This window comes from Ictidomys tridecemlineatus, chromosome 13, assembly GCF_052094955.1.
Source record: "Ictidomys tridecemlineatus isolate mIctTri1 chromosome 13, mIctTri1.hap1, whole genome shotgun sequence".
Classification (NCBI taxonomy): domain Eukaryota; kingdom Metazoa; phylum Chordata; class Mammalia; order Rodentia; family Sciuridae; genus Ictidomys; species Ictidomys tridecemlineatus.
The window spans coordinates 95,567,517-95,711,695 of NC_135489.1; the positions used below are offsets into that span (position 1 = coordinate 95,567,517).

At 41.9% G+C, this 144,179-nt stretch overlaps 1 long non-coding RNA gene, 1 other non-coding gene and 2 pseudogenes across 4 annotated transcripts; all 4 read left to right on the plus strand.

Annotated features, from left to right (window-relative positions):
- LOC144370022 (LYR motif-containing protein 4 pseudogene) overlaps positions 1-7,438 on the plus strand; it is a 9,175-nt pseudogene extending 1,737 nt beyond the window's left edge.
- A 13,322-nt stretch (positions 7,439-20,760) lies between these two features.
- On the plus strand, positions 20,761-25,800 carry LOC110597291 (mortality factor 4-like protein 1 pseudogene; annotated as a pseudogene).
- LOC120886685 (U6 spliceosomal RNA) lies at positions 23,586-23,687 on the plus strand. The gene has a single exon (XR_005729764.1). It is a non-coding gene; the product is annotated as a U6 spliceosomal RNA (small nuclear RNA).
- Positions 25,801-56,288: 30,488 nt separating the features above from the next.
- Positions 56,289-120,682, plus strand: LOC120885010 (uncharacterized). 3 transcript variants are annotated; one of them, XR_013429946.1, is made up of 4 exons: positions 56,289-57,626; positions 101,753-101,823; positions 104,275-104,498; positions 110,060-120,682. It is a non-coding gene; the product is annotated as an uncharacterized LOC120885010 (long non-coding RNA). The 3 variants fall into 3 exon arrangements; XR_013429947.1 differs by lacking the exon at positions 104,275-104,498 and having other exon boundaries at positions 56,358-57,626; positions 110,060-114,127; positions 114,281-120,682; XR_013429945.1 differs by lacking the exon at positions 104,275-104,498 and having other exon boundaries at positions 56,317-57,626.
- Positions 120,683-144,179: the final 23,497 nt, after the last annotated feature.

The window sequence follows — 144,179 nt, forward strand, 5'->3', positions numbered from 1 at the left end:
GCACAAACTTTGAGGTCTAATACATTTGTCTAATATTTCAAAAGATTGCAGATAAGGTTCCTAATTAATCTTATAATGATTATTTCAATATCTTAGATATCCTAATATAGAGGATGGAAGACAGAATGGTGAATGGCAGAGCAGAGGATATCTTTAATTGTGGGAAAATATTTCCATTACTAGAAGACTCCACTGAAGAAAAAATATCTGGCTGACACATAATTCTTTTGTTATTAGGGGAATGGTAATATGGGCACCAAGAGAGTCACTCAATGTGTACTTTGCATATGGTTTCTCTCCCTTAGCATATTTTAAAGGTTCATTCCTGATGCAATGTATACATTGTTCCTTTTTATTGCCAAGTAGTATTCTGTTATATGAATTCTAAATTTTGTTTATACTTTTGACAGTTGATGGACATTTAGGTATTTTTCTAGGTTTGGTTCTTATTTTTTTTTTTTTTAAAGAGAGTGAGAGAGGAGAGAGAGAGAGAATTTTTAATATTTTATTTTTTAGTTCTCGGCGGACACAACATCTTTGTTGGTATGTGGTGCTGAGGATCGAACCCGGGCCGCACGCATGCGAGGCAAGCGCGCTACCGCTTGAGCCAAATCCCCAGCCCTAGGTTTGGTTCTTATGATTAATGCTGCTATGAACATTTTTGTTCAATATTTTCTAAAAATATCTGTTTTAATTTCTCTACAAGAAATACCCAGGAGTGGACTTTCTGTGTCATACAGTACTGTTTAACCTTCTAAGAAACTATCAAATTCTTCCAATGTGGTTGTACAACAGCAATATATGAGGTTCTATTTTATGGTATTTTCTTTTTTCTTGATTATAGCTATTCTGTTGGATATGTAGTAATACCTGAGTTTCAGTGTCCATTTCCATAATGATTAATTACATTAAGTATTTTTGCATGGACTTATTAGCCATTCTTGTATCTTTTTTTTTTTTTAGAGAGAGAGTGAGAGAGAGAGAATTTTTTAATATTTATTTTTTAGTTACTGGCGGACACAACATCTTTGTTGGTATGTGGTGCTGAGGATCGAATCCGGGCCGCACGCATGCCAGGCGAGCGCGCTACCGCTTGAGCCACATCCCCAGCCCCTCTTGTATCTTCTTTTGATGATATATTTGCTTACATCTTTTGATTGTTTCCCCCATCCCCAACTTTTTGTTATTGAGTTATAAGAAATCTTTGTGAATTCTGGATACAAGTACTTAATCAGATTCAATGTCATATTTGTCTTCAGAGGCCACCATCACTGAATACTACAGGTTAGGTAACTTAAACTACAGGTATTTACTTCTTAAATTTTGGAAACTGTAAAAGTTCAAGATCAAGAAGATGGCTGGTTTGGTTTCTGGGGAGAGAGAAGTTGCTCAGTGTCTCTTCCTTTCCTTTATGAGAGCACTAATTCCATCATGAGGACTGCACTGTTATAATTACATCTAAACTTCATTATCTCTTGAGGGATTTAGCCCCTAAAACTACCACATTGAGAGTTCAAAATATACTTTTTAGGGGGATACAGTTTAGCCCATAGCAAATTTCTTGAAGCTTTCCCCCTGTTTTTCTTTTTAAGACTTTTAAAAATACCTCTTCCCCTTATGTTTAGGCCTTTAATCCATTTTAATTTATTTTTCAAATACAGCATAAATTAAGGGCTCCACTCCACTCCTTTGTACAGAGATATTCAAACTTCCCAGCCTTCTTTGTTGAAAAGACTGTCCTCATTGGCTGCTCTTACCACCTTAGTTGAAAATCTTTTGGCCATAATATATACAAGGATTCATTTCTGGATTATCATATTCCATTGGTCTGTAAGTCTCTTTTTGCCAGTATTGCACCATTCTGACCACTATAGCTTTATAGGTGGGTTTCAAAATCAGGAAATAAGAGACTTCCAACTCTGTTTTCTTTTTTTTAATCCTTCAAAATTGCTTTTGCTGTTCAGGGTCCCTGAGACTTCACATGAATCTGGGGATGTATTTTTCTTTTTTTTGAAAAATATAATCAAGGGCTGGGGTTGTAACTCAGTGGTAAAGCACTTGCCTAGCATGTGTGAGGCACTGGGTATGATCCTCAGCACCACGTAAAAATAAATAAACAAGATAAAGGTATTGTGTCCTTCCACAACTAAAAAATATAGAAAAAAATTTTAAAAATATAATCAATGGCATCTTGGTAAGGATTGCATTAAATCTGTAAATTGCTTTTGTAGCAATAATGTTTTAGCAATATTAAGTTCTCAGATTCATGAACATAAGATATCATTCCATTTATTAGTGTCTTCTTTAATTCTTTCAGCAGTGTATATAGTAGTTTTCAGTGTACAGTTTTTTTGCCTTCTTATCTAAGTCTTTCATGATTTTTTTATTCCATATGATACTATTGTAATTAAAATCACTTTATTTCCTTTTTGATTGCTTGTTGTTATTGTACAGGAATACAATTGATTTTTGTGTGTTTCTTCAGATGTGATGAATTTGGTTTTAATAAGGCTTTTTTTTGGGGGGGGAGTGGAATCTTGAAGGTTTTCTACGTATGAGATCATGCAGTCTTTAAATAGAGACAATTTGACTTCTTTCTTTCCAATCGGATGCTTTTATTGTTTTTTTTTTTTCTTAGCCTAATTGCTCTGGCTAGGACTACTAGTACTCTGTTGAATAGAAGTGATGAGAGTGGGCATCTTTGCTTTCTTCCTGATTTTAGAGGAAAAGCATTTAGTCTTTCACCATTTAGTATGATGTTAGTCAAAAATTATCTTTACTATATTGTAGTATCTTCTTTCTATTCTTAGTTTGTTGAAGTTTTTTTCCTAACATGAAAGGATGTTGAATCTTGTCAGCTGTTCTTTCTGCATCAATTAAGATGACCAAGGTTGTTGGTTTTTTTTTTTTTGAAGGACAATTTTGTTGGATATAGAATTTTTCCTCCACTTTTCTTTCTTATTTATTTATTTGTTTGTTTATTATTTTAGTAATTTTTTTATTACTAGATTGAACCCAGGGGCTCTGTCCATGGAGCCACATCCCTAGCCCTTTTAATTTTTATTTTGAGAGGGTCTCACTGAATTGCTTAGGGCCTTCCTAAGGTTTTGAGGTTGCCCTGAAACTTGCGATTCTCCTGCCTCAGCCTCCCAAGTTGCTGGGATTACAAATGTTTCAAGATACTCTTTAGTTTATCTTTTAACAGTTTCATTATGATATGTTTTGATGAAATATTGAAGACTTTGAGTATCATATACGTGGATGTTCATGTCTCTCCTGATAAGCCTTCTGCCTCTTTGTCTCTTTTCTTTCGATGACTCTCAAATTGTGAGTGTTAGCTCCCTTGATAGTATCTCATCAATCCTGTAAACGTTCTTCATTTGTTTTCTTTTGTCTGAAGTTTTTCAAGTGACCTGCCTTGGTGTTCATAGATTTGTTTTTCCTTTTCCTGGCCAGGCCTGATCTTGATGCTCTGTATTAAGTCTTTTACTTCATTTGTTCTGTTCTATAGCTCTAGAATTTCTATTTGGCTTTTTAAATGTTTTCTGTCTTTTAATTGAATTTCTAGTTTTATTCATGTTTTGTTTTTCTTATTTTGTTGAGTTATTTTGTAGCCCACTGAGCTTTCTTAAAATACTTATTTTGAATTTTTTTATCAGGTAATTTTTAGATGGTATTTCTTTGGAGGTGGTTCCTAAAATTTTATGTTCCTGTGATGGTGTCTAATTTCATCGTGTGTGTGTGTGTGTGTGTGTGTGTGTGTGTCTGTGTGTGTGTGTGTGTGTGTGTGTGTGTCTGTGTGTGTGAATTCCTTGAATTCTCCTGTTGCTGTCTTTGCATTTGAAAAAATAGCCTTTACTCCTTTTGAGAGAGAAATGCCTTCACCATATATCCCTGCTAGGTGTTCTGAGGTGTCTCACATCTGTGGAAGTGTCTGTTTCACACCTCTTGTTCTGTCATGGGATGAGGGCATTGTATGTATGTTTGTCTTCTCCTGATCCTGCAAATGCAGGCTTTGTGCTGAGCCTCCTGCTTGTTTTCCCTAGGATCATATCCTAGTTTGCTCAAGTTTGTTTGAATTCTTCTAGTCTTCCAGAGTTGTCCTATCTGTGTGAATTTCTTGCACTTGCCATTATGTGTTCATGGAGCTGGCCTGGGGAAAGGTGAGTTGAGGCACATAGAGCATTTAAGGGCACCTGTGGGCCAGCTGGTCAAGATCCACAGATGAGGCATCCCAAGAGACTCAGGGGAAATAAACTTGATGGAACTTAGGGAGTAGTTAGTAGAGTCTGACCCCTCTTCTCTGCTACCAGTCTTTCCCAGCCATTCATATATAGCAATCACTTCAGTATTCTGAGTGGTGTGAGAAAAGAAATGGGCCTTTTGGGCAATGTCATATGTGGCTGAGGTAGCCAGATGATCATTCACTAAGCTTTAATTTTTACCCCCTCGATAAAATTACAGGCCAAGGGGGTCTCTTGACATTGATCTTTGTACCACATAGAGGGGTGACATGAATAAAGTGAAACTCTTCTTACCCTTTTCAATTCACCTATTCTTGGATTTTTGGCTAGAGTAGTAGGCTGGAATTGCTTCACTGGATTCTCACACTCCCACAAAAGTATTCTTGTCCTTGGGAAATTGTCAAAATTGATGCTTTTATTGGGGAATGATGGTAAAAAGCACCTAATCTGCCATCTTTTTTTTAATATTTTAATATTTATTTCTTTAGTTTTCAGCAGACACAACATTTGTTGTACGTGGTGCTGAGGATCGAACCCGGGCTGCACGCATGCCAGGCGAGCGCGCTACTGCTTGAGCCACATCCCCAGCCCCCTAATCTGCCATCTTGCTGACATCATTCCTAGAACTATTATCTATAATTGATTTTTATGGGTTAATCTTTTATCTTGTGACATTACTAAACTTATACATTAGTTCTAGGAGGTTTTGTTTTATCTGATTTTTTTTTGCATGTAAATTCTTTGGGATTTTCTAAATAGGAAATCATCTTCAAATAAGGATACTTTTATTTGTATTTTTCTAGTTTAGATGCCTTTATTGCCTTTTCAAAAATGAAATGAAGACAGGCATGGGATGCTGGACGCCAGCCGCAGTGGTGCTCACATAGGCCGAGGGCTGGCCTACTGGCAAAGACTGGTGCTACGAGTTATTTCATTCATGATTTTTATATAGGCTGAAATTTGGGTTGAGTTAAACTCAAGACCTCTGCAAAGAGGACCTATTTGGGGTTGATTTGGGGTTTGGGGTTTGGGTTTTTTTTTTTTTTTTTTTTTTTATCCTTTTTCCAAAATGGGAGCCTCAAGCTATATACAAGTGTTAGATCTGTATCAAGCAATGCTGAGAGAGGGCAAGTATTTCAATGCCTATAATTACATAATGTATGCTGTTGGGAGATTAAGAGATGCCTTCAGAGGAAAAAAATGTAAAGGATCCTGTAGAAATTCAAAATCTAGTGAATAAAGCCAAAAGAGACATTGAAATAATTTGTTGACAGATTCATATTGGCCAACTCTATTCAACTGACAAGCTTGTCATTAAGAAACAAGAGAAGCCAAGGACCTAGGAAGCTGGGAACCTCCAGCATCCAGTCTGTGTGCAGGCTGGGGGCTCCCAATGCTAGCTGAAAATTCCCTTTCACTTTGCCTGCCCTGGGGAAGCTGATAAACTGAGTCATGTTTCCATTTCTGTTTCAGCCTTAGTGAAAAAGGATGGTTGTGCCTTCTTGGTTAAGTGTTTGAATGAAGGGCTGGGAGGTTATCAGAATAATGCTATGTATTTTTGTGTCTCCTCTCCATCACATCTCATCTTGTAGCTCATCACCATTTGTATAGAACATATACAGACTTTGTTTTTCTTGGTGCTTTGACAATAAACCAAATTGTCTCCCTTTTGTTTTGTGCCAAATAACCCCAGTAAGGTAACACACATTCACTTCATGGGCAGGGTCCCACCTTGAGCTGAAAACTCCCTTTGTGTGGGGAGTGGGGAGTAGGTCAGGGTGATGAGAAACAGGATGTACCCTGTAATTTACACCTGTGCCCAGTGCAGTGACAAAAGGTGGCAGACATATGAATATACACCCAGAGATGGAGAACTTTGCAGCCCAGCTAGAGTGTGAGGTAAGGATTGGCAGCAAGCCCCTCCCCACCCCTTGTGCATCAGATTCTTCCTGCTGACAGTCCCCAGTGTGGTGCCTGGACCCTGAAAGAGAGGGAATTGTAGCTTATAGCACTGTGCCCAGCTCTGGGTGACCATCAGGATTGACTGGAGAAATGGAGCCTTGTTAACAGACAAATCTCTCAGCACTTCCCTCCCTGAGGATTCTGACTTGGTAAAGAATGAGAGGTGAGACAGAGTTAATATATATTCTTAAAGATCTCCTAATGTTTTCAGTATTTAGTCAGTTTGAGGAACCACTGCTCCTTGAGTATGTTACAGCTTATAAAGATTATCAGTTGTATACCTTTATCCTAGAAAATACATTCTTTCCAAACATGTAGAAGCAGTATATTAAATAACTTACTTGACTTCTGGGAAGCTTATATAGGGCCTAGACCCTATTTAGTGATTTCTCATTCTCCTTTGTGTACATTGTTAAGTGGATTCAAGATTCATGGGTTGGGGATGTGGCTCAAGTGCTTGCTGGGCATGCGTGAGATACTGAGTTCAATCCTCAGCACCACATAAAAATAAAATAAAGATATCGTGTCTACCTAAAAAAACTAAAAAGTAAATATTAAAAAAAGATTTGTGTGTTATGGTTTGAATAGGCTCATATAAATTTTATAGTTTCTACCAAAAAAACTAACCATTTTAAAATAAAGTAATTCGTTGATGGTACTTATCTAGTTCCAAGATGTCCTTAAAAAGTTTCTTAAACATTCTAGACAGCTTGGAGCTTTACCAGATATGTAATTTGCAAACCTGTACTCATGAAGCAGTTGTTACACATTCATCTCTCTCCCATCCTCTGGGGACCACCAATCAGCTTTCTCCCTATATGAGTTTTCTTATTCTAGGTAATTCATATAAATGGAGTCATAAAATGCATGACATTTTGTGCCTGGTTTCTTTCATTTAGCACAAATGTTTTCAAGGTTCATTCACATTGTAACATGCATCACTAGTTTATGACAATATTTCATCAAACATTCACTGGAATTTGTTTATTCATTTATTAATTGGTATTTGGGCTTTTTGACTACTGTTGGTAGTGTTGCAGATGAATATGCATGTAATTATATTTGAGTGCCTATTTTCAATTCTTATACAATACTAAGGAGAAGAATTCTCTATGTCATACGGTAATACTATAACTATTTTCCATTTTGCATACTTGTATTTTAGTGTCATTCCTGAATCACATTATCATTAAAATTTCTAAAATAGTAATAAAGATGATGATTATATCTTCTCCAATGATTTAGTTTGTACCATAAAATATTTTATCATTTAAATTACATATATTTAGAGCAAAACCCAATATTAAACAAAATTTCTGTAATGGGTGTTATTGGAAGAAATTGATGTGATTTTTTTTCCATTGCTACCCTAATATTGGCCCCTGTTCTGTAAATTTATTTTATCCATATTCCATATATCCAATCTGGTCATAGGAAATAAAAATTTATTTACATTTTAATAAGACCTTTGATTTTCATTCATATGTGTTACTATCTATAAAAGGAAATTAGCACAAATGTATTAAATGAATTTCAAATGTAAGTTATAGATATGTTTGGATTATTGAAGAAACACAGCTATGTGTTTATGATAGTAAAGCACAGAAATACGCATCAGTGTCAATATGAGCAGTCTGCCAGGTTTAGACACTGATTTTACCAATATTTAGCTGAATTACATAACCTCCTTTAGATATATATTTAATTTTTTGAGTAATCACCACACACTTTTCCATAGTGGCTGAAACATTTACATTTCAGCCCACACAAGCCATTTACATTTAGCCCACATTGTAGAAGAGTTTTAGTATCTCCAAATCCCCAACATTTCTTAATTCCATTTGTTAGTACAGCCTCCTTAGAAAGAGTGAAGTGGTAATAGATTGTGAGGTTTTTTTTTTTTTTTTTTTTTTTTTTTTTTGCATTTCCCTAACAAATAATAGTGTCAAACATCTCTTCATGTGTTTGTTGCCTTCTAATAAGTCCTTTACCATTTAAAAACTTTGGTAGTTTGTCTTTTTTTTTTTTTTTTGCTGTTTTAGTGTTGAATTCTTTAGATATTCTGAATAGTTTAGAGCTTTATTGGATATATAATTTGAAAATATTTACTCCTATTTTGTAGGTTGTCATTCACTTTCTGGATAACATCCTTTGATATACAAAAGTTTTAAATTTTATTTTATTTTATTTATTTTAAAGAGAGTGAGAGAGAGAGGGGGACAGAGAGAGAGAGAATTTTAACATTTATTTATTTTTTCTTAGTTCTCGGCGGACACAACATCTTTGTTGGTATGTGGTGCTGCTGAGGATCGAACCCGGGCCGCATGCATGCTAGGCGAGTGTGCTACCGCTTGAGCCACATCCCCAGCCCTTAAATTTTAATTTAAGTCTATTTTTCTATTTTAATTTAAGTCTATTGTTGCTTAAAAGTGGCATAAAATAAATGCCACTCTTTTCCCATATTTGAGTAATAGAATAGTTTTTCATAACATGTTATCTTAACATGTAGTAAGTTTATTTTGTTTTAAATAAGATTTTTGCTTTAATTTCTAACATGGAAAATATTAATAGATTTAACCTTCCCAAACAGAAGCCTTTTGTTTTCCCAGTAATTTTTAAGTATCTAAAGGAGTCCTGAGGCCAGTCTGTTTAGAGATCAGGGCTCAGAAGATTTCAGTAACTTCAGCTAGTCATTGTCTACTTCTAAAGTGTATCCTGTGACTTCGTGGGTCATATATGAGCTTTACAACAGCCTGGCTCTGTTTCTTCTCCCCCATACTGGTGCTGTTGCTGTTATAATGTATTTCTCTGAATACTAAAGCTCCCATATTACATTGTTATTTTCACTTTAAACAGTTGAGGGGCTCATGGGCTCAGAGTTCCCTTTAAGAAAAAGCTTGCTATTCACCTTCAATAACTGCTGCTCCTTGAGATTCTGAAGCTGTAGTAACTTCAGAATCTGCCTCAGTTTGAGAACGGAGGCTGTGATTCCCCAGGCAGTCCCCAGCACATGAATGAGCGTGGCAGCTCACCAGGACTTGACAAGTTTAGTATGGTGCAGCTCTCTTTTAATGGGCTTTCTTTGTCACAGGGTTCCCTGTTGGGTTGGCTAAGATTTTGTGAGCTCTCCCTGCCAAATCCTGCTTTCCCTATGCCTTTCCCAGATGTTTCTGTTTACATGGTGGTCTGAAGGCTTCCTCTGCCTAATTTGGCCTACTTTTTAACTTTTGTGTACATTACCCTCAATAAATCTCTTGTACTCCTATCTTACCATTTGCTTCCTAGGGGATCCACTGAAACTCTTTGTCTTTCTAAGAGACTTTATCTGGTTTTTAAAAATTTCTTCCTCAGAAATTTTTAAACTCAGAATTGAGTTTCTGCATGGTATTGTTTCCCTTTGGCCTAAAGAATTTTTTCATCATTTGATGTAGTTCTAGAGTGTATTATCGGAAAAGGGGAAGAAAGAGAGCGAAGGAAACACCTGGCAAAGCCAGGAGCAGTATGCTTTCGTGAGAGAAGGTCAACAATGGACTTCCAGTGTTATTCCCTAAGGATATTTACCATATGTCATGGGATGGTGGTGGCAGCTCTGGCCTAGTGGACAAAACGTGACATGATATCAATGTTTCATTATATTAATGATGTGAATTTCTGTGTTTTTCCCTACCTAGAAGAGGCAGCTCAAACAGTGGAGGCAAGTCTCTAAGACAGACAGTGTGCCATCAGCTTTTAGAAATTACAAGGTCCTGGGCTGCCTGCCAAGTACTTGGAGGTTATCTGGTTGAATACTGATGTTATGAAAAGAAAGTCCAAATATTCTCCACCTCCAAGCAGTCATGGACCTTCTTTGTAAAGTTGGATATTGGCAGCCCTCTATTCCAAACTTAGCACAAATGTTAAAAATCATTTTGTGATATAGTAAAAAGGGAAATTATGGTGGTACTGAGAACTTGAGCACCTTAAGGACTTTTCTCAAGCAAAAATAATTGTGGAACAGTTGCCAGACTTGGGCATGTTTGTCCAATACCAACCCTATTATTGGATGTTTTAAGTTGTCCGGATAGGTTTGAGTGGGTCCTGTGGCAGCAGTAGGGCAATAAATGAGTTGCCTTATGGTCTTGATCACAGCTATGGAAGGAGATAGAGGTATAGAAAGATATGGAAACCACTGCCAGGGTTGGAACTGACTATAGGGCAGTGCACAGCCATGCTCCTCTGCCAGGCAAACAGGAATCAGGCAACTATCCAAGTGAGATATCTGGAAGATGTCTAGCTGAAGATGTGGCCACTGGCTGTATAGAAAGATGGATCACAAAAAAAAAAAAAAAAAAAAAAAAAAAACCTCTCTGGACCATAACAAAGAAGAAGGGATTCTCACCAAGATACTCAGACATCGTATATGTATGTATCTTTTATTCTACCTGTTCAATAAAGTAGTCATGGTCAAGGCCTCATGTTATGGGATAGATAGCTCGAGGGGACAACCTGCACAGTGGCAGGTTAACTTCACCAAAACTTTGTCCCCCATAAAGAAGACTGCAGTGTTGCCCTAATGTGTGTAGACACATACCCTGGACTGCTACAGGCATATTCTTGCAGAAGGCAACAATAAATGACCTTCAATGGCTTAGCATTGTGTGTGGCACACCTGTGAACATAGACAATGACAAGGGAACACACCTTACTGGCCACAGGATGCAAGAATGGAACTGCCTTTGATCTCTTGTAAGCTTTTCCCAATGTCTCCCATGCTTTCTTTAGGGTCTCTCATTGGCCTGTGTATTACGTACCTCATTGTCCAGACTGTCTTAGACTTGAAGATAGATGTATTTCACTGGTTTGGGTAAATCTTGTCCATAAGAACGTCAAATGTCTCATCTGTCTCATTCTTATGATTCATGTATAAGCTTCAATATTGTCTCACATATCTCAGAGACTGGCTCCACTTTTAAAGAACCAACTGTATTGAGGCATAATTGACATACAGTAAACACACATGTTGAAAGTGTACAATTTGGTAGATTTTGACATGTGTATATCCATTGAACCATCACTGTAGTCAGAATGGTAAGCACATCCATCACCTTTGTAAACTGTTTCCTGCCCTACTCTGCTTAGACAATTACCTCTCTCTTCAATAACTATTGATTAGTTAGTATTATCTAGAGTTTTGTATAAATGTAATAATATATACTTTGAGGTATGTCCTGGCACCAGTTAAAAAAGGCCATCTTTCTATCATTGAGTTATTTTTGTACCTTTGTCAAAAATCAATTGGGCAGGGGGCTGGGGTTGTAGTTCAGTGGTGGGGCACTTGCCTCTCACATGTGAGGCAGTAGGTCCAATCCTCAACACCACATTAAAAAAATAAACAAAATTTTGTGTCCAACTATAACTATAAATATTTTTTTAAAAAGTCAGTTGGGCAGATTTGGGTTCTATTTATAGATTTTCTGTTCTGTTTTATTGATCTATGTATGTTTATCTCTCTGTAGAAACCACACAGTTCTGTATCTTAATAGTAAGCTTCTGCTTTATTCCTTTTTGAAATTGTTTTAACAATTCTAAGTTCTACTTATTATTAGTTTTTGTTAAAATATGTTTTTTATTTTCTGTGTTGCCCAGGCTGATCTTGAGCTTCTGGTCTCAAGTGATCCTCCTACCTCAGCCTCCCAAGTAGCAGGGATTACCAGCATGCACCACCATTCCCAGATGCTTTTAAAATATTTATTTTTATTTTGAAATATTTCATAAATACATAAAACATGATGGGCTCCATTTCAATCCCCAGTATTACCCCTTTCTCTCCCCTCGTCCTTCCCCCTGATCCCCTTCTTCTATTCTATTGGTTCTTCCTTCTATTAATTTATTTTAAAAATTGGTACATTATAGTTGTATATAAAAGTGAGATTTATTGTGATATATTCATAAATGCTCATAGGATAGTTCGTCTCCTTTCCCATCCCTCCTTCCTCCTCTTGATCATCCCCTTCCTCTACTCCACTGTTCTCCCTTCTATTCTCATGAGATCAACTTTTTAGAAAAATTCCTTATTTCTCTCCAGCTTCCACATATGAGAGAAAACATTTGTCATTGACTTTCTGGATCTGGCTTAGTTAACTTAGCATGATGGTCTCCAGTTATATCCATTTGCCATCAAATGCCATAATCTCATTCTTTTTTTTTTCTGGCTGAATAAAACTCTATTGTGTGTGTATACAGCATTTTCTTTATCCATCATCTATTGAGGAACACCTAAGCTGGCTCCATAACTTAGGTATTGTGAATTGCCCTGCTGTAAACATCGGCATGAATTTATCACTATAGTATGCTAATTTTAGTTCTTCTGGATAAATACCAAGGAGTGGGAAAGCTATGAAGGGTCCACTCCTACTTTTTTGAGGAGTCTCCATATTACTTTCTAAAGTGGTTAATATTTCTGATATTTTGATTGGTGTTTTATCATACAGGGTTAATTTGAGGAGAATTGTCATTTTAACATTTACTCTTCCTTTGCAAGGGCCTTTAAAAATACCTCTCAGCCCCACTGTTATGTATCATAATGCACTAAAAAAATAAATATAAAGAAAGCAAGAACAAAAAAAGCCTCCCAACAATGTTTTATATTTTCCAGGTTTTGCAAGATTTTATAATATTTATTCCTCAGAATTCCATAATTTTGGTGATATTGTGTTATTTTCTTTTAAATTTTGATTTTTTAAAAATTTCTTTTATAAAGAAAATATTGATTTTTTTTTGTATATCAATTTTGTTTCCTTACAAACTTGTTAAACTTATTTCATTAGACCTGACCATTGTTTTCCACATAGATGATTTTGCTACTCATGAATTAAACACATTTTTACTTCTTTCCATTATGTATGCATTTTACTTATTTATTTATTTGCACTTATTCTACTGTATACCAATTCCATGTTGAATAGAAATAGTGTTGGACAGAAGTGGAGAGAGTGGAGAGCCTTGTGTTTCTATAGAGAACATTTTTCATTTAGTATGATGTCGACCATAGGTTTTACAGGTTGAAAAGTTGTTTTCTATTCACAGTTTTCCAAGAGTTCATGAAAATAAGGAATGGGTTGGATTTTGTCAAATTTTCTTCTGTGTTTATTCAGACTATCATTTTTTTCTCAGATTGTTCATATATAGTGTTAACATTGACAGATTCTCAATCATTAAATGAATCTTGCATTCCTGGGGTAAACCCACTTGGTCATGATATATTATCCTTTTCATTTTTTCATTCTTTGTTTAAGAATTGTTTTTTTTTTCACTATTTATTTGTGTTTCAACTTGTATGTTTTCTCTTGACCTGTCTTAAGTTTATTGATTCTTTCCTCTCCGGGTAAGTCTAATTCTTTTCTGATCTATTTTTCATTTCTCATATTTCCTTAATGCTCTTTTTGGGAAAAAGTTTTCATGTGGATGCTAAAATTCCCTATAGTTCATGTTGCCTTCCTCTTCACTACATTCTAGTGAAAACACTGATCATAATAATTTCAAAGTTTATGTCTTCTAATAATTCCAATATCTAAGCCATTCTGGGTTGAGAGATTTTCTTTTATATATGACTGCTGTGGACTGCCATTGCCTCATACTTCTTGTGAGATCTTAGAATTCTCTCAGTTTTCCTATCTGCTCCAGGTCTTAGCACACACTGTATACTCCCACCACAGCAGATTCTCTGTCATTATAACAGCAGAATTCCTATGGAGTTCCTCTCATTTTTCTTTTTTTTTTTTTTTTGTTCCTATTTTTTAGCAATCCCTAGGAGTCTGAGCTGCGTGTCCCTTCAGCTTTCTTGTTCTGCCCCAAGTCTTTCCTGGGAACACTCGTGAGAGCCTGTGGAAACAATTATCTTGTGGCTTATAGGTTCCCCTGATGTTTGGGACTTTCAAAGATTCTAAACTCTCAAACCAGCCCATCTTCAGGCTTGAATTTTTTTTTAACCTATGTCTATAATATCTTCCTCATCTTTCTGCACTCTGTCAGTGGTAAAGTAACTGGAGTGTCTTTTTTTAATATTTATTTTTTAGCTTTAGGTGGACACAATATCTTTTTATTTTTTTATTTTTATGTGGTGCTGAGAATCAAACCCAGTGCCTCACGTATGCTAGGTGAGCGCGCTACCACTTGAGGCACATCCTCAGCCCTGGAGTATCTTTTAAGAAGAATGTATCATTTCTGATAATTTAATAGGTTACTTGGCAACCTCAGCTTTCTAATGGACTAAATCTGTCATTTAAAAAACTATGATATTGTAGGTTATTTGGCTTTTGTTTTGCTGTTATTAGGGTAGGGAAGATATCTTCCTGTGACTTTCTGCATCCTAAGTGGAAGAAGTTCCTAATGTTTTTTGAATCTCAGTTCCAGTTGTCTCTGAGGTCTGCCAGCTCTTTTGTCACATCGTCCTTCTATTAATCTTCCCTCTTTGCTTACCTGGGTCAAGTCTGGCTTACCTCACTGTAACCTCAAGTGTCTAGACTAATACAGAAATGGGGAAAGTGTTCTGAAAGTATTATGCAAGAGGTGGCTCTGCCTTCTAAAAGAAATGCCTCCACTTTTTTTTATTAACTTGTAAAATGGAGTAAAATTCCCTGCCCTGTCTGCTTTACAAGTTTCTTGGGAGATTCTTCTGAAATAATAGATGCGAGTTCTATAAAATATACATTGGCATATTATTGCTAATGATGAATTCCTATTCTTTCTCCCACCTTAGTATCTGTATAACCCAGCTCTTTTCTCCTTTGGTCTTTCCACGCTCTGATTTGGGCCCATCTTTTCTCATCTGGGGCTTACTGTGTGCTGGATACTCTGACTGGGCACTGTAGGCATCTGTGCCCTAACAGAAATGTGGTCTATGGATTCCTAACTCCAACTCTTACTCACCATGTGATGTTTGAGAAATAATGTATATCCTAAACCTCTTTTTTTTTCCTACCAGGAATTGAACCCAGGGGTGCTTAACCACTGAGTCACATCCCCGCCCTTTTTTTTTATTTTTTATTTTGAGACAGGAGCTAAGGGTCTTGCTAAATTGCTGAGACTGGCTTTGAATTTAGGATCCTCTTTGCCTTAGCCTCCCAAGCCACTGGGATTATAGGTGTGTGCCACCACGCCCAGCTTGCTTGCTTGCTTTCATAAATTGAAGATAAAAATAGCATATCAACTCATAAGGTTGTTGTAAGAATTAAATGCAGTTTGTGATTTGTGCTTTGAATGCTGAAAGTGGCTTGTCCATGGCTAGATCCCAAGTCTGATAATGAAGGCATGGATCAGAATTACTGAATTGTGTGGTCATTGAATAGCGTTTGTGGCCTCTCTGCCTCACCTTGTTATATACTCCAAAATACTATGCTCTTAGGGGTTCTCCCTTGCCCACAAACCTTTGTTTGCTCCTCAAGGACAGGAACTCTCCACTACTCTAGATTAATTACCACAGCATTCAAGGCTCCTGATGATCCTGGACAAAACTTACCTCTTTGTCTAACATGTCTCATTGTCACATTCAGCCCATTGTGCCCTGGCTGTGCCTGGAATGGTGGGTGATATGGGCACAAGCAAAGGCAGAGAGAACTGTTGATAAGTGTGTATGGGAGGAAATTTCCAGGGAAATAATTGGAGAGAAGACAAGGGAATGGCTAAGAATGGTGGAGTGAATGGAAAATAGTGCACAGTCTCACAGGCTGTTGGGTGCTTGAAAGGTGGAAGTTGAAGATGAGGGTGGGATATAACCTCTAGCTGGACTGTATACCCCATGAGTGCTGGTCTAAGTGGTCTTGCTTTTGTTTCACAGGTAATGATGGAGAATCTGTGGTTTGAGAAGTGAAGATGTGGCCACTTTTGAAGGGGATCTTGCCAGTTTTCACTCAGACTGTCTTGGAAGTTCAGACACTCAGTTTGGGGTGGATTCTGAGCACTCCCATTGCATATTGTTCTAGCTTCACTCACCACCAGAAAGGTGCTGTCTGCAGCCTCAGAACTCTGAGATGCAGACCTAAGAAAGACATATAGGAAGCCAGGGCTTACAGTACAACTGAAAAACCTCAGCTTCTCCACATAAAAATCTATGCCTGAGTTTTCTCAACTGTTAAAGAGGGGTAAAAGTGACTACTTGAGATGAATGCTATTTGGATTAAATGAGATAATGAAAGAAGAGCACATAGCACAGGGCCCGGCATGAAGCAAGCTTACAATAAAGCCTCTGCTTTTGCCTTTCTTCCATTTCTTTCCATACAAAGACAGTGTGATCTGAGGTTAGAAACCAGCTTTATTCCAGTTGCCCAATCTTGTCTAGTTTTGGGGCATTGCCTGAGAAGTAGCCACACTCATGACTTTGAGTAAACATAGGCAAGAACAGAGACGGCCAGTTGTTCACATTTCCAACAAGTATAGACATGGGAAGATGCTTATTTTCCCTGCCCAGGAAGTCTCAGTTTGGAGGACAGTATGATGCAAAAGAAGAAAGGATATACAGACAGTCATGTGACTTCCAGTTACATCTCCACTCCTCACCCATACAGTGAAATTACTCCACTGCTCTGATTCTCAGTTTCTTCATTGAAATTGGGTTGACGGAAGGGCCAGTGAGAGAATCCTGGTGAAGTGATGCTGGTGGCTGGCCCTACTAGCTCCCAATTGTCAGGAGCCATCCATGGGTTGCATGTGGGCACCATGTATGGAAGCTTTGTAGATTGAGACATCTGGTGTCTGGAAATGGCTAGGGGACATTTCCTCGGTCAATTGCCCAGGAACAATGTGAATCTCTTTCTGGCTCTGCGGTGGCCTACACAGCATCTGTGATGGGTGTGACCTGCCCAGATGTCAATCAACCTGCTGACAACAAGACATCATGAAGCAAGACTCCACCCTTGAAACTTTGTCAGTGCCTTTGATGTACCCCATAGATAAACTACTGGAGCCCTTTCCTCTTGTCTAGTCCCAGAACCCATGTGGACTAGATCTATCAGGAGCTTCATATTCTGTAAATATATTTCTAAGTATTTGTGCTTTGTTACTAACTATCTGAGATTATAAGTTTTAGGGTGGCTTGAACTCCCCTGGGTAGGAAGAACCCCCAAAGAGATGCTGGCCATCATCCCCTTGAAACCCAATGTAAGCCATCTCTCCTCAGGTAGTCCTGAGACCCCACAAGAGGAGGAGCAGTCAGGTGGTCAGCGGCTCCCCTTGTTGCTTTCAGGGCCTTGCTGTGATCTCTCCCTCTGGGACTGGCTCTGCTGTGTTTGGGGGCGGGAAGTAGTTCTAATGATGAGTAGGTAAATAGATGTGAGCAGAAGAATGGGGGAGGGACAATAGGGCTCACATCATCTTGAGCGACATAAGATCACTCTACCTTAGTGACAAAAAGCCCCACTTCCTTTTTGACCACATAACACCTTAAAACTGAGAAATGGGTGTAATCATCTTTGGAACATGTGCAGAGCACTAAGGCCCTCTTCCATGGTAGGGGAAAATGTTAACTGCCCCAAAGAATAATTCATGAGATGGGAGGATCCCAAGCAGGCTATTAAAAACCCACAACCAGCAAGCATGAGGCCACTTCTTCTCTTTGGAAGACCTGCTCCAAGAGCACACATTCATTTCATTATTGAATTTTTTTTAATGCTTTTTATGTGTGTCTCTTGTCTAAAGGTTTTCTTTTGAGGAGACAAGAACAAGGAACACCCCCCCCCTCGGTTAACACTATGGCATCCATGTTCCATGGCTCTGCATCTTGGAATAGAGGCTGGAGCATAAACTCTTTGGCTCAGGCTGATTCTGTTGGGAGGTTTTACAGAAGGCCTAGCAGAGTGCTGTCTAGTGGAAATCTATTTGATCCACATGTGTAAATGTAAATGTTCTGATAGTCACACTAAAAAAAAAAGAAAGGTGAAAATAATTTTAATATATTTAACCCAATATATACAAAATATTAGTTTCAACATGTAATCACTATTGACATTCTTTTGAAAATTTATTCTTTTAAGATACACATGATAGTAGAGTGTATTTGATGTATTACGCATATATGCAGGATAACTTATTCTAATTAGGACCTCATTCTTGTGGTTGTAGATGATGTTGAATTTCACTGGTCATCTATAAATATAGGAAAGTTATATCCAATTCATTCTATTGTCTTTCCTATTCCCATCTCCTCTTCCTTCCCTTTATTCCCCTTTGTCTAATCCAATGAACTTCTCTTCTTCCCTCTCCCATCTTTAGTATGTGTTAGCATTCACATATCAGAACATTTGGCTTTTGATTTTTTGGAATTAGTTTATTTCGCTTAGCATGATAGTCTCCAGTTCTATCCATTTACTGGCAAATTCCCAAATTCCATTCTTCTTTATGGCTAAGAAATATTCCATATGTATATATACCATGTTTTCTTTATCCATTCATCTGTGAAGGGCAGGCATCTAGTTTGGTTCCATAGTTAAACCATTGAATTGCTATAAACATTGATGTGCCTGCGTCACTGTAATATTGACATTTTTAACGAGGTATTTTATGCTCCTCTTTCATATTAAGTCTTCAAAAACACATGTGTTTTACATGGAAAACAATTTTAATTAGGACTAGCCACAATGCAACTGCTCAATAGACATTACAGGACTAATAGCTTCCATATTGGACACATCTAGTGTCCTGGTCTCTTAGGAACAGAGCCATGCCGCCATCTGGTGGTAATTTAGTCACATAGCAACCCTGACACCCACTGTGGGCCACGCTTTGAAGTGGCAATGAAGATATAACTTGACCCTACTTGCTCTTTGAGTGCCTTCAACCTAGAGTTCAGAACAAAGGATTCAAAGTTCCAGAAACAAAGCGGCCTACAGTGCCCTGGTATTTGGTGGTGAAAAGGTTCTAACAATGAAGGTATTTCACAGATATAGAAGTAAGAGGGGGAATGACCTGCTTGGAGCCAGAAGATAAATACGAAGCTGACCTAAATGAAAGACACCGTGGCCAGACTACCAGCATCTGTCACTGAAACAATGGAAACTGCTTAAAAATAGTTTTTGTTTTTACTAAATAACGAATATATTAATAGGATTCAAAATCCTAAAGTGAAAAGCAAAGAGACTCTCCCATACTCCCTAATTACTCAGTTCCCCTTTAGTGAGGCATTACAATCAATACTGTGATATTGCTTGTTGGCACGTTATTTTTACATGTGTAAATCTATCTGTAGAATGGTTCATGAAATGGAATTTTGGGCCCAAGGATATGCAATTTTGTTAATTAAAAGAATCATTTAAAAAAAATTTGGCTTTACTTTATACACTCTACATCCCATAAGTTCACTATTTTGTTAAGTGTTCTACTTAGTTGTACATGATAGCAGAATGCATTTCAATACATTGTACACAAACGGAGTACAACATTTCAATTCTGTGCCTATACACGGTGTAGAGATGTACCATTTGTACAGTCATTCATGTACCTAGGATAATGATGTCTATCTCATTCCACCATTTTTCCTACCACCGTAACCCCTCACCACCCTCCCCTTTGCTCAATCCAAAGTTCCTCCATTCTTCCCATTCCTGCCCCCCCATCATAGATCAGCAGCCACTAATCAGAGAAAACATTTGGCCTTTAGTTTTTTGAGGTTTTCTTTGCTTAGCATAATATTCTCCAACTCCATTCATTTATCTGCAATTGCCATAATTTTATTCTCTTTTATTATTGGGTAATATTCTACTGAGTATAAGTTCAGTATTTTAAGTGTGCAATTTGAGAAGTTTGACAAAGGTATAGGTAGTTATATAATCACCACAACCATGATATAGAACATTTCCATCACTACAGGAAGCTTCCTTGTTGCTGTTAGTAGTTAATTTCCTTATTTCCACCACTGCTTCTGGAAACGACTAGTCTGTTTTCTGTACTTTACAAGGTGGCCTTTTCCAGAACATCATACAAATGGAATAGCATAGAATATTATCTTTTTCCTGTCCAGTGTGATTCATCCATATTGTTACAGGCATCATATAGCACAGTAAGAACTTTGTAAAAACTATCAGCAGTATTCTATGACATATCACAGTTTATTCATTCACTAGTTGATGGACATTGAATTGTTTGTAGTTTCGAGTTATTAGGCATAATGTTTCTATGGATGTTCGAGTAATCTTTGAGCTTTCATTTCTCCTACACGTATATCTAGAAGTGAAATTTGTAGGTCATATGATAAGTGAATATTTAACTTTACAAGAAGCTGCCACATTGCCTTCTAAAGACATGTACCATTTGTTTGCCATTAGTAATTAGATTTCCAATTGCTCTTTACCCTCACCTGCTCTTGGTTAGAGAGTGCAGTGCCTGACATCATGTCTTTAATTTTAGCTATTTGGTGGATATTTAAAGGTATTTCCTTGTGGTTTAAATTTGATGACTAATGGTACTATACGTCATTCATATGCTTACTTGCTACTTGTGTACATTTTTTAAATTGGACTGCTTGTCTTATATTAAGGCAAAAGAGATATTTGTTGCCTGGCCTGCTCTTGTTCTTTGTTTTACCACCATGAGTAAGAAAGTCTTCCTTCTGTTTTCACAGTATAAGTAGAACCATCCTGTACTGCTTCTGGGTCTGTATTCTATTAACTGCTTCTTGTCTTTTTTCTTTGTTTTAATGAATTTTTACCTTTTCCAGTTTATTGAAGTAGTAATCTTTTTGTTTTTAGATATAAATTTATAGTTCAAAAAACTGACAGAGCCATTGCCCCAAAACTATCAAGAACATCCCTATAGTTAAAGACAGATTGAGTTCTTCCTTGCTGCAGTCAGGGAGTATATATACCAAAAACAAAAGTGTGAGTCATCTTAGGACAGTATGTATGTGTGGAGGGGGGTTGTTAATGCAGGTCTAGGTGGTAGAGTTAGTTATAAGATGGTATTGATAGGGATTATTCAGAATTTATAAACTAGGTATATAACAATTCGGAGTCTCATTTTTATAATATTCAAGTTTCTTTTCTCTGATTAGTTTTTAGTCTTATAAATATTAAATGAGACTTATAGGCGGTAACTAGATTGGATTGAGCTCCTGCACTAAATCCCAACAGACCAAACCAAAATGAAGTCACTCTTGCTGAAGTTCCAGTGCACCAATCCAAACTAAGTCATTTAGTTTTGGAAATCAGGAGGGATGATAGTCAAATCCCCAAACAGGTTGGTTTTAGACATAAGGAAGTCCCTTCTGCTTTAACCCTCACAAAGGAAGTAACTAACATTAAGCAATCTGCTTTTTGTATTGTGATATTTCCTTGTTCCTGCTAAAGCTACCTTATAAAAATGGATAGTTCTGCTATATCCAGTTTAATTAACACATCTGTTATTTTAAGATGAGATGATACCTGATTAATTGCAAATACATCATTTAATTAAATATGTTGAAATTTTATCTTTTGATAAAAAACAAAGTTGTCTGATGGGGCTGGTGGTAAGAGTCCGGATTTATAGAATCTGTGATGACATTATAGTTTTGATTTGATGGAGTTTATCTCTTTTGTGAATTAGGGTGCATTTTGAAAGTTGTGATTTCCTTTTGATTTTATTTTTTTTTATGTCACTCTGACTTTGGTGTGGAAAAATGCAGTCTATGGTGTTACGAGATTAAGTTAGCATGGCAAATAGAAGGCTTTTAAAGGCTGTTGGAACAGAGGAATATCTATTTAGAAAGTATGACATTTATGTCTCTACCACCTATATTCATGATTCTACCATAAAAATGAATCACAATGAAGTATCAAATATACTAGAAGAAATTATGGGAGGACATTACAAATGAAAATATTTATATGCTGAGCAGCGGCAGTGGGGGTCCTGGGGCTGTGATTCTGTGGATGTTGGCAAATTGGGCCCAGGATATAGAGAGTGCAGTGCCTGACAGCATGTCTGTTGTGAGGCTGGGTGGGGTAGAGAGGAGGTGGTTGTGGTGGGAGGCAGTGAATCTATATAAATAGAACCCAAGCAGGATCAAAAGGCTAAATTCCAGGAGAGTGAGTGCTGGGCCTTTTCTTTATGAAGCAAAGTCTATAAAGGCTGCCCTGAAGGACAATCAAGTGAAATGCTTTATACATTATGGTGGTTGGCATAAAAATGGGGTGAATGGCGTCCAGAGTACAGATTATTCAAACACATGAGCAATGAATTTCAGAAACAGCGAGAACTTCAAAACACCAATCAGGAGCAGCACATCAGAGGAGAAGATGAGAGGAGCTGCCTCAGTGATCTGATCTGCCACAGGAAAAATGTTGGTATGAAAGCAAAATGGAACAGTTAAAAAAAACACCTGGAAATGGAAAAAGTGGTGGTGAGACACCTCAGAATCCTTGGAAGAAAAAAAAGCCCAGGTAGATCCTACTGTTAAAAATAAAATTACATTCATGAGTAGTGTTTAAGATTCCCAAAGAGCTAAAACCATGTCTGAATGATGATTACCAGACAAAAACAGCTCTGTTGTCTTCCTGCCAAGAATGGGGACTCCGAGCATTATGCAAATTAGAAGAAATCTCTAAGAAGCATAGATAATGAGGAGTATGCTGTTAATGAAGTTGTGACAGGGCTAGTTCAATATGATTTTGGGAACTTGGCTCTTCTGTATTTCAGTATGCTGAAATCCCCACCTATCATCCCAACAGTCACCTGTGTTAGGTTTATGGACCTGGGACATATAGTGAGACTATTTGTACAAAATGAAGTGATGCCGGTCTACACACCCTGGATGAAATGAGTCTTGCTTTATCACTGAACCACTCACATTTCCTGAAGTATCTGGTAAAGATTTTAGCAACTACTTTTGGTGCCAGTGATTAGGAAATGGCTCTTCCTACACCATTGGAAAGCTGTGTGAAAAGCATTCTCACTTATGTTTGGATAAAAATGGTTTTGTTCGTAGTCCTTCTCTTGTGTAAGTTATATGCTTTGAAGATGTTGGTGAATAACAGAATTGATGTTTGTTTCTGTTTGATTTTAGCCAGAGAAAGTAAAAGGGTTATAACTCATTTTTTTTCTTTTCAACAGTGGACAACAGAGAGACATGCTGTAGAGGGTTTTATTACCTAGTTGACAAAGCTTCTATTTTTTTTCTTTTTTTTATTGGTTGTTCACAACATTACAAAGCTCTTGACTTATCATATTTCATACATTAGATTCAAGTGGGTTATGAACTCCCTTCTATTGAGCACTGGTGGTTCTCTTCCCCAAACCATGTACTTTTATAATATGTGTTAATGCCGTGTGACAAAATGCTCTGATCCCTAGTGTCACGTATTCAATTTAAATTTAGTATATATAACTGAACACACTCATCCATTTGTGCTCCTTTTTTTTTTTTAAGGTGCTTTTGCTTGCTTCGGCAGTACATATGCTAAAATTGGAATTAAACGGATATTAGCATGGGCCCTGCGCAAAGATGACATGCAAATTTGTGAAGCATTCTGTATTTTTTCAAAAACTATTTGGGAATCAATCTAACAAAAGAGGTGAAAGACCTCTACAGTGAAAACTATAGAACACTAAAGAAGGAAATTGAAGGAGGCTGTAGAAGACGGAAAGATCTCCCATGTTCTTGGATAGGCAGCATTAACATTGTCAAAATGGCCATACTGAGGCTGGGATTGTGGCTCAGTGGCAGAGCACTTGCCTTGCATGAATAAGGCACTGGGTTTGATCCTCAGCACCACATAAAATAAATAAATAAAATGAACATATTATGTCCATCTACAATGAAAAAAAGTTATTAAAAAATGGCCATACTACCAAAAGTGCCAGACAGATTTAATGCAATTCCTATTAAAATTCCAATGATGTTCCTCATATAAATAGCAGTCATGAAATTCATTTGGAAAAATAAGAGGTCCAGAACAGCCAAAGCAATCTTTTGTGAGAAAAGTGAAGCAGGAGGCATTACAATACCAGATATTAAATTATACTCTAGAGTGATAGTATAATAAACTGCATGGCATTGGCACCAAAGCAGACATGAAGACAAATGGTATAGAATAGAAGACACAGAGAGAAACCCACATTAATACAGTTATCTCATTCTAGACAAAGGTGCCATAAACGCATGTTGGAGAAAAGATAGCCTATTCAACAAATGGTGCTAGGAACACTAGGAATCTATATGAAATAGAATTAAGTGAAATTAAACTCCCTATCTTCTTCCTGCACAAAACTCAAAGTGGATCAAGGGCCTAGGCATTAGACCAGAGATTCTGCACTTATTAGAAGCAAAAGTAGGTCCAAATCTCCATGATGTCAACTTAGGAATTGAATTCTTCAACAAGACCCCTATGGCACAAGAAATAAAATCGAGAATCAATAAATGGATGGTATTAAACTAAAAAGCTTCTTTACAGCAAAGGAAACAAGAATGTGAAGAGAGACTATAAATGGGAGAAAATCTTTTCCATCTGCACCTCAGAGCATTAGTCCCCAGGATATATAAAGAATTCAAAGACATAAAAAAGAAAGAAAGAAAACCAAAATCCAAATAACCCAATTCATAAATGGACAAAGGAACTGAACAGACTCATCACAGAAGAAATATGATCAGTCAACAAATATATGAAAAATTGTTCAATATCTCTAGCAATTAGAGAAATACAAATTAAAACTATACTGGGATTTCATCTCACTCCACTCAGAATGACAATTATTAAGAATATAAGCAACAATAAGTGTTGGCAAGGATGTGGGGACTACATTTTGTTGGTGAAACTGCAAACTGGTGTAATCACTATGGAAATTAGTATGGAGATTCCTCAGGAAACTTAGAATGGAACCACCATTTGACCCAGTTATCCTACTCTTTGGTTTATACCCAAAGGACTTAAGCATACTATAGGAATGCAACCATATCAATATTTATGGGAGCTCAATTCACAATAGCTAAGCTATGAAACTAGACTAGATGCTCTTCAACAGAATAATGAATAAAGAAAATGTTGTGTGTATACACAGTGGAATATTTCTCAGCTATAAAGAATTATGGCATTTGCCAGTAAATGGATGGAACTGGAGACTATCATAGTAAGTGAAATAAGTCAATCCCAAGTGTCTAAAGGCTGAATGTTTTCTCTAATATGCAGATGCTAACACACAATGTGGGGAAGAATAGATGTTCATTGGATTAGACAAAGGGGAATGAAGGGAAGGGAGGAAAGATGGGAAACAGAAATACAGTAGAATGTATTGGACAGAACTTTCCTATGTTCATATCTGAATACATGACCAGAGTAACTCCATATCATGTACAACCACAAGAATGGGAAGTTATATTCCATGTATGTATAATATGTCAAAGTGCTGTCATGTATAACTAAAAAGGACAAATTTTAAAAGGTACTTAAGTAGCCCATCAAGTTGTTCCTTTCTTGTTGCTCAAATTGTTGAACAGTGGTAGCTTCTTAATAATTTTTGTATTTGTGGCCAATGTATGTTTTAATATGATGAATGCCATGCAATGTATAGCTATAGTTTTCTGGAAAAGTCAATATTTGGGAATTGTTTTTCATATTTTCAATAAACTTTTTTCTTTAAAATAAAGAAGAAAAAATGTATGTGACAAAGCTTGATAATTGTTATAGGTAACAATTCAGTCAGAAAAAACACAAACAACTTGTGACAGAGATGTACACCTCAGATCCCTCACATAAGGGTTGCTAGCTGCAGGGAGTGTGGTTAGCTAAGAGCCTCCAGTGGCTAATTCCTTCAGATTCACCTGAACTATGAAGCTGAGGTTACCTTGCTCTTGGATGGCCCACACCAGTGATAGGGCAGCTCTATGGCACAAGGTCTACTCTCATTGGTGACATTTACTTTAGAATTCCTCATGTGGTGGGCAGAGACATCACATTCCTGTAGATCTCCTTGACCCACCCTGCTTCCTCCCCTTTTCTACAGAACCTCTTAAATCGAAAATCTCTTCCCCTCTTGAGCCCTTCATCAATTTAAGAATTTCACCTTCTCTATAGAGAATTCCACGATTACCCTCCATACTACTTCTTCCCTCAATCCTGCCACACTCCTTCCACTATCCCCATTCCCTTTGGGGATAACCATGGCTATCCATTAACCAAGGGCTAACCATTCCTGTCCACAGGCACTGGAAGCCCTTATGATCACCCCATGAGGACCTCTTTGATTATCCACTTTCCTCACCTGACTTAACCATTTTTGTGGATGGCAGTTTGGTGATGGGTTGTGATGGACAACATAGGGCCAATATGCTGTAGTCACTCTACCTCTGTTCTACAAGCCAGCTGCCTTCCTGAAGGGATCCACCTCCCAGAAGGCTGAAGTTTTTGCACTTATCAGAGCTCTCACTCTATCCAAAGATAAACAGATTAGCCTGTACACAGATTCCAAATATGCCTTCCTAATTTCTCAGTCCTATTTGACTATTTGGAAGGAACATGGATTCTTGACCACAAAGGGATCACCAATGGTCAATGCCTCTCTGATTTCCAAACTGTTAGAGGCACTACTGCCATCATGAGCGGCCATCATACACTGCAGAGGACATCAAAATTCCTCTGACCCAATAGCTATAGGCAACAACAAAGCAGACTCTATAGCATGAGAACTAATGGCAAAATTCTTAGCAGCCCCTATCCTATTTCTATCTACCACAATTAAACCTAACTATTAGGGCTGGGGATGTGGCTCAAGCGGTAGCGCGCTCGCCTGGCATGCATGTGGCCCAGGTTTGATCCTCAGCACCACATACAAACAAAGATGTGTGTCCGCCGAAAACTAAAAAAATAAATATTAAAATTCTCTCTCTCTCTCTCTCTCTCTCTCTCTCTCTCTCAAAAAAAAAAAAAAAAAAACCTAACTATTACCCACAGGAATGACAGGACCTAAAAACCCAAGATGACCATTTTGGGGATGATGGCTGGGGGATCATCCTGGGGGATCAAATTGCCCTTCCTAAACAGCAAGCTTATATTTTATCAATGGACATTCATATCTCTCTTCATATTGGCCCCAAACCCCTTTTTCCAGTTTTTGCAACCCCTCTTTTACTTCCCAGGGGTGAGAATACTCTCCAGCAGGTCCACTCCCCTTGTTCTGTCTGCTCTATAGTATCCCCACAAGGGGACATCAAACCTAAAATCCCCATGCATCAGAAGAGGGGCCACCAGCCAGACAAAGACTGGAAGATTGACTTCACTCATATCTCAGGCACAAAAAGCTTCACTACCTACTTACTTTGGTTGATACTTTTTCAGGTTGAATAAGAAGCCTTCCCTACCTCCAGGGAAACTTCTGACACTATCACCTCCATCCTCATCGAGCAGATCATTTCCAGTTCCTGCCTCTATCCAGTCCGACAACAGTCTAGCCTTCACTTCTCAGTTTGTTCAAGTAGTCTCCAAAGGCCTCAACATCACTTGGAGGCTCCACATCCCATACTGACCCCAATCCTTGGGTAAGGTTGAGAGAACTAATGGCATTCTCCAGGATCATCTCACTAAACTTTCTATTGAACTCAGGCCCTCCTGGCCCAATCTACTGCTGTTGGCCCTTACCTGAATTCGGGCATCCCCTGAAGACCCCTCAGGCCTTAGCCCCATTTGAGCTACTCTATGAGTACCCCCTCTTTTTAAATATTTTTTTAGTTGTAGTTGAACATAATACTTTTATTTATTTATTTTTATGTGGTGCTGAAGATAGAACCCAGGGCCTCACATGTGCTAGGCAAGCACTCTACCACTGAGGCACAACCTCAGCCTTGGGCACCCTTTCTTAATCAACCAAAGATTTCCAGTCACTCCTCCTCCCCTTGTGTCATACTTGCCTTATCTCACACTTCTACACAAACTCCTAAGGGAACACGCAGACCAGTGCCTTCCTGTGCCATCCATTGCCTCAATCCCAGCACAACCACAGACTGAATTGGACACTCTTCAACTGGGTGGCACAGTCTTACTTTGGGAACTGCATCCTCAATCATTGGAACCTCACTTGCTGGGATCCCATACATTCATACTTACTACCCCAATGGTGGCCAAGCTTTTGGGCCACTCCCCCTGGTACTACGTCTCCTGCCTTAAAAAGATGTCTGTCCCAAATTCCAGTCCTGGGCTTCCACCACACTGGGGCCTACCAAACTCAAGATTTCTCAACAATCCTCATCTTTTTTTACTAATCATTAATCTCTCTCAAGCTTCTCTCTCAACCCATAGATGGTGCTTTTACATCCAAGCAACATGGCACCAGGATGGCACCACTCACTCTCAGTTTATGGGTCAAGGCGATAGTGTTTCCACTGGGTGCAATCAGGCGGTCACCCTTAACATTACTGGATTCAACCAAGCCACCTTGTCCCACCTGTGTGCAGCAATGCTATGCTTCATATCAGACCAAACTGAGAAATCATGTAAGCACTGTCCTAACACCTATGGCGGGTACCCTTGTAATTCATGCAAGAAATGCATCCTAGATAAGCCTTGCTATGAGAAACAAGCATACATCAAATTAACTATTTGGGACCCATGGGACCCAAAATGGGCTTCCAGTTTTGATAGTAAATTTTATTCTTGGGGTTGTGCCAAGCTCCCCTCAGCCTCTATCAGAATCTGGAGAATTTATGTACATATTTTCCCTCAAATTCACATAACCACTCAAGAGCAAGAGAAAGAACTCCAACACTAGCTAGATGCAGTTGCCCATCCTAAAGCTGACTCTTTCTCATGGATGGCCCTAGTACATCAGAGCCTTTAGCTTCTCAATTTATCCAAAGTTAATAACATTTCAGACTGTTTCCTCTGTGCAGGTTTAAATTGTGCTCCTTTAATTGTGATTCCCATTGACCTTCCTCTCAATACCTCAACCATACCCCATGGTTCCCCCTCTCCAGCCTTTGAGAAAGTTCCTCTTTTTCATAAAATCAGGAAATTTCTCCTGCTACTACACTGGTTCAGCACCCTGTGACAGATCATTCGAATATCTTCCCCAAACTTTGCTCCGCTGGTTTTTTTTCCTGGTACAATGGTACTCTAACAAAAAATCTAAGCCTCAGCATGCCCTTTGCTTTTTGTGTTCCTTCCACCTTGGTCCCTCAATTAATTCTGCACAGTTAGGCTAAATTAAAATTAACATGGCTTGTTACCATCTCCCTTTCCATGGCAAGATGGACTGTCTTTCTATTAGTATTGGTTGGATTCTCCCTGGCCTCCTCACACACTGCCTCTGGACTCAGGGCAGGAGGACTTGGTTATGCAGTAACCACTACTCAGAAGCTTTAACAACAACTTTGGGAAGTGGTAGAGGCATCAGCCACCTCTCTTGCTTCCCTACAAAGGCAAATAACACCTATTTCCCAAGTTTCATCACAGAACTGTCAAGCCCTAGATCTCCTGACAGCAGACAAAGGAGGAACATGTCAATTCCTGAAACAAGAATGCTGCTACTATATCAATGAAACTGGATTGATTTGAAAAGAATGTCAACACCCGTCATCATTTGGGTGAAAGGCTTAAATAGCAGCAATCAAATGAACCTTGGCCAGGCTGGCTAAACACTACCCTCTTTATATGCCTGACTTCCATTCTCACTCCTATATTAGTAATAGGACTTCTATTAATGATTGCTCCCTGCCTCTTCAGGTTCACCCGAAAGCACATGGGTGAAATTGCCAGAGTGACCTATAACCAGATGATCCTACACCCCTATAGTCACCTCCCTATTGAACCGACACCTGAGCCATCCCCTTTCCCCCCAGTGCCCCTATCCAGCAGGAAGTAGCCAGATGAAATTTGATTCCCTAAATCATAAAAAAGGCCGGGATGTTAAGTTGGTTTGAGGTAGCTAAGGGAACAAAGCACCAGGCAACCCACGCACATGAAATAACAGTCAAGTGCTGACAGACAAGCAGTTATGGTGCCTTATAACCACCTGTCAATCAACGGGGTCTCCTGACCAATCCTGGAAGAACATGGATCTCAGCAAGATCCTCTGACCAACCTCAGAAGAACAAGGGACTCTAAAAACCTCCCTTTCCCATCCCAAGCCCTCCCTTCCTGCCCTAAGCCCAATAAAATTCCAATCTAGCTGAGCTTGGTTATGATTGTCCTGGACTTGCTCTGTTGGACTGGAGGGTCTCGCCTGGGAGCAAATCTCAATAAAGCCTTGTTTAGAAAAGTCAGGCACCTATGATCTTGTGATCATAGGTGCCTGACTTTTTATAGAGAGCCCATTCCTAACTCTAAATCACATTATATATGTTGGGAACCTAATTTTGGATTTGTAAGTAAAGGGTAAGATGTAGCCAGGGTCATATGAAAGGAGATTACAAGTTATGGCCTCTACCCTGCTTCAAGTCTTTCCACAAATATGCATTCTCTGGAGTTCTCTAGGGAACTTCTCCTTTTGAATTCCTCACCTCTGTCCTTTGGCTTCAGTGCAGATGGGGATGTGTGTTTATTTTCAGTGTGGTAGAATACAATATTTTTAAACATGAATGGTCATTTGTGAACACTCTAAGGCTTCTTTCTCTTAATGGAGCCCACACAGTCTAACATAACTGCTGGAAGATGAATGCTTCATTTCCCAACTAGAGCTGGGGTTCAGCATGTCACTGACCCAGCTCTCTGGACTTTACAGGATATTAGTTAGGAGAAGGCTGCACTGATGCCTTCTGCAACCTGCCTTCATTACTTCTTCCATATTCCTATCTATGGAATTGGGAGGCCAGACAATGTGAAGAGCTTTCCTCCTAAGTGAATGTTTCATAGTTCTTTCCCCAGACCTGCCTCTGCAATTTGACCCTTCTCTAGGAAGATAACTCAGGAGAGAAGGAATATTCCTGATAACCAGTGATGAGGTGAGTCCTGAAATTCTTTTCTAGCTTTCTCTGGAAGGACCCTTTGCCCTTTCTCAACTTGGAGGCTGCCTTCTTGGTTTTAGGCAATGCCTATCCCTAATCTTGGAGGTATGACCCATCTTACCTGGAGCTTTGTCTCCAACTTGTTTGCTCCATTCACTGCCGCAGTCTGGCCGGGCACAATTCAAAAACCACTTGTCAAGCAGAAACAAACTTTATTTTTAGAGCACACACGCAGCACCACACGAGCTCTTCAGGAATTCCCTCAGAGCTCAACTGCCACCACCGGGTTCCCACGAGCCTCTCAACCCCCCACTCCTCCTGCTCTTGAGGCCGATTGGCTGGGTCTCATGGGTGGAGCCAAAAGAGTCCCCCAATGAGCAGCTCCGTGGTCTGAAAGGGTGGGGAAACAGCCCAATGAGCATCACATCAGAGGAGCCAATCAGCTGGAAGTTTGCTGGGGCCGCTTTGGCTGTGGCTCTCAACATCTCCCCCTCTCTGTTTAATTAAACAACAAGCATGTGGCTTAGGGAGTGTGCCTGCCTTAGGTTGTCCAACACTACATATGGTCCTTACCTGTCATCGGATGAGCTGACCTCAAGGTGTCAGCCTCCTGTCTTAAATTGGTACCATTGCAATTGGATCTTACCTGTCATTGACTACCAGTCCAACATACAGCCACACCTGTGGATAGGCCTTTGTACTAGTGGGGGAGTGAGGTTCTTTGCCTTACCTCTGTTGGCCCCCAAATTTTAGCTGAACGACTGTCACAAGCAGAAGGGAGGAGAATACACCAAGCCAATTGACGACTCCTTTTGGAAAAATTGTACCACCAATGACACCATCAGCAAAAATACCCCGGAACTATCACAAGTCGCTGCACCAACAGATAGTTCATAATGCATACAACTAATACATAGTTGAGGCAAGTTCTGCAAGCAGTTCAGTGATAGCTATTGCAGAAGCTGTAGTTTGGTTTTATCTTTGTCTTCCCTGGCACTGGGATGAAGATAGGAATTCTGGCAATAATGGCTAAAGAAAAAATTATGTAACATTCCAGCAGGCACTAAAAGAAAACAATTTTCTGAACAATTTACATTATCCTGAACAGAATTATTAAATATAATGAAAAGGAAAGGTGAAAGTAAACAAACTGATCTGTTAACTTTCTTTTTTGTTCACATATTAAAACAATCCTCAATAGGCGTTTATCCAATTTAAATTAAAGCATTTAAATCATGTGAATAAGAAAAAAAATTTGGATCCATTTTTTCATGAGTGCTTGTCATATATGATATATGGACATACACACATACAAACATACAACACAAAACACAAGTGTGCACACATAATATAATACATACAACACATAACATAATAGTAAAGGCCTTGTAACTTTTTATAGGTGAAATCTCCATTGCAATATTTAAAACCTCCATAGTCAAAAAAAAGAACTGATCAGCAAAACATTAACCTAGGTCTGTATGAGCTCAAAAAACAAAATAGAACTTCATGATGTGAGAAAGGGCAATAATAAAATAGATATTGAAAAGAAAAACATCCTGGTTTCATTAGCCTTCAGGTGTGGGAGAACCACTGTCACAGATGTAAGGATAGCCAAACTGGAGTTCTGGATATCAGCTGTTATGGATTTGAGCCAAATCATCTTCTTTTTGGTCTGTAGAAATAGCTTTTGTTAATCTCTCTGGAATCCAAATCGGCTGCTGTTCTCCCTGTGGAAACACACAAACAGACCCCCAACCCCAGACAATCACTGGGTCAGAATCTTTCCATTGTCCTGTTAGAATATCCTTCCAAAGTACCTTGGGCTTATGTACATTTTTTGGACACATATGCCTCTCCACAGCACTAAGCCCTGATGAATCCAAATTTAAAAAGTTTAGAGTAAAAAGGGTTATTTTAAGTTTATCTTTGGGGGATATATACCCCTTCCCAATTCCCTCTTTTTTCTTTACTAAGTACGTTTTAATAGTTTGATGAGCTCTTTCAACTATGCCTTGTCCCTGTGGATTGTATGGGATTCCTGTTATATGAGTAATACCAAATGATGAGCAAAATTATTTAAAAGAGGTAGAAGTATAGCCAGGACCATTATCTATTTTTAACTGTTTTGGAACGTCTACAGTGGCAAAGGAAACAATCAATAATGTTCGAAGATTGGGAGAAAATCTTTACCACCTCCAATAAAGAATATATAAAGATTAATCTGTAGAATATATAAAGAACTCAAGAAATTTAACACCAAAAAAAGCAAAACAAAAACAAATAACCCAATCAATAAATGGCCTAAGGAACTGAACCAACACTTCAAAGAAGAAGATATACAATCTATCAACAAATATATGAAAAAGTGTTCAAAATATTTCGCAATTACAGAAATGCAAATCAAAACTACACTAAGATTTTATCTCACTCCTGTCAGAATGGCAATCATCAAGAATACAGGCAACAATTAATGTTGGCAAGGATGTGAGGGGAAAGGTACACTTGTACATTGCTTGTGGGACTGCAAATTGGTGCAACCACTATGGAAAGCAGTATGGAGATTCCTCAGAAAAATGGGAATGAAACCACCATTTGATCCAGTTATCCTTCTCCTTGGTTTATACCCAAAGAACTTAAAATCAGCATACTATAGTAATGCAGCCACATCAATGTTTGTAGCAGTTCAATTCACAATAGCTAAACTATGGAACTAACCTAGATGTCCTTCAATAGATGCATTGATAAAGAAAATATGGCATATATACACAATGGAATATGACTCAGCTTTAAAGAAGAATGAATTATTGAATTTGCCAGTAAATGGATGGAGTTAGAAAGCAGATGCTAAGCAAAATAAGCCAATCCCTAAAAACCAAAGGCTAAATGTTTTCTCTAATAAGCAGATGCTAATTCACAAAAAGCAGGGCAGGACACTAGAGATGAATAGCATTACTTTAGATTAGGTAAAGGAAAGGGAAGTGAGGGAAGGGGAGGGGATGTGGCGATAGTAAAATAGAAAAATGAAACAGACATTATTACTTTATGTATATATGTTATTGCATTACCAATATGATTCTCCAACATGTACACTTAAAAAGTGAGAAATTATATCCCATCTATATGTATGATATATCAAAGTGCATAAATGCATCCTATTGTCATGTATAACTAATTAAAACAAATTAAAAGTTAATATATATATATATATTTGTGTCTTCAGTCACATTAGAAGAGGAGTTAAAAACAGAAACTACAATAATACTGGCTTTTACTTCAGGTTTGAAGATGAAATAAAAAGCTTCCACAATAAACAAAAGTTAAAAGAATTTGCAGCTAGAAAACTGGTGCTTCAAAACATCCTTAGAAAAACATAAACATGAAGAGGAAATGAAAAATAACTATTAAAATCAACAGTGGGAGATAGTACAGTAAAGGAAAATCTAATCAAAGAGGGAAAACAAATCTAGTTAAATAACAAAAATAAACAAATATGGCTGGAAATACAAACCATATCTCAATAGTAACCCTAAATGTTAATGGATTAAACTCACCATTCAAAAGACAGACTATTAGACTGGATTAAAAAAGATCCAACAATATGCTGCCTATAGCAGACTCATCTGATAGGAAAAGACATACCCAGACTAAAGGTGAAAGGTTGGGAAAAATCATACCACTCACATGGACCTCAGAAACAAGAAGGGGTGTCCATACTCATATCAGATAAAATAGACTTCAAGCCAAAGTTAATCAAAAGGGATAAAGAAGGACACTACATACTGCTCAAGGGAACCATTTACCAATAAGACATAACAATATATATGCCCCCAACAATATATATGCCCCAAACAATGGTGCAGCTATGTTCATCAGACAAACTCTTCTCAAGTTCAAGAGTCAAATGGACCACAACACAATAATCATGGGTGATTTTAACACACCTCTGTCACCACTGGACAGATCTTCCAAACAAAAGTTGAATAAAGAAACTGTAGAACTCAATAACACAATTAATAACTTAGATTTAATTGACATATATAGAATATATCAACCAACATCAAGTGGATACACTTTTTTTCTCAACAGCACATGGATCTTCTCAAAAATAGACCACATATTATGCCACAGGGCAACTCTTAGCAAATACAAAGGAGTAGAGATACTACCATGCATTTTATCTGATCATAATGGAATGAAATTGGAAATCAATGATAAAATAAGAAAGAAAAATTCCTACATCACATGGAGAATGAACAATATGCTACTGAATAAACAATGGGTTACAGAAGACATCAAGGAGGAAATTAAAAAAATTCTTAGAGGTAAATGAAAACACAGACACAACATATCAAAATCTCTGGGACACTCTGAAAGCAGCACTAAGAGGAAAATTCATTGCTTGGAGTTCATTCTGTAGAGAATCAAATGTGACTGCATTACTATTACTGTCCTTGATGGATTCTGCCTGCAAACGGGATATTCTGTCAAGGTATAGATAGGTAACAGTGGACATGCTTGAAAATGAGGTGTCTGCTCTCCTTGGGAGGGCCTACTCGCAAACGAAAGGCTCCTTCAAGGTTTAGATAGGTAACAGCGGACATGCTTGAAAACGAGGTGTCTGCTGTCCTTGGGAGGACTTGCCTGCAAACGGGATGTTCTGCCAAGTGGGCTAGGAGGACGCTGAGAAAATTGTTTTATCTGTTCTAAACAAAGAACAAAGCTCAGCATACTCTAGGTCAAGAGTAGATTAGCCATGAGAAGCAGGTCACTTCTGATTAGAAAGTAAAACTTCTGGGTGGGAAGATGGCGGCGAAGGGAGTGCATCACCCCCATGTACCACGTCACTGTTCGGGAGAATGATGAGTTAGAACAGCTAAAAACTATCTTCTTAGGAATTTCTAGCAAAACTGGGGTGCTCCAAAACCTAGTGGAAGGATTTTCATCGCACGAGGATCAGCTACAGGGGCTCAAACGCAAGCGATTTGTCTGCACATAGGGTCACGCTGTTTATTCAGCAAATCACCCCGTGGCTAGAATCTGCAGCACACGCTGGGAAGCAACGAGATAGCAATGCAAAGATAGAGCGCTGCAGATTCTGTGGGCTCCTGACAGCTGTGCAATCACTGCACACAGTGCTGTATTCTGGGTTTGAGACGGGGGAAGGAAGCGGTCCAGTTCGGTTCTCCATACCGGTCAGACCACAGAGGAGGCCAGCGGCCACCATCTTCGAGAGCTGACGTCATCATCCCTGTTTTCGACTGATCGCAGCTCAACTATAGAACAGGTAACTTCAGGCTGCCATTTGCCTGCGTCTCGCAGACAAATTACTCAGGCTCAGTGCTAAAGAACCCGTGGAAACTGCTTCTGGGAGCCTGCTCCTATCAGAACATACACCAAGCCCAGGGGTCCGCGGGCATGGTAGACACATCAGTCACACCAACTGGAGGAAGGGCAGAGCAGAGCCGCTGCCCGCGCCTACAAGGTAGGCAGACTTGCGACTGACGGCAAAACAGACCCAGCGGCCCACCAGCGTGGTAGACAGATCACCCCAATTGGAGGAGGATCACAGCCGCTGCCCCCTCTGCAAGGGAGACTTTTCAACCATACAAGAGCAATATAAATATATAGGGGGAAAATTTCAAAAACACAATAGTTTCACCAAGCGGAAAGAAACGCGAACAGTATGAAACGACAAGGAAAGAAAGGACCACAAGCAATGCAGGTCAACTCAACTTTAGAAGAGGTAATAGCTGCAGCACATGGAATGTCAGATAAAGAATTCAGGATATACATGTTTCAGATGATCTGGAGTCTCAAGGAAGACATTAGACAGCAAAATCAGACAATGAAAGATCACTTCGACAATGAATTACATAAACAAATCCAAGAAGCAAAAGATCAACTATACAGGGAGATAGAGGTAATAAAAAACAAACAAACAGAAATCCTAGAAATGCAGGAAGCAATAAACCAACTTAAAAACTCAATTGAGAATACTACCAGCAGAGTAGAACACTTAGAAGATAAAACATCAGACAATGAAGACAAAGTATTTCAACTTGAAAAGAACATAGACAGCTCAGCAAGACTGTTAAGGAACCATGAGCAGAACATCCAAGAAATATGGGATAACATAAAGAGACCAAACTTAAGAGTCATTGGGATACAGGAAGGTATAGAGGTCCAGACCAAAGGAATGAGCAATCTATTCAATGAAAACTTCCTAGACTTGAAGAATGAGACAGAATCCCAAATCCTAGAAGCCTACAGGATGCCGAATGTGCAATATCATAAGAGATCCACACCTAGACACATTATAATGAAGATGCCCAGCATACAGAATAAGGAGAGAATTTTAAAAGCTATAAGAGAAAGGAAGCAGATTACATTTAGGGGTAAACCAATCAGGATAACAGCTGATCTTTCAACACAGACTCTGAAAGCTAGAAGATCCTGGAATAACATATTTCAAACACTGAAAGATAATGGGTTCCAACCAAGAATCGTGTATCCAGTGAAATTAAGCTTCAGGATAGAAGATGAAATTAAAACCTTCCACGATAAACAAAAGTTAAAAGAATTCGCAGCTAGAAAACCATCTCTTCAAAACATCCTTGGCAAAACATTTCAGGAAGAGGAAATGGAAAATAACAATGAAAACCATCAGTGGGAGGTAGGTCAGTAAAGGGGGGAAAATAATCAAAGAGGAAAACAAACCATGTTTAGTAACATAAATAAACAAATATGGCTGGAAGAACAAACCATATCTCAATAATAACCCTAAATGTTAATGGCTTAAACTCACCAATTAAGAGACACAGGCTAGTAGAATGGATCACAAAACAAGACCCAACAATATGCTGCCTACAGGAGATGCATTTGATAGGAAAAGATATACATAGACTGAAGGTGAAAGGCTGGGAAAAATCATATCACTCATATGGACTTCAGAAACAAGCAGGAGTGTCCATACTCATATCAAATAAAATATATTTCAAGCCAAAGTTAATCAAAAGGGATAAAGAGGGACACTACATACTGCTCAAGGGAACCATACACCAACAAGACATAACAATCATAAATATATATGCCCCAAACAATAGTGTAGCTATGTTCATCAAGCAAACTCTTCTCAAGTTCAAGAGTCTAATAGACCACCATACAATAATCATGGGAGACTTCAACACACCTCTCTCACCACTGGACAGATCTTCGAAACAAAGGTTGAATAAGGAAACTATAGAACTCAATAACACAATTAATAACATAGACTTAATTGACATATATAGAATATACCACCCAACATCAAGCAGTTACACTTTTTTTCTCAGCAGCACATGGATCCTTCTCAAAAATAGATCATATATTATGTCACAGGGCAACTCTTAGACAATATAAAGGAGTAGAGATAATACCATGCATCTTATCTGATCATAATGGAATGAAACTGAAAATCAACGATAAAAGAAGAAAGGAAAAATCATGCGTCACTTGGAGAATGAACAATAGGTTACTGAATGATCAATGGGTTATAGAAGACATCAAGGAGGAAATTAAAAAATTCTTAGAGATAAATGATTAAAAATCAGACACAACATATTGGAATCTATGGGACACATTGAAAGCAGTTCTAAGAGGAAAATTCATTGCTTGGAGTTCATTCCTTAAAAAAAGAAAAAACCAACAAATAAATGATCTCATACTTCATCTCAAAATCCTAGAAAAAGAAGAGCAAAACAACAGCAAAAGAAGTAGAAGGCAAGAAATAATTAAAATCAGAGCTGAAATTAATGAAATCGAAACAAAAGAAACAATTGAAAAGATTAACAAAACTAAAAGTTGGTTCTTTGAATAAATAAATAAAATCGACAGACCCTTAGCCATGCTAACAAAGAGAAGAAGAGAGAGAACTCAAATTACTAGCATACGGGATGAAAAAGGCAACATCACAACAGACACTTCAGAAATACAGAAGATAATCAGAAATTATTTTGAATCCTTATACTCCAATAAAATAGAAGATAGTGAAGGCATCGATAAGTTTCTTAAGTCATATGATCTGCCCAGATTGAGTCAGGAGGATATAGACAACCTAAACAGACCAATATTAATTGAGGAAATAGAAGAAACCCTCAAAAGACTACCAACTAAGAAAAGCCCAGGACCAGATGGGTATACAGCAGAATTTTACAAAACCTTTAAAGAGGAACTAATACCAATACTTTTGAAGCTATTTCAGGAAATAGAAAAAGAGGGAGAACTTCCAAATTCATTCTGCGAGGCCAACATCAACCTGATTCCTAAACCAGACAAAGACACTTCAAAGAAAGAAAACTACAGACCAATATCTCTAATGAACCTAGATGCAAAAATCCTCAATAAAATTCTGGTGAATCGGATTCAAAAACATATCAAAAAAATTGTGCACCATGATCAAGTAGGATTCATCCCTGGGATGCAAGGCTGGTTCAATATATGGAAATCAATAAATGTTATTCACCACATCAATAGACTTAAAGATAAGAACCATACGATCATCTCGATAGATGCAGAAAAAGTATTCGACAAAGTACAGCATCCCTTTATGTTCAAAACCCTAGAAAAACTAGGGATAACAGGAACATACCTCAACGTTGTAAAAGCAATCTATGCTAAGCCTCAGGCTAGCATCATTCTGAATAGAGGAATATTGAAGGCATTCCCTCTAAAATCTGGAACAAGACAGGGATGCCCTCTCTCACCACTTCTGTTCAACACAGTTCTTGAAACACTGGCCAGAGCAATTAGACAGACGAAAGAAATTAAAGGCATAAAAATAGGAAAAGAAGAACTTAAATTATCACTATTTGCAGATGACATGATTCTATACCTAGCAGACCCAAAAGGGTCTACAAAGAAACTATTAGAGCTAATAAATGAATTTAGCAAAGTGGCAGGATATAAAATCAACACACATAAATCAAAGGCATTCCTGTATATCAGCAACAGATCCTCTGAAATGGAAATGAGGAAAAACACTCCATTCACAATATCCTCAAAAAAATATAAAATACTTGGGAATCAACCTAACAAAAGAGGTGAAAGACTTATACAATGAAAACTACAGAACCCTAAAGAGAGAAATAGAAGAAGATCTTAGAAGATGGAAAAATATACCCTGTTCATGGACAGGCAGAACTAACATCATCAAAATGGTGATATTACCAAAAGTTCTCTATAGGTTTAATGCAATGCCAATCAAAATCCCAATGGCATTTCTTGTAGAAATAGAGAAAGCAATCATGAAATTCATATGGAAAAATAAAAGACCCAGAATAGCAAAAGCAATGCTAAGCAGGAAGTGTGAATCAAGTGGTATACCGATACCAGACTTCAAACTGTACTACAGAGCAATAGTACCAAAAACAGCATGGTACTGGTACCAAAACAGGCGGGTGGACCAATGGTACAGAATAGAGGACACAGAAACCAATCCACAAAACTACAACTATCTTATATTTGATAAAGGGGCTAAAAGCATGCAATGGAGGAAGGATAGCATCTTCAACAAATGGTGCTGGGAAAACTGGAAATCCATATGCATCAAAGTAAAACTTAATCCCTTTCTCTCACCATGCACAAAAGTTAACTCAAAATGGATCAAGGAGCTTGATATCAAATCAGAGACTCTGCATCTGATAGAAGAAAAAATTGGCTTCGATCTACATACTGTGGGGAGAAAAATTGAAGGCATTCCCTCTAAAATCTGGAACAAGACAGGCATGCCCTCTCTCATTACTTCTATTCAACATAGTTCTTGAAACACTGGCCAGAGCAATTAGACAGATAAAAGAAATTAAAGGAATAACTATAGGAAAAGAAGAACTTAAACTAGCACTATTTGCTGATGATATGATTCTATACCTAGAAGACCTAAAAAGCTCTACCAAGAAACTTTTAGAACTAATAAATGAATTCAGCAAAGTGGCAGGATATAAAATCAACACCCATAAATCAAATGCATTCCTGTATATCAGTGACAAATCCTCTGAAAAGGAAATGAGGAAAACTACCCCATTCACAATATCCTGAAAAAAAATTAAGATACTTAGGAATCAACAAAAGAGGTGAAACATCTATACACTGAAAACTATAGAACCCTAAAGAGATAAATAGAAGAAGACCTTAGAAGATGGAAACATCTACCTTGCTCATGGGTAGGCAGAATTAATATTATTAAAATGACCATATTGGGCTGGGGATATGGCTCAAGCGGTAGCGTTTCCTCCTTTTTCTCCTTCTTGTTTTTCCTTTGCGATCGCTCAGAGTCTGGTTTTTGGCTCAGCGAAGAGCGTAAGCTCTCAGAGCCTTCTGGTTTTTCGGTTTGGGTTGGCAGAATATGATTGCTAGCGGAGAGCGTAAGCTCCCCCTGGCGGTGGTGGACAGACGTGTCCAGAAGCCATGACCATGTCTTTCAAGGGACGCTTTGAAAGACTCTGGGGGGGACAAAGGTGCCCCCATCTGGGAGGGACAGAAGTGCCCTCATCTGGTATATTCTGCTGCCAACCCGTCTGGTCTTGCCGGCAACAATTCTTTCTCTCAGGTTAAATTCACTGTTTTTAATCTTTGTCTCTAAACTTATGTTACACGTTTACTGTTTACTGTGTGTCCATGTTTGTGTCACGTTTGTATTGTCCCTGTCTTTGTTCAAATAACTTTCATTATGAGACAAAGCCATTCCACGCCTCTGTCCCTGACCCTTGATCAATGGGCTAAAAGTCCACATAAGGGCTCAGAATCTTTCTTTTTCAGTAAAACACCAGACCTGGCAGGCTCTCTGTGCCTCAGAATGGCCCACCTTTGGAATTGGATGGCCTCCAGAAGGATCTTTCTACTTCCCACTAATTTAAAAAGTCAGAGATATTGTCTTTGTCTTTCAGCTGGGACCACATAGCCATCCAGATCAACAGCCGTATATCTTAACTTGGCAGGACCTCTATGAATCTACTCCTCCATGGGTGAAGCTTTTGCTTGTCCCTGCCCCCGCTCCTACTCCTTCCCCCACGATTCTGTCTCTCAAACCCTCTGCTCTTCCTCCTCCTCCACCCTCTGTTCTCCCTACATCTCAAGATTTGACTCTACTGGACTCTCCTCCCCCTCTTTATCCCCTGCCCTCACCCCCAACCCCCAACACCCTCTAAATGATTCCCCTGCTGCTGACTCAGCCCCTCTTCCCCTGGAGGAAACTAGCCCAACTAAAAAAAACTAAAAAAACTCGCCGGCGTTTTCACACCAGCCTACTTGGGATGACTGGCAACAGCTCCTAGGGACTCTCTTCATGACCGAGGACCAAAAGAAAATCCTCCTAAAAACTAAAAAAAAAAAATCCTTGGACCAGATGGGCAACCAACACAACTTCCCCTTGAACCGACCCAACTGGGACCCCAACACCTTTAAAGGTAGGGAACATCTGTCCACTTATCGCTGTACTCTAATAGCGGGTCTCTGAGAAGCCACTAAACGGCCAACTAATTTGGCCAAGGTAAGAGAGATTATTCAAGGGCCTGATAAATTTCCCTCTATGTTTCTAGAAAATATTATAAAAACATATAGGAGATATACTCCTTTTGATCCTCAGGCAGAGGATCAAAAACATCTGTCACGATGGCCTGGATATTAAAAGAAAGTTACAACGCTTAGATGGATTACAAGATATAACTTTGAGAGATTTGGTCAGAGAAGCCGAGAGGGTATACTATAAGAGAGAAACTGAGGAAGAGAAGGAACAAAGGAGGGAGAAAGAAAGGGAGCAAAGGGAGGATGAAAGAAGCAAAAGACAGTCTGAGGCATTGGCTAAGGTCCTGGTCACAACAACAAATAGGCCAGAAGTTAGGAGACAGGGAGACAGAAAGGGATACCTGGGCCCACGCCAGAAGCCACCTCTGGCCTCAGATCAATGTGCCTACTGTAGAGAAAAAGGACGCTGGGTCAAAGAGTGTCCTAAAAAGAGACAGCCACGCCAGCCAGCCATTCTAACTCTGGAGGATGACTAGGAAAGTCGGGGCTCGGATCCCCTCCCCGAGCTCAGGGTAACATTTGAAGTGGAAGGAACCCCAGTAAACTTTGATGTGGATACAGGGGCAGTATACTCAGCCCTTAAGGCCCCCTTGGGCCCTCTATCAACTAAAAGGTCTCTGGTTCAAGGGGCTAATGGCAGTAAATATTGGGCTTGGACAACTAGGAGGACCATGGACCTGGGGAAAGGAAAAGTCCATCACTCCTTCCTAGTGATCTCAGAATGCCCAGCCCCATTGAAATCTGCTCACCAAACTCCAGGCCAGAATAACTTTTAACCCTGAAGGCCCCCAAATGGAATTTCTAAATCCTTCAGTAAAAACTCCTATAGTCATGGCTTTAACTATGTCAGCAGAAGATGAACATCAACTCTTCACACACCCCCAAGACTGATCAAACAGGCAAGCTATCCCAGAAATGGATAACAGATTACCCAGATGCCTGGGCAGAAACTGCTGAATTAGGCCTAGCCATAAAACAACCTCCAATAACAGTGGAGTTAAAAACCTCAGCCTCCCCAGTTAATATTATACAATATCCTCTGAGCAAAGAAGCCCTGTCAATCGGCCTGGAACACTCCCCTGCTACTATCGCCCCATTCAAGACCTAAGAGAGACCAACAACAGAGTGCAGGACATTCACCCCACAGTACCTAATCCATACACTCTGCTTAGCACCCTGAACCCTGAGCGAAAATGGTATACTGTCCTGGACTTAAAAGATGCTTTCTTTTGCTTGCCTCTGCATAAAGATGGTCAGTTGCTGTTTGCTTTCAAATGGGTAAACCCAGACACCGGAACGTCTGATCAACTAACTTGGACCAGACTCCCACAGGGGTTCAAAAACTCCCCCACTCTCTTTGATGAAGCCCTCCACAGAGATCTCAACAACTTCAGAACTACGCACCCCGAAGTCACCCTGCTTCAATATGTGGATGACCTGCTACTGGCAGCCGATACCAAAGAAAACTGTGAGTCTGGGACCCAAGCACTATTATCTGAGCTTGCTCAACTCGGGTGTAGAGCTTCTGCTAAAAAGGCCCAAATTTGCCAGCAAGAAGTAATCTTCCTGGACTATTCCCTTAGGGGCTTTAAACGATGGCTCACTGAACCCCCCCCCCCCAAAAAAAAAAGAAAAAGAAAAAGTTCTCCCCCTCCCAGGTGTCCTTGAAAAGTTATCGTGCCCAGAACAGAGAAAAAAAAAACAGAAACAAAAACTTCTTTTTGTGAACTTCTGCAGACTGTGAACTTCTGAGCCCCTTCCCTTACATGCTGAGTACAAAATTCTGAAATTATCTAAACTTGGGGTTCAGGGGATTAATTGATGACAACAGAAGCAATGCCCTCTGAATCCGGTTGCAACCAAATAGGACTGTTTCCCTGTCTTCAGTGCTATCTTAGGTGCCTTGCCTTGTCCGTCCCTACAACAGTATAATTCTATATACTTAAACATTATTTATGTTTTCATAAAATGGTCAACAGATGTGATTAATTGTATAATAGTGCAGATGTTTCCCAGAGTGCTCTATCATGACGCAGGTTCATTTAAAGATCAAATAAGGGGACATACAACCCCTTAGGGCTGAACTGAGGGAAGGGGTCGAGAGATGCTCTCATCTAGGGAGTGGTTATGAGGAGCTGTAGGGACTGCCACCAAACAGGAATTAGGTCTGTGGATGGGTAGGAGCCCTCCTGGTTAGAGAGCAGTGTGAACAAAACTATGTGTCTTGTTCTCATCAGAACAAAAGAAAGCTACAATTTTGTGCACTCTTTTTTTGCATAAAAAATTTGTTGTGAGCACTTAGCACCAAGTAGAAAAGAAACCCTGAGGGAGTGGGTAATAGAGTTGTTTATGCCTGGGTCAGAGGGAGATATTTGAAGAGACGACTGATGTATGAGTTAGCTTTTTGTCACTGTGAAAAAATACCTGAGAAAATCATATTAAAAAGAGGAAATTTTACTTTGGGTCCTGGTTTCACAGGGTTGTACCTCTGTTACATGCTGATTTGGACACACTCTTGTAGGAGGCCTGTGGGAGAAGAGTATGCCACAGCAGGTGCACATGGTGGAGGAGTCCTTTTCACCTCATGGCAGCAAGGAAGCTAATGGGGGGACATGGTCCCAACATCACATCCAGAGCACATCCCCAATTCCTAGGCTCTGCTGCTTAAAGGTTCTGCCATCTCTTGATATTGCCACAGACCAGCACCCAAGCCTTTTGCACATGAACCTATGGGAGTCATTTAAGGTCTGAACCATAACATGGTAATGGTCCAGAGCTCCTCCTAGGAAAGTAAGAGGGTTTGAACTGAGGCACCCCTTAGTACCCTTCTAGCACCAGGATTCTCAGCTCCTCCAGTTCTAGGAGGTGGTGGGAAGCCCTGCATCCTGAGGTTGTGAGTTGAATGTTCATCAACCCAGAGCGAGAAGGCTCCTGAGTGTTAGAAGGGGGGAGACAAAGCTGCCTGGAATCAGGGCAGGGAGGAGGGGTCCAGAGCAGTGTGGGCAGTGGGATGAGGATGCAGGAAGAGTGGGGGCCCAGAATCAGAGATGATGCTGCTGCTACTCCCTAAGGGTTTCTATTCCACTAGGTGGTAAGTGTTCACAACAAATTTCTTATGCAAAGAAAAAGTGCCCCAAATTGCAGCTTTCTTTTGTTTTGAAGAGAATCAAGAGACTTCATGGCTTTTTTCATACAGCTCTCTACCTGGGAGGCCTCCACCCACTCCATGGAACTAATTCCTCTTTGATGACAGTCCCTAAGTCTCCTCTTAACTGCCCCCTATGTTACAGAATCTCTCTAGACCCCTTCCCTCAGTTCAGCTCTCTTTGCCTATGTCTATGAATTTATTGCTGATATGGAGGCAAAGTCTACGAAAGTCTACTGAAAACCTTAGAATTCTAATATCTGATGAGTGATGTGTGTCATGAGAAGGTCTTCCTAAAGTTTTTTGTAATGAGCTAAAGCAAAAATTTTAAGATGTTAGCAGACCACGGCTCAGCTGTTGACTGGCATGGCACAGGCTGGCCAAGGTCCCAGGAAACAGGAGACTCTGACCAAGCCTACCCAGTGCAGAGACACCAGGAGGAGCTTCTTCAACTGAGTTTCAATGAAGGTGCAGCTAACCAAGGGCATGCATCCACAAGGGGCCAGTCCCTGTGGTCACTGTCAGAAAGCAGAGCACATCAGTAATTGGGGAGTGGGTCTTGCTGGTGGGTCAGATGACGTTTCCCAAGGGCGCTGTGACTTCTTCCCCTAGAAGCCAGGCCCTGTCCTCTTATCAGGCCACCTACTCAGGAAGACCATGGCCATGCTGGGGATCAGTCCAAACTCACTGTCCAGCATCATTCATGGGAGGAGAAAGATGCTGTCTAAAAATAACACTGTTTCCAGGCTTACTTCTAGAAACCTGATTAAAGGCACAGGGGACCAAGAGCCAAAAGCAGCCCTCCGTCCAAATGAGTCAAGAGGGCCCAAAGCTGTCAAGAGGCACTTGATAAAAATTGTGCCCTGCCTGTGATGCTCATGGCTGCCACAATGTCTCACGGTACTCGAGCCTTTGTTTCCATACAGGTCCTCCCCTGATGATTCCACCCTGTAGTGGAGTGGCTCTAGATGACTCCACCCCTTTGGGGCCCTTCAGTGGTCCCCAGTGTGATGCCCCTCCCCTGCCTGTGCCTATGGAGAAAGACTGTGGGTATCTGGAAGGACACTGTGCAGGCCTGAGTTCACCTTTTTAGTTCAAATAAGATTCCTTCCCCATCTCCTGATGCAGACAGTCCCTCTACCACTTCCCCTTCTGCACAGCATGAGTCCTAATGAAGGCTCTTAGGGAGGGGTAGAGTTTGTATATTCAGACTCTCATCTCAACTGGAGCAGGACAGGTTGTTTGCACTGAAAACTGGCAAACTGGGCAGGTCAACCTGAGGGTGGTGAGCCCAGAGAGTGACCCAGAGCAGTGGGGAGCTACAGGAGCTGCTAGGTCTGGCCGGCAGATGATCTCCAGGGAAGTGCTGGAAGTGGCTGGCTACTGCTCCCAGGGAAGCAACAGGAGAGCCGCTACCACTAGGAGCTGAGGGTCCCTGACATTCAACATCAGGGCTGTTCACACTACAATCTGAGGGCCACCAGTCTGTCAGTCCTCAGACCTCAGAGCTGCCAACACCAAGGGAGATTCCTCTTCATGCCTGGCCCTCAGATGATTGGTAAGGGAGACGTTTAAGGGACACAGATCATGAAGTGATGCACAGGGACAAGATCCCCTAAACCATGTGACCCCTTTTCAGTGGGGTGATGAGTGGGGTTCTGGGAGCTTGTTGGCTCTTTTCTCCCAGGATCAGTGGAAGGACCAGCCTCAATCCAGAGGCAAGACCCAGTGGATGGACACTTGTGTGCACCCTGGTGCCTGGCATCTCCAGTTACCTCCTCCTCTCAGTTCTCACTGCATGGTGCTACACAGACTCCATGGCAGAAGCAGCAGCCTGAGAAGATTTTTCCTGCAAATCTGCCTTTATTCCCAGTGACACAAGGCCAACAAGGTCCAACCTCCCTCCAGGCTTGAACATCCTGCCTCCTCCCTCTCAGTAGCCTCCCTCTGCCCTCCCCTTCCCAATCCCCTTCCCTTCCCTGTCCCGAGGACTAGCAGGAACCACCCTGAGTGAGGAGGAACCCTTGGTGTGCAGAATGAAGCAAGGGTGAGACCTGGCCTGAGGGGCTGCCACCCCAGAGGCCACCCACCAGCCCTACTGTCCATGGAGCCTCCTTTTCTTCTTCGAGTTGCCTGGTGCCTTGCACTTCCTCTTCTGAGGCTGTGAGGTTCGAACCTGCTCCAGATGCAGGTCTTTCCCTCCAGTGACCTCCAGGGGAGGCCTGGGGCAAGGCATCTTTTCCACGTTGCGGGAGCGTCCAGTGAGAGCGCTCTTCTTGGACATGGCAGCTGGAGGAGGATGGGGGATGAGGCTGCCTGTCTGGGCAGGTGGGGCCTGGGGTGCTTGGTCTCCTGAGCAGAGGGGTTCCATGCGAGGGTCCTGGCTCTGGCACAGAGCCCAGGGCAGCAGATGGTGCTGGGAGACCAGGAGGAAGTCCAGGCATTGGAGGTCATCGTCCACACTGCATCCATTGGCTGTCCCATGTGGCCCCCCTGAAGTAGTGGCTCCTCTGTGACCACCAGCACCTTTTCCCCCCAGGTTTACAAAGGAGGATCTTTGGTTCTGGCGTGGATGGTTGGACTGGATGGCCCCCAGTGAGGGAGACACTTGACAGCTCGGGAGGATCGCAGTGTCCTTTGGACCCAGCAGTTCTGGCTCTGTAGCCCTGCGCCTCTTCACATCTTGGGAGGCTACCTCTGGGGGCCAGTTCCTTGTGTTGACCCCTTGGTCAGTGCAGTGTTTACGTTTCTCTGCACCTTGGCTGGCAGCTGCCTTGGAAGCTCTTGAGTCCTGTTGGGACATAACATGACCTTGGGGCACCCGCAGAGGTGCCTCTCCACCATCTACAGGAGATGGGCTCTGGCTAAGTTATCTTTATGCATGATGAGGGCCAGAGGGACCAGGGACAATCATATTTCCATGGGAGGTGGGAAGTGGAGCTGACACCTGTCTTGGTCTCAGAGAGACAAACTGAGGTTCTACTGGCCACCCTGCTGGGCTTCCTTTCAGGTTGATACCCTGAGCCTGTCATGACTCTTCTTCTCCTTCCTTTTTCCCCCTCCTACATCCTCTGTCCTGGAGCATTCACACTCATGAAGCCATGTGTCACAGGCAGGATAGGGATATTCAAGTTCCTGTGTGCCATGTGAGTAGGTTCCTGGACATTTCTCATCTGCCTGCTATTCCTTGGTCTCCTGTTCACCTCTGGCCACTTCCTTTCCTGTCTACTTGTCTCCTGATCTTCCAGGTAATCCTGTCTGCTTTATCCACTTGGTGTCCATCTCCAAGTCCCAGTTAACCTGGTGTCTCTACTTCCATATTCTACCTGGTGCCCCTTTTTCCTTGTCTACCATTTGTTTCTCCCCAACCCCTGGTGTTCTGTGACCCTGCACTTGTTTATCAGATGTTCCTGCCTTTCCCTTTATTTAAAGAATATTTTTTAGTTGTCAATGTACCTTTATTTTACTTATATGTGGTGCTGAGAATCGAACCCAGTGCCTCACACATGCTAGACAAGTGCTCTGCCCCTGAGCTACAACCCCAGCCCTCCCTGCCCATCTTTTATGACTGGTGTACCTCCTGCCCCTGGTCTACTGGGAGACCCTCCTTCCCTCCTGTACCTGGTTAGGGATAAGTCCTTCTTCCTGCTCCAACTGTTTTGTTAGGTCCACGATATTTATATATGGTTCAGACAAAAGTAATTCTTCCAAGAAGTGGGGGTTAATCATGGTTTCCATCTAGGAGGAGAAAGAAGAGATTGTGAGTAACCTTGGAGAGAAAATGGCCCCAAGTCGGGATGACTTCTAGGGAACAGGAGGCAAAGATGACCCCATCTTGGTCCATACCACAGGGTTAATAAATCCCATCCACTAGCTACACACATGTATACAAGTGTGTGTGTGCACACACACACATGAACACAATACTGAGAATCTAAGCTATGAAGCTCAATTCTATGGGTCCTAAAACCTTGTAGAGAGAAAGATTGTAGGCCCAGCCCACCTTGTTGACAAAGCCCTCATCAATGTAGCTCAGGAGACTTGGATCTGGATATAAATCATCTTCCACTGGCTGTTGCTCCAGTCCTTCGTCTCCCAAGTTTGCAGCAATCTCTTCTATAGACAAGTGGAAAGGCTCCCACGTGGCAAAGTTGGCAGGCCCAACTAGCTCATCCAGGATGTCCATGAGCTCTTGGATGGCTTCAGGTGGGATCTCCTCGGGCGCCTTGGTCTCACACATCTTAGTCTCTGGTGCCTTGCGTTTGGCTGGTACTGAGTGGGCACACTGTGCCTTAGGGGTGGTCTTTCTGGAGTTGCACACTAGGACAAGGAGTACCAGAACAGTGCATGGATGGGGGATCCACCTTTATGCCAAACACCTGGTAGTAGGCAGGCTTCAGGGGACTTAACCTGGTCTACTATGCACTGGGACAACCATAGGAGGACCCAAGGGAGATAACAGTGCACCAGGTGCAACATCTAGGAGAGTCACGTGGGAGGAAATTTGGAGCCACTGATATACCAGGCACTCTGCCCAGCCAGACTCAAGTCATGGGCACATGGTATGTTGGTTCTTTGGAAAGGCAGAGAAAAAGAGGAGCTATGTATTTGGCACAGTCAATACGCAGTTCAACAAAATGGGTAGCATGCATCTCAGGTGCTAGGGGCTGTTCTTGCAATACTGAATGCCCCATGCTGAAGGTAAAGTTCTTATTTGGGACAAGAACTTGCCTTGGCCCTTGGCATACTTTGGACATTATCATGGGTTTCTGTGGAAAAGCAGGGGCCCTACCTGGTTGTTGCACAGCCTTAGGGACTGGGGGCCTTGGAAAATCCCTCCTTAGAGATACAGAAGGAGGTTGGCACTGGAAGACCCCTGACAGCTGCATCCTTGGATCCTCCATTTCCTCTGCAGCTTCAAACTCCATGTACCTAGGTGGGGTTTGGGTAAGGAAGGCACAGGCTGAGCTAAGGAGCAGGTCAGCCATACCAGGCAGATATGAGACAAGCTGAGAGACCTATATACCAGGCAGGTAATAGCCCCATACCAGGGGGAGCTGAGGGCAGGGATGTGGAGCTATGTTCTGGAGTGGGCTGGACCAGTCCCAGGAGGGAGCTGCTACACAGGAAGAACTACAGTTCTGGGGAAACACTGAATCAGCCAGCACCTGAAGGGAGTCAGATCTGAGGGACCCAGGTAGGGCCCTTGCTGACCCTTGTTTCAGATCTCTCCTGTTTCTGCCAGGAACCACAGAGATCAGGTAAGTGCCAGAAGCTGTAGGGATGTGATTTATATCAGGGAACACCAGGTGTCCTGATCCAATTCACGGACACTGAAGCTGGGACCATGAGCCCTGGAAGGATCACTTGGGAGACAAAGGGACAGGAGAGGTCATATGAAAATGGAAGCTAAATGAGAACATTGGTGGCTTCCAATGAGGGTGGGTACTTTTTCTTCTCTTCACTTGTTAGAATGGCAGGGATTATATAGAGAAAAGGTGATAAAGACTGGAGATGTGTCCTTGGGGTATCTGAGATGCTGTATGCCCCTGACCATGCACTCTCCACTGCCACCCTCTTCTGGAACATCAGGTTGAAGTAGTGGCCATTTTCATGACCGCATGTAGTCCCTACTCTGTAAATACAGAGGTGCCAGTTCCCAGACAGGTGGCCTATGTAAGGCTAGTGGGACTTTTCCCCTCTGCAGAACCAACAAAGCTCCTCCCCATCTTGACCCTGCACCTCAAGACAGGGTTGGGATCAGGAGTATGGAGGCTGCAGTTTCTGGGATTGTTGCAGAGGGAATGCCCAGGCCTAGAGGGAGCCACTCTCTGGAGAGCCAGATGCCTTGAAACCAATATTTAGGTAGGTGACAGGCCCTACCAGACCCTGCTGTGCAAACCATGATCCTCCAGCACTCCAGTCCGGGCCCTGAAATCTGACTCACTTTTCTGCAGTCTCATAGAAGGCCATCCGGTCAAAGTTGCTAGTGCTCTGCCATTCCTGCAAACCCTTCCACAGGGCCTCCTCCATGGTTATGGTGGGCTCCAGTTCAGAGAGAGACCGAAGCACTGGGCTGGAATTCATTGGGATCAGTCAGGGTCCCAAGGTCACCCTCTGCTCTCATCTTCCCAACGTTCCCTCCTACCTGTGTTACATCTGCCCCATCATGTTCATCTCAAAGCATTAGCATTTAGACTCCAGGATACTCTTCCTTATGGCAAACATTAACACCAAGGTCTGCATTGGCCTTGGGATTTTACTTGGGTTCTTCAGTGGTGTGGTATACTAGGTGCTGAATGTATTTTTATCCTCCAAAATCCACCTCTTGAAGTCATAACCCCCAATGTGTTGGTATTTGGAGACAGGCTTTAGTGTTTAGGAGGGTTTGATGAGATCCAGAGAGAGGGGCTTCGTGGGGGCATTAGTGGTTTTCCTGGAGAAGGCAGAGCCCTCATGGGACTCTGGGTCAGGCACTTTTTATCTGGGACTCCAGAACTCTGAGAAATGAATGCCTAGGGTTTCATCTACCCACTCTATGGTGTTCAGTATGGCAGCCCAAGCTAACCAAGACCATGCAAAGAACAGCCTGGGAGCAGGGTTACGTACTGGGGCAAAGATGAACATCCCCATCCGGAATCCAAAGTGAGCTCCCCCATGAGTGCCACATCATCATAGGATCTTTATTGGGGTTTCAGGACAATGTGTGTGAGTGTCTGCAGTGTTCACCCTTGGGGCCAGTACCACTAAACCCACTTCTGCTGGTGATGTCCTTTGTGCTGGGAACAATCAGGTCTATGGAGGAAGGTGAAATGTCTAGGGAAGGAACCATTTTATGGAGTGAGACAAATCCTGGCTCATGTTACCCCAAGAAGCTCCTCTGACTTTGGGAACTCTGTGTGATGGAAACAAAGATTGCTGAACTCACAGGGCTGTGGTGGGCACCTGAGATAAGGCACATTTTCTCCCCTGGTGTGAGGTGAATATGGCTGGGAATATAGCTTGTCCCCTACCCTCAAGACCTCCCTTCCAGTTCTCTACATCCCAGCCTCCTTCGTGCATCCCATGCTTTCCCTAATCTTAGAGTCCCAGAGGGTGTTCTGGGTCCATGGGAAGAACACTCACACAAAGAAGCAAGAAAGCGCTTCCACATCTGGAGTCTGAGGAAGGTGCCTGCGGACCAGGGTCTTGAAATGCTGCCAGAGTCTGAAATCTTCATAGGTGCTCTGAGGTCCACTGGAGTCATCTGGTGGCACTGTAGCCTGGAAGGTGGGCAGTGCGACCTCCCCATACTCTGTACCTGGCCATTGGCAGGCATTCATTGGGAAGATGATGGGGGCCAGGTCGGTAAATGGTGGTGATGCTGGGGGACTAAGGCCCAGGAGACAGTCGCCCCCATGGTTCTGGATCCCCCCACTGGCTGAGGCAGGCACAGTGGTCCTCAGGGCAGAAGGTGCCAGGAGGAATGGAGCAGGATGCTCCACACCCCCACAGAAGGCCCCTGGGGCCCTCCAGTTGAGGGGTGCCTGAGTGTGGGCAATGTTCTGAATATGAGGGGGCCCTGCTGGCCTCAGTTGTGGCCCATGTTGTCCAAGGGTGGACAGCCCTGGCACATATAGTTGTCCAGGGTAAGTGGACAGCACCAGAGGGTTAGCCTGGGAGATGGGTGCAGTCACCCATGGTGCCAGGGGCGGCTCCCAGAACGGCTGGTGTGTTGGCACAGGGGCAGCTGACAGAAAGGGCAGGCCCCTGAACGCAGACATGTGGGCACCAGGATTGAAGTTCATGCCTGGTCTCTGGGATGCAGATGCTGTGGAGGCAAAGAAAGGGGAGAATGGAGGAGGGGGAATGGCAGCAGGACTGAGGACCCCAGTTTCTTACTCAATGGGAATCTGAGGACAAATGCTCACAGCTCAGGGCCCTGTGGGCAGGGACATTGTGCAGTTTGCAATTGTCCCTGAGTGAATTTCATGCTGTGTTCCCTTTGTCATAATTCTACCCTGAGAAAACTGTTTCCCTGGACACGAGGACTCCCTGAAGGCTGTCAGTGGACTGTGGCACCTCAGCTTTCCCTGCCTCTGAGAGGACCCTTGTGCATCCTTGGCAGACAATCCATTGGCCTCCTAGGTGACTCCCTAGAAATGGATCAATTTGACTCTGCTCAGTGGCACCATGCCCCTCCCATGCTGGCCAACAGGAAAGGGATCTTCTCGAGGGCAGATGCAGGTACTCCAGGGTCGTTTGTGAAGGTGACGGGTTCTAAAGATTATTGCCCCACCACCTCCTCAGCCTTCCTTTTGCTAATACTCCTTGTGTACCCTCCACTTCTTTCCTAGGCTTCCACAAAAAACAAAAATCACCTTATTTAGATCTCTGCCTAGCTAGAGGCTGAGGAATCCTGAAGTTCACCCAGGAGCACATCCTGCCCAGCATGTGGGTGCCTCTCCCAGCACTACCCACCCCAAACACTAATGTGGGACAGATCCTGGCCAGCTATGTCCCCAGTGTTCATTGGTCCCTGCCATGACATAGGAAGCTCTGTTCCCAGGAAAAGGGTCTTTGTGATAGACACTGAGCTCCCGAGACCCTCTCCTTCCCTGACCAGCAATGGCTGCTGAGAATCATGGCAGGTGATGGGATTGTGAGTACTGGGGCTTTCCAGAGATTTTCACAGCCATTGGTCATGTTGGTACTGGGCCTGGGAATTGGGGCCATTTTGAGGTCCTTTTCCTTTGAGCTCCCAATCACAGATTGATGGTGTCACAGAGAACCAGGTCTGCGCCAGCTGCCAGCTGTGGCCAGGTTGTCTGCAGCACATCTCTGTTCACTAGTGTAGGCAAGGAATGCGAGGTCCACTGCTCTTCCACACTTGCACATGTTGACCAGGACCCCTGCCTAACTTCAAGTGACAATAGGAGTAGGGCCCCTTCCTAACTGGGTGCTATTCTCCTTCCTCTCTTGAAAAGAACCCAGTCATCTTCAAACCTGATCTTGAAAAAAGAAGGACACCCCACATGTGTTCATGGAGTACCCAACAAGGAAGATGAGAGAAGTCTTCCTGCCAACATGAAATGAAAGGCTTGGGCTACCCCACAGAGAGGGGCCAACACCAAGAAGCTCTGAAAGAGCTCCTCTTTCCACGAAAGTGGTAACGATTCAGAAGACCTCACAGGAGCCCAGATCTATGTTGGTTGAGGTTTCCTGGGTCCCTGACCTTTAGGAATCGAGGACACCAACTGTCTGAATGGAAGGAGAAGTTTTCCTGGGCAGGAAGTTGGCAAGGTGCCCTGGGCTGTGGCAGTTGGAGTGCCCTGCAGCCTCACCCACAGAGAGTATATCACACTGCGACTGTGGTCATTTATGAGACCCACTGGGAAGTTTTCTAGCTAAGAACACTTCTCACCACTGCCCAGTTATGATCTGAGACTCTCGGTCAATCCCCTCAGAATGACATCCCAGGCAGCTTCCCTGTGTCTTAGGAATGGGCACAGGGCTCAGCATCTTGACTTCTGGGAGCCCTAACTGACCACCACTGTGACACCATCTGGGACTGCCTAAAAAACCATGCAGTGACCTGTGTCCATTGTATAAGGAATCAAGCCCTTGGCCTCTCTCCCTTCTGCTGACCCAATGTATTTCCCCTGAGTAGCCTGGACCTGGGTCTTAGGAGCCCTCCTCCCCATGAGCAGTATCAGTCTTCCTGGGGCTTCCTGGGCCATGTCAAGTGCATCCTCTAAGGCTCTTTCCTTCCCTTACTTCTGCTCAGTGAGTTGACCTCAGGGGAAGTACTCCATTCTAACTCCCAAGGGTTTGGGAGGTGACTGCTCCTCAGATAACAAGCCCCTGACCCTCCAGGCTCACCTCCTTCCAAAGGTCAGGACACTGGACACAGTGTCTCACAGTCTCCACAGTGGGAAAAGTCAGTACAGGACCCAGAGAGTGACCTGTCTGTAACAGATTCTCAGGGTCCAACTGAGCCAAGCTGGGCAAAGTTTAAATGTAAACCCCAGTGGAATGTTGGACCCAGACATTCTGCAGGGGGAGGGGCCAAGGGCAGCTGGCCTGGCGGGGGCTGGGCAGACATTCCATCAAGAGCTCTGACAGGTATAGAAGAACCTCGAATTCCCTTCAGGCAATTCAGTGGTGACACAAGTGGTGTGTGCCTCGGGGTCATTTTGCAGTAGTTTCTCAAATGCACAGCAGAGTGGTGAGAGCTATGGCTCTCATGAGCCACACAGTCATGGGTCTGAACGGCCCCTACTCTAAACTGGAGGGTGTGGATTGCATTTTATGGATAAAGTGTTTTGTTTTTTTAAAATCCCATCCCCTGTTTGCAAAACATACTCTTGGGTGTTCCTGAAATATTCAACACCTTATTATAAGTCTTTTCAATGAATGGGCAGAGGGGGCAAACTAAGAACAAGCTTCTTTCACTCTTCCTTCACTTTTTATGCAGTTATTCCCACACTGATGTCATTGATGATATAGCTGATGGGGCTTTATTTTTTAAACTAGTGATATAAAATATGCAGTGTAGAATAACTGTCTTTTTATTCCACAGTTTGTTTTTAGTAGTTTCTTATACTGAATGATGGAGTTCAGGTGCTCAAAGCAAGCTTTATTTGCTAGACCCAGGTTGAATTCAGGGGCCTTGCATACTCTTGGTCAGTGCTTTGCCACCAGCTTCAGCATTACCCCATCAGTCTTGCACTGCTTCAAACTGCTCATATAATCACCCTACTCAAATGCAATTTGTGCAAAGTGGCCATGGGAAGGAGCATTGAAATGTCCTTTTGTCCTACCATCTGACTTTTACTCTTGTAAAGTCCTGAACTCATATTGATTGCTGAAGGGAAAATAATTAAAAACACTGTGAACATGGATGTCCTTGTCATCGGGAACATTGGTGGAATGCTAAAGGCCCTGTCTGCTTCCTGTAATGCCTTTCCGTCCTAAGACCTTGGCAGTGTCACATGTAACATATCTTCCACATTATCCTTTGGAAAGAAACGGTGCTAATTATCTAAATTTCCAGAAAGAGAATTAAAGGATTGTTTTTGTTTTTTTGTTTTTGGCAATGCATTTCAGGGTCAATGGGATTCATGGTACACATACAAAAAGTCAGGCTAAAAATATGCCATGGAGTAGAAAAGGAAGAGGATACAATTGGTGTGTGCACAAATTGGTCGACATTGCCAAATCTTCATCAAACATAGGAGTAAAACTGTCAAAGAGAACATGTGGGCATCTGTATATAGTGGGAGGGCTGTCCGTATGCAATAATGTGCTCAGTAGGCAAAATTAAGGAATGGGGTTTTCAGAGTGTTACCCAGACCTATAATTCTTTAATGGAACCTGCAGCTGGACTAGGAGGAAAGCACACACTGATGTCTGGACGAGTGAACAGGAACCAAAGGGAGTTAGTGGGAAGGGGGTGAAAACACTGGGCCCAAATGGGGAGCCAGTGCTTCAGGGTAGAGAGCTCCCAAGGGCTGCACAGGGCGGTCTCTAAGTCATAACAGTGAAAATCACTTCGTCATTAAAGACGCTCAGGCTGAAAGAAGGGCCAGCCCAGAGGCTCTGGAGGAGGAGCCGCTTTGCTGGAGACACCTCGCAGGCTTCCCGACCCACCTCATCCTCCTGCAGGGCGCCCCCGGGTCCCTCCTGCACCCCTCGCGCATGCGCACGTGCTTGGCTGGAAGCGCATGCTCTCTGGTCGCCCTCCAAATGCTCCAGCGTCCGTTGGGGCTGCAGCGGGGCAAGGCGCAGGCGCGAGCGGTTGGCGGGCTCCCAATGGCCGGCAGGGCTCCGAGGCGGCGTCCAGACTCAGTCCCATAGGCCCGAGGTACCGGACCCGCGAGCCTCTCCCGTCCCCAAGGTGTCCCTTCCTGGTCCTCTGGCCCCTGTGCCTCGCCGGGCAGCGCCGTCCTGGCCTCCCCTGGACGTGGGCCGCCCGCACCAGGCCCGGAAGTGAGGGGCCGTTGGCCAGTGCGGCCCCCACATTGGGGCGCCGTCCCTCCGTGACCCTTGCAGCCTGTGTGGGGCCCGGGCTCCGGGGCACCTGTGCGGTGCCTGAGAAGCGCGGTCCTGGTCAGCAGGTCCGCGGCTCCTGTCGGTGTCAGAGGAAGTGGTGAAGGTCGTCTCCTTGTCGCTGTGAAAGCTCTGAATGTTGGGGACACCGTCAGCTGGCATCAGGGTTGTTAGGCTGAAGGACCCGCGTTTCCCGTGACGTTAGCGACTTTGCAGAAGGGAACACACTGAGCGGAGTGTGCTGGGTCCCCTGTGGTCACACCGTGATTGACGGCCCTCGTAGGTGGGCTGTTGGGGGACAGAGCACCTGAATGGTGACGGGAGAACGGTGTGACCCCAAGTCGTGTGCAATAAAGAGACTCCTGTTGTATTATTAATGTGTGGTGCTTGTGTATTGCGCAGTGACACTGACGATGCGCTCTCAGCGTGGTTGGGGGCTGTTGGGGGGCCCTTGTGGGTCTTTCTGGGTGCCCGAAATTTTCCTTCCGTCTTGATGGGCAGGAGGATCAAGGGGTAGTAACTTGTGCAAGAAAATGAGACGCTGCGCTGGTCCTCTATGGTTGGTAGGAGTTCAGAGGGCACGAGTGGTTTTCTCTGTCCTTCTGTCAGGTGGTGGTGTCCCCAATGTGTTCATGTGTATTCAGAGTGTTGGGGTGGTAGTGTTTTCGACTGACCAATGACAATCTGCTACGTATTCAGAAGTGGGGCTATTTGAGATTAAGGGAAATCATGACTTTTTGTGAGACTGTGTAGGGTTGGGTGTGTTTGGAGGCTGTGAAAAGTAATGAGCATAAACACTGGGAGTGGAGGTTAAGTGTTTGGAAACTGGGTTTTGTAATATTTCACCTGTGTTTTTTTTCTTTGTTCTTTTGTTTGTTTGGCTCATGAATGCTGGGAAGTGTGCATGCACCATGGGAAGTTTGGAAATAAATATGTGTGGGCGTACATTTGGGCAGTGTTAAGGACTGTGTTTGGGTATATTTCTCTGGGTTTGCAAGATGATTGATATAATTGGGAAATGTATGAGTATTTTTATATTCAGGACATGCTGTTTGTTTATGTGGGTTTATTTTTATTTTCCATATTCATATTCATGTATATATACTTGAGTGTCTCTGGCTGGATTGTGTGCACATTTGTGGAGTAGTAGGATTAATATTTATGATTGTGATATGGAGTTATTAGGATTCTGCATTTTGGAAGATGAACAGTTATTTCTTTGTATTGGCAATTTGTGATCTTGTGTATGATGGTAGTATAGATATCGGGTCTCTTTTGGAATATTTGGGTATTTGTGTATGTTGGGGAATTGTATAGAGGTGTAATGCCTGTGGAGAGGTAAATGTATATGGATATTATATTAACTACCACACCCCAGAGGTGCTCATATGTGTGTGTTTATTGCATGTAACATCCATAGTTATGAGAAGGAAGAGTATTTAGGTGTATGTGTATTTAGGGACATGGCAGTTTTGATGTGTAATTTCTTAGGCTATGTGTGCATTGAGTAGAAACTTATTTGTATACAACTGAGAAATGTGTATTTAAAGTCTGTGCATATACAGGATGCTCAGGAGTTGTTTGTATGGTGAATGTAATCCTTGAAGTTTTAGGTGAGGTTTCATGAATGAGTGGTCCTGGTATTTGTGTTTAGTCTCATGTGTTAGAGAAATATATGTTGTTGGTGGCTGCATGTCTTTGAATTCATGGATCTCTTGGGGTGTGCATTTTGGCAGATGTGGGAGGTTCATTGTGTGCTTGGAAATAGATTGTATACATTGTGTGTTTAAGTGTTGTGGAAAAATGTATTTTACAAGTGTGGGATTTCATGTGTGTCTTTTTGGGTATGCATGAGACAAGTGTCTGTGTACTTGTGGGTTTTCTAGAGTCTCTGCCATGTAGGGTATTCATTGTGGGTATAGCAGCAGTATGTTGGTTTTACAGGCATGTCTCCAGCTCATGTTGTATGTGTATGTGGTATATTTGAGCATTTAAGGTGAATAGGGTGTTTTTCTGTAAAAGTTCATGTAATAACAGGAGTTATATCTGTTTAGGGTGCAGTTAGCAGTCGTATGTATATTCGGAAGCAATGAGGAATATTTATTGCTGGAGATATAATTTTTTTGTGTAGGGGTTTTGTGTATTGTAGTTTGTATTCCAGAGAAGACAAATTGCTTGTAGGAATTCCTTTGTATGCCGGAGATGGCTGGAACTAGTTGTGGTAATTGATGGGGCTCATCCCTTTTTGGGTTTGTATTTAGTGGTATCTGGTTGTTAGGTTGAATTAGTCTTGGTTGGATAGACACACCTCATAAACTAAAAGTCAAGACTTTCTACCTCCCCCTGGATGACACTGTATTAGGCATTTACTAGCACACCTCTAGAGTGTGTATGTGTGTGTGTGTGTGTGTGTGTGTGTGTGTGTGTGTGTGCGTTTTCAGAATGTATGACTAGTTATCTGTGTGAAGTATACATAACTCAGGCAACAATGAATTCAGGTGTTGGTAATTCTATGTGTATTGTGAGGGGGGCATCAGGAATCCTTGTGTGTATGCATTGACCACATGCATTGACCGTGGTCATTGTTATCTACTACATTGCTTCTGACTGGGTTAGTTTATTCTTCAGGGCCCCAAACCCTCATGAATGTCGATTCCTTACTCTTCCTCGTGTGAATATCCATTCAGGTAGTTGTGGATATCCATTCAGGTAAATGGATATCCTTAAGCAGGTAGTTTCCTCTTCAGCGTTTGTGTGATCCAGGCATTTCAGTTGCAAGATGGATGGACCTGACTGACAAAACAGAAATATTTTATTAGGTTTCCTATTTGAGATGGTCAGCAAGCATAAAATTGTGTCATTTCCTGGACAGGAGGTGAGACGGGAGAAGCCCTCCCATGGCAGTGCCCTGAGAATCAGCTGGGCACCTGGATGAAGTTGGCTTCTCTGAGGTTAAGCAGTGGATGAAGACACCAGCCTCCACAATGTGAGGCTGCCACACGTCTGCAGAACTTCTACCCCAGAACCACTTGTGCCCTAGGTAGTGTTTGCTGCTGGATGTCAGGCAACCCTTCCTTGTGGAATCCTGAGGCTTCAGAGCTGGTCAGGACCTCCAAGGGCATCTTGGTAGGGGATTAGAATGTTGTCCTTTTTTTTCTTACTAACCTACATGGCATTTTCCCTGGGAAACCAGGTCTTTTTAATGTCCTTTGCAATGGATTACAGCTACTTGTTTGGGGAGGTGGAATGCCCCTGGTAATTTTAGAATAATTTTAGAATTTCTGTCATTCGTTTAGTAGGAGAATTTTTTTGCAGTAAGCATTCCCCTGTCTTTCCAGTTGATTGCATATGCAACCTCATCAACAAGGCCTTATCAAGGCCCTGTCTCAACATAAAAAAGGGGTGGGGATGTTGCTTGGGGGTTAAATACCCCTGGGTTCTTTTTTGCAGGTACCCTCCTCCCCAATAGAATATATCCTAAGTAATCTTTTGTTTTGTGGCCTGATTCAGAGTTTAGATTCCCAGTAAACCCATTGTGCTAGGAAGTTTAGTTGCTGAATCGTATTTTGATCAGAGTTGTCTTTATTCAGGTTACAGGTGAGGATGTCATCTACATACTGAAGGGCAGTTCTAGCCAGTTTTGAATCCATAAGTACCCATACAAAGAAATGGGGGCTGTATGTCCATATAAGTTGTTTAGAGTGTGTGTCTCAGGATCTCCCCATCCAATGGCAAAAGAGTTTTAGGAGTGGGATGCAGAAGTATAGAGTAGAAAGCCCCCTTGAGATCAAGGACAGTGTGCCACTGAGTGGTAGATGGAACCTGGGACAGCAAGGTGTATTTGTTACCATGGGGCAGAGGAAGATCACTGCCTTGTTGACCAAGTTTAAATCCTGGAATAATCTACAGTCCCCATTTGGTTTAGGCCCAGAGGAATTGAGGCATTGCAAGATAACTGACAAGGAATTATAATGCCATACTGTGAAGATATACATGCAGTGGCTCTTAATCCATGCAGTGCTTCTGAGAGCCTTAGGGAATATTGTCTTTTGTATGAATAACTTGTTCCCTTTAATGAAATCTGCATCAGTTGTCCATTCAGGGCTTGTCATGGGATTCCACTGTGTCAGACTTTGGATCAACCACCAAAGAAACAGTATGAATTGTGATTTTACTCCTATACCAGTCGTACTTCTGAAATTGAGAGTAGCAGCATAGGATGTCAGGATGTAGCAAGTGTCCACAGGGAACTGCACTGACTTATCTGACACCTCAAGAACTACCCAGGGTTTCCTCATGTGAACTGGGAATGGTTGTTAGGGGCTTCTTTCTTCCATTAGACTCTCCATTCTTCTTTTTTTAATAAAAAAATTATTCTTAAATTTTAGGTGGACACAATATCTTTATTTTACATTTATGTGGTGCTGAGGATCAAACCCAGTGCCTTATGCATGCTAGGTGAGCGCTCTGCCACTGAGCAACAACTCCAGCCCTCTCTCCAGTCTTCTTGAAGGGTCCAGATGTTGTGTTTTCAACCCTTTTCTCAGTGGGAATGGGCCAAGTTCACCTTTCAGTGTCAGTTGACAGGGTCATCCTTACATATAGAGAAAGTCTGGGGCAGGAGTGGGTGTTGGGCTTGTGCACTTGGGTGCCAAATGTCCATTTCCCTTGCATTTGGAGCTACCCTGCTTTCAGTTGCTTCCTGCTGTATTATCATGAGGACTGAATCCTGACCTGTCAAGTGGTAGGCTTTTACTGGAGGTGCGGCTGATTGTGAGTGGGACATTTGGGCCTTTCGAGCATCCCTCCTTTTTCCTTAGCAGATGTTATTGAAGACAAAGTCAAATCAACTGATTTTGAGGAGCCCCAAGTTCCAATTGAAGCTTTTGGAATTTTCTCTGGATATCAGTGACAGACTGAGCAATAAAGGGCTTGTCCCTAAAGGGAGATCAGGTCTAGATTGGTGTACTTGCTAAAGATCTAATTAAGACATGTATGGAATCCACAGGATTTTCTTCCCTTTCCAAGGTAATCTTGAATTTTTCATGATGAATATGATTTGAGTTTTTTTAAAATATATTTTTTAATTTTTTGGTTTTATTTTTATGTGGTTCTGAGGATTGAATCCAGTGCCTCACACATACTAGGCAAATGCTCTACCACTGAGCCACAACCCCAGCCCATGAACATGTTTGTAATATAACTTTTCCTTCCTATTGCTGTGCTCATCTGTGGTGCAGCAGGTAGAGAGATTAAATAAATATCCCTCCACCTGAGATTGAAGGCAAGAATGAGTGTTTGAAAATTACTGGTAAAGCAGGAGGAAACTTCTGAGCAATTGTCAAGTCTTTCTTTGGATTATTTGCAGGTCATCTACATTTTCACTCAGTTTGGTCCCCTCCTTTTTGGGCAGGAGTGTTGGAACCAAAGATTTGGGCATTGGATGGTACAAGGCTCTTCTCTGGGTATGATGTCGAGGACTGACAGTAGCTGCTAAGACATTTTTTTAAAAAGAGAGAGAGAGAGAGATAGATAATTTTTTAATATTTAATTTTTAGTTTTTAGTGGACACAACATCTTTATTTTTATGTGGTGCTGAGGATCGAACCCAGCGCCCCGCGCATGCCAGAAGAGTGCGCTACAGCTTGAGCCACATCCCCAGCCCTGCTAAGACATTTGAGAGTACTTTGGGACATAGAGAGGAATGCCAGGGGATCCTCTTTGTTATTATGAGCTATAGCCTCCCCTGGTGAGACAATAGGAACTGTCAGCAAGGGATGATCTGGCTTTCCATAGTCTTAAAAATCATTCCTTGTCTCCCAGTGTCAGTCTGGATTTTGATAAAATGCCATGAAGTCTTGTCCCATGTGGAATCTCAGATCATTGGCATGATCATTCGCAGAAAAAAATCCAATTGTATGATGTAATTTAGGCCACCATTTTGGTGCCTAAATATGGTTCCCCATATCCCATCTTATAATTTGTCCAGGCAATATTATGATAGAAAATGAAGCACTTTTGCCTGAGGACATCAGGGTCAAAATCATCCCATTGTTTCAGACTACAGTGTAAAGGGGGTACTCCCTTGTGTTGAAAGTGAGGCTCCCATGTTGTGATACTGGCCCCTAAAGGAAAGAATGAAAGGAACTGACTCAGAGGTAATTGAAGCATTTCTTTTTGTGCTATCTAATGAGTTTCACACTGTACAGGCAGAAGGTGGGGTGTCCCCTTACTTCTGCCTCACTGCCAGATATCTCTGGCAACTTTCTGAGTCCCTTCAGTGAACTGTGTCTGCTTTCCTCCATTGTGTGGCCAACTATCAGATGTGGATGCTTTGATGTATTGATCTGGACCTTGCATCCCTCACCTTGTCAATTTGTAGGTCTTGCCATCAGTAATGAGCCTCTGAAAAAACCCCTGTGAAGCCAAGTGACAAAGGGACATATGTCCTTGTGCAGTAGATCAAATAGCCAGTAGTGTTGCTGTGAGTTGGTCCTGTAAATAATGGGGAAGTTGCCGTCTCCCAGTAATTTGAATAAGGAGTCCTCCTTAAGAAGCCCTATACTTCTATAACTATGCCGTAGATCACAGGGTGATCACTGGGTTTTTGCAAAGCTCCAGGAAGTCCAAAAGAGTATCTAAAGGGATGAAACCTAGACAAAGGTCAAGAGGGGATTTCTCACAAATCGTGCATCAGAGAAGTCTAGGAGTGTCAAGGTGATGGCTAAGACCAAAGAAGGTCTCCAAGGTATGGTCCCAAACCAGGAAGTGAAGATGGAAAAGAAGCAAAAGTATCCATAGCACTTGGATTATGGAATTCAGGGGTGGTGAGAGGGAACGTGAAAGAGCTGTAATGCAGCCTCACAAGACACAGAACATGAACCTATATGGTGTGTGGGTTTGCTTTACGCTGGGTATTTTTTTGTCCTTTCATATATGTTTATTCTTCTCCTTTCTATCTATTATAGGTGGATTTCTTTTATTTAAAGTAGAGGATTTTATGTGGTCGATATCATTGATTCCCCAGTGTTTTCTTTCCCTTCTCCCTCCCCCTGAGCCCTTTCCTCTACTCTACTGGCCTCCCTTTGCTTTTCATGAGGTCACCCAAGCTTTCTTTCCCTTCTTCCTTTCTAGCTTCCACATTTGAGAGAAAGCATATGACCCTTGACTTTCTTAGTTTCAACATAATGTTCTTATGTTCCATCCGTTTTCCTGCAGATGATAGGATTTCATTTTTATGGTTAATAACTCCATTATTGATGTATATACATTTCCTTCATCCATTCGGCCATTGGCAAACACTTGGGCTGTTCCCATAGTTTGGCTATTGTAAATTGTGCTGCTGTGAACTTGACTGTGCCCTTGTCACTGATAGGCTGACTTTACTTCTCTGTGGTAGATACCAAGGTGTTGTGTAGCTGAGTCGTATGGTGATTCCTTCCCTAGTGCTTGTACCAATTTACAGTCCCACTAAGGATATAAAATTGTTCTCATCCCCTCCCACCCTCATTCTCTCCAGCATATATTATTTGTATTCTCAATGGCTGCAATTCTACCTGGAGTGAGATGAAATCTCAGTGTAGTTTTGAATTGCATTTCCTTATTGCTAAATAACTCATACATTTTTTTTCATATATGGGTCACTTGTCCCTTTATGTAAGCTGCCTCTTCTTACAACTATTTTCTTTGCTATGTGCAGAATCCTTTGCATTGCTTTTTAAAGAAGTATGTGTTTATTTCATTTCTCTGATTACTTGTTGTGCTATTTATTAATTTGGTGTTGATTTTTTGAGTTCCTAATATATTCTGGATACTAATCATCTGTCTGAAGAGTAGGTGGCAAGGGCTGGGGTTGTGGCTTAGTGGTAGAGCACTTGCTTAGCTCATATGAGACACTGGGTTTGATCCTCAGCACCACACAAAAATAAATGAATAAATGGATAAAGATATTGTGTTCATCTAAAAAAATATTAAAAAAGAAGAGTAGATGGCAAGCATTTTCACCTATGCTGTAAGTTCTCTCTCTATATCTTTTTTGTTTTTCTGAACTTAAAGTTTTTATTTAAAATTTAATGGTATTGTTAGTGCATGATAGTTTTATGTAAGATTTTGGTTCACTTTGACATGATTATATAAATTATATTTGACATGACAAATATAATTCATGCCTCTTTAGTCCTCAGTACTTCTCTTTGCATTCCTTCTCCCCCCCCCCCCGCTCCTTTAATCTACTCATCTGCCTTCTGTACATGTGTATCTTTTTAAATTTGTACCTTTAGGTACACATAAAGTTGAAATTCACTGTGGTTTGTTCATATGTTTATGTGGCATAATTTGGTCAATTTCATTGCACCTTTCCTTCCTTATGCCATCCTTCTTCCCTCCTTTTCTTTCCCCCTTTTCCATTCTTCTTATATTTTTTTCTATTTTCATGGGATTTGCGTTTATTTTTCTAATTTTTTTAGCTTCCCCAAGTGAGAGAGAATATTCAACCTGACCTGACTGATTTCACTTAGCATGATGTTCTCTAGTTCAATCTGTCTGCCAGCAGATGCCATGATTTTATTCTTCTTTCTGTTTGTAAAACTCCATTCTGCAAATATACCACATTTTCTTTATCCATTCATTAGCCGATGGGCACCTGGGCTGGTTCCATTACTTGGCTTTGGTGAATTGTTGATGTGCTTGTGTTGCTATGGTTTGCTGACTTCAGTGCTTTCGCTTAAATACTAAGGAGTGGGATAGTTGGGTATATGGTTGTTCTATTCCTAGTCTTTTGAGGAACATTCCTGCTGCTTTCTGGTGGTTGTACTAGTTTGCAAACCTACCAACAATGTATGAGTGTTCCTTTCCCCCTACATCCTTGCCAGTATTTATTATTATGTGTATTCTTGATGATTACCATTTTCAGTGGAGTTGAGATAAAATCTCAGTGTAGTTTTGACTTGCATTTCCTCTGATTTCTAGGATTTGAAGGCCCCCTGCCATATATTTGTTAGCCATTTGTATTTCTTATTTTCAGAAGTGTCTCTTTTGTTTTTCTGCCTATTTACTGACTGTGTTGTCTGTTTATTTGGTGTTGAGATTTTTGAGTTCCTTATATATTCTGCATATTAATTGCTTTTCAGAGGGGCCACTGGCAAAAAGGGGCCACTTGTCCTATTATGTTACCTGCCTCTTCTTGCATCTTTTTTTCTTTGCTATGTGCAGGAGCCCTTTAATTTGAGATTGTCCAAATTATTGATTCTTAGTTTCATTTCATGAGCTTTATCAGTCTTGTTAAGGAAGTGAGTGCCTATGCCAATATATTGGAGTGTTGAGCCTGTGTTTTCTTATATAATTTGCCAAATTTCTGTTCTAAAGTCTATATCTTTGATTTCATTTTGAGTTGTCTTTTGTGCAGGGCAAAATATAGGAATCTGTTTTCATTCTTCTGCTTGTGGATATCCAGATTTCTCATCACTTTTTGTAAAAAAGTTATCAATACTTTCTTCAACATGTGTTTTTGGCATCTTTGTTGAGTAACAAATGACAGCATCTATGTGGATTTGTCCCTGTATCTTGCATACCAGTGGACTTCATGTCTGTTTAGATGATAATACTATGATTTTTTATTAGTATAGCTCTGTAGTGTCATTGGTTTTGTGATGCCTCAATCATTGCTCTTCTTGCTCAGTATTGCTTTGGATATTCTGAGTCTTTTGTTCTTGCAAATTTATTTTAGAATTGTTTTTTTCTAGTTCTTTGAAGAATGTCATTGTTAGTTTGTTGGGAATTTCATTGAATCTGTGTAACACTTTTGGTAGTATAACTACTTACATATTTTACTTTTACCTATTTAAGGAAATGGAAAGGCCTTTCCATTAAAGAATTAAAGAAGACCTTTAATTTCTTTCCTCAATGTTCTCTAGTTGTCATTGTAGAGGTCTCTCACCTCATTGATTTGATTTAGTGCTAGGTATTCAATTAGATTTTATGAGGCTATTTCTGTTTCTTTTTCACTGGGTTCTTTATTAATGTATAAGAAAGGTGCTGATTTTCTTGTGCTGGAATTTTAAACTGCTGCTCTTCTTCATATCAAATCTAGTGGCTTTGTGGTGAAGTGTTTTGGACATTCTGGGTATTTGACTATATCATCAAAACGGATATAATTTGACTTCTTCTTTTCCTATGTTTATCCCTTCCATCTCATTTTCTTGCATTATAGCTCCAGCAAGAATATACAGTACTATATTGCACAGAAGAGGTCTGAATGGGACACTCTTCACTTGCTCCAGATTTAAAGGTAATGTTTCATATTTTCCTCATTCACAATGATGTTGAGTTTGGGTTTGTATATATTGTAGCCTTTATGGGTTTTGCAGTAAGTCTCTTCTATCCATTGTTTCTTCAGTTTTCAAAATGAATTGGTGCTGCATTTTATTAAAGTGCTTTCTCTGTATGTATTGAGATGACTATATGATGGTTCTCCAAATGCTACATATGTGATGAAGTACATTTATTGATTTGCATATGTTCAAATCAGTATCCCATTGTATCCAAATTCTACATGTGTAATGAAGTACATTTGTTGATTTGCATATGTTCAAAGTAGTATCTGTTGTATCCTTGGAGTGAAACCTATTTAGTCATGCTGTATAATCTTCTTAATGTGGTGATGACTACGGTTTTCTAATACTATTATTAAGGAGTTTTGCTTCTAAGTTCATTAGGGATGTTGTTTTCTACTTTTCTTTCCTTAATGTGTCCTTACCTGGTTTTGGGTGTCAGGGTAATATCTGACTTCATACTATAGATTTGGAATGGTCTACCCTTTTCTATTTTATTAGTTCCTCTTTAAATGTCTATCAGAATTCTGCCAAAAAATCTTCTATTTCTTCTATTATTTTTAGAAGTCTTTGTATTACTGCTTCTATCTCATTGTTTGTTATTGGTCTATTTAGCTTTTCTCTATATTTACAGTTTAATTTTGATAGGTCATATATGCTTAGAAACAGATATTTGTTCCTGGTTTCCTAAGTTATCAGATTATGAGTTTTCAATATAGTCCCTGGTGATTCTTTTAATGTATGTGCTGATTTTTTCTATTTCTTCTCTGATTTTATTAATGTGAGTTTTCTCTCTTTTGGTCAGTTTGGGCAAGGTTTTATTTATTTCATGAACCAACTCTTCATTTCATTGATCATTTGTATTGTTTTTATTGTCTATTGTATTGATTTCAGGTCTGTTGTCCATCATTTCCTTCCTTCTTCTGGTTTTGGAAATGGTTTCATTTTGTTTTGTTTAGGGCCTTGGGGTGCATCATTTTATCTACTGATCTCACTTTGACTTTCATGAATTTCCCTCCAACTTTCTTTGAAATTTTCTTTATACACACACACACACACACACACACACACACACACACACACGCACACCATTTTTTTCATCATTTGTCTATTACTGCTAGGCTGATTCTATAGTGTGACTGTTGTAAATGGTACTGCTATAAACATGGGTATGTATGTATAACTGAGGCATAATGGCTTAATTCTTGGAGGAGTGGTATAACTGGGCCATATGGCAGTTGTTTTCCTAGTCTTTTGAGGAATTTCCATACTGTCTTCTATTGTGGTTTTACTAATTTACAGTTCCACCAATAGAGTGTACGTGTTGCTTATATTCTACATCCTCTCTACCATTTGTTATTTGTATTATTGATGGCTATCATTCCAACTAGAATGAGATGAAATCTCTAGGATTTTGGTGTGCATTTCCCTACTTGCTAGAGATATTGTACATTTTTCATCTATTTTTTAGGCATTTGTATTTCTTGTTTTGAAAATGTTTGTTTACTTCTTTTACTCATATTAATTGGGCTATTTATTTTATGGGTGTAAGTTTTTGAGTTATTTATATCTTATGGATATGAATGAGCTATCTGAGTAGTAGATGGTGAAGATCCCCTATTCTGTAGGTTCTCTATTGTGCTCTTATTTGTTTCCTTTGCTGTGAAGAAGCTTTTGAATTTGATGCTATTGCACTTTTGATTTTTGTTTTTATTTCTTTTTAAAAAATTTTTTAAAATTGTAGGATACAATAGCTTTATTTTATTTATTTATGTGGTGCTGAAGATCAAACCCAATGTCCCATACACATACATGCAAGGTAGGCATGCGACCACTGAGCCAAAACCCCAGTCCCTGGTTTTATTTCTTGTGCTTTAGGAGTCTTGTCAAGTTAAGGATGTTGGTTCTGTGCCAGCATGTTGATATGTTGGACCCTCATTTTCTTCTATTAGTTGCAGAGTTTCTGGTCTAATTCCAAGGTCTTTGTCCACTTTGAGTTCACTTTTATGTAGGGTCAGGATTCATTCTTAAACATATGAGTATCCAGTTGTCTGAGCATCATTTTGTCTTTTCTCCAGTGTATGCTGTTGGAACCTTTGTCAAGGGTCAGATGACTGTATATGAGTGGGTATGTGTATGTCTTCTATTCTGTATCATTGGTCTATGTATCTTCTTTAATTCCAGGACCATGTTGTTTTCATTACTATACTGCCATAGTATAATTTGAAGTCAGGTATTGGGAAGCCTCTATCATTGCTTTTTTGGTTTAGAATTTCTGTGGCTCTTCTGGGGCTTTTATTTTTGAAGCTGAATTTTAGGGCTATTTTATCTAGTTTGACGAAGACAGTCTGGTATTTTGATGAGGATTCCATTTAATTTGTATGTTGCTTATGGTACAATGGCCATTTAAAAAATATTTTAATTATAGATGGACACAATACCTTTATTTTATTCATTCACTTTATGTGTTGCTGTGTGAGGGAAGTGCTCTGCCACTAAACCACATGAACATGTGAGGTCTTTCCGTGTTCTTGTGTCTTTTTTGATTTCTTTCTTCAGTGTTTTATAATTTTCATTGTAGAAGTTTTTCACTCCCTTAGTAAGATTTATTCTTGGGTATTTTAGTTTTTGAAGCTATTGTGAATAGGATTTTTTTCTGTTTTCTCTCTAAGTAAAATAAATTCATTATTGGTATATCTAGAAATGTATGGTTTTTATTGTTAATTTTGTAACTTGCTACTTTGTTTCTTTTTAAAAGCTCTTGCAGTCTTTTTTTATAACCTTTTGCATTTTCTTAATACAGGATCATGTCTTCTGTAAAAAGTTATTCTATTTTGACATCTTTTCTTCCTATTTTTATTTATTTTATTTGCTTCTCTTGTCTACTTACTCTGGATAGAATTTCTAGTATTATCTTTAATAGGAATGTTGAGAGTGGACATCCTTGTCTTGTTTCAGATTTAAAGGAAATGCTTTCAGTTTTTCCTCATTCACTATGTTGTTGCATTTCTTGTTTTCATATACAGCTTTTTTTGATCTTGAGGTAGGTTCCTTCTACCCCTAGTTCCTTCAGTGTTTTTATCCTAAATAGGTGCTGGAGTTTGTTGAGTGCTTTCTATTGAAGTGAGTGGTTTTTTACTTTTAATTCTTGTTATGTATGGAATTGCATTTACTGATTTTTAATTGTTCAACCATTTTTGTGTTCCATGAATAAAACCAATGAGGTCAACATGTATAATTTTCTTAATATGTTGTTGATTATGATTTGGTAATATTAAGAATTTTTGCATTTAAGTTCGTCAGGGATATTGGTTTGTAGTTTTCTTTCCTTGATGTGTCCTTATCTGAATGATTCTGGAAGTGTTACATATCTTGCTATTTCTTGGAATAATTAAAAAAAAACCTGGCATTAGTTTTCTTATAGTACTCAGCTGAGAATTGATCTGGACCTGGGCTTTTTTGTTGTTGTTGGAAGGACTTTCGTTAATGTTCTATCTCATTGCTAGTTATTGGTCCATCTGGGTTTCTTTGTCCTATTGATTTAATTTTGGCATGTCATATTTGTCTAGAAATGTGCCCATTTCTTGTAGGTCTTCCAGTTGATTGGAGTATAAATTTTCAAAATGGTTCCTTAAGAATTCTCTAGATTTCTGTGGATGTCTCTGGTGATTTCTCCTTTCTTATCTCTAAATTTTGGTGTTTTCCCCTGCCCTCTTGCTTTTGGTTAGTTTACCTGCAAGGTGAGAATCTTGCAAGCACAAGTTTTTTTGTCCTACTAGCTTATGTCGTTGAGTTGAATTGTTGAGACCAATCTACAGGAATGTCACCCTGAATGCACCTGATCTTGTCTGACGTGTTCAGACTGTTTATGTTCTGTGTTATTACAAAGACACATTTATTCATTCTTACCATGTTTTTTCTCTGACAACAAATTTATTCCTGTTTCTCATTTGATTATCTACTCTTCAAATTAGATTTATCTATGTGCTCTGTATTGTTTTTGTTTTCTCCTGTAGTTCTTGAAGGATTGTTTGTTGTCCTTGTTTAGTAGTTATGACTTTTTTTTAGGTTCTGCTAATCTTTGAAGGTTTTAGGTGTTCTTTGATTTTGACAGATAGTTTTACTGGATATAGCAAGCTTGGTTGGCAGTTATTTTTCCTCAGGCCTTGTAACATACCTTTCCGGTCCTTCTGAAATTTAGAGTTTGACCTGAGAAATCAAAGTAATTCTTACTGGCTCACCTCTAAATGCATTCTGATGTTTCCTTTTCAGGCTTCTAAAATTCTACCCTTGCTCTGTGTGTTAGGCATTTTAATTGTAATATGTTGTGGAGAGGTTCTTTTGGGATATTGTCCTTTGAGGTGCTTCCCATAGTTGGACATCCATCTCCTTCTCAATGTTTGGGAAATTTTGTTATTAGTTCCTGAAGAGGTCATGCATGCCATTACCCTGCTTCTCCCAACCCTCTCTTTTCCAAGGATTCTCAAATTTGGTGACTTAATATTGTCCTAAATTTCTTGTGTATTCTGGTCATGGTTATGTGTTTTCATTAGTGGTGTCTGAATGTACAGGGTGGACCGTTGTCTTCCCACTCTGATGTCTTATTCATGTTCTACTCTACTAGAGAGACTTTCAAGGGAACATTGTATTTATTTATTTTGCTTTTATTACTAGGTTTTTTTGGTTCTTTTTCAATATTGCTATTCATTATTAAATTTTTTTCATATCCTGTACTGACTTTCTTAATTCATTCAGTTCTTTTAGTGTTGTCTTTGAATTTATTGATCATTTTTATAATTGCTCCTTTGAATATATTATGTGGTACTTCATGCATTTCAGTATCATCAGACTCAGTGGAATTATGAAGCATAGGAGTTCTCATGTTACCTTGAATGTTCATGTTTCTTGTATCCTGTGTTGGATTTTGTGAATGTTTGGATGCATTTCTCTTCCATTAGTGTATGTGGTCCATTTAGGGCATATTATTCTATTGGCAATGTGTTCAGGGATATCAGGGTGTTTGGAATTTTTCAATATATTATCAAGTATATTTTGAAGTATAGTTTCTCTTCTAGTTCTGTGGTGATGACCAGAGTATTTTGATTTAATATGTAGTGTGGCAGAGCTTGAGAATTCCACTTTCCCCCATAGGTCTCACAAGAGTGGGATGCTTGTAGACCATGCAGTCCTGCAATTGTGTCTTATATGGTAGACTATGATTGCTTGTCACTTAACGAGACTATATCCTAAAGCAGTATGGAAGCTGTCTACATTAAGACCCCTTTAGGTATGGTCTCCATAGTATAACACAAGTTGATTGCTTGTGTTTTTGTTGTAGGAGTGGATGTCTGTGGGTGGGATCTGAGGTCTCAGGTGCACCTAACTATTCCTGTTTGAGCATGGTCATCAGTTTTGGTGATTTCTTTCACCTAGTTTTCGAATTAAAATATCACTGAAGTTCAAGTATGGTTTGTGGGTGGTGCAAGGTGTTGTGTCTCATGGCTGAGTTTTGGAAGAGCTCCACCAGGAACTCATGGTGTCCCAGTAGGTTCCTAGCACCTCACAGAAAAAGGAGAGTGGAACAATAGTAACAACAGCATCAACCTGTATACAGCATTGAAACACATACCCAGTGCCCAGTGTGATATCTACAACACTAATTGCCACAAAAAGAGGAATGGCAGGCTTAGCAGCCAACAGCGATAGCAGTGAAATAAATGCCTTGAAGAAGATCCACCTTCAGAAACACATCAGGTGTCAGCTAATCTACCTGCAGTGCTTAACATCTGTAGCACCTTGGAGGGTGGCGGGGTTAGGTATTTAGAAACTAAACAGTTCTAAAGGATCATAGAATATAGAGTTCATTAAGAGAAAAGGAAATGGGATGTGAAGGCAAAATAAATGTTAGAATTTTCACAATGTGAACAGAGAGCAGAATAAATGTAGGAAGGAGGAGGACAAGAAGTAAATAAATAGAGAATGAAACAACAAGAGAAACTGGCTGTTGAGATGGAGAAGAGAGTTTTTTAGAGACAATAGACACAAACAAAAGTCCACAAATAAACAAAAACTCTAATCCTCAAATGAGAAAACACAGAAAATTAATGAGCATAAAACTGAGAAAAAGGAAACAAAAATGTATATGAATGTATATCCACAAATCAAGTAGCAGAATAAGAACACCAAGAAAACAAAAACAAACAAACAAACAAATGAAAGGAGAAAGAGAATGGGAAATCACAATGAAAATAGCTGTTTGAGCTCAGGTGGTGAAACCTGTTGCATTGCTTGTGCAGCGCTGCCCTTCTTCTTGGACTGTGTGCCCCTTGGAGCAAACAAGGACTTGGGGTTGTTAAGCAGTTTTTTTGTGCTCCTCCTTGGGCTGTCAGCTGTAGTGAAGTGGAATTGAAGCTGCAAGTAATAGCTTGCAGGTTCCCTTCTCACCTGTATAAGGTAGGATAGAATGGGAGTGTCAAGTGGAGTTTTCTCCAGACTACAACAGACCCAAATCCATGCAGAGTTACAAGTGGGAAGTACTTGTGGTTGGGTCTTAGCTCTAATCAGGTGTTGGGAGTTTGTTGTGGTTATTTGCTTTGGAGAGGTCAGATCAACATATCCCCAGGGCTGGGCAGATGCTGATCCTCTGATGGCCTTCCTAAAATTTCTTCTGGTATTGTGGGGTGTCAACCTCCCCAGGTTGTACACACTTCACTGACAGTGAATGTGGCCTTCCCAGACTCAGTCTCACAGTGAAATCTCTGGATAACATCACACACACACACACACACACGTAGGGTATGAAGTAACATGTGGGGCATGTTGTATCAGAAAGGAGGAAACCAGCTTGCTGACTTGCTGCCGGCTTCCTGGTCTAGGGGCCGCACATGTGGCTAAGATGATCAGCCAGGAGGCGGTGCTGTGGGTGGTGGCAGAAAAAACAGACCACCTCCAGGAGAGGTCCAGGACTCTTCCACCCTCACCCTGGTGGACAGCTCGTGCCTTCCCTTACAGACCATGGGATGGGTGTACATGTGAACTTGCACCACCCCTCTGACCTTTATTCTGATTGGTTCCTGCGCATTATATTAGCTGTGTGAACTTCCTGGATCAATGAGATCCTGCTGTGACTGGTCTCCCTGGCACGTCTGATTGTCCTCCAGCGAGGGAGGGCTGGGTGTGGGCAGCCAGTCAACCTTTTTCTTTCTTGGCTTGTCCTGGTCCGGGCGTGCTTTCCCCATGTCTCCCACAGGTCAGTAGAAAACGGGGGGGGGGGGGCTAAAAACCCCAACACACACACAGACACACACACCTGTTCAGTTTCCTGACACACTTCAAGTGGTCATGGGAGCCACCAGAAAGGGGAGGTGAACTGCACTCCTGTCCGTACCTCTGAATTGAATCCCTCGGGGTACGATTTTCTCCGTGCTTGTTTCAGTCACCTTCTGGTAGGTGCTTGTCTGGTCAGTGTAGCCGTATTAGCTGTGATCTCCTGGGTTCCTGAAGGAGGAAGCTCAGTGTGGTTTCTTCAGAATGTCTCACCTCAGTTGTGTGTTTGGCAGTTGAGAATCACAGAGCACTTTTCAAACACCAGTTGGCTGTGTGGGCAGTTTCAGAGGCTCTGCGGCTTGCAGGTTTCCCGTGCCAACATTATCCTTTGTGTTTGTGTTATCCCTCCCCTCTGTGGGGTGGCAGTGCCACTATCACACATAGATGGCACTGGCTTGGCTCCAGTGTATCTTTTCTTTTCATTTGTTCAAAGCACCTGAATTTGTGGGTCTCTAAGGGTCTCAGATTTGATATTGGGTTTCAGCGAATTCCCCTTTTCCCAACTCACTGAGAAGCAGTAGTCCCACTCCTTGAATTGCAAGCCATGAAGTAATAGAAATGCAGCCTTTCTCAAATCTGTCATCTTTTTTTGATTACTCACAAGTTTTATTGGTTATTTTTAGTTACACATGACATTAGGCTCATTTCAACATACTTATAAAATATGGAATATAATTTGCTGTAATTCAATCCCCAGTGGTTTTCCTTCCCCTTTTCTCCTCCCTCCCACTTTCCCTGTCCTCCTATTCTTCTGATCTTTCTGCTATTTACTTACAGTTCTTTTAAGATTACTGACTTGCAGATGCACATATTTATGAGAATCACTGTGATGTATTCATATATGTACATTGGAAATTTAGGTTTGATTCATTCTAATGTTCTTCCTTTATTCCATCCCTCCTCCCTCTCCATCAGTCCCCTGTCTCTACTTCTCTTATCTTCTCTTTTGATAGAGTCTCACCCCCTTTTTTTCTCGTTTTTTCCTTATTTGGACTAGTTTCTGCATATCAGAGGAGACACTTACCCTTTGACTGCCTGGATCTGGCTTACTTCACTCAGCAGGATCATCTGCAGTTCCAAACATTTGCTGACAAATGTAACAATTTTATTCTTTCTGAAGGCTGAGTAATACTCTATTGTGTGTATATGTATCATATATATATGTGTGCACATTCATGTAATATGTACCTATATGTAAATGTATATGTCACATCACATTTTCTTCATCCATTCATCTGTTTTAAGGGCACCAATGTTGAGCTTGGCTATTTTGAATTGCTCTGCAATAGACATTGGTGTGGCTACATCCGTACAGTATGCTGATATTAGAACTTTGGACTATAGTTATAATTTGGGGGGGCAATCTCCATACCTCTTTCCAGAGTGGTTGCACTAATTTGCAATCCTACACAAAATAAGTGAGAGTACCTTTTCTCCAGTATTCTTGCTAGTATGTAGTGTTTGTATTCATGATAATTGTCATTCTGACTGGAGAGAGATGAAATCTTGATGTAGTTTGCATTTGAATTTCCCTATTGCTATAGATGTGGAAATTTTCCCTATATTTGTTGGCCATTGTATTGCTTCTTTTGAAAAGTGTGTGTTTAGTGTTTGTCTGTTCCCCAGTGTGTGGTTTGGCACCTTAGTCTAGTATCAGATAGCTGTATTTGTGTGGGGTTTCTCTATGTCTTCTGTCTCATTCCCTTGGTTTTCATGTTTGTTTTAGTAATAGTTCTGTGCTACTTTTGTTACTCTAGCTCTGCAGTATAATTAGAGGTCCTGTATTGTGATGCCTCCAGCATCGCTCTTTTTGCTCCAGATTACTTTGGCTATTGTGATATTTTTCCAAATGGGTTTTCGAACTACTTTTTGCTAATTCTGTGAGGAATGTCATTGGTATTTTGATGGGAATTGAATTGAGTCTTTATATTTCTCTTGCTAGTATGGCATTTTAATTATATTAATTCTGCCTATCTATGAACATGGAATGAGTGGCTGCCCCAAAGGTTCATAATAAAGGTGCTAAGAAAGAATGTAAGACAGGAAAATAACTAAATATTTTTACTTTGGGGCTCTCATTAATGAATTTAAGCTTCATGGAGCAAGTGACAGGATTTTAAACAGCAGTTTGTTGCAAGCCCAGCCCAGGACATGGGGAAATCGGAGTCACTCTTTGCTGGGGAAGCCGGCCATCAGACCAGAGCTGGAACCCACTGCAGATGGGTGGAGTTTGAGCCCCACAGAGTTCTGGCAGCGTGGAGATGCAGGGTTACTGATCCTTCAGGGCTGGAGCAGGTCAGAGCGACCCCGTCACCACAGGGCACCAGACCGAGGACCAAATCCTGGACATACCATAGGAACAGAACAGCCCAGCTCCCTCCTCCTCACCTGACATCCTTGTGCAGAAACGGGTGGTCGCCATCTTGGAAAATCTACCTCATCAACTTTTGGTGGGTGTAACAGTCAGCGTGATGGGCATCTGAACAGGTGTGTGAGTCCCAGCCCCCTCCCCTCTACCCAGTTGTGATAACTCAAAACCATTCTCACCAGCTCTTGGTGTGTGTGAATATCAGAGCCAAGTGCAACTGAGAAGGTGCCTGATCTCCAACTCACCCTTCCCCACCTGTGATAACCCAAAACCTTTTTCGCCAGCTCTCGGTGGGCATAGCTATCAGAGGGAATAAGTCAGAACAGGTTGCCGGTTTCAACTCTCCCTCTCCACAGCTGTGATGACTTGGTGACTACACAACACAGAGATAGTGCTCAGTTGATCAGGAGCGCTGGTGGCCAGGGTACCACACACCCAGACTGAACCCAGGGCTGTGGACAAGAGATCCATCAATTGGGCCTGGTGGGCAGGAGAGGTGAGGGGGATAGAGTCTGGGAGCAACCCAAAGAGACTGGGATTGAAGAGGCACCCAGCAGGGGAGAGAGACCCGCCTCACATGGATTGCTTCCCACCCTGAGGGCAGTGACTAAACCTGGAATGCACGATGCCACCTACTGGTTGAGAAGAAAACAGAATTCTAAGAGTGCATTTTTTCCCTTCTTTCCTTTTTTCTTTTTATCCTTTTCTTCTCTCTTTTCATATCTCTTTTTCATTCATTTCTTTCTATCTCTTCCCTCTTTTTTCTTCTTCTTTTTACTTTTCTTCCTCCTTCTCTTCTTCTCTCAACTTCCCAAGTGTTATTATTTCTACTAAGTGTAATTTACTAAATGCAAATAGGGGTTTGTTTCTATGCTTTTTATTTTCCTCCCACATACTTAACTACCCTAAAGTACCTCCTGTCTATTCTCCTGCTAATAACCCCCTTCATTAGAGTTCTCCTCTAAAGTAGCTAAGATATATTAACCCCACACCATCACATCTTTCCCCCTTAACATAACGTCCTATGTCCGACCCTCAGTTCTCTATACGCCACCAGAAACTGTATGCCTTTTATGAAACTAATGAATATATTTTAAATTATAATTGAATCCAACATCTCTAGACATAGAGACTAACTATAAATATATTAATAACAAAAACTAGCTCATAGATGATGTGTAGTTGATATTGGGAAGTGTTTACATTGTCTCCCATAATAAAAGAGAGATCTCAGAACTATACAAGAGCAATACAAATCTATAGGGGAAAAACAATAACAAACAGTCACACAGAGCAGGAAATAAACATGAGCAACATGAAAAGATGGAAAGAAAGGACCAAAAACAATGCAGGACAATTCAACATTAGAGGAGGTATAGCTATAGCAGAAAGAATGTCAGATAATGATTTCAGGATATACATGGTTCATATGATCTGGAGTCTCAAGGAAGACTTTATACATCAAATGCAGACAACAAAAGATCACTTTGACAATGAATTACATAAACAAATCCAAGAAGCAAAAGACCAACTCTACAGGGAGATAGAGGTTATACAAAAAATCCAAACAGAAATCTTCGAGATGAAGGAAATAATAAACCAAATTAAAAACTCAAATGAGAGTATCACCAGCAGAGTAAAACACTTAGAAGATAGAATATCAGACAACGAAGACAAAGTATACCATCTTGAAAAAAGTGTAGACAGCACAGAGAGACTGATAAGAAACCATGAGGAGAATATCCAAGAATTTTGGGAAAGCATAAAGATACCAAATTTAAGAGTTATTGGGATAGAGGAAGGAATAGAGGTCTAAATCAAAGGAATGAGCAATCTGCTCAATGAATTATTTTAGAAAACTTTCCAGACATGAAGAATGAAATGGAAACCCAAATCCTAGAAGCCTACAGGATACCGAATGTACAAAATCACAAGAGATCCACAACAAGACACATTATAATGAAAATGCCCTACAGAGAGAACAAGGAGAGAATTTTATTTATTTATTTATTTTTATTTTATTTTTTTTATTGGTTGTTCAAATCATTACAAGGCTCTTGACATATCATATTTCAAACATTAGTTTCAAGTGAGTTATAAACTCCCATTTTTACCCCAAATACAGATTACAGAATCACATCGGTTACACATACACATTTTTACATAATGCCATACTAGTAACTGTTGTATTCTGCTATCATTCCTATCCTCTACTATCCCCCCTCCCCCCCATTTCTCTTTTTATCCCGTCTACTGTAATTCGTTTCTCTCCTTGTTTTTTTCCCCCTTTCCCCTCATAACCTCTTATATGTAGTTTTTTATAACAATGAGAGTCTCTTTCCATTTCCATGCAATTCCCCATTTCTCTCCCTTTCCCTCCCACCTCGTGTCTCTGTTTAATGTTAATATTTTCTTCCTGCTCTTCCTCCCTACTCTATTCTTAGTTGCTCTCATTATATCAAAGAAGACATCTGGTATTTGTTTTTTAGGGGTTGGCTAGCTTCACTAAGCATAATCTGTTCTAGTGCCATCCATTTCCCTGCGAATTCCATGATTTTGTCATTTTTTAATGCAGAATAATACTCCATGGTGTATAAATGCCACATTTTTTTAATCCATTCATCCATTGAAGGGCATCTGGGTTGGTTCCACAGTCTAGCTATTGTGAATTGTGCTGCTGTGAACATCGATGTGGCAGTATCCCTGTAGTACGCTCTTTTAAGGTCTTTAGGGAATAGTCCGAGAAGGGCAATAGCTGGATCAAATGTTGGTTCCATTCCCAGCTTTCCCAGGAATCTCCATACTGCTTTCCAAATTGGTCGAACCAATTTGCAGTCCCACCAGCAATGTACAAGAGTACCCCTTTCCCCACATCCTCGCCAGCACTTGTTGTTGTTTGACTTCCTAATGGCTGCCAATCTTACTGGAGTGAGATGGTATCTTAGGGTGGTTTTGATTTGCATTTCTCTGACTGCTAGAGAAGGTGAGCATTTTTTCATGTACTTGTTGATTGATTGTATGTCCAAGGAGAGAATTTTAAAAGCCACAAGAGAAAGGAAAGAGATTACATTTAGGGGTAAACCACTTAGGTTAACGGCTGATCTTTCAACACAGACTCTGAAAGCTAGAAGATCCTGGAACAACATATTTCAAACTCTGAAAGATAATGAGTTCCTACCAAGAATCTTGTATTCAGCAATATTAAGCTTCAGGTTTGAAGATGAAATAAAAACCTTCCATGATAAACAAAAGTTAAAAGAATTTGCAGCTAGAAAACCAGCACTTCAAAACATCCTTGGCAAAACATTACATGAAGAGGAAATGAAAAATAACAATGAAAATCAACAGTAGGAAGGTAGTACAGTAAAGGGAAAACTAATCAAAGAGGAAAACAAATCAAGTTAAATAACACAAATAAACAAATATGGCTGGAAATACAAAACATATCTAAATGTTAATGGCTTAAACTCACCAATCAAAAGACATAGGCAAGTAGACTCTCTTAAAAAATGATCCAAGAATATGCTACTTACAGGAGACTCATCTTATAGGAATAGACATACACAGACTGAAGGTGAAAGGTTGGGAAAAATTATACAGCTCACATGGACCTGGGAAGGAAGCAGAAGTATCCATTCTCATATCAAATAAAATAAACTTCAAGCCAAAGTTAATCAAAAGGGATAAAGAAGGACACTACATACTGCTCAAGGGAACCTTTCACCAACAAGACATAATCATTAATATATATGCCCCAAACAATGGTGCAGCTATATTTATCAAACAAACTCTTTTCAAGTTCAAGAGTCAAATGGACCACAACACAATAATCATGGGTTATTTTAACACTTGTCTCTCACCACTTGACAGATCTTCCAAACAAAAGTTGAATAAAGAAACTATAGAACTCAATAACACAATTAATAACTTAGACTTAATTGACATATATAGAATATATCAACCAACATCAAGCAGATACTCTTTTTTCTCAACAGCACATGGATCCTTCTCAAAAATAGACCATATATTATGCCACAGGGCAACTCTTAGCAAATACAAAGGAGTAGAGATGCTACCATGCATTTTATCTGATCATAATGGAATGAAATTGGAAATCAATGATAAAATAAGGAAGAAAAATTCCTACATCACATGGAGAATGAACAATTTGCTACTGAATGAACAATGGGTTACAGAAGACATCAAGGTAGAAATTAAAAAATTCTTAGAGGTAAATGAAAACACAGACAGAACATATCAAAATCTCTGGGACACTCTGAAAGCAGTACTAAAAGGAAAATTCATTGCATGGAGTTCATTCCTTACAAGAAAAAAAAGCCAACAAATAAATGACTTCACACTATAAAAAGAAGAACAAATCAGCAGCAAAAGCAGTAGAAGGCAAGAAATAATTAAAATTAGAGCTGAAATCAATGAAATTGAAACAAAAGAAATAATTGAAAAAAATTGACAAATTAAAGTTGGTTCTTTGAAAAAATAAATAAGATTGACATACCCTTAGCCATGCTAATGAAGAGAAGAGAGAGAACCCAAATTACTAGCATACGGGATGAAAAAGGCAATGTCATAGCAGACACTACAGAAATACAGAAGATAATTAGATATTATTTTGAAACCTTATACTCTAATGAAATAGAAGATAGTGAAGGCATCAATAAATTCCTTAAGTCATATGATCTGCCCAGATGGAGTCAGGAAGATATATACAACTTAAACAGAGCAATATCAAGTGGGGAAATAGTAGAAACCATCAAAAGATTACCAACCAAGAAAAGCCCAGGACCCGACAGATATACAGCTGAATTCTACAAGACTTTTAAAGAAGAACTAATACCAATACTCTACAATCTATTTCAGGAAATAGAAAAAGAAAGAGTACTTCCAAATTCATTGTACAAAGCCAATATTACCCTGATTCCCAAAACCAGGCAAGGACACCTCAAAGAAAGAAAACTTCAGACCAATATCTTCATGAATATAGATGCAAAAATCCTCAATAAAATTCTCTCAAATCAGATACAAAAAGATGTCAAAAGGATAGTGCACCATGATCAAGTGGGATTCATGCCTGGGATGCAAGGTTGGTTCAACATATGGAAATCAATAAATGAAATTCATCACATCAATGGACTTAAAGATAAGAACCATATGATCATCTCGATAGACACAGTAAAAGCATTTGACAAAATACAGCACCCCTTTACATTCAAAACACTAGAAAAACTAGGCATAACAGGAACTTACCTCATCATTGTTAAAGCTATCTATGAAAAGCCAGTATTATTCTAAATGGAGAAAAACATTCCCTCTAAAATCTGGAACAAGGCAGGGATGCCCTCTCTCACCGCTTCTATTCAACATAGTCTCTAAGCACTGGCCAGAGCAATTAGACAGATGAAAGAAATTAAAATAATAATTATAGGAAAAGAAGAACTTAAACTAGCACTATTTGCTGATGATATGATTCTATACCTAGAAGACCCAAAAAACTCTACCAAGAAACTTCTAGAACTAGTAAATGAATTCAGCAAAGTGGCAGGATATAAAATCAATGTCCATAAATCAACAGCATTCCTGTATATCAGTGACAAATCCTCTGAAAAGGAAATGAGGAAAACTACCCCATTCAAAATATCCTCAAAGAAAATAAAATACTTGGGAATCAACTTAAGAGGTGAAAGACTATACAATGAAAACTATAGAACCCTAAAGAGAGAAATAGAAGAAGACCTTAGAAGATGGAAACATCTACCTTGTTCATGGATAGGCAGACTTAATATTATTAAAATGACCATACTACGAAAAGCACCATACAGGTTCAGTGCAATTCCAATCAAAATCCCAATGGCATTCCTCATAGAAACAGAAAAAGCAATCGTGAAATTCATCTGGAAAAATAAGAGACCCAGAATGGCTAAACAATTCTAATCAGGAAGAGTGAAATGTGGTATTGCTATATCAGACCTTAAACGATACTACAGAGCAATAGTAAGAAAAACAGCATGTTATTGGCACCAAAACAGGCTGGTAGGCCAATGATACAAAATAGAGGACATAGAGACTAATCCACAAAATTACAACTACCTTGTATTAGACAAAGGTGCCAAAAGAATGCACTGGAGAAAGAATAGCATCGTCAACAAATGGTACTGTGAAAAATGGAAATCCATATGAAAAATGGAAATCCATATGCAACAAATGAAATTGAATCCCTATCTCTCACCAGCCACAAAAGTTAACTCAAAATGGATCATGGATCTAGGAATTAAACCAGAAACTCTGTGTCTAATAGAAGAAAAAGTAGGCCCTAATCTCCATCACATGGGGCTAAGCCCCAACTTCCTTAATAAGAATCCTATAGCACAAGAATTAATACCAAGAATCAACAATGGGATGAATTCAAACTAAAAAGTTTTTTCTCAGCAAAAGAAATAATATGTGAGGTGAATAGGGAGCCTACATCCTGGGAACAAATTTTTACCCCTCACACATCAGATAGAGCTATAAACTGTAGGGTGTTTAAAGAGCTCAACAAGATAAGCACCAAAAAACCAAATAATCCAGTCAATAAATTTGCCAAGGACCTCAACAGACACTTCTCAGAAGAGGATATACAATCAATCAACAAATATACGAAAAAATGCTCATTATCTCTAGGAATCAGAGAAATGAAAACTAAAACTACTCTAAGATATCATCTCACTCCAGTCAGAATGGCAGCCATTATGGAGAAAAACAACAACAAGTGCTGGCGAGGATGAGGGGAAAAAGGTACACTCATACACTGCTGGTGGAACTGCAAATTGGTGCAGCCAATTTGGAAAGCAGTATGGAGATTCCTTGGAAATCTGTGAGTGGAACCACCATTTGAACCAGCTATTCCTCTTCTTGGACTATATCCAAAGGACTTAGAAACAGCATACTACAGGGACAGACCCACATCAATGTTTATAGCAGCACAATTCACAATAACTAAGCTATGGAGCCAACCTAGATGTCCTTCAATGGATGAATGGATAAAAAATGTTGCATTTATACACAATGGAATACTACTCAGCATAAAAAAATAAGATCATGGCATTTTCAGGGAGATGGATTGCATTAGAGCAGATTATGCTAAGTGAAGTTAGCCAATCCCCCAAAATTAAATGCCGAATGTCTTCTCTGATATAAGGGTGGGTGGGTGACACAAAATTGGGTAGGAAGGAAGAGCATGGGAAAAAGATTACCTCTAGATAGGGAAGAGGGGTGGGAGGGAAAGGGAGAGAGAAGGGGAATTGCATGGATGGTGGAAAGAGATCCTCATCATTATACAAAATACATGTATGAAAATGTGAACTTGGTGTCAACATATCTTATATACAGAGATATGATAAATAGAGGTGTAAACGTGTATTAAGAATTGTAATGCAAATAATAATAATAAATAATAATAATAATAGAGTTCATGTAAAAAATAAATATATAAAATTTTAAAAAATGAAATCTAAAAAAAGAACATGGAAGGTCTTTCTATCTTCTTTTTTCTTCTTCAACTTCTTTCTTTTATGTTCTGTCATTTTTATCATAGAGGTTCTTTACCTCCTTTGTTAGATTAATTCCCCAATTTTTTTTATGTTATTGTAAATGGGATAATTTTCCTAATTTCATTTTGGCAGATTTATTATTGGAGTATATAAGAAAGTGATTGGTTTTTGTACATTGATCTTGTATCCTGCTACTTCCTGAAGTTGCTAATCAGCTCTAGAAGTCTTCTGGAGACTTTTTTGTGACTTCTGAATGTAATTAGAAATAATTTGAGCTCTTTTCCTATTTGTATCCTTTTAATTTCCTTCTCATGCCTGATTGCTGTGGCTCCCATTTCAAGGACTATGTTGAATAGGAGTGGTGAGAGTGGACCTTCTTTATGGTTCCTGTTTTAGAGGAAATGTTTTCAGTTTTCCTCTGTTCATTATGATGTTGTCCTTGGGTTTGTCATCTGTATCCTTTACAATGTTGAGGGAGGTTCCTTGTATCCCTGGCCTCTCTAGTGTTTTAAACATGAATGGGTGCTATACTTTCTCAAGTGCTTTTTCTGCAACTATTGAGATAATCATGTTTCTTTTCTTTAACCCTGTTTTTGTGGTGAATTACATTTATTTATTTTCATATGTTGAACCAACCTAGCATCCTTGGGATGAAACCCCCTGGATCATCATGGACACAAAACCTTTATTTTATTTATTTATTTTTATGTAGTGCTGAGGATAGAACCCTAAACCTCACACGTGGTACCCAAGCATTCTACCGATGAGCTAGAACCCCAGATGTACAGTAATTGATCATCATGCACTGTTTTTGTATGTGATTTGCCAATATTTTATTAACAACTTCTGCATCTGGGTTCATCAAAGATTGTTATGATTTGGATGTGAGGTGTCCCCCAAAAGCTCATGTGTGAGACAATGCAGGAAGGCTTAGAGGAGAAATGAGTGGGTTGTGAGAGCCTTAACTGAATCAGTGAATTAATCCTGCTGATGGGATTAACTGTGAGTGGTAACTGAAGGTGGGTAGGCTGTGGCTGGAGTGGGTGGATCACTGGGGGGTGTGCCTTTGGGGTATATATTTCATATCTGGTGAGTGGACTTCCCCTGCTCCTTCCTGATGATCATGTGAACCACTTCCCTCCTTCACACTGTTCTTCCATGTTGTTCCGTCTATGGACTGAGACTTCTGAAACCATGAGCACCCAAATGAAATGTTGACTAAAATAGTTCTTGTCAGGACTTTTAATCACAGTAGTAGAAAAGGTGGCTAAAATAAGGGGGTTAGCTTGTTGTTGTCTTTCCTTGGAGTGTCTTTGTCTTAGTTTAGTATTTTGGTGATACAGGCCTCATGGAATGAACTTGGCAGTGTTCCCTCCTACTCTGTATTGTGGAAGTATTTGAGCCAGATTTGTGTTCTTATTAGAAGGTTTGGTAGAAGAACGTGGCTGAGAATATGCTCAGTCCTGGGCTTTCCTTTGTTGGAAGACTTTTGATAACCTTCTTTATCCTTGGTAGTTTGGTTAAGGATTTATTACTGTTGTTTACCCTTCCAAAAAAAACAAGTTTTGTTTCTTTGGTCACCCATTGCTTCACATTATATTTTTGTTTTGTTATTCTCAATTTCATTGATTTTGGCTGTGGCTTTAATAATTTCCGGTCTTCTACTACTTTTGTTATTAGTGTGTTGTTCTTTTTCTAGGGCTTTGAAGAGTAAATTTAGATTATTCTTTTGGCATCTGTTTTTTAAATACATGAACTCAGTGCTAGAAACTTTCCTCTTAGAAATACCTCATACTCTGCCAGAGATTTTGATATTTTCTATCACTGTTCTCCCTGGTTTCTAATAATATTTAAAAATTTCTCTCCTATTTCTTCTGCTATCTATGGAACACTCAAAAACGTATTATGTAATCTCTAAGTGTTAGAGTAGTTCATGTTTTTTTTCATGTAATTGAGTTCTGATTTCATTCCACTATGACCTGATAATATGAAAGGAATTATTTTGTTTTTCTTCTTATTTACTAATATTTGTTTTGTGACCTAAAATATGAACTATTTTATAAAATGTTCTATGTGCTGCTGAGAAGAAAGTGAGTTTAGTCATTGATGGATGAAATATTTTATCAATGTCTGTTAGATCCATTTGATTAATAGTATTTTTTCAGTTCCAAAAAGCCTTTACTTATCTTATGTCTGGATGATCTATCTAGTGGTGACAGAGGTGTGTTGAAATGACCCAGTATTATTGTATTGTGATCTATTTAATTCTTAATATTGATAAGGGTTTATGTACAAACCCTTATCATTGATTGGCGCATTAATATTTATAAAAATTATATCTCTTTTAAAATATTTTTTTAGTTGTAGATGGACACAAAACCTTTATTTTATTTATTTATTTTTATGTAGTACTTCTTTTTTTAAAATAATACTTAGTTGTAGGTGGACACAATGCCTTTATTTTTATTGACTTATTTTTTGTGGTGCTGTGAATCAAATCCAATGCTCCACATATGCCAGGCTAGTGCTGCAGTACTGAGCCATAATTCCATTTCTTTTTAGCAAAAGTCTTTTTGGTAAGTGTTATGGTTTTGACTTGGTGTCCCCTGAAAGCTCACGTGTAAGACAATGAACTAATTTTCAGAGGAGAAATGATTGGTTTGTAAGGGTCTTAACCCGATCAGTGAATTAATCTCTTGATAGGGATTAACTGAGTGGTAACTGAAGTAGTAGGGTGTGGATGGACGAGGTGGGAATTGGGATGTAGCTTGGGAATACATATTTGTATTTAGCCTGTGGAGTGAGTCTCTGCTTCCTGATACCATGTAAGCTGTTTCTCTCTGCCACACTCTTCTGCCATGATGTTCTGCCTCATCTTGAGCCTTGAGGTATGCTTTGTCATATAAAAGTATAACTGTGCATGTTTATTTTTGGTGTCTAATTGCACAGATTTATCTTTTTCCCATTGTTTTCCTTTATGCTTTGGATGTATTTGTCTTTAAGGTGGTCTCTTAGAAAAAACAAAGATGGGTCATGGTTTTGGTCCTCCCTGCCAGTCTGTTGCTTTTGGTTGAACAGTTGAGACCAACTACATCCAGTGTTTCTGTAGAGAGATAACAGTAATTTTCTCCCCTTTTATTTCTAATGTTTCATTTGGTCCTGGTTCTCCTTTACTGGGCTTCTCTTCCAATGAGACTCATCCATTGTGGTATCTGATTGTTTTATTTCTTCTGGGTGTAGCATTTGTTGAAGCTTTTCTGTAGTGCTATCTTAGTAGTCATGAATTCTTTTGGTTAGTACTTCTTGGAAGGTTTTTATTTCTTCATCAGCTATGAAGGATACCTTTACTGGACATAGCAATCTTGGTTGGCAAGTATATTCTTTGAGGGTGTGATATACATTGTTCCAATCCCTCATTAATTGGGAGGGTTTGTGTGAAGAAAATAGCAGAAATTCTTATTGACTGCACAATAACTGTGAGTTTCAAATTTTCCTATTAAGTCTTTTGAAATTGTACCTTTTCTGTGTATTTTCTATTTTAATTATAATGTTATAATTTAATTATAGTTCATAATTATAATATAATTATATGTTATAATATTACATTTTGATTATAATTAGAGTATCTGAATTGGTCTTGTCCACTTGGGGTTCAGAATGTGCATTTCCATCTCATTCTCAAGGTCTGGAAATATTTTCTGATGTTATTTCATTGAATAGGTGATTCATAACCTTAGATTGTATCTCACCACTCTCCTCATTGTCAGTGATTCATTCTTAGGTTTGGTCTTTTAATATAGTGCTAGATTTCTTGAATATTCTGTTTTGTTGTCTTTTGTTTCTGTTTTTAATATCATATACACTGTCGTTAGGGCCTGAAACTCTTGTGTTCTCTGTTGTGTAATCTGTTGGGTGATGCTTTCAATGAAGTTTGTACTTGGATTTATTGAGCCTGTCATTTCTTGGATTTTTGTTTTGTGCATTCTCAGAATCTGTTTTACTGAGATAATTTTTCGTTTCCTGTATTTTTCTATTAATTCTTGCTTAGATCTTCTTGTAGTTCATGGATCATTTAAAAATATTGGCTTTCTAGAGTCTTCATCCCGCATTTCTTCTAAGGCATTGTCTACGTGGTCAGTTTTGGAATTATTGTTGTGAGGTATTGGGAGAATTTCCTCACTTGCTTTCTCCTGTTGCTTTGAGGTGTAGGTTCTTTCTCTTGTGGATATAAAGAATGAGACTTTCAGTCATATAGTGACAGAAATTATTTTTCTTTCTTTAAACATAGAAGTGCAGCTCCCCCGTGGGAGGGGTTCCACATGGGTTGTTGTTGAGTTGCTATTGTGAGGGGTTTATATTGTTGTTTCTTCAGGTGACTTTTAAAGCCTTTGTGGATGACTTTCAGGGAGTGGAGTCTCTACATCCAATAAGAGAAAGACATTCTATGATGATGGCCACCACCCTCCAATCAGGATGTCGATCAAGTCCTGTTCATGTGCTTGTTCACGTGCCCATTAGATACTTTGTACATGCAATTGTAGCAGTTGAGGTCGCTGCCCCATGTGTCATGTTTCTAGTTCCTGCTCTTATTCCCTCTTCTGAAGAAATAGCCCTAACTGCTATTTTGGAATTTGGTTGATGACCACTCCACCTTCCTCTGGCTCTGGCAAATAGCCAACCTCTTCAATGGGTTTATCTAGAGGACCTTAATAATGCACCTGCAGCCCCATCTCTATCACCATCTCTCTGGAACTTGATAGCTTCCAGATGAGAAGGGATAAATTTCACCGAGGCATTTAAAAATATATTTGATGTTGATGGACCTTTATTTTATTTTTTTATTTACATGCAGTGCTGTCAATGGTACCTAAGCATTCTACCACTGAGCAACAACCCCAGCCTATCACCAAGGCATTTAATATACATGGGCCAAAGAGCAAAATCAAACACACCATGACCATGGGCAAGTAAAGGCCACAATCTTTGAAGGATTTGAGCCCACAGGGATGTCCACCAGTTGTAAAGATCTTCTTCATAAGTTACAATCTGATTGGAGTGTTATGTAAGTGGACTTGAATCTAGAATGGTTAACATAAAAGCGATATTCTCCTTGCAAAAAGACAGCATTGGTTCTCAAAATTTGCAGAGCTTGGTGATTTGTAGGATCTCTCCTACCAGGAGTCTTCCTGCTGGGTTAATTTTTGGACTCCCCTGTAGTGGTTTCCATGAGTGCCTTAACCAGATGGGCATAGAGATGTACAGAGGTTCCTTCTAACAGATGCCCCTCTGCTGTCCACTATTCCTGATGTTAAAGGTTTCAATTTAGTGAGAGCTGCAGACATTGCCCTTTTGGCTCTTGATTAGCTTTTATGTACCTGAGGCATCTTAGCATCCCCGGTGCAACTGAAGCTTCCAGGGAGACATAGGCCAACCAGTTATGGCCTCTCCACACTGGTGGCAAAGAATTATATGCCCTGTCTCCAGAAATGAAAAATATCCCCTCTTATGGCCCCAGATTTATTTATTTGGAACCCATATGGAAAAGGTAAGTTAGGGGGTTTTCCCTGAAAGGGCCTGGAGCCTTTTCTAAATTAAAGCACAGTGTATTTTAATCTTCAGATATCATATTGACCAGGAATCCAAAAATATACATTTTATAAAAGAGAATTCTTGAGAGGAAATTAATGATCATTGGGCAATAGAGAGGTCAGTACTGTTAAAAATACACTGAACTCCATCCTGCTGAGGGACTGGAGGCACTGCTTTTGGAACCGAAGGAGGCCTTATGGTGAGGGATAAATTGAAGCATAAGAACAAATGGGTCTCATAGAGTCCCTTGTAATTTGGGATATCACTTACTACATTGTCCCCAAAGCAGAATTTATGCCTTTTAATCATCTTCAAAAGGTCTGGGGCCTGGTGCAGTCAGCCTTTCCAGATCCCTTTCCCTTTGTGGTCCCCTTTCTCTAGCATGCAGGGAGGAACTTACTAAAAGATAAGAATGCCAGAGTACAAAAATACCAGCCATTTATTTCCCAGAGTGGCTTGGCTTTAAAAGTGATGCTTTTTCTCTGATCTTGATCTGGTCTGGGCACGTGGTCATGTAGCCCACGTTACAGACAGATATCCAGCAAAAAGCTTGCACATAGTGACTTATGCCCATTTTCCTCCCTTTTATAAAAAACAAGTCTAGCTGTGAGTTAGTGTTATAGTTTGTTTCCCTTTGGAGGCCATTTTATCCCATCCTCCAGCTTATATTTGAGCCAGGCTTAGGTGCAAAACAGTATCAGGCATTTCTTTTTTTAGAGCTTGTGGATCAAACTGATCTCAACTGTTTAACATAGCAGAGGGAGTATTTTCCATCCGTATGACAAAAAAGAAGGGAAGAACAAGGCATCCCCTGTTACTTCCTTTGTCTCCTCATGGAGTGTAAACTGGTGTTCCTTCCCTTTCTCGTGAACAACCATGGGAGAGGGTTGTGGCCTAGTGGATTAGTCACTTTTGTCAGCATGGTTCTGTATCCTATGATTTCCTGTCGGTTACAGTAAACCCTACGCAAACTGTGTTGAGCCTAACAATATATTGATACAGTTTTGGAGGGAGAATTATTCCTAACTCAGTATGGTGAAGTTATTTAATAGCCTCTCTAAGGTGAAACATCAGTGCACTGCACAAACCAGAATCCAACCCTCCATGCATCAGATCAACAAGGTCTTCTCAAAACACCAATCTACTCTCATCAACACAACCTCCTATGTCCACTAGAATTCCACCACTCAGGCAAACCATGTCCCAAGGAATAATAGCCCACATGCTCCAGTTTCCCCCATGTGACAACATAATTGGCCAAACAACTGTCAGCTTACACTATCACAGTAGAGCTGACACCCCAAGGATAGGTGACCAGAAACATGCACACACCCAAGAACCAAACACGTGCTCTCAAGAGCTCCGTCCAAGGACCAAGGTGAAAACTTGCAAAAAACCCCGAGAGCCCATTTTGGCTTAACACAAGCAATGCCACCCTCCTGCCTGTACCAAGCCCATGTATGTCCCCATTCCATAAAGCCCTACATCAGCACTCAAAGATCACAGACAAACACACCCAGCTCCCAGATGTATGTGACCTACAGCCATACACACGTAGGGCGTAAACCATACTGCAGCAACCAAAACCGCAACCAGCCATGAAGCAGCATTCAAAAGACTCAAAAATAGGTGTGACTCTCAACCCCCTAAGACCACTCTCCTCAAAAACAAAAAACCCAACAGACACAACTTGATCACATACAAAAACTGAATGAAATTTACCTTGCAAGAGCCATCTGCAACTTTCTTAGACACGCTATAACTTGTTTAAATCCTTAGCTTTGTACTCTCTTGCCATACCAAATGATTTATCTTCCAGAAACTTCCTGGTTGCTGCTGTCCTTTCTCAAATTCACATCCCGAAACAATCCTTACATAATTCCTGAACACCACTCTTCCCACAAAATATTTTCATCAAAACAAAACAAGCCCCAACTCCCCATGCTCCCTGCCCCCTCTGTGGTCTGGACAGGGAGGCAGGCCAGATAATGCTCTGAGTGATGTCCCCAATTAAGGAGAAAAAACAATCATGTCCCTTCTGCCGGAAAAGGCATATTGACTATTTGTATTATACCTTGGGTCTTAGGGTCTAGCCTATGAGCTCTTAGAGAATTGAGGCCAGAACCTTCCAAATTGGCCCCTGCCCTAGAGGTGGTTAGTAGGAATATGATCTAGGTTTATGCTCTAAAAGTATCTCAAGGACTCAAGTATTACCCATAGCTTTATCTACAGGTCCTTGTGAAATAGTTGGAATTCGGAGGAACATATCAAGGTACCTGGGTATACTAGTGCACGAGAAGGGGTGAGGAGAGGAATTTCCAGCATAGAAGTAAAGAAAGAGACACAGACCACTTGGTTAACACTCTTGGGGATTAGTGGGTCATCTCTTTCACAAAGACCAGATCAGACCAAGACATTGTCTCAGGATCTGAGAAAATGCATCAATCAGGTGAGGGCACCCTCCACCATTGGACCAAGTCAGTTACAAAATGAAAAAAAAGCAGACACTTGAAGTTGGCAATTCAAGCTGGTTTGTGTTCTGCAAAGAGAAGCTGAAGCAAAACTTCACCAGTATTTCACCATCAGGGATGAAGGAAGTTGAGCAAGCCTTCTCCAGTAAGCCTGTTATCAGTGTCTTTACACTGGAGGCCACACTCATGGCTTTTAATTGGCTGACAGGTACCCAGTATTCCTCTTTTGGACAGAGATGGGTTTTTGCCCCTCTAAAAGGAGTATAAAACTCCAGAAAACTCAAGTGACAGTTCTGTTTGTTTTACTTCCCCTTCCAAGGATTCAAGATGAGTCCCCAAATCTGTGACATAGTGAGATGTAGGTTCTTTGTCTTGCAGATCTGAAGAATGAGACCCATGGATGATGGAGGGTAGAGTAATGTGAGAGAATTAATTTCTTTAATTTAAACAGAGAGAAAGTACAGCTTTCACAGGGTGGGAGTCCCAAATGTGTTACAGCTGATTTGCTGCTGCCTACACATTTATGTGGTATTGCTGGAGTAACCCTTAAAGCTATTGGCTGGTGATTTTTAGAGTGGGGAATTTCTACATCTAATCAGAGTGAGAATTGGTGGTCATGGTCCCTGCTACCCTCCAATTAGGATATTGATCATGTGCTGTTCATATGCTTCACCACATGGGGTCTGGCCCATCAGATATTTGTACATGGAATCGCAGAAGTCAAGCTCCCCACCTTGTCTGAATACCATGTTTTTAGCTCCCTCTCTCATTTACATTTGTGTGCATCTGCTGGGATGGATATTTCTTCTATTATACGAGGTAGTTTTTTGAGAGTGGGTGGTTACTGGGGATTGAACCCCTTGCTTAACCACTGAGACATATCCCCAGCCCTTTTTAATATTTTTTCTAGAGACAGGGTCTTGCTGAGTTGCTTAGAGCTCACTAATTTGCTGAAACTGGCTTTGAACTCAAATCTTCAGCCATCTTCATCTTCAGCCTCCTGAGCCACTGGGATAATAGCCCAGGTACAAGGGACTTTTTATCGAGCTGTTTTCTCTTTTTAAAATTTGTTTATTTTTTCTTTTTAGTTATTCATGACAGTAGAATATATTTTGACATATCATACATACATGGAGTATACATTTATCCCACTTCTTGGCATATGCCCAAAGAACTTAAAATCAGCGTTCAGGGATGCAACCACATCAATGTTTATATCATCTCAGTTCACAATAGCTAAGCTATGGAAACAACCTGGGTACCCTTCAACAGATGAATGGATAAAGAAAATGTAGTACATACACACAATGGATTATTACTCAGCCATAAAGAATAATGAAATTATGGCATTTGCCAGTAAATAAATGGAACTGGAGACTATCATGCTATGTGAAATAAGCCAACCCCCAAGAACCAAAAGCCAAATGTTGTCTCTGATACTCAGATGTTTTATCTTTTCTAAGGGAACTGGACTGGGCAAATACCTAAGTGTTAATTCTTCCTCAGAGTGTGAACCTTAGCTACTTATAACTAGCACCACTTTGAGAAAAGGCACTAATTCCTAGTAACTGAAACCACTTCAGAGAAAAGCCCTAAACTTTTACAAAGCCCAAAACTTTTTGAGCATGTTCTCTGCATGTCTACTGATCAAAGTGAATAATGGGAATGATGTTCATGAATGGGTTGAGATACTAAGTATTAAAGAAATGAAAATTTCCATGAAAGAGTACAGGACTCTCTGGTCAGCGTTTCTCTTACTGATTTAAGTTTGGGCTGTAGAGGATTAAAGACTTACTAGTGGGAAAATGGAAGAAACACTGAGGACATAGGCACAGAAATAATCATGGCTGTACTTCCCAGTTACTCTGCAGTTCACATCAGAGGAAACGGGAACACTGCTAGTTGCTCCCTGAAAACTTTTTGGAGTTGGTGTGTGTGCTTGCTTTCTGGCTGAGGCTCTGGAATTAAGAGACTATTTTTCTGGGATTTTAGACACTCTGCATGGATTGTTGTCACCTCTGCCCATGGCTGATCAAACTTATTAGGGAAGCCTGTGTGCAGAGTTTTACTCCATTCCTGCCTGAAAACCTCTTTTATAACACCCCTTCCTAGAGACTCAGTGCATGTGCTGGAAGGAGGTGGGACATATCATCTTCTTTTCTGACTTTCCTTAGGCTTTGAGAGGTGATTTGGGAATCACAACAATTAGTCTAACATTTAATCAATCTCAGTTCCCCACCCTCCCCATTGTGAGGCAAGATCCTTTTTTTTTTTATCATAGGCCAAAAGTTAGGCAGGGGATAGGACTATGTGGAAATATTTGCTGTGCTCTCTTGGGTTCTCACTTGTGCCAGATCCAACATCACCACATCAAGCTGGATCTCGGCCTCAGGTTTAGGTGCACATTCAAGTACCGAGAAATGTGGAACACTTTTCAAACACCAGCCTGTTGTTTGTCCTCAGTAGCTAAGTTCAGACTGCCTTCTACATGTGTTTACGCACAAAATTTATTTTCTGTGTTTCTCTTTCCTATAGAGCTGCCCTTCCATCTGCAGTGGTTGGGTGTTCCTGCTGCTCTTGCTTTGCTGCCAGTGTTCCTTGGCTGTGATGTATCCTTTCTTGTACTTTTTTTATAACACCATAATTTCTGGTTCTTCATGAGTCTCTGACATCCATTATTGGATCATAATGTTTTTCCTCACTCCCAAACCACTTAAATAGCAGTGGGGGCCATTTTGATCAATATCTTCTCATAGTCTTCTTAATTCCTATAGTTATTCCTTATTCACACTCCCTGATCCCATGGCATACCCACAGTAACTAGAAATAAATTCCACCCCATAAATCACCATTCTATGGAGAATATCATTCGATATATAATCAGCAAAAATGTTACACTAGTAATTTGAATAAAAATATGCATATATGCCAATGTGCACACATATAACTGCACACACATGTATACATATGTATGTATAGTTACTTTCATGAAGTAAGAATAACTACTAAAAGTGTAAATACGAATTGCAAGATATAATAGAGCCTCAGTCCAAAGAACAAGGAAAAGTGAATCAGGCAGTATTGTTGATGTGCAAAAGAAGGCTCAGCAGCTCAGATTCAAAACTAACCACAAAGTGCACTGCTGCAAGAAAATGTGGCCTGTTCCAGGCAGATGTAGCCTCACGTGGTGATATGCAGAGGGAACATTATTTGGAAGAACTGAAGAACTCTCAGATGAGTAAACCTGCATGAACACTTGTTTTGGCTGCTTACAGAGGAAGTCATTCCATTTGTGCCCTTTCTGCATGTTGCTCACCCACTAAGCATTAAAACCCACATGTCCCGGTATATATGGGGCAGGAAGGAAATTCAGAATTAGCATCAGGAGAGGAGATACTCACATATCTTAGGCTTCTTTGGGTCCATTTAGATGCAATCATGAATAGGCAAAGTACAACTAGCTCCCTTAGTATTAGCAGCTCTGAGGTTGGAGTGCCAGTGGCTCTCAGATTGTTGCATTAGCAGCACTCCCCATAATGTCCCTGGCACCCTGAGCCAGCAACTATCTATCATGAAAAGCCATCACCAAAACGCTTAAAAAATTCATACATCCTTATATGTCTTGAATTCATAAAGAGAAAAAAGTATCCATGTATTTTATGACGTCTTAATATGTCAGTTGTTACTCTTTATTTCACCAGGTGAAATTGACCACTTGGCAACATTTTCTTTCATATTGCACGGTTTCTTTAGTATTTATTAAAATGGGTTTCTTTAGTATTTATTAAAATGCAGGACTGCTAGTCAAAATTCTGTCTTGCATCTGGGAATGCTATTGTTCAACTTAATTTTTTTCTCAGTAGAATTATTTATTGTTTTTATGAATTGGAAGGAGTATCAATGCTGTTTGTCCAAACTTATGATAATTAGCATTTGGAAAAGTTCTACAGTGGGCACCCCACTTCATGCAGACTGGGTTGCTGCAGAGTGACAAATTGGCTTGCCTCAGATCACCTTGGTGCTGGCCTGCCAGCCTCAGGACTTCCTGAGGCAGGGGGTCGAACAGTCAAGGTCAATTGGATGGACTTGTCAGAGACATCCTCAAAACAACCAAATACTGTGGATCCCTATGCAGAGGTTTAGAGTAAAATGCCTTTTATGTCTAAAATGGAACCAATTGGAATGTTTAAGAATCTGGGATAATAAGGTGTAAGGATTGGGGATCACTGAATATATGGAAACCACTCCTTTATTTATTGAGGTCCTGTACTAGTCTCCATTCCCCAACAGTATATTACATGGCCTGTTATAGCGTCTTAAGAGGCCCTGTCACTTATAGCTTGCAATAAGTTTTTAGTTTCTGGTTTCAGGGGATACTGTTTTGGTGGGGAAAGGACAGGATATTTGAGATAGATCTGGACAGGAGCAGGTCCTGTATCTCCACCTATTTCACCATGTACCCCAGACATCTGGGTTAGTCTCCATTTCTACTAAGGGCAGACATAGTACCAGTTCTGGTATCATTAGAAGTGTGGTGCCTAGATAATTTAAAATATCTCTTTCCACAATTAGAGTTGGACTTTCAGGCATTATCAAAAAGCCATGTGAGAGGGGTGTGGCTGTGGCTTGGTGGCAGAGCCCTTGCCTAGCTCGGGTGCCTGATTGGTTTTGATTCTCAGCAGTGCATACAAATAAATCAAATAAAGACATTCTCTCCATGTACAACTACCAAAAAAATTTAAAGAGACATGTTAGAAGAGATGATATCAAAAGAAGATAAGAGAATGGGCAAGATATCCAGTCATAGGCTTTCCTGAGACTCCTCTTGTGGTCATAGTGTGAGAGCCTGGGTTTGAGAGGAGGACAGGCAAAATGGCTCAAGTATAGAGACAGAAATTATTTCCCTTCCCTCAACAGTAACATTCATCCTGGGCTCCTGTGTGGAAATGACAGTCTGAGTCGTTGGGAACCTGAGAAGGATTCCCTGGGCCCACTAGTCCTGTTGTTGCACTGTTTGGTGTGAGGGATTGGTCTACTGGGGACATTGCCTCTGAGTGCAGTCCTTCACTGATAGGAAAGAGTGCTGGTTGCTTCCATTGCTTTTGTGGGGAGTCTTTTTTTTGTAATGTCCCTCTTGGCCACTGTTGTAGCAGGCTATGGTGGGACCAATACCACTCCTAGGACCTTTCCTTTGAAAGGCAAATTTCTTTGGAATTAGCCCTCTGTAGAGGTGTCAAAAGGGCAGCTGCCTTTCTTTTGTCCTTTCTTTCTGTCCTTCTCCTCCTCTTCTTTCTCTTCCTTCTGGTCTCAATTGTAAAAGAATGAGTGGCATTTTTTTTTAGAGGAGGAAAATTTTATTTTGGGGCTCACAGTTTCACAGATCTTAGTCCACAGATGACTGACTCTATTCTATGGGGCCGTAAGGTGAGGCAGAATATCATGGCAGAAGACCATGTGGAGCAAAGCAGCTGTGAGCACAGAACCAGGAAGCAGAGAAAACTGTGCTCAACAAGCCCAAAATATATACCCCCAAAGCATTCCTCCTCCAGCTGCACCTTACCTGCCTGCAGTTGCTATCAAGTTAACCCTATCAGTGGATTAATGCACTGATTAGGTTAAGACTCTCAGAATCCAATCATTTTCTTTTTTTTTTGGTTTAAATTTTCTTCTAATTATAATTGTCAGAAGAATGCATTATGATTTATATTACACATATAGAACACAATTTTCATATCTCTGGTGTATACAAACTGCATTCACACCATTCATGTCTTCATACATGTACTTAGGGTAATGATATCTATCTCATTTCACCATCTTTCTTACTCCCATGGCTCCTCCCATCCCCTCCCGCCCCTTTGCCCTATCTGCAGTTTGTCTAATCCTTCCATGATGAGTGTCAATTTTTAAGAGACATCTAAAAAGTTTCAGTGTCTTTTTCTACATTTGATTTTTGTAATCTTTTCATAATGTCAGTAACTGAGTTATGAATTTGTTTTTTAAGTTGTTACATTGGGAAACTTGGGTCCATTGAGGTATGTTTAATTAATATTTCCCCGAGTCTTTTTTAAAACGGTTGTGGAAGGGGCTGGGGTTGTGGCTCAGTGGTAGAGCACTCACCTAGCACATTCGAGGTACTGAGTTTGATTCTCAGCACCACATAAAAATAAATAAATAAAATAAAGGTATTGTGTCCAACTACAACTAAAAATTTTTAAAAAAGGTTGTGGAAGTTTCTTCATTCCCATGTGTTATCAGAGAGAGTTTGGAATGATTTAGAGATTTAGTAGTTCTCCTTAAGCCCTCAAGCACACAGTTCTGAAAGTCCTTTCCCTGCCATTACCCCATGTGACTGTCTGCATCTTGTTTGTGGTCCTTCTGGGGAACTGCCTGTTTCTTCTGAGTCTGCTTCATTTGGAAGGAGTAGGTCTTCTGGGATTTGCACTATATATCATTCACCCACAGAGCGTTCAGAGCTAGAGAGGATTTAGTTCAGTAACAACATTATATCCTTCCAGGTTAGATCAAAATTTGGTTAGGGCCCTGAAATGTTGCAGTGTATTTATCAGGGTCATCTGAGAATCTTCCTAGGTCAGTCTTAATTTGTCCCAAGCCTTACAGAGAAAAAGTGACCTGTACCATTGGAAGGAGGCTGGAATACATTCCTCCTGGTTTTATGTTCCCTCAGGATTTTGGGGCTCTGTTGCCAACCCTGAATAAGGAGGGGATAAAGGCTTAGAAAAAGGCTTTATTGTATTTGATCCTCTTCTAGGAGAAACTGCTTTCCTGTGGCCAGTTAGTGCAGCAAGAGTGAAGAATCTCATCTACATTGGTTGCATAATTTTGGGTTGTGCCTCCAGGCAAAAAAGCTTGTACACTATAGTGTACCTGTGACCATCTTTTTCCTCCATTTTACCATCTAAGTTTAAGTCTAAAATGGTATTATAGTTTATACTTCCCCAAGGGGGCTATTTTTCCCCACTCTGCAACTGATTTTCAGGCCAAGCTTGGGTACAGAAAAATATCAGACATTGCTTCTTTAGAGACTTGAGTGTCAAAGAAATCCCAGTTTTTCAAAATTCTACTTAAGGAGTACTTGCGCCAGATGGAGTATTACCCATCTGAAAGACAAAGGGGGAAGAAGGCATCCCTTCGTTGGCATCCCTTGGTATCCCTCCATTGCCTTAGTCAAATTGAGGTATCCCTCAGTTCCCTGTGGACTGGAAAACCATGGGTGACCACTCCTTCAATCCTGCCAGTTGCTCTTACCAGAGGACTCAGAGTACGTGTGAACCTCCACACACAAGTGACCACATTTTGAGGTCTTTATATGCTGGTTGGATTAGTTGCCCTTAGTAATACATGATCCAAAAATTTTTTCCTGTGTCACTTCCCTCTTAAAATGATAGACCCTGTTTTTTTGTTTTTGTAATGTTTTGCCTTCCATGGTGGAGGCACTATGGACAGGATTGTATGTCCTGGAGGAACTCAGTTATTATGCTAAGAGAGAGCCATGTTCCTCAGGGTCATGTGCCCTGAAGAAGTTTTTAGCCTTTCCTATTTGCCATCATACTCATACTTGGGGCCACTAAAATTTTGTTCTATTTGTCAAAAATATTGGATCTTGGGGGCTGGGGATGTGGCTCAAGCGGTAGCGCGCTCGCCTGGCATGCGTGCGGCCCGGGTTCGATCCTCAGCACCACATACCAAGAAAGATGAAAGATGTTGTGTCCGCCGAGAACTAAAAAATAAATGTTGGAAATTCTCTCTCTCTCTCTCTCCTCTCACTCTCTTTAAAAAAAAAAAAAAAAAAAAAATATTGGATCTTATATTGCCTGAGAATCTTTGTTTGGGGTGCATTTTTTTTTCTTCTTTGAACTGGCAGGGTTTGGAAAGCTAGAGAATGGGACCTTTTTTTCTGGGTAGAGCTCACGAACGACAACATGGGTTTTGGGTCCTAACAGGTGCTTAAGGTCTTGAAAATTCCCCAAAACTTTATCTATGGGTTCTGTTGAAACAATTGGGGTCTCAACGGGTATAAGAAAACTGAATCTACATGGTGTTTGCAGTGCATGTGTGTGAGAGAGAGACTAAAAGAAAGAGAAGAGAAGAGGATAAATAGACCACCTGGCTCATTCTCTGGGGATTTGTGTGTTACCTCTTTTTCAAAGACCTTGTATGAGACTAAGACTTTGTGTTAGGATCCAAAATACACCGGTGAGGGACTCCTCCACCATTGGGTCCAGTCAGTCTGAAAGTGGAAGAAAGAAGCAGACACTTAACTGATCTACTGACCTGGTTGTGTTCCACAGAGAGAAGCTGAAGCTGAGCTTGACCAACGTTCCTCCCTTAGTGACGAAAGGGATTGAACAAGCCTCCTCCAGTAAGTCTGTCACCTGTGGCTTTAGACCAACAGCTACATTACTGGATTTTAAGTGGGTAATAGGCGTCCATTAGTTTTGAAAGAGAGCTTTCTAAAAGGGATTATAGAACTCCAGAAAAAAAGATGGGGAGATAGTTTGTTAGTCTGGTTCACTCAACCTTCCCAAGAAGCTCCAGGTTGGGCACAGAAAGATGAAACTTGATTCTCTACTTCTGTTAGCAGGGAACACTGGGGGTTTTCTGCTTCTGCTGGCAGGTGAAGTCTGTGTAAGGTGCAGATCTCTGCAGCTAAGAAGTGGTGGGTTATACCCTTCTATGTTAATGCAGAACCAGTGGCTCACCATCAATTCCTTCTTCCTGGGATCTTTCTTGCAAATTCAAAGAATGAACTCTGCAGACTAGGAAGAGTGAGTTTCATGGTAGGATTTATTGAAGAACAGGAAGAGAATCCTTGCAGTGCAAGAGGGGACCTGATAGCAGGCTTTCTCTGCCCGAGAGTGCTAGTGTAGGGGTTTATATTACCCTTGGGTCACTGTGTTGTGTTCCCATTTATGCTGATTAAGCTTTGGAATCATACTAAAGCTACTGGTCTCAATTTAGGAAAATTAGGGTTTGGAAAAGCAGTAACACTATTGGTTATCCCCAAATCCCACTCTGGTTTTCCTGTATGCTTTGGGAAGCCTGAGCTTCAGTTCATTGAATTGTGCATGCTCATAGTGTGTCTGAACTGCAGGGCTGTGTGGAGTGTGCTTCTGCAGTGGGCATCACCCATGTGTGCAGGCGGGGCTCTTGCAGGGTGATGGATCAGCTGGCCCCAGCTCATCTCATTGCTGACTGATGTTCCAACTTATGTGGTCCATCACTCCCCTGTTTGCTGGAACTTGTTGGTAGTGAGCAGCAGGATGACTGTCTGGCTTGGCATCTGAGGAGTCATGATAATAGGAGGAGTGTGTCTTGATTATGTTGTTAGTTGAAGTTGCGAAGGGTGCCATGACTTCTTCCACTAGAAACCAAGCCTTGTTCACCTATGCAGGAAGGCCTCGGCCATGCTGAATACTTGTCCAGCCTGGCTATCTAGCCTCTTTCACAGGATCAGAAAACAGCTATCTATGAAGAATGTGATCTTCATGGCCAATGATAGAAAATGCTTCAGAAGACTGAAGGCTCCAAAGCAGCTCTCCTTCTAAATGAGACAGAAGAGAAAGAGACAACACTGTCCATGAGGCATCTAAGAAAAATTTAGTGGACTGTGGTTATGGGTCAATGATAAACTCCTCACCTACCATGTGTGACATCCTGAGTTCAATCCCAAGTACTGCCAAAAAAGAAAAAATGAAAAGGAAAGGAAAGAAAAGAAAAATTGTCTTCCATGTCTTTGGCATCCATGTCAACCCCAATTATGTCACTACCACACAGATGTTTCTTTGGTCACAGGTCTATTCTAGACGTCTCTTGATGATACCACCATTTTGAATGGCTTCAGCTGTTCCTTGTCTGATTAGGAGCCTCTTCTCTTTCCATATCTCAGAGAAGACCCATGGTTATCTGGAAGGATACTGTATGTGCTTGAGACCACCTTTTCTTTTTTAAAACGGGAAATGTGCTTCCTTCCCCATCTCCGTATGCAAAAAGTGCCTGTACCACTTCCCCTGTGGTGCAGCATAACTCCTAGTGAGGCCTAAAGTAGATGGGTACATATAACCTACTCAAGCCTTTTACCTCAAGTAGAGCAGGTGGAGCTGGTTGCACTAAGAACTGGTCACTTTAAAGGCTGCTGGCAGTGAAAGCAGCCTGGTCAGCTCACCCTGAGGGCAGTTATGAAAGGGAATGACAGAGCGCAATGGAGAGCTGCTAAGAGCTGCTAGGTCTGGCTGTTGAAAGAGTTCCAGGGAACTGTCAGTAGCTGCTGGCTCCTCCTGTCAGGAACACAGTGGCAGAGCTGCTAGGACTAGGAGCTGGGGTCACTGGCATTCACTCTCAGGGCTGTGATTTCTAAGATATGAGAGACACTGTCCCTTGACACTCAGAGCTGCCAACACTAAGGGAGGTGCACTCTGCCTCTTTGTGGTTGCTCTCCAGGTGGATGCATGAACCCTCAGCCAGTTGGTAACAGACGTTTAAGGGACCCCATTAATGAGAGGATGTGTAGAGAAGGCCCCTTAAATTAACTGAGGTCACGTGAACAGGACCTCCTGATCCAGTCCCAGGAGGGATCAAATCCAAATGTAAAGCAGTTCTAGGCACACCCAACATCACTTAGCACCTGAACTGAACCATGTGGGCCTTAGTGAACCAGGCACATTCCTTTATGTATCCTCCCATCCCCTTATTCCAGGCTTCTCATGTCCCTGCCCTGAACCACACAGAAAAGCCAAGCATCAGCATCAGGTCAAAGGTATGACCCAGGTGATGACTGGGTTTCTGTTAAGCTTTTGATCTGTTTTTCTTCCAGGATCAGTGGAAGGTGTAGGCTAAATATGGAGGCAAGGGCTTGGCCCTGAACCTGTGCACCCTGAGGAATGGAATCTGCAGATACCTCCTCCTTTCAGTCCTCACCCCACACACAGAGTAGCACAGACTCTATCGCAGAAGGCAGCAGCCATGAGAACATGTTCCTACTAAACTATTGTTCTTCATTCTGACAGTCAAGTCCCACGATGTATAGCTTTGCCCCAGGTATGCGCCTCTCTCCCTCTCCCATCCTAGTACCCACCTTTTGCCTTCCTCCTACATTCCCAGTGCCCTCCCCTTGCCCTCCTTTTTGTGAGGACTAGCAGGATCAGTCCTGAGTGACAAGGATCTTTGCCCCTTGTGTTGCAGGATGTGGGGAGAGTGAGATCTCCCCAAGACCCTACCTGAGGGGTGGACACACCAGATACCAAACACCTACCCTGCTGTCTTCAATGCCTCTTCTTGTTTCCCTAGGGTCTGATGACTGACACTTCCTCTCAGATGCTGGGCAGTAGGAATCAGCAGCAGAGCCACATGTTACTCTCCAGAGACCTGGAGATGAGACTCAGAATAGGGCGTTTTTTCTTACATGGGTTGAGTGTCAACCTGTAGCTCACTTCCTAGATTGGCATCAGAGGGGGATATTGGCTGAGGACTCCTCTTTGGGGCTGAGGGGCCAGCGGTGCTCAGTCTCCAGGGATGAAGGGGTCTGTGTGAGGCCCCTGGTTTGGGACAGTTCACAGGACAACAGAAGGTGCTGGGAAGCCAGGAGGATGCCCGTGACATGGAGGGTCTTGGTCATCCTTGCTAAACACCTCTGCTTTCCCATGTGGCTCTCTCTAAAAGAGAAGTTCTCCTGGGACCCACTGCCCTTTTGTGTCACAAACTTAGGGAAGAGACTCTGTAGTCCAAGGGAGGCTTAAAGACTGGATGGCACCCATTGAGGAAGACTCACGACAGTGCAGGAAGATACCAGTGTGCTCCTTTATAGGACCTCGGGTTGTGTGACTCTGCATCTCTTAATTTCCTATGAGGTGACCCATGGTGGGACAGATCTCCATTTAGGCCTCATATCCAGTGCTATCACTATGTCCCCTACACCTTGGCTGGCAGCTGATTTAGAAGCACCTTATTCAGGGCACAACATAACTTTGGGGTAACTACACGGATCATTTCTTCTTTGAGGGCAGTGGGTGATTTTCCCTCAGCTGCAGAAGGGAAATGGCACTTTCCCAGTCTGCAGTGGGCATGAGGGGAGACAGAGGGACTAGGGGGGCATGTGTAAATATGAATGGGAGGTGTCACCTGTCTTGGTGTCAGACTGAGGTTTTGCTGGTCACTCTGCTGGGTGAGACCTTCCTCCTGCCATCTTTTTGGTTAGAATCAAGATATCCATGTGTAGTCCTACAGAAAGAAATACTTCCAAGTAGTGAGGGTGTGGTACATAATGCCTCCACTTGGAGGAGAAGAGATTGTATGTGGCCTTGGTAGGAAGTGAGACCAAGTCAAGGATACCTCTGGTATTTAATGGAGGCATTGATGATGTCTTCCTGGTTCACACCATGGGGTTGTTAAATCAAGACCAATAGCTACCCCACCCAACAGACACCCAGTGCCGAGAATCTGAAGAATGAAGGATAATTCCATGAGTCTGGGGTGGCTTTCCCAAAGTCTTATAGACCTGGGTTCCCACCCTAGTCCACCTTGGTGACAAAGTCCTCTTGGAGCACAGCTCATCAATGTAGAGCAGGAGATTTGGTTCTTGGTACAAGTTGTCCCCTTTTAGATGTCACTCAATTTCATTCTCTTCCAAGTTTCCCATGGACTTCTCCATGGCCAAATGTGGGGCTTTCCTCATGGTGAAGTTGGGAGACCCCACCAGATGTTCAATGTCCATATATACCATTATGGCTTCAAGTGAGATCTAGTCAGGCACCTTGGTCTCTGGATATCAGCAGCATTAGACTTCTGGTGGGTGAGCCTAAGGGCCAGCCTTTCTGGAGGTGCAAACTAGGACAGAGGGTAAGAGGATGGTGCATACACAGTGGTTCCAGCTGTGTTCAAGGGACATACTCTGGTCCAGGATGGCCCTGCACATTCTGACATCAGGACCCATGAGTGGAGACTCTGAAACAGTGGGACAGTGTGTCATGTGGGATGACATTTTGAGATACCAATATTTGATATACTTGGGCCACACAGACTCATGTCCTAGGTAGATGGTGTGTTGACTCTTTTCCTAGCCAGGGGGAGAGAAGATAGCAACTTGGACTAGGCTATATCCACTTCAAATCCAAGGGCAGCTGGAATCCCAAATGCCTGGGGGCTGTTCTTCTTTTAAGACGAGTGCCCTATCCTGAACAAAATGTTCACATGTGGGACAGTAGACTCCATTGTCACCTTTTTTAAATCATCAATTCCTCTGGGAATGCATTTAGCTCTATCTTGCTGCACAATCTCAAAGACTAGAGAATGTGGAAGTTAGATAGATAATCCCTCCTCTTTGGGATTAGAAGTGTCTGATGCTGGAATCCATCATCAACTGAAGCTTTGGATCCTGCATTTCCACAGTCTCATACTCCACAAACCTGGCAGGTAAGCAAGGTGTAGAATTATTAAAAACAAGGATTAGTCATTGGAAAATCCAAGCTGTAGCTTCTTACCAATGAGGAGCTTGTCTCAGGGATGGGTAGCAGTGATTGGACATGGGCTGGTCCAGTCCTAGGAGGGATGAAATTCAAATGCAGAAGCAGTTCTAGGCACACCCAGCATCACTTATCACCTGAACTGAACCATGTGGGTTTTAGTAAACCAGGCAATTCCTTTATGTATCCTTTCATCCCCTTATTCCAGGCTTCTCATGTCCCTGCAGGAACCACACAGAAAAGCCAATCATCTGCATCTGGTCAAAGATAAGTTTTATGTCAGAGAACACTATGAATCTTCTCTCTTTATGAATGGTGTGGTTAGGACTGTATACCATAGAAGAAGGACCAAGGGCACAGGACTCAGGAGAGGTCATAAGAAAGTAGAAGCTATGCCTAAAGTATTTTGGGTTGCTTACAAAGAGGGCTATATTTCATTTTTTTGTTTGAATGGTGAGAATTACATGGATTAGGAGGCCAGAGGTGTGTTCTCAGGGCATGTGAGGCATTGGCTTTCCATGGTCATATTTTTCAAATTCCAAATCTCTTCTGGAACATCAGGGTATAATTGTGGCATCTTTCGTGAGCAAGGGTGATCCATATGTTGTAAGACGGCTTATTTCCCAGGTGTTTGGCCAACACCAAGCTAGTGAAACTTGTACCCTGTGGACAGCCCTCACTGCTCAAGTAGACCCCCTGAGCTTGGCTGGTTACTTACCCACACCCTAACCTGAACCTCTAGGCAGTGGTGGAATAAGAACGTTGAGGCCAGACCTTCCAGGACTATTAGAGAGTGTCCAGCCTTCCAGGTAGAGGGAACAAATGCTTGGAGAGCAAGGTGTTCAGTGGTTTTACCTGTGGTAGCAGATGCCCATCCTGGCTGGGTATGGGTTACAATGCCCACCTGGGCCAGCTATGTAGCCCATATTCCCTAGCACTTAGGCCAAGCCCCAGGTGTCTGACCCACTATTCTGCCATTTCATAGACCATCTGGTCAAAGTTGAATGGTGAGATGATATTCTTGCAGACCCCTCGATATTAGAAGTTAGAATTTTAATATTTGGTGGGTGATGTGAGTTATGTAAATGCCTTCCTAAAGTTATTTTGTAATGACCTGCAGCAAAATAGTGAGATGTTAGCAGACAATGCCTCAGATGTTTGGCCAGCATGCCACAGTCTGGCCAAGACCCCAGGAAACAGGAGACTCTGATCAGTGCGGCCAGTGCACAGAGATCAGGTTTTTAAACGGAGTTTCAATAAGGGTACAGCTACCAAAGGGGGACCACAAGGGCCCAGTCCCTCTGGTCACTGTCAGGAAGCTTTTCATTAATGGAGGGAGTGCGTCCTGGTGGTGTACGTTGATGACTCCATAGTGTGCTGTGACTTCTTCTCCTCTCATCAAGCCATCTGTTGAGGAAGACCATGGCCATGCTGGGGTTTTGTTCATCCTCACTGACCAACATCATTCAGGGGAGGAGAAAAAAGCTGTCTAAACACATACTGTTTCCAGAATTACGTCTAGAAACCTGTTTAATGGCACAGGGGCCTGAAGCCTCCAAAGCAGTTCTCCATCCAAATGAGACAGGAGGGCTCAAAGTTGTCAAGCAATACTTGAGAAAACATTGTGTCCCTGTCTGTGAAAGCCATGGAACCTGTGTCCTATGAAGAACCATGGTGTTTGATTACACACAACAGACCACAAACTACATCATATCTGATCCCTTTTGTGCATGTCAGAACTCACCCCAGCTCTTATCTCATCAGGAGCACTAAACTTTGGCCTCCTTGTAATTAAAGCATTCTCCTTTGCAAATTTCCTGGTTTTGTAAACGGGCAAACCATGTTGGGTAGCCTCAGTTTCTTTTTCTCATTGGTTTGTAGGAGAACTTGATTACATTTGGGAACGACACAAGGAACACAGGTCAGGCTGTGGTCAGGGCAGGAATGACACTAGGGAGGGTCAGAGCTATGTCAGTGGTGGTTCTGCCTTGGGATGCAGTCAGAGCCTCCAGGCTGCTGGGTCCCCAGGGAGTTCATGGTCAGGACTGTAGAGGGGGTGTGAGGGTGGGAGGAAGGCCATGATCTCTCCTCAGGCCACCTACACAGGAAGACCATGGCCATGCTGGGGATCAGTCCAAGCAAACTGTCCATGATCATTCAGGAGAGGAGAAAGAAGCTGTCTAAGAAAAAAGACAAAACCACTGTTTCCAGGCTTATTGCCAGAAACCTGGTTAATGGCACAGGGGACTGAAGGCTCCAAAGTGACTCTCCTTCCAAAGGACACAGGAGGGACCAACGATCTCAAGAGGCATGTTATAAAAAAGCATGCCCCTGTCTGTGATGGCCATGGCTGCCACAAATGCCTCATGGTCACTTGGAGCCTTTTGCTTCCATAGCAGGTCCTCCCCAGATGATTACACTTCTTGCCTGGAGAGCAAGGGGTCCTTCCCCTAACCATGCTTATGCATGGCTATCTGCAAGGATATCTGCAAGGACACTGCATGCTTGAGCCCATTTTTTAATTCAAATAAATTTGTTTCCCCATCTCCTTATGCCAACAGTGGCTGTGCATCCCTTCGTGATCTGTACCTCTTCCCATTCTGCTGCAGCATGAGTCCTAATGAAGGCTCTTAGGGATGGGTAGAGTTTGTAGATTCAGACTCTCATCTCAAATGGAGCAGGTCAAGTTGGTTGCAATGAAAACTGGCAAACTGGGTAGGTCACCCTTAAGGTGGCCAGCACAGAGAGCGACCCAGAGCAGTGCCGAGCTACAGGAGCTGCTAGGTCTGTCAGATGAGTTCCAGGGCATTTTTGGAAGTGGCTGGCTACTGTCCCCAGGAAAGCAACAGGAGAAGTGCTGCCACTAGGAGCTGGGGTTTGATGACATTCAGTGACAGGGCACTAACACTATGGTCTGGGAGCCACATGTCAGTCCTCAGATCCCAGAGCTACACCACAAAGGAAAATGTGCTTTGCCTCTTTGTGATTCCTCTTCATGTCTAGCCCTCAGACAATTGGTAAGAGAGATGTTTAAGGGACACAGATCATGAAGGGATGCTGAGAAAAGATTCTTTAAACCAAGAGAGGCCTTTTCAATGATGTGATGATTAGGGTTTTGAGCACTTGTCTGTTTTCCCCTAGGATTGGAGGAAGAACCACTATAAATCTGCAAACAATTCCCAGCTGATGGATGCTTGTGTGCCTTGGGTCCTGGCAACCTGAGTTATCTCCTCTCAGTTCTCACTGCATCGACGTGCACAGACCACATGGCAGAAGGCAGCAGCTGCAGAAGATGTTTACTACCAAACTGCCTTTATTATAACTGACAGTCCACCAGGGTACAGCTTCCCACCAAGGCTTGAACATGGTGACCCTCCCCTCTCAGTACCCTCCCTTCTGCCCCCCACCTGCCCTCTTTTTACATTCCAAGTACCCTCCCACCCTCTACATTTTCCCCGAGAACCTGCAGGAACTGCGCTGTGTGGGGAAGAAGGTCTTCACAAGCTGAAGACCTTTGGCCCTTCTGGTGTAGAATGAAGCAAAGGTGAGATCTTGCCTGAGGGGCAGCCACCCCAGAGGCCACCGGCCAACACTGCTGTCCTCAGGGCCTCTTCTTCTGGTTGCCAGATGACACACACTTTCTCTTCTGAGGCCGTGAGGTTCCACCTAGCTCCAGGTCCACACCTTGCCCTCCAATGACCTGGAGGGGAGGCCCAGTGCAGGGCACCTTTTCCACATTGCATGAGCGTCCAGTGAGAGCGCTCTTCATGGTCCTGGCACCTGGAGGAGGGTGGGAGCTGAGGCGTCCCCTCTTGGGGGATGGGGCCTGGAGTGCTTGGTCTCCTGAGCACAGGGTTTCTATTGGAGGGGCCTGGCTCTGGGACAGTCCCCAGGGCAGCAGGCGGTGCTGGGAGATAAGGAGGAAATCCAGGCTTTGGAGGTCATCGTCCACACTGCAGCCATTGGCTGTCTTATGTGGCCCCCCAGCAGAAGTGGCTTTTCTGGGACCCACTACGCCTTTGTTCCCCAGGTTTAAGGAGGAGGATCTGCAATTATGGGGAGGATGGTTGGAGTGGATGGTCCCCAACGAGGATGACCCGCGACGGCCTTGGAGGACAGCAGTGTCCTTCGATCCCAGCAACTCTGGCTCCATGGCCCTGCGCCTCTTCATGACCTGGGAAGCCACCTCTGTGGACCAGTCCTCCATGCTGGCCCCTTGATCAGTGTGATGCTTCCGCTTCTCTGCACCTTGGTTGGCAGGTGCCTGGGAAGCTCTTGAGTCCTGTTGGGACATACCATGACCTTGAGGCCCCTGCAGAGCTGCTTCTTCACAAGCTGAAGGAGAATATGGGCACTGGCCAACTCTTCTACATGCATGACATGGGCCACAGGGACTGGGACAATCATTTCTATGGGAGGTGGGAAGTGAAGGGACAGACTGAGTCTCTGCTGGCCACCCTCCTGGGCTTTCTTCTTGATGCCCTGAACCCATCCATGAATCTTCTGTCTCCTTCCTTTCCCTTCTACATCCTGTGTCCTGTGAAGTCACTCAAGGAAACATGTATCATAAGTAGGATAGGGACAGATGACATCCTGTGGGCCACATGACTAGGGTCCTGTGCCTTCCTCATCTACGTGCTATCCCTTGATCCTCTGTCCACTTGTGGCCACTCCCTTTCTTGTCTATTTGTGTCCCTTTGTCTCCTAGCTGGCCAGTGTTGCTCTCTGCCTTATCCACTTGGTGTCTTTCTCCTCGTCCCATAACCCTGGTTTATCTACCTCCATAGTTCTCTGTGGTGCCCCTTTCTCATCTCTATCTTTTCTTTCTCCCCAACCCCTGGTGTTCCTGCCATTGTTTGTGAGGAGTATAACCCGTGTACCTCCTACCTGTTCTACTGGGGATCCTCCTTCCCTCTCTACCTGGTCAGGCGTGAGTCCTTCCTCCTGGTCCAACTCTTTTGTTAAGGACAAGATATCGATATATGGTTCAGAGGAAAGTATTTCTTCCAGGAAGCGGGAGTGAATTATGTTCTCTGCCTGGGATGAGAAGGAAGAGAGTGTGAGTGACCTTGGGAGTAAATAGCCCCAAGTCAGGAAGACTTCTAGTAGAAACAGGAAGCAATGATGATCCCATTCTCATTACACCATGGGGCTATTATAGCCCAACAACGTGCTACAAACATTTAGAAGAGGGCACACGTGTGTGCATGCACACACCCCTTCCCACACACAGAAATTCTGCTGAGAATCTGTGCTAGATGATCAATTCCATGAGTTTTGCAACATTGACTACACCAAGATTGTAGGCGCAGCCACCTTGTTGATAAAGTCCTTATCAACGTAGCTCAGGAGACTTGAGTCTGGGTATAAATCCTCTATTGGCTGATGCTCCAGTCCTTCCTCTCCCAAGATCTCAGCAAGCTCTTCTGTGGACAAGTGGGAGGGCTCCCATGTGGGAAAGGTGGTAGGCCCAAATAGCTCATCCATGATGTCCATGTACTCTTGGATGGCTTCAGGTGGGATCTCCTCAGGCGCCTTGGTCTCAGGCCCTTTAGTCTTGACGACCTTGTTCTTGCGCGCCTTGGTCTTGCGTGCCTTTGTCTCAGGCACCTTGGTCTCTGGTGCCTTTGGTTTGGCTGTTAATGAGCAGGCGGGCTGTACTTTGGGGTTGGTCTCTCTGGAGGTGCACCCTAGGACAGGGAGGACCAGAGTGGTGCATGAATGAGGGATCCATGTTCATCCCAAACACTGGGTAGTAGGCAAGGCTCAGTGGACCTAACCTGGCATGCCATGCATGAGGCAACCTGACCTAGGACCTGAGGGATATAACAGTGCACCAGATGCGCCATCTAGGAGAGTCTAGCGGGAGGACATTTAGAGAGACTGATATTCCATGTACTCTACCCTCCAGGACCCAAGTCCTGGGCAGATGATATGTGTGTTCTTTGGACAGACAAGGAGACAAAGGAGCTGTGTACTTGTAAGGGTGAATACGCAGTTTAGACTGGGTGGCAGGGACCTCAGGGGCTAGGTGCTGTTCTGCTTTAAGACCAAATCCCCCACACTGAGGAAAAGGTCTTATTTGAGACCACAACTTGCCTTAGCCTTTGTTGTCACCATTCAGAGACTGTCGTGGGCTCCTGTGGGAAAGAGGAAACCCTACCTGGGCGTTGGAAAGCCTCCAGGACTGGCGGCTTTGAAAGGTGCAGCATTGGAGGTACAGGAGGAGGTCGGCACTGGAAAACCCCTGTCAACTGCATCCTTGGATCCTCCATCTCCTCCGCAGCCTCAAACTCCATGAACCTTGGTGGGCAAGGGAGGCACAGGCTGAGCTGAGAAGCAGGTCAGCCATAGCAGGCAGGTGCTAGCCCCATACCAGGGAGGAGCTGGGGGCAGAGATATGGATCTGTGTCCTGAAGTGGGCCAGGCCAGCCCAGGAGGGAGCTGCTACATAGGAGGAATGGCCGTTCTGAGGGAACACCACATCAGCCAGCACCTGAAGGGAATGAGCTCTGAGTGACGCGGCATAGCCCCTAGGTGACCCTTGTTTCCCCTGTCCCTGCCAGGAACCACATGGATCAGGCAAGTTCCAGAAACTGGTCAGGGAAATGATGTATATGAGGGTCCTGGCCCAATTAAGGGATGCTGAGGCTGGGACCTTGAGCCTTGGAAGGGTCACCTGGGAAAGAAAGGCACAGGAGGGGTCATGTGGAGGTGGAAGCTAAACTGAGAACATTGGGTTGCTTCCTCGGAGGGCTGGTTCTTTTTCTTCCTTTCACTTGTTGGAATGTCTGGGATTTCATAGAGCAAAGGCAGTAAAGATGGCAGACCTGTCCTAGGGCATCTGAGGTTCTGGATGCCCCTGACCATGCACTCTTCACTGCCACCCCCTTTTGGCACATTGGCTTGAACGCATACCACTTTCATGAGCTCCAGTAGTCCCCACTCTGTAAAGAGGTGCCAGTTCCCGGGCAGGTGGTGTGTGTGAGGCTAGTGGAACACTTTACCTCTGCCCAGACAACAAAGGAGAAGGAGTCAGTGTGGCTGGACTGCTTTCTCCTCCTCATTGGGACCCTGAACCTCAAGACACAGTTGGAATCACAAACATTGAGGCTGGAGATTCTGGGATTGTTGCAGAGAGGATGTCCAGCGCTTCAGCTAGAAGGAGCTGCAATTTGGAGAGCTAGACGCCTCAGAGCCAACACATAGGTAGGTGACATGCCCTACCCACCCTGCTGTGCAAACCCTGGATTCCCACCTAGATTCTGGGCCCCGGAAGCTAGCTCACTTTTGTGAGGTCTCATAGAAGACCATCCGTTCAAAGTTGCTGGTGCGCTGCCATTCCTTCCAACCCTTCCGCAGGCCCTCTTCCATGGTCATGGTGGGCTCCCGTCGGGACAGAGACCGAAGCACTGGGCTGGAATTCATCAGGATCAGTGTCCACAAGGTCACCCTCCTTCATCGGCAGACCAACATACCTTCCTAACTTTATTACTACTTCCCAGTCATGTGCACCTCAAAGTATTGACATTGGACTCCAGGACACTCATGCCAACCTGAACACCAAGGGCTGCATTGACCAGCATGATTGTGCTTGGATTCCTCTATGATGTGCTGTCCTAGGTGCTGAATGTGGTTATCCTCCCACATTCACCTGGTGAAGCCCTAACCCCAGTGTGATGGGATCTGGAGCCTGGCTTTAGTGCTTAGAGGGTTAGATGAGACCCTGAGGGTGGTGCTTCATGGGGGCATTGGTGTTCTTCCTGGAGAAGGAGGAGACACTGAAGAGATGTCAGTCATGGGAGGACACAGGTGAGCCAGCTGTCTTCCCAGCAAGGAGAAGAGCGCGTTCATGGGACTTTAGGTCAGGTGCCCGCTACCTGGGAATCCTGACTCCAGGACTGTGAGAAAGGAATGCCTGCCTGTGTGTGTGTCCACGTGTTCCACAGCATCCTGTATGGTGGCCCAGGCTGACTAAGACCGTGCACAGAATGGCCTGGGAGCACAGTTACAAACTGGGGAAAGATGAACATGCCCATGTAGTGTCCAAAGACAGCATCCCCTTGAGTGTGACATCACCAGCGGGTCCCAATCAGGAGATCACGACAATGTGTGTGGGTATCCTTAGAGTTCTGTCTAGGGGCCAGCACCCCTAAGCTCACTTGTGGTTGGGATGTGCTCTGTGCCAGGAACAATCAGGTCTATGGTGGAAGGTGAAATGACTGGGGGAGGGAGCATTATGTGGAGTCAGACAGCCAACTCCAGTTCCTGGCCCACATTACCCCAGGAACCTCCTCTGACCTTGAGTCCTCCTGTGATGGTGATGATCATTGGAAACAAAGATTTCCTGCCCTCACAGGCCTGTGATGGGCACCTGACATAAGGCACATTTCATTCCCTGGTGTGAGGGGATACATCTGGGACTGTAAGGGTCTCAGCTTGTCTCCTCACCCTCAGGACCTCTCTTCCAGTTCCCCTACATCCCAGCCTCCTCTCTCCAACCCACGCTCTTCCTCCTCACAGAGCTCAAGGGGGAGCCTGAGGAGAACACTCACATGAGGAAGCAGGAAAATGCTTCCACATCAGGAGTCTGAGGAAGGTGCCTGCGGACCAGGGTCTTGAAGCGCTGCCAGCGCCGGAAGTTCTCATAGACGCTGGAATGTCCACCAGAGTCCTCTGGTGGCACCTCCGCAGCTGGGAACATGGGTGGTGCACCTGCCCCATACACTGTACCTGGCCACTGGCGCGCATTCATTGGGAACATGATGGGGGCCAGCTGGGCAAATGGCCGAGGTGCTGGAGGGCGAAGGCCCAGGTGCTAGTGGATCCCATAGTTCTGGATCCCCCCACTTGCTGAGGCAGGCACAGTGGTCCTTACACCAGAAGGTGCCACGAGGAATGGAGCAGGCTGCTCCACACCCCCACAGAAGGCCCCTGGGGCCCCCCAGTTGAGGGGTGCCTGAGTGTGGGCAATGTTCTGAATATGAGAGGGCCCTGCTGGCCTCAGTTGTGGCCCACGTTGTCCAAGGGTGGACAGCCCTGGCACATAGATTTGTCCAGGGTAAGCGGACAGCACCAGAGGGTTAGCCTGGGAGATGGGTGCAGTCACCCGTGGTGCCAGGGGCGGCTCCCAGAACGGCTGGTGTGTTGGCACAGGGGCAGCTGGAAGAATGGGCAGGCCCCTGAACGCAGACATGTGGGCACCAGGATTGAAGTTCATGCCTGGTCTCTGGAATTCAGATGCTGTGGAGGCAAAGAAAGGGGAGAATGGAGGCGGGGGAATGGCAGCAGGACTGAGGCTCCCAGTTTCTTACTCAGTGTGAATCTGAGGACAAATGCTCACAACTCAAGGCCCTGTGTGCAGGGACATTGTGCAGTTTGCAATTGTCCCTGAGTGAATTTCATGCTGTGTTCCCTTTGTCATAGTTCTACCCTGAGAAAACTGGTTCCCAGTACACCAGGGCTCCCTGAAGGCTGTCAGTGGACTGTGGCACCTCAGCTTTCCCTGCCTCTGAGAGGACCCTTGTGTATCCTTGGCAGACAATCCATTGGCCTCCTAGGTGACTCCCTAGAAATGGATCAATGTGACTCTGCTCAGTGGCACCATGCCCCTCCCATGCTCGCCAACAGGAAAGGGATCTTCTCGAGGGCAGATACAGGTACTCCAGGGTCGTTTGTGAAGGTGACGGGTTCTAAAGTTATTGCCCCACCACCTCCTCAGCCTTCCATTTGCTAATACTCCTTGTGTACCCCTACACTTCTTTCCTAGTCTTCCACACACAAACGAGAAACACCTGATTAAGATCTCTGCCTAGCTAGAGGCTGAGGAATCCTGAAGTTCCCCCGCCCAGCATGTGGGTGCCTCTCCCAGCACTTCCCACAGCAAACACTGTGGGGGGACAGATTCTGGCCAGCTGTGTCCCCAGTGTTCACTGGTTCCTGCTATGACACAGGGAAGAGGTCTATGTGATAGACACTGAGCTCCCCAAATCCTCTCCTGGAATGACCAGCAACAGCTTCTGAGGATCATGGGAGGTGGTGGGATTATGAGCAGTGCGGCTCTTCAGAGATTTTCACGGCCACTGTCATGTTTTTATTGGGCCTGGGAATTGGAGTCATTCTGAGGTCCTTTTCCTTTGAGCTCCCAATAAATGGAAGGAAAGTGTCACAGAGGATCAGGCCTGTGCCAGCTGCTACCTGTGGCAAGGTTGTTTGGAGCACATCCCTGTCCACCAGGACGTTCTGCAGAGTATAGTCAAGGGATGGGAGGTGCACCACACTTCAACACTTGCACATATTAATCAGGACACCTGCCTAAGTTCCAATGACAATACGTGTGGGGACCCTTCCTAACTGTGTGCCACTCTCCTTCCTGTCTTCATGAGAACCCAGTCATCTTCAAACCTGATCCTGGAAAATGAACACCCCACATGTGCTCCCTTTTCATGGAGTACCAACCAAACCAGGAAGATAAGCAAAGTCTTCCTGTTGATTTGAAAACAAGGAGCTGAGCCTACACTCAGAGATAACCATTCAGAAGACCCCCCAGAGGCCCAAATCTATGTTGGTTGAGGTTTCCTGGGTGCCCTGCCCTTCAAGAATCAAGGACACCAACTGGCTGAATGGAAGGAGAAGTGTTCCTGGGCAGGAAGTTGGCAAGGTGCCCTGGGCTGTGGCAGTTGGAGAAACCTGCAGCCTCACCCACAGAGAGTATATCACACTGCGACTGTGGTCATTTATGAGACCCACTGGGCAGTTTTCTAGCTGTGAACACTCCTCACCACTGCCCAGTTATGATCTGAGACTCTCGGTCAATCCCCTCAGAATGACATCCCAGGCAGCTTCCCTGTGTCTTAGGAATGGGCACAGGGCTCAGCATCTTGACTCCTGGGAGCCCTAACTGACCACCACTGTGACACCATCTGGGACTGCCTAAAAAGCCATGCAGTGACCTGTGTCCATTGTATAAGGAATCAAGCCCTTGGCCTCTCTCCCTTCTGCTGACCCAATGTATTTCCCCTGAGTAGCCTGGACCTGGGTCTTAGGAGCCCGCCTCCCCATGAGCAGTATCAGTCTTCCTGGGGCTTCCTGGGCCATGTCAAGTGCATCCTCTAAGGCTCTTTCCTTCCCTTACTTCTGCTCAGTGAGTTGACCTCAGGGGAAGTACTCCATTCTAACTCCCAAGGGTTTGGGAGGTGACTGCTCCTCAGATAACAAGCCCCTGACCCTCCAGGCTCACCTCCTTCCAAAGGTCAGGACACTGGACACAGTGTCTCACAGTCTCCACAGTGGGAAAAGTCAGTACAGGATCCAGAGAGTGACCTGTCTGTAACAGATTCTCAGGGTCCAACTGAGCCAAGCTGGGCAAAGTTTAAATGTAAACCCCAGTGGAATGTTGGACCCAGACATTCTGCAGGGGGAGGGGCCAAGGGCAGCTGGCCTGGCGGGGGCTGGGCAGACATTCCATCAAGAGCTCTGACAGGTATAGAAGAACCTCCAGTTGCCTTTAGGCAATTCAATGGTGCCACAAGTGGTGTGTGCCTCTGGGTCATTTTGAAGTAGTTTCTCAAATGCACAGCAGAGTGGTGAGAGCTATGGCTCTCATGAGCCACACAGTCATGGGTCTGAACGGCCCCTACTCTAAACTGAAGGGTGTGGATTGCATTTTATGTATAAAGTGTTTTTTTTAATCCCATTCCCAGTCTGTAAATCAGACTCTTGGGTGTTTCAGAAATATTCAACACCTTATTAGAAGTCTTTTCAATGAATGGGGGAGGAGGCAATCCATGATATTCAGGCACTAAGAACAAGCTTCTTTCACTTTTTATGTAGTTATTCCCCACATCGATGTCATTGATGAAGTAGCTCGTGGAGCTTTTCTTTTAAAGTAGTGATATAAATTATGCAGTGTAGAAAAACTGTCTTTTTATTCCACAGTTGTTTTAGTTGTTTCATATAATGACTGATGGAGTTCAGATTCTCAAAGCAAGCTTTATTTGCTAGACCAAGGTCGAATTCAGGGGCCTTGCATACTCTTGGTCAGTGCTTTGCCACTGAGCTTCAGTGTTACCCCATCAGTCTTGCACTGCTTCAAACTGCTCATATAATACCACTGGACAAATGCAATTTGAGCAAAGTGGCCATGGGAAGGAGCATTGAAATGTCCTTTTGTCCTACCATCTGACCTTTACTCTTGTAAAGTCCTGAACTCATATTTATTGCTGAAGGGAAAATAATTAAAAACACTGTGAACATGGATGTCCTTGTCATCAGGAACATTGGCGGGATGGCTAAAGGCCCTATCTGCCTCCTGTAATGGTTTTCAGTCCGAGGACCTTGGCAACATCACATGGGACATGACTTCCACATTATCCTTTGGAAGGTAATGATATGAATTACCCACATTTCCAGAAAGAGTATCAAAGGATTCTTTCTGTTTGTTTTTGGCAATGTATTTGAGGGTCAATGGGATCCATGGTACACATTTGAAAAGTTCAGGCTAAAAATATGCCATGGCGTAGAAAAGGAAGAGGATACACTTGGTGTGTGCCCAAATTGGTCGACATTGCCAAATCTTCATCAAACAGGAGTAAAACTGTCAAAGAGAACATGTGGGCATCTGTATATAGTGGGAGGGCTGTCCGTATGCAATAATGTGCTCAGTAGGCAAAATCAAGGAATGGGGTTTTCAGAGTGTTACCCAGACCTATAATTCTTTAATGGAACCTGCAGCTGGACTAGGAGGAAAGCACACACTGATGTCTGGACGAGTGAACAGGAACCAAAGGGAGTTAGTGGGAAGGGGGTGAAAACACTGGGCCCAAATGGGGAGCCAGTGCTTCAGGGTAGGGAGCTCCCAAGGGCTGCACAGGGCGGTCTCTAACTCATAACAGTGAAAATCACTTCGTCATTAAAGACGCTCAGGCTGAAAGAAGGGCCAGCCCAGAGGCTCTGGAGGAGGAGCTGCTTTGCTGGAGACACCTCGCAGGCTTCCCGACCCACTTCATCCTCCTTTTGGGGCGCCCCCTAGTGTTCTTCCCGCACCCCTCGCGCATGCGCACGTGCTTGGCTGGAAGCGCCTGTTCTCTGGTCGCCATCCAAAGGCTCCAGCGTCCGTTTGGGCTGCAGCAGGGCAAGGCACAGGCGTGAGCGCGGTTGGTGGGTTCCCAATGGCCAGCAGGGCTCCCGAGGCGGCGTCCAGACTCAGTCCCATAGGCCCGAGGTACCGGACCCGCGAGCCTGTCCTGTCCGCAGTGTGTCTCTGCCGGGTCCACCGCCCCCTGCGGCTCGCGGGGCAGTGCGGCTGCCGGCCTCGCTTCCCCAGGGACGTGGGCCGCCCGCACGTGGCCCGGAAGTGAGGGGCGCAGGGCATTGTCCGTGTCCCTTACAGTCTGTGCCACGCCCGGGCTCCGGGGCACCTGTGCGGTGCCTGAGCAGCGCGGTCCTGATCAGCAGGTCCGTGGCTCCTGTCGGTGTCAGAGGAAGTGGTGATGGTCGTCTCCTTGTCCCTGTGAAAGCTCTGAATGTTGGGGACACCGTCAGCTGGCATCAGGGTTGTTAGGCTGAAGGACGCGCATTTCCTGTGACGTTAGCGACTTTGCAGAAGGGAACACACTGAGCGGAGTGTGCTGGGTCCCCTGTGGTCACACCGTGATTGACGGCCCTCGTAGGTGGGCTGTTGGGGGACAGAGCACCTGAATGGTGACGGGAGGATGGTGTGACCCCAAGTCGTGTGCAATAAAGAGACTCCTGTTGTATTATTAATGTGTGGTGCTCGTGTATTGCGCAGTGACACTGACGATGTGCTCTCAGCGTGGTGGGGGGCTGTTGGGGGGTCCTTGTGGGTCTTTCTGGGTGCCGGAAGTTTTCCTTCCGTCTTGATGGGCAGGAGGATCACAGGGCGGTTATTTGGGTGAGAAAATGAGGCCTGTGCTGGTCCTGGAGGGTTGGTAGAGTACAGAGGGCTGGGGTGTTCCCCTGTTCCTTTGGTGGGTGGTGGGGTCCCTAATGTGTTGCCGTGCATTCCTCATTTGGACCTTGTTCTGTTTAGGACTGACTGAGGGGAATGTGGTGTGTGTTCAGTAGTGTGGGTGGTGGTGTCTGGGTGGATATTGGAGATCAAGGGAAAGTGCTGACGTTTTTGGTGAGACTGCAGGGTTTGGTGTACATGGAGGGCGTGGGTGAGACTGCAGGGTTTGGTGTACTTGGAGGGCGTGAGAAGTAAACTCAGGAGTTGGGCTCAGGTGTTTGTAATTTGGTTGTTGTAATATTTTACCTGTCGTCTTGTTGTTTGTTTTGGCCCATGAATGCACCTTGGGAAGTTTAGGTGTAATATGTGTGTTTGGAAATGGGCTAAGGTAAGGAATGTGTTTGGGTATGGTTCTCTGGGTTTGCAATGTGGATGTTGCAGTTGGGAAATGGAGGAGAGGGATATTTGTATTTTGGGACATAGTGCTTGGTTATGTGGGGTTTTAACAAAAATATCTTTTCAGTTCACTCAAGTATATATACTTGAGTGCATGAAGGCTAGTCAGTTGCTAATTTTGTGGAGTAGTGGGATGAATATGTTCAAGTGTAGTTTGGAGTTGTTAGGGTTCTGAATTTTTGAAGATGAGTTATTTTTTCGTATTTGGATGTGTGTGAGTTTGAATATGAAGAGTGTGTGATATTTTGTGTATATTTGGATATATGTGCACATTTGTAGGTAGTGGGTAACTGGGTACAGATGAGATACTTATGTGGAGTTACTTGTGTATTGAGATTGTATTACCTACCTCACCTTAGGGGTGTGTGTATTTGTGTTGCATGTAGTAGCAATAGTTGTGAGGGGGAAGAATGTTTAGGTGTTCTTTAGTAGTTGTATTTAAGGGACATGGCAGTTGGTGTCTGCTTTCTGCTGCCATATATGTATTAAGTAGAAAGTTATTTATAACTGGGCAGTAAGTATATATGTATGAGATGGAGATGTGACATTGTGTGTTTACATAAGGGAGTGTGGAAATTGTGCTTATATGTGTTAGAGATTCATGATACAGTTATTTCTTAGAATTTGAGTAGTTATAAAGTGTATTCTAGTTGCCTGTGATAATTCGGGATTTGTAAGTGAGCTTAGTTGTATTTTATATGATATGCTGGAACTATTTTCTTTTGCGTTGCAAATTCCTTTGTGGGTTAGCAGATGGGTGGGTGAATTCTGCAAGTTTCTTCAGTTGGAATGAGATGGCTACGAGTACTCAAAGTGTATTGCTTTGGAGAATGCTGTGCCATTTCTTTGTGTGGACAGGAATGTTTGGCTGGTGAGGTTGGCAGAGTGCTTTCTGGCTATGTAGAATACTGAGTAGTGTTTTAGGGAATCTCTGTATTCATGTTTTGCATATATTTCCGTGTCTGAGTCTCTTGTGGGAAGTTTTACATATATAGTGATCCATATATAGCGATTAATTAATATGTGCATGGTTTTTCAGGTGTGCTGGTATTGCGCTCTCTACCTCATGCATGCAAGAATAGCATTTTTGCATTTTGGGTGTAGATAATGAAGTGATGAGGAGTATGTTCATGAATTTGTGGATGTGTGTATTTAGAATCAGTGTGTATACAAAATGCTCAGGCATTCTGTTTGTGTTTATTTTGAGATAAAATTCTTGAAAATTTTAGTGGTGACATTAGGATGTGTGATTTTAGTATACAATTATGTTTTACTCTCATGCATTTGAGAAATGTTGATTGTTGTGTCTTGAATTCATGGGACTCTTAGGATCTGGCAGATGTGAGAGGTTCATTGTGTCCTTATAAATAAATTGTCTTCAGGTATTGTGGAATGTATGTAGTTTAGAACTGTGGGACTTCATGTGGGTCTGCTTTGTTTTAGTGCAAGAGATGACTGGTTTTATACTTTTCAGTTTGCCAGAGTCTGTGCCCGTAGGGTATTTGTTGGATGTATATGAGCAGTGTGTTTGTTGTACAGGTATGTGCCTGGCCCATGTTGAATGTGTATGTTCAATTGTGGTAATGCACATGAATTTAGGACAAATGGGGTATTTTCTGCAAAAAAAATCATGTAATAACAGATGGTGATTCTGTGCGTTTTGGGTGGAGATATCAGATGTACATCTGTTCAGAATCCTTGAGGAGTATTTTTGGCAGGAGATGTTACTGGGGTTTTGTTTGTGTATTTGAGGTTGGAATTCAAGTTAGTTCACCCTGGGGCAGGTGAGTTTTGTGCACGTATTCTTTCTGTGCTGGAACTTCTAGGAGCCAGCTATGGTAGCTGTTGCTGTTCATCCTTTTGAGTTTTATGTTCAGTGGCATCAGGTCATTAGGTTGGAATTAGTCTTGAGATAGACTCTGGGAAAGGCTCATGAGTTAGAAATTTGGTCACCAGGGGATGATTCTATTAGGGGAGATTTTCAAGGTGGGATATTGCTAAGAGCCACATCCAAGTAATATGATGCATTGCATTTTTGGTTGAAAGGTGACGCCAGCTAGTCATTGAGATGATATGATTATGTTAAGATTTGCATTCATATGGATATCGGACTCCTGCTGTTCACCTCAGCCTGCTTCGGGACTCCTGGAGAGTTCCCATTGGTTGGGGAAGTGAATAGGAGGGAATTCCGGGGGAGGAATTTCCTCTGGGGTTCCAGGAGAACGACGCGTGTGTGGATCGGCAATCTTCCCAGGTGCGTACGGGGCATTGGCGGCAGTTTCAAAAATAAAGTTTATTCCTGCTTGAGTGGCTCGTGATTTTGTGCCCAGCCAGACTGGGGCAATTGGTGGCCCATACGGGGAATGCCTGAAGCTTGGAGGTGAGTAAAATTGCTCGCCCCTGAGGGAAGGTGAAAGAATGGGTGACCATTTCAAAAAACAATGTGTTCTTGTTTTGATTTATTTTGTTTTTGTTTCAAGCTGCATATCCCAAGAATTTTCTCAGGCAAACTGGGAAAAATGGTTGGCTCAAGGTTTGAAGTTGTTCAGCCCTGAGAAAGAGAAAATTGATACAATTATTTTTTTTCTGTTTTTGTTTCATTCTGTTTCAGTTTTGTTTTATGCTATCTTATTGGGTTGCGTTACCTTTATAGTAGATTAGAAACTAGTAAAAAACAAACCGAAAAACTGTTAAGTAAATTGTTAGAGGTCCAGACTATGGTAGAAAACATGTTAGGTCAAGCAAAAGAGAAAATCTCTCGAGCTAGTCAGACAGAGGAAAATTTGAAGAAAGCAAGCTTAGAGGACAAACAACCATCAGGCGGGGAATTACAACAGGAGGCTGCTACTAAAAGCCAGAGGGCGTATTTCAACCAATAGCTCCATCTACAGCTGAGCGGCCCTCACCTCCCGTAGTTGATGGACGGAATCCTGAGGCAGGACCCCAAAGATTAGCATGCCCTGTACTTGAGCAGGCAGGATGGCAATGAATTCACCGTGCTTTAGATTTCAAAACAGTGAAGCAATTAAAGGAGGCTATAACAACCTATGGGCCGCAAGCACCCTTCACTGTGAGCATGGTCGAATCCATTACCAACTTAGACATGATGCCAGTAGATTGGTCTAAGGTGTTGATCTGTGCCAAATGGAGGACAATATTTGTTATGGAAGGTTGCCAATGCGGAATTTTGCATGGAGACAGCTAGGCGAAATGCAGCAGCCTGTTACCCTCAAAGAAATCTAGATATGTTATTAGGTCCTTATGAGGGTCAATGGCAACAAATTGAATATGATCCTGGCGTATACACACAAATTGCTGTAGATGCGGTTAGGGCATGGAAAACTTTACAGGGGCATGGAGATTTACAAGGACAATTATCTAAGGTAATACAAGGAACTAATGAACTTTACGCTGAATTTGTAGACAGGTTTATTCAAACAGCTTCTAGAATACTTGGGGATACAGAACAGGCAATGAATGCCATTTATAAAACAACTGGCTTATGACCAAGCAAATTGTTGCTGCAGAGAGGTCATTAGACCATGGAGACATGAAGATTTAAACACATATATTAAATTATGTAGAGACATTAATGAACAAGGGTAAGTCTTGGCAGCAGTACAACAGGCTTTAGATGCCAGGTCAAAAACATGCTATAATTGTGATCAAACAGGACATTTTAAAAGGAGTTACCCCATAGGAGGAGGGTTTAACCAAGCTAGGTATCAAAGGAATAGAATACCGGGTATTTGCCCACGATGCCGTAGAGGGAGACATTGGGCTAATGAATGCTATTCTCAAACCACCATAGAGGGTATTCCGTTATCAAAATGGACAAGGACCAAGTGTTTACTCACGATATCGTGGAGAAAGGCATCAGGCTCCATTGCCAAAAAACGGACTAAAGGGCCCAATGCTCCAGGGCCCAAAACCACAAATATACGGGGCAATAGAGGAACCCAGCAGCACCATCAAGGTAGTGCCCAGGACACATTATCCATTAAATCCCTCATCAGACAAACTAGAGGGAACGTAGGGTTGGACATCTGTGCCTCTGCCAGAGCAGTACTAACTCCAGAGATGGGAGTTCAAATCATTCCCACAGGAATAAAAGGACCTCTTCCCCAAGGAACAGTAGGCTTATTATTGGGACGCAGTTCTTCTACACTAAAAGGACTTATGATAAGTCCTGGGGTAATTGATCCTGATTATGAAGGTGAAATAAAAATTATAGCTAGTTCTCCAAGAGGTATATCAGTAATTTCACCAGGAGACAGAATAGCACAGTTATTAATAATACCCAGCCTACATGATAAATTTTCCAGTCGTACTGTAGAAAGAGGTTCCAGGGGATTAGGCTCCACAGGTGTAGATTGGGCTATGCTGTCTTTAAATTTAGATTCTTGCCCCATGCTAAACTAAATATTCAAGGATATGAATTTAATGGTCTACTGGACACAGGTGCTGACCTTAGCATCATATCTCGTCAAAAATGGCCAAAACATTGGCCATTACAACAAGCCACTCAAATGCTTCGAGGCCTAAGAGTGGCAACTAATCCCCATAGAAATGCAATGGTCTTAGATTGGAAGGATCCTGAAGGATGTGAAGGAACTATACAGCCCTATGTATTGGATCATCTTCCTATAAATTTATGGGGCGAGATATAATAGATCAATTAGGTTTGACATTAACAAATAACATCAATCCTAACACGCCCACTACTAGGGCTAGACAAGGCTTTAGGAAAGAAAAAAGATTAAAAGAACAAGAACAAAGTACAGCAGCACCAATTCAAATAGATCAAGGAATAAATAGACATGGATTGGATTTTCAGAAAGGGCCACTGAGACAATCAAAATTACTTGGAAATCAGAAAGACCAGTGTGGGTTCCTCAGTGGTCCCTAACTAAAGAAAAGATACGAATAGCCCATGATCTGGTCAAACAACAATTAGAGAGAGGACATATACAACCTTCCGTATCTCCCCATAATACTCCCATTTTTGTCATTAAAAAGAAATCTGGTAAATGGAGATTACTGCAAGATTTAAGAGCCATTAATAATGAAATGGTTATTATGGGACTTGCTCAATCAGGGATTCCCCAATTGTCTGCTTTACCAAAAACCTGAAATGTTTTAGCTATAGATATTAAAGATTGTTTTTTTTTCAATTCCAATTCATCCTGAGGATAGTCCACATTTTGCATTTACTATCCCTGCACTAAATCATGAAGGACCTGATCAGAGATATGAATGGAAAGTACTCCCTCAAGGGATGGCTAACAGCCCAACTATGTGTCAAATTTATGTTAACAAAGCAATCCAGCCACTTAGAAATCAAAATCCTGAACTACAAATATTTCACTATATGGATGATGTATTGTTAGCACACAAAGATAAAAACACATTGCTGGACTGTTATGCCACACTTACAAATTTATTAAAAAATTATAATCTAGAGATAGTAATAGATAAAGTACAATTAAATCTTCCAATTAATTATTTAGGAGTTCTATTATCCTCAACCATGGTCCATCCACCAAAAATTCAAATACAAGTAGATCAACTCAAATCACTTAATGACTTTCAAAAGTTATTGGGAGACATAAATTGGATAAGACCTTATCTAGGCATACCAACAGGAGAGCTAGGACCTTTATTTGATATCCTAAATGGTCCATCAGATCCAAATTCACCCCGCATGTTAACGCCTGAAGTAAGAAAGGCATTAAAAATCATTGAAACATATATGGAAAATATGCATTTGGATAGAATTGATATAAGTTTGCCTTTATTATTTATTGTACTACCAACCAAAAATATTCCTACAGGAGTATTTTGGCAAGAAGGTTCCTTATTGTGGATACATTTATCTTATTCTCCTAACACTATTCTTACTAGATATCCTGAGGCGGTAGGTCAATTAATACTCAAAGGAATAAAAACAGCAAAGGCAGTGTTTGGAATTTCTCCCAATAAAATTATTACTCCATATACTATGGATCAAATTGATGAGTTAGCTAATGAGTTAAATACTTGGGCAATAATCATGTGTAAATCTAATGTTTCATTTGAAAATCACTTACCATCTAATCCTTTGTTGTCTTTTTGGTCTAAGCATCCTGTAGATTTTCCAAAAATGACAAGAAAAACCCCTATCATGAATGCTCCAAATATATTCACTGATGGGTCAAATAATGGTACAGCAGCAGTAGTTACCTCTGATCAAACTTTTACATTTTTAGTACCCAAACAATCAACTCAAAAGGTAGAGCTTAATGCAGTATTACAAGTTTTTATGATGTTTAAAGATTCTGTATTTAATTTATTTTCTGATAGTCAGTACGTAGTTAATGCTATAGTATCCCTTGAAGATGCTGGTAGGATTCCCCTTCTTCTACTGTTTTCTTTCTGTTTTCTACTATACAAAGTCTACTCTGGGACAGAAAAGATCCATTCTTTATAGGACATATCAGGGCACATACAGGATTGCCTGGAGCCCTTAGTTTGGGCAATGAATTAGCAGATAAATCTACACATGACATACATATTTTCTCCACAATAGAAGAAGCTATAAATTTTCATAAAGGTTCCATGTCAAACAAAAGCGTTTTAAAGTAACTAAAGAACAAGCCAAACATATAATAAAACAATGTCGAAATTGTGTGACATTTTTACCACAAGCTAATCTTGGAGTCAATCCTAGAGGACTGATACCTAACCATATTTGGCATATGAACGTCACACACTTGCCAGAATTTGAAAAATTAAAATATTTGCATGTTACAGTTGATACTTCTTCTGGATTTTTGATGGGCTCCCTTCATGCTGGAGAAAAAACTAAAGATGTTATAGCTCATTGCTTACAAAATTTTGCCACTGTGGGCGTTCCAAAACAGTTAAAAACAGATAATGGTCCTGGCTATACCTCTACCTCTTTTAAACAATTTTGCTCATCATTTGGCATTACTCACATAACAGGAATTCCATACAATCCACGGGGACAAAGCATAGTTTAAAGAGCTCATCAAACTATTAAAATGTACCTATTAAAACAAAAGGAGGGAATTGGAAAGGGGTATATATCCCCCAAAGATAAACTTAAAATAACCCTTTTTACTCTAAACTTTTAAAATTTGGATTCATCAGTGCTTAGTGCTGCGGAAAGACATCTGTGTCCAAAAAATGTACATAAGCCCAAGGTACTTTGGAAGGATATTCTAACAGGACAATGGAAAGGTCCTGACCCAGTGATTGTCTGGAGTTGGGGCTCTGTTTGTGTTTTTCCACAGGGAGAACAGCAGCCGATTTGGATTCCAAAGAGATTAACCAAAACAATTTCTACAGACCAAAAAGAAGATGATTTGAGTCAAATCCATAACAGCTGATATCCAGAACTCCAGCTTGGCTAATTCTTACATCTGCGACAGTGATTAACCAGGATGCTTTTTTCAATATCTATTTTATTATTGCTTTTTCCCACATCATAAAGTTCTATTTTATTTTTGAGCTCATACAGACCTAGGTTAATGTTTTTCTGATCAGTTTTATTTTTTGACTATGGAGTTTTTAAACATTGCAATGGAGATTTCACCTAGGTAAAGCTACAAGGCCTTTACTATTGTCTTATGTGTTGTATGTTACGTGTGCACACTTCTGTTTTGTGATGTATGTCTGTATGTGCGTATGTCCATATATCATATATGAGGAGCGCTCATGAATAAATGGATCTGAATTTTTTTTTATTATCCACGTGATTTTAATGGTTTAATTTAAATTGAGTAAACAACTGTTTAAGATTGTTTTAATATGTGTACAAATAAGCAGGTTAACAGATCTGTTTGTTTACATCCACCATTCCTTTTCATTATATTTAATAATTCTGTTCAGGATAATGTAAATTATTCAAAAAATTGTTTTCTTAATACCTGTTGGAATGTTACATAATTTTTTTAGCATCATTGTCAGAATTCCTATCTTCATCCCAGTGCCAGTGAAGACAAGATGAAACCAAACTACAGTTTCTTCGATAGTTATCACAACAAACTGTATAAACTGATGCATCAATGAATAATAACTCAACAAGTAATGCTCAATCACTGAGTCAATTTATTTTGGGAGGAAATGGACATATTGATAGATTCCTCTGCTTTGAACTGCTTACAAAACTTGCCTGGACTATGTATCACTTGTATGCATTGTGCTCTATCTGTTGATGCAGCGAATTATGGTAGTGCTGGCTTATCTTTGCTGATGTGTCACCAGTGTTGCAATTTTTCCTAAAGAGACGTCAATTGAATTGGTGTCGTGGCATTTCTGTATCCTCCTCCCTTCTACTAGTGATGGTCTAATTTGGGGGGCCAACAGAGGAGAGGCAAAGAACCTCACCCCCCCCCACTGGTGCATAGGCCTATCCACAAGTATGGGTATATGCTGGACCGTAGTCAGTGATGGGTATGATATAATTGCAGTGGTATCAACCTAAGACAGGAGGCTATCGCCTAGAGGTCAGTTTTCTGATGACGGGTGAGAACCATATGTTGAATTGGACAAACCTAACAGGCATGGTCCCTAGCCACATTGCTTGTTGCTTAATTAAACCGAAGGGGGGGGATGCTAAGAGCCACAGCCAAGTAATATGATGCATGGCATTTTTGGTTGAAAGGTGTCAACAGCTAGCCATTGAGATGATATGATTATGTTAAGATTTGCATTCATATGGATATTGGACTCCTGCTGTTCACCTCGGCCTGCTAAGGGACTCCTGGACAGTTCCCATTGGTTGGGGAAGTGCAATAGGAGGGAATTCCGGGGGAGGAACTTCCTCTGGGGTTCTAGGAGAACACTGTGTGCGTGGATCAGCAATCTTTCCGGGCGCGTACGGGCCATTGGCGGCAGTTTCAAAAATAAAGTTTGTTCCTGCTTGAGTGGCTCGTGATTTTGTGCCCAGCCAGACTGGGGCAGATATAGTGGAAGTTAATCATGTCATTGGGTTGGTCTCTGGAATGGGAATATTGGGACCTGAGTCTTTTCTTATCCATACCCACTTTCTTTTTGTTGTTGTTGTTGTTGTTGTTTGTTGCTTCCTGGCCACATTGAAGTGATGAGAATGAGAGCTTAAACATCCTCATCCCTCCAGCATACTATACTGCCTAGCCTTAGGTCCAAAGGCAACAGGGCCAAGCAAGCAGTCATGGATGGTAACCTCTAAACAATGAGCCTAAATTAATCTTCTCTCCTTTCATGATGTTGATATCAGATATTTTAGAACTAGGACAGACTACTGTTTAACCCAGAAACATTGGTGTCAAGAGTGTGCATGCTTTTTTTGACCTGTGATTCAGAAGGCTTTTGAACTGGTTTCCAGGAGGATATATGGCAAAGCTTGGAGAAACAGGCTAGAGAAAGCCTGGAGTGCTAGGAGAGAGTTTTGTGGGTGATGCTGATGTGAAGTCAGACCAGAATGTGTGGAGAGATGCAGACAGTAGAGGCTGTGTCCATGAGGTTTAGAGACTGAAGTAAGTTGGGAGTTGGATTAGAGGCCACTCACTTTACTTCTGGCAAGAATTAGCCTACATTCTACATGTCCTTAGAATTCGTGGGAGGCTTATTTAATGGTGTGAGAAGGTTATACTTTATAGATAGGAGGTGTCCCCATAACGCTCATGTGTAAGGCAATGCAAGAACGTTTGGAGGTGAAATGATTGGGTTTTGAGAGCTTTATCCTAATGAGTGTGTTAATCCACTGGTGTGGATTAACTGGATGGTAACTGTAGGCAAGTAGGGTAGGCCTGGAAGTAGTCAGTCAAAGGGGGCATGCTTTTGGGGTTCATAGTTTGTCCCTCTCTCTCTACTTCCCCATTGCCATATCCTGAGTGTCTTTCCCACTCCCTACAATTCCACCACAATGTTCTGCCTCATCTTGGCCCCAGAACACCATATGGGCCCACAGAGGCCATGGTCCAGGCTGCCCTGGCTAATGTTCTCATTGACAGCTGACCTTGGCATTGTCCATGTGATGCTGGTTATCAGGCTTATAGCATGCAGGAGTAGTAGGGCTGTGAAGTTTTGCACTGATCTTCAGAGGAAAGGCTGGTTGGTGGCCAGGAAGAGCATGTCACAGTCAGAGTGCAATCCAGCAGCCCCAGAAGCTGTGATTTGTCAAACTGTGAGGGTGGAGCCAGTGTTGTGGTGGAGACCTCAGTAAGTTAGCACTGGCAGCCTATGAATCGCCTGCTCAGGGAAGTGAACGTAGTGAGCACACCAGCTCTAGGGAGTGGTCCCACATCAGAGCGGTATGGAGGGGTGAGGATGCTCAAGCTCTCGGGGACCAATATCACCCCGTCAGGGTCCTAGTTTCACACCTGGAGCACTAGACTTAACGTGTGCCCTGCTGTGCTTTTCCAGTTTCCTCCTTGCTGGTTTCCTGTTCTTCCCTTTGGGGCTGGTTGTGTTTCCCCTGTGCAGTTGTATCTTGGAAACATGCTAACTTTCTTTTTGATTAATAAATAGGATTTCAGCTAATGCAACTACAAAAGGTTTGATTGTGCTGCTTTGCTTCCACCTGTGATAGCCAGTAATGAAGAGGCAGAGAGGTGTGAGAGGAAAAGGCTTCGTTTGCAACAATCCAGTGTGTCAGAGATGAATGGCTAGCTCCTGGTCTCACCTTGCTTAGTTCTGCCGAGTGAAAGTATATACAGTATGCTTCCTGGGATTGTTCTCTGAGTCTTGGGCAGGTTGGCACAAGGGCAGTTCACTAGTGTTGACAGGATGTCCTTTAGAGAGGGTTGGGGTTGTGGCTCAGTGGTGGAGCCTTTGCCTGGCATGTGTGAGGCACAGGGTTTGATTCTCAGCACCACATATAAATATATAAAGACCATTGACAACTAAACAAATATTTAAAAAAAAACTCCTCTAGACGACCTGGGGTCGTGTGGATCTGAGTCCAGTGGACACTGACCCATCCAAGACCTGTGAATCTAAGATAGTGTGATTGTTTAGATGTCTGCATTCTCAAGGTGTGTGCGTCTGGTTTCCATCCTAATCAATGTCTTCTCTACACTTGTGCCCATACCTTTTCATTTGGACAGTTCCTGTGACCTAGTATGGAGGAGTGCCCAGTGCAAGAGTTAGTGCTTTTAACTGTTTCTATGTTTAGTCATTAGGATAGGGATGGGTTATAGGAAGAAAAGAAAGCTATGCTCATGAATGAAAAAGAAAACAGTGGCAGTAAAAAACCTTTTAATTCAGGGTTCAGCATCACTATGTTCCCTTGCATCTCAGAGGAGACTTTGGATGAGGACTATTGAGAAAAGCACTGTTGAGATTTGTGAACTGACTCTTGGAGACTTGGAGTTGGACTGAATGCCTTTGTTTTCTGTGATACAGACATGAATTTTTGGGGACAAGGGGTAGGGGGTAGGGGTAGGTGTTCTGGTAATGACCTTTAGTGTGCCCCAAAGGCTCAGGTATTAAACCTGTGGCTCCCTGCCAATGGCACTATTGGGAGGTGCTGGAAGCTTTTAGAAAGTCGGGTCCAGTTGATGAAATTAGTTCACTTGGGAAGTGTTCCTGAAGGGGTCCTGGGATCCTTATGCATTTCTCTCTCTGCTTCCCAACTTCCATGAAGTGAGCAATTTTCCTCTGCTACACACTCTGCCAGATATTCTGCCTTGCCAGAGGTCTGTGGCAAGAGTGCCAAGTGATCGTGGACTGTAACCTCTGAAATCATGAGCCAAAATAAGTCTTTGCTTCTTTGACAGTGTTGATCTCGGGTGTATTTTCACAGGGTTGAAAAGTGATTGGGACAGGTCCTGTCAAAAATACAAGAGGCTCCAGACCCTTCCTCTAACCAGATTTACCTCCTCTGTCTGTATGTAGCAGGGAACAGCTGATAATTTACTCACTCATCTTTTGCACAACAAACATGCCAGGAATGTCCCCAGGTTAGAATTCAGGCATTTAGGGATGCCAAAGGCCTCTTGTGTGAGAACACTGCAGACCCCATTCAGAAACTGGAGCAGATGTGGCTTAAAAGAGTCGAGGGGAACAAGCCTGGCCTGGCATGGAAACACACATTGCACAACAATGTGGCCTCCCAGCTAGGAGACATCCATCTTGACTGACAGTGGCTACTCAATAGGGTCTATTTGGGGTGATCCTCTCCTTTAGGTACCCCGTAAGTGTCCAGAGGACCTTCATTTCCAGAGGCATAATCTGAGAGGGCTGCCTTCCTATTTGAAGGGTTTTCCTCTGTATTCAGCAGTTATTGAGTGGCTGGCAAGTACCTTTCAGTTTTATAGGAGGGAATGTGCTCTCTCCTTTGTACTTTTATAACAATAAGGTATGTGCCTGAAGTCTGCTTCTTCACCCCTCCACCTCTGTGTGCAGGGCCCACAAGATCAATATCATTGAACAAAAGGCTAACTGGATGTGTCAACGTTCAGATTATGTATGTAGTGTGTGTGTGTGTGTGTGTGTGTGTGTGTGTGTGTGTCTGTGTCTGTGTCTGTGTACGAACTTGTTCTTCTGGCACCAGGACATTGTGGTCTCATGTGTAGAGGTATGGAAAGGACACGAAACAGGACACCATGAATTATCTTTGGTGTGAGTGTTTGATTGTCGTGTGTAAAGATTGGTCTGAGTGATGTCTTTGGTCAGTGTTGGGTGAATGCCTTTCTGGCAGGACATGTGTTTGGGGTGTTAGTGCTCGTTCTGAAAGTGTTGTTGTTCACAATAGTCCACAATGCCAAGTGTGCAGCATGCATTTGAGAAGAGCTAGGATGTTGTCTTACATTTCTGTGTTGGATCTGTGCATTTTCATAGAGTTTATACATATGTTCATGGTGTCTAGGTGAGAATTTAGGTACATATATTTTTTGGTATATAAAGATTTGTAGAGAATGGGATTTTTTTGGTATGTTGGGGTATTTGGAGTTATGTATGTATGACCAGTGGATGTGAACAGATTCTGTTAATAGTTTCTCAAGATGGACTGCTGTGTATGTTCTCATTTTGGGCTTTGAGTGATAATGTTGTTCTTGGGAATGGAGGAGTATCCTGTTTGAGTATATAGAGGAGTTAGTGATATCCATGTAAGCCTGAGCTTTGCTGAACTTCAAATTCTGAAGCATTCTGTGTATGTGCGTATTTGCAACATATAGGTGATTGTATGTGCTACATTTGAGAATAGAAGTTGTTGTCATATTTTAGTAAGTATATTTGTTCTAAACCTATTCAGTTATTGAGGGGGGTTTATATGATTGCGTTTGGGGGATACTGAATGGGGTGTGAGGCTATATGTATCTGAAGCACACAAAATACCCCCACACAATAGACTCTTGCATTAATTAAGCTTCTCCTATTGTTAGATCAGCAGCATCCATGCAGGGGTTATTGTGGTTGGTCGTGTCCTCTTTCTTGTGAATGGCAGGTTTGCACACAAAAGGTGAGATAAAGTCTGTAAGCTTGTTGTACAAAAGATGTTGTCTCTGTTTTCTTGGTAAAAACTTACGAAACCTGTGTCTGGCCTAGAGGATGGGATGAAAAGCACCTGTAATGTGAACCCTCAAGCCCCACCCCACCCCCCCGCTGCCCATGGGATATAAAGTTCAAACTATTTCCATAATAGCTGTCCAGAGAATATTTCAGGCATGAGCCACACTCTGGACTGGTTGACTGCAGCCAGTAAACCTGCTTCCTGAAACTTCCTCTGGTATCCAGCCTCCTCTTTTCTATTTTATATCTCTTTTAAGTGTTTCTTGGAGGTGGCTGGAATATGGGGCTTTGTATGAAAGGCTATTTATCAGAATCATTTGGATTTTGGTGTGCATTTGTTTTAATTTGGGCATGAGGTGTGTGTGAGTGTGCAGTCAGGCACCTGGAAGAGGATTTTCAGAGTTCCACAGTGTGCGCTTTTGACTATGTACATCAAGAAGTATGAGCAGTCCTGCCCATACCTGTTCATAGTGACAGAGTGGCTGCATGTCCTTTGGTTCTGTGGGGGTACTGTGGATTTGTAGGTTCAGACATACACGTGTGTCTTCAAGCTTATGTAATCTAGGGTTGTGAATGTATTTAGGAACTGTGATGGCTGAGAATTCATTTTCAAGCAATAGACATGTGGAGTGTGTTTCCACTGAGGGAAAGAAGGAGTTAAGTTTATATGGGAATACAAGTTAGGAGGCTTCAGTACTGACAGTGTATATGGGTAATTTATGGCATGGTGGGACTTGTGGTTAGTTATCAAGAGGAGGATATGAATGGAGTGTTTCTGTGAATGTATTTTTTCGTTTTGAAAAAGGTATGAGATTAGAGAGTGCAGAGGTAAAATATGTGTATTAGGGCCACATATATGTTATGTGTGTATTTGGGAAATGACAATGTGTAGATTGTAGTTCACATCATTTGGTTGTGTACATTGGGAGAGGGTTGGGAAACTTTATGTGTGTTCGGGAGTTGGTGCTCACACATCAAGTGATTCTGCGGATATAGAGTCATGTTTGTGTGTGTATGTAGGTGATTGTGCCTGTGTCCTTTAGGGTTGTGGATGTTACATTCTTATCATCAGGGTGTATCTGGTTGCATTCAATCATGGGGAGATTCTAAGAGTTTTTTGTGTATGGTGGAGATGAAGCAATATTACATTTATTGAGTGATTATTTCTCTTGAGAGAATCAAGTCTGTGCGATTTTCCAGAGAAATTAGGATTTTGTTTATGTGAATGCTGTAGGGTTTTTTGTGTGTGTTTGTATAGATATTTGTGTATTTTTATATGTGTTTCTGTGTATGTGCATATTCAGTGTTTGGTGATATTATGTGCATGTCTTCAGGAAGTGCAGAGTATATAGGAATGTATAAGCCTGCATGTGGAAAAGGATACATTATAACTGCATGTATCTCAGTCCTGGAACACTACAGGCATGTGTATTTGGGGTGTGCATGGAGTATATTTTTGAAGAAGCTATGGGGTGGTGTCTGGATTCAGTGAAGGCAGACATGGGGGCTATTTATGCATCCTTGTGTGTGTGTTTGGTGGAATGGCAGTGAGCTGCGGGTCATGAACCTGTTTTCAGATGTGGGGGGTTTTGATGATATCTGAGTTGGAGGAGTTGTAATGAGTGTGCATCCTCACATGTGCATGCTTCAGCAAGGAGTGTGTGCACAGGTCTCTGTGGCTGGGTGATGTGTGTGTGCATTCATGGCAGTAAGGGGTGGAAGGAGCACATTGGTGATGGCAAGCCTTTCCCATGTGCACTGACCCCTTGTTCCCATTGATCTGAAACTCCAAAAGTGATTTCTGCTTTCAAGTCCTTATTTGATGTCTAACTACATTACTTGTTGCAGTGGGCGGATGTGCCTCTTGTGCTTCAGTGGATCCTGTGCTTCTTGGATCCTGGATTGGTGGATGGAAGCCATTTAGGGATGACCCCTCAGGAGTGGTGGTGGGGAGCTTTTCCTCCAAGATATGAGGTATGGCCATTCCTCTTCAGAATGGTTCAAAGGGACTAACTCCAGAAGGAAACTGCCAGGAGATTCACAGATTTAGGAACAATTGCTGGGAGAGTTGTCTATGTTTGTCCACCTGTTGCATGCTCCCCTGGGTATGTCATGTGGGAGGACATTTTGAGATACCCATATTCGATATATTTGGGCCACACAGACTCATGTCCTAGGCAGATGGTGTGTTGACTCTTTGCATAGGCAGGGGGAGAGAAGATAGCATCTTGGACTAGGCTATATCCACCTCAAATCCAAGGACAGCTGGAATCCCAAATGCTAGAGTACTGTTATGCTTGCAAGATGAATGTCCTATTCTGAACAAAATGTTCAAATATGAGACAACAAATTCCATTGTCTTCCCCCCTTTTATCATGAATTCCTCTGGGAATGTGTTTATCTCTCTCTTGCTGTACAATCTCAAAGACTGGAGAACCTGGAAGATAGCACCTCAGTGGGATTAGAGAGGAGTATGGCACTGGAATCCACAATCATCTTAAGCTTTGGATCCTTCATCTCTGCAGCCTCAAACTCCACAACCTGGCAGGTAATCAAGGTACAGGATTATTAAAAAAAGGATTAGTCATTGGAAAATCCAAGCTGTAGCTTCATACCAATGGGGAGCTGGTAGTAGGGATGGGGAGCATTGCTCTGAAGTGGGCTAGTCTGGTCCCAAAAGGGATCATTTCCCAAAGCAGAAAGAGTTCTGGAAAGACCCTACATCACTTACCACCTGAAGGGAATCATGTGGGCCTAAGTGAACAAAGCACATTCCTTTATGTATGCCCTCCTTATACCAGGCTTATCATGTCCCTGCCCTGAACCACACAGAAAAGCCAAGCAAAGGCATTTGGTCAAAGATATGATCTATGTAGGAGAACACCATGAATCCTGTCTCTCCATGAATGGTGTGGTTAGGACTGTATACTATAAAGAAGGTCCAAGGGCACAGGACTCAGGAGAGGACATGAGAAAGTCAAAGCTACAAATAAATTTCCAGGATGCTAACCTTGCATACATGAGTCATGGAGTTGGACACCATTACACACAGAAACCACACACACACACACACACACACACACACACACACACACACACACAAATATACCCATGCACACTCAATACCTATACAAAAACAGAGAGACATAAAAATAACTTCAAAACATGAATATATAGACTCTCTAAAACACCATACAGTATTCTATATATCCAGAGTACAAACTGCCAACCTCATCCTAGAAACACCCAGAAACCCACTGCACCAGAAACCCACTGCACTCTCCAAATAATAATCTCCAAATAATCCTAACAAGCTCATTTTGAGGAAAAAAATATATAATTCATCAACCCACCATCGAATCCACAAACCAATTTTCATGATCAAGATACAAAAATATCTCCAGCATACCATTAAAAGTATACACAAAACCACTTACAAACATGATCTGTTCAAGTTATCACTCGCAAGTAGAACACACCTCCTTCCTATGCAAATACTAAGAAGTAACTGAATCATGCATCCCTAACATAGCCAAGGGGTGCACATGAGTGTGGGCTCCCGACAGGAAGCCCAGGAAAGCCCTGCAGGAAGAGGATGGAAGTGAGTCAAAAAGCAAAATGGTTTCCTGGGCAAGTTGATGCCTTCTCATGGAGACTCTGGGGCTGGCCTCCCTTTAAGCGAGTGTGAATAAAGTGACCAATTATGATTTTCAGTATTACAAACTTATCATACCTGCATTAGATACCATCCTCACTGCAAGCCTCTGAAGTCCACCCTGAAGCATAGGCTCCCCATGTTGGCCAACTGCTTTTACCCACTTGGCCCTAAGTCTGTTTGATTCTTGCTTACTCGTTCAAAAATCAATGTGTGTGTTGCTCCTACTTCATGTATAGGTCCTATTAGAGAACAGTCGTGGTAAAAAAAAAAAAATCAGCCCCGGGGAACACTCTGGTGGTAAGGATTTTTCTCAGAGCAGAGAAAAAGATTACCTGACACCATCAGTATCAATGTGATCCATGTACAACTGGTTCTAACATTGTTGCTACTCTATAGTATAGAAATAGATTGACCTAACCAGAAATATGTATCACCTCATGGGAAACAAAGAACTAGTATGAAAAAGGAACCTAACAAGAATATATAAGGCTATGCCTCCCTAAAGTAAATGCTCAGCCTTCAAATAAGAATGCACTGAGTCTGTGTCAGTGGAAATCAACACTGCTTCCCTGCTGAATACCCTGGTGTCCTGTGTCTGTGAGAATCCTGCAACACTCTAAAGTCTCCATTACTCCATTCTTTCCTACTGTATTTACTCTACAGGGTGTATTTATTTCATACGGAGAACTCTACCAACCTACTGATACACAAATGTTTTTCTTGAAAGTTTTTGTTAGACATTTCATTAAGACTTGACAATATTGACCAATTTCAATAGATGGCAATTTTACCCTTCGCCAGTTTGGGCATATACTCCACTAGAACTTTTAAAAATGTGTGCCATGGCCTCACTAGGCCTCTTAATAGATTGGGGGGAGTCAATCTTTTTATCCTCTTTATGGGAACCTGTATAATTAGTATCATTTCCCTCAAAAGATAATATGGAAGATGCATTACATGTGACACTGCCAAGGGCCCTCAAGTGCAAAGTGAAAAGCTCTATAGGATGCAGATGTGGTCTCTTGCCATTATTCCAATATTCCAAATGTGTGGAGAGCACCAGATGCTTTTTTCTAAATTCCAGAGCTTTAGTCCAGAGCTGTCATATTAGTCCAGAGCTTTCATACAGCAGTGGTCAGACAGTAGGGGCTGAAGGATATTTAGCTGACAATTTCTATGGCCAGTCTTCACAAACTGAATGTGAGCTAATTATTTCTGCATCTTGGTTTGTGAAAACTGATTGCAAATTTTGGAGAACACTGTTTTTCTGGAATCGAAATTTTAAATCAGAGTTCAAAAAAAGAAAGCTTATGTCAAAGATGTGAATAAAAATTATTGGAAATAATAGCTGATTTGACAGGTAGAATAACTGTTCCCAAAGAAGCCTGACTTTGTCAGTGCTTGAGACAATGTTTTGTCTTGTCATAAGAGTTGAATGTCTCATGAAGACACACACATGTTTTGTGGACATAATGGGGTACAAAACACAATATCCAATAAATGCAAAACACACACTAAAGTCTAGTTTATTGGCTATTCATCCCCATGATTGGGTGGCAGATGAGAGCTGTAGCTCATGCCCCCTACCCAGCTTTGTAGGAGTGAAAGATACTGACTCAGGAAAATATCAAAATACATAATACAAAACACCATTTTTAACAAATGTGTATGAACACCTTAAAAAGCCAACAATCACAGGTTCCTCCAACAGTTTATTTAAGAAAGAGAATGGATCCTAAAGAACAACAGTGATAAAACTTATATTTCTCAATGCCAAAAGAAGCTTAAGCAAAGAGCAGCAAGGGGCAGTTATTTGTTATGAACAATTACTAAGTTCTATATTTCCTACATTTGGGTCCTATCACTCTCAGTTGAAGGTGTATGTAAGTTTCTGTAAATAAAGGAAATATTTAGAACAGTGCTGCATTTGTTCAAGTGTATAATATTAGAGGCCAAATTATATGTGTGAATTTTAAGAAATGTTATGCTGCATTAAGAATAAAAATAATTTTGACTTAAAAAAGAGCAAACAGTGAGATAGAGACAGGTAATGAGGAAGCTAATGAATGGTGCCCCCAGCATCAAAGATTGGAGAGCTAGGATTTAGATGAGTGGGTGCATAGGAATGGGAATTGCACATTGGTGGACAGAATCCTGGCTAGTTTGAAAATGCAAGCCCAGTATATGAGGAGTGGATTTCTAGTGCCTGGACTTTGATAAAGCAGATTTCGCTCCACCGTGGGAGGGCCTCATCAAATCAGTTCAAATCATTAAAAGACTGACATCCTGAGAAAGAGAGAATTCTGCCAGAAGCCTTCAAACATGGGCTGCAACATCAGCTCTTCCCTGAGTCTTCAGCTTCCTGACAGACCCTGAAGGATTCAAATTCACCATCCCCCACCCGCAATCTCAGGGGCCAATTCTTTCTAATAAATCTCTCTCCCTGGTCTATCTACATTCACAACACACACACACACACACACACACACACACACACACACACACACTTGTACTATTTGTTTTCATGGAAAACCTGACTTCTAACACTTACTGAGAAAAAGAAAAAAAATGAAATCCTTAAAACTTGATATAAACATGAGGTATTATAAAAAGTCTGGAACCATTTTCTTAAGTCAGAATAGAAAACTTTTTAAAACATTCAACCCCAAATGGACCAAAGACCTAAAAGTAACATTTGAAACTGGTAGAGGCAGACACAGGGGAGAGGTTTCAAGACAGAGGCGCAGGAGCACAGATGGCAAAGCAAAGGAAGACTGCACACCCACCCACTCCATGGTTCACAAAAGAACCAAGGCACACCGCTTCTGTAAGAGGTACTGCCTCAATGTAATTCAATATTGAACAGTCAGACTCAAGAGAGATCCATACATTATGAAGTTATGAACAGAGGATGAGAAAGAATACATCTGAGAATCACAGCCTGTGGGACATGAGTCCCATGTTTCTCCTTTGATGGCAAAGTAATAAAACTTTTTTCCTTTTTCTCCAAACCATGTCCTCATTTTAGGGTTAGCATCAGAGACAAGGATGGAACTTTCAGTAACAAAACTGGTACCCCAGGTTGAATCTGAGAGCTGCCCCTGCTTCAGCTTTCTTGGTAAGCCTGGCTCTCCAAAGAGCCCCACTTTCATGCTAAGGATGCAAGGTTGCTGGAACACTTGAGAGTTAGGAGATGGGTGAGCTTGCCTGGTAGAACCAGAGGAGGCATTCCTGTGAGTAAAGGGAAGGGCTGAGGGACCATCCGAGAAGCTTCTGAAGCTCTTTTTGCTTTGGGGAATTCCCATCTCCTCTCCCCGAATGGTACAGGTTGCTCCATCATAGTCCACTTTGAGAAAAATGAAACTGAACTCAGTATAAGTTGTGACACCCTTGGCCATCTGGTAAGTCCCCCAATGTGCATGCCAAGATCCCTCATTCCACACATCTGTTTTCTCTTTGTGGGAATTTTTAAGGCTTACTAAGATGAGGCCGGTTCTAAAAGCAGCTTCTGGTGTCCCTTGTACCTCTCCCCTGCCTGCAGCTGAATCTGCTCCACCAGATGGGATCTCTATCCCCTGGAAGAAGCCCTTGAGTACTCTGCCAGCTGGCTTGGTCCCCGCTCTGCCATTCAGAGTGTGTCTCCCTCCTGGGATCCTCAGCCTCCAAGCATGTCAGTGGGTGTAATGAGGATGGAACCAAGGACAGGATCACCTCACTGAACACACATATGAAGGTGTCTCATCCCACCTCTGACAAGCCAGGACCCACAGGATACAGAGAGGATGGCCTCCTGGCTGTCTCCTATTAATAACCTTCAGGTTACTTTTTGAGGGAAGATAAACATCAGGTCACTTTTAGAGGCACACCAATCAGAATTACTTTTGGTTTCTCAGCAGAAAATCAAAATTACAGAAGGTTTCAAATGACAGGTTCCAAGCCCTGAAAGAACATACCTGTCAACCAAGATTGATATATCTAGAAAAACCAATCTTCAGAAGCAAATGAGGAATAAAAACTTTCCAGGAGAAGTAGAAACAAAAAGAAATCATGGCTATTAAATTGGCACTAAACAAAATACACCAAGAGCTACTACACAGAGAGAAATAAAAAAACTACAGAGCTCACAAATGGACAGATCTCATTTGAAGTGTAGCCAAGCATGTGAGAAACAGAAACAAATTCTACATCAGAAAACACAGAAGGAACTACCAAACATCTCTTTATAATAACACCAAATGTAAATGGATCTCTACTTTCCAATGAAAAGATACAGGCTGACACAACAGGTCACAATACAATACCTACATATATGATGTTTGGAAGAGACTCACATTCCATTCAAGGACAGCTACAGACAAGTAAAAAGGATGGAAACAGACGAACCATGTAAATAAAGCCCCCAAGAAAGCAGGAAAAGCTACTCTCATATCTGATAAAGCAACCTTCAAGTTAAAATTAATCAGAACAGGCACAAATTTCACCTCATATTGGGCAAGAGAACAATAGAACAAGTAGATACAATGACAACAGATATTTATGCCCCAATCATCAGTGCCATTAATTATATAAAAGAGACACTTCATGAGTTAAACTTTCAGAGAGACCAAGGTACAATAATTCCTTGAATCACATAATAATGGAATGAAAATAAAAATGTACACCAAAACCCCACAAGAACTAAATGAAGATATAGAGATTGAAAAATACATGTTTGAATGATGAATGGATGATAGAAGAAATCAGGGAAGAAATTTGAAAAAAATTCTTAGATGCAAATGAGAATCGTGATACAATATACCAGTAACTGTAGGTCAGTATGAAGTTAGTTCTAAGAGGAATGTTTAAACAATCAAATGAGGCATCTAAAGGCCCTTAAGAAAGAACAAACCAAATCCAAAAAGAGAAGAAGGAAGGAAATAATTAAGATCAAAGCAAAAATTAATGAAATTGAGAATGAAGAAAATATAAATGCTCCACTAAACTAAGAGTTTTTGAAAACATAAAAAGATGGATAAGCCCTTAACCAAAAAAAGACTCAAATTAATAAATTCAGAGTTGAAAAAGTAGAAATCATCACACATATCACAGAAACAAAAAAATCATTATGGATTACTTTGAAAAATTATACACCAATCAACTGGAAAACCCAGGGAAAATGGGTACATTTCTACACAGCTATAATCTGCAAAAATTGAAGTCAGAGGAAAAAGAAGGTCTAAAGAGACCAGTAACTAGCAATGAGAAGCAGTAATGAAAAGCTTGTAAGAAATAAAGCCCCAGGTCTAGATGGATTCTCAGCTAAATTCTAGGAGACTTCAGGAAGAACTCATGCCAGTGCTCCATGAAATGGAAAGGGATGGAATAAGTCCAAGTTCCCTCTGTGAAGTCTGTATCCCTCTAAGTCAAAACCAGATAAGGACACACTGAGGAAAGAAAACTGCAGACCAATATCCCACATGAACTTAAATGCAAAATTTCTTAATAAAATGTTAGCAAATCACATTGAAAAACATGTTAAGGGTATACAACATGACCAAGATGGATCAAAGAGCCAGGGATCAGACCAGAAATTATGCCTCCTTTAGAAGCAAATGGAGACTCAACACTCCAAGAATGACTTTCTTAATAGGACCAACACAATTCAGGAAATAAGGGCAAGAGTTAATAAATGGGTGTGT